Source organism: Microtus oregoni, unplaced genomic scaffold (genome assembly GCF_018167655.1).
Source record: "Microtus oregoni isolate MIOR12 unplaced genomic scaffold, Mior012 000004F_ref0000308, whole genome shotgun sequence".
Lineage (NCBI taxonomy): Eukaryota > Metazoa > Chordata > Mammalia > Rodentia > Cricetidae > Microtus > Microtus oregoni.
Window position 1 is genome coordinate 17,970,918 of NW_024543063.1, and position 144,179 is coordinate 18,115,096.

At 42.4% G+C, this 144,179-nt stretch overlaps 3 protein-coding genes across 7 annotated transcripts in view; 2 read left to right on the forward strand and 1 right to left on the reverse strand.

The window, feature by feature from the left end:
• Positions 1 to 5,969, forward strand: part of Sgpp2 (sphingosine-1-phosphate phosphatase 2) — a 114,149-nt gene extending 108,180 nt beyond the window's left edge. For both annotated transcript variants that reach the window (XM_041650496.1, XM_041650497.1), the window contains one exon: positions 2,546 to 5,969. In XM_041650496.1, coding sequence (XP_041506430.1) covers positions 2,546 to 3,097 — 552 coding nt within the window. In that variant the 3' untranslated portion in view covers positions 3,098 to 5,969. The remainder of the gene's footprint in view (positions 1 to 2,545) is intronic.
• A 4,137-nt stretch (positions 5,970 to 10,106) lies between these two features.
• On the reverse strand, positions 10,107 to 74,820 carry Farsb (phenylalanyl-tRNA synthetase subunit beta). 3 transcript variants are annotated; one of them, XM_041650801.1, is made up of 17 exons: positions 74,722 to 74,820; positions 67,666 to 67,721; positions 65,523 to 65,677; positions 63,744 to 63,813; positions 62,589 to 62,704; positions 58,749 to 58,899; positions 56,995 to 57,103; positions 54,944 to 55,014; positions 53,070 to 53,131; positions 52,343 to 52,394; positions 48,353 to 48,414; positions 47,920 to 48,127; positions 47,382 to 47,462; positions 43,740 to 43,832; positions 40,493 to 40,610; positions 28,343 to 28,495; positions 10,107 to 10,645 (listed from the first exon to the last, which is right to left on the reverse strand). In XM_041650801.1, the coding sequence occupies exons 1-17, from the start codon at positions 74,777 to 74,779 to the stop codon at positions 10,494 to 10,496; spliced, it is 1,767 nt and encodes a 588-aa protein (XP_041506735.1). In that variant the 5' UTR covers positions 74,780 to 74,820; the 3' UTR covers positions 10,107 to 10,493. The 3 variants fall into 3 exon arrangements, with proteins under 3 accessions (XP_041506735.1, XP_041506736.1, XP_041506737.1); XM_041650803.1 differs by lacking the exon at positions 10,107 to 10,645 and adding an exon at positions 16,727 to 16,867; XM_041650802.1 differs by lacking the exon at positions 43,740 to 43,832.
• A 13,251-nt stretch (positions 74,821 to 88,071) lies between these two features.
• Positions 88,072 to 122,461, forward strand: Mogat1 (monoacylglycerol O-acyltransferase 1). Of its 2 annotated transcripts, XM_041650891.1 has the most exons (7): positions 88,104 to 88,197; positions 107,142 to 107,146; positions 110,535 to 110,708; positions 111,605 to 111,809; positions 114,270 to 114,444; positions 116,145 to 116,344; positions 122,307 to 122,461. In XM_041650891.1, exons 1-7 carry the CDS (start codon positions 88,104 to 88,106, stop codon positions 122,459 to 122,461), a joined length of 1,008 nt encoding a protein of 335 aa, XP_041506825.1. The 2 variants fall into 2 exon arrangements, with proteins under 2 accessions (XP_041506824.1, XP_041506825.1); XM_041650890.1 differs by lacking the exon at positions 107,142 to 107,146 and having other exon boundaries at positions 88,072 to 88,197; positions 110,530 to 110,708.
• The last annotated feature ends 21,718 nt before the right edge of the window (positions 122,462 to 144,179 follow it).

The window sequence follows — 144,179 nt, forward strand, 5'->3', positions numbered from 1 at the left end:
TAAGCTAATCCTTCCCTCCTTCATTCTTCCTGAGACCTAGTTTCATGTAGTCTAAGCTGTCATTGGACTGATAATGACCTTGAACTTTTGGTCCTCCTGCCTTAAGTGCCCTGTTTTCTGGGATGACAGATATATGTCACTATGTCCTAGGGTGATTCTGTGCTGGTTCTGGGGCTTTCTGTGTGTTAGGCAAGCACTCTCCCAACTGGGCTGTCTCCACAGCACCCTCTGTGATGTGAACTTCACGAACAAGTTTACTGTCTTCATTTTCTTCAAATTCTTTGAGTAGAATCATAGGTTTATGTGTTCCCATCATGTAAGATGCCTTGTAGTTTAATTGTCTTCATGTCTGGAAACATTTTTGAATTTTTTTTGTTTAGGTTTGGTTTTTGTTGTTGATTTGGTTTTTTTGTTTTTGGACCAGTGCTAGGGCCAGCCTGAGCTACAGAATGAGAAGATCCTGTCTAAGGAAGGAAGGAAGGAGGGAAGGAGGGAAGGAAGGAGGGAAGAAGGGAAGGAGGGAAGGAGGGAAGGAAGGAGGGAAGGAAGGAAGGAGGAAAGGAAAGAAGGAAGGAAGGAAGGAAGGAAGGAAGGAGAAAAAAAATTAAGGGCGACACGACAGGGCTCCAAAACCACAGAGAAACCCTGTCTCGAAAAACCAAAAAAAAAAAAAAAAAGAAAACAAATAAAATTTGGGGGCTGAAGAGATGGCCCAGTGGCTAAGAGCACTGACTGCTCTTCTAGAGGACCTGGGTTTAATTCCTAGCACCCGGATGGTAGCTCAAACCTGTCTATAACTCCAGTTGAAGGGGATCTGACACCCTTACACAGACATACATACTATCAAAACACCAACACACATAAAATAAAAGTAAATCATAAAATAAAATTTAGCACATTTGCAGTTCTTCTACTTAGAACTTTTTAAAAAATAATTTTGTTATAAAAAAAATTTACAGCCCCCAGCTTGGAAATCTCACTAGTTATGTCTCAAGAGAGGAAGAAGACTTCATCTTCAGTCATGTTGGCTAAAATTATTTTTGCCTCAAATGCTGGGGATATAGACCAAAATAATTTAGTTTGGGCTGAAGATGAACACAATTAGTTTATAAAGACTATTCCAAGCAGATGCCAGAGACTTTGGTGACTGTCATTGCAAAAGAAAACACAAAGAAATAGGGTAAATTCTATTTCTGGGGTAGCCAGTATCCCAGATATGCTGGTCTGAGAAAGCTACTGCCTCCTGAGTTTCTAAGTGACTGACTGTGCTACTATCCAAGAGCTTCGAGAAGAATCCAAATACATAAGCTACCTTGGTCCAGCCTCGACTTTCTGGCCAGACATTTTTAATGAGCCCAGAGGAAAATACCAAATCACAGCAAAGACAACATAAGGAGAGTATATGAAGTACGGCTCTTTGGTTTCAGTTCAGGGAGGAGGGCAATCATTGCCACCTGTAGGACCTGAGAAATCCTTGGGACCCACATGGTAGAAGGGAAGAAGGACTCAGCTCCTTTTAACTTCCACAGGCCTGTTGTAGCATGCACACATGTGCACGTACACTTATAAAATAATGTAATAACTGATGCTTTATGAATTGTAGCACACATACATTTTTAGAATCACCATTTATAATTACAATCAGTATGGAATCGTTTCATTATCCCCAGATGGCCTTTTGACATCTTTTATGGTCACACAAGATAACCCAAGTCCCCAAGGCAATAGCTGACACTTCTCTGTCCCTGTGGTTTCGTCTTTTGGAAAACGTCATATAAATAGAACAATGTTGTGTGTGACCCTTGGAGCGTGGTGGCTTGCCCCATTCAGCAGCGTTTCCTGCAGACTTTACCCAGCTCTACCATGCACCAGCAATTCATTGCTTTTGGATCGCTGAAAAGTATTTTAAGACATAAATACACCCCAGGTTATTTACCCACTCTTCCAGTCAAGAATCTTTGGGGATTAATACAATCTCTATAAATGTCCACATACCAGCTGTTACAGAAACATAGGCTTCATTTCTCTCCTGTATGGATGATTCATCTATTTTATGAGTTAATGTTAGAGTATTTTAAATATTGGAAATATTTAATAGTATATATAACTGCCCAGTACTTATTGGGGCGTATATTTCTCCTGTGGTTTCTATTCTAGACAAGGATTTAAGGAGCTGAAGGGTCACCCAATTGGTAATGTTTAATATTCATTTTTTTAAATGCATTACTAGAGTTTAGCACCCTCATGCTATGCCACATCTGTGAGGACTAGGACAGTTCTTGTGACTGTAGGTACATATGACAGAGTAAGAGTAAATGACCACAAGACTATCACCACTGAGAAAAAAAAAATCAGTATTCTAAAATACAGAAACACTCCTGTAAGAAAACATGTACCATGTGTAACATGGTGACTGCATATTATCTTCTATTTTCACTTCAAATCCTTTGATTCACATTTTCTTTGAATAGCTGTGATAAAATAAAACAGTGCACAGATTGTCTCTCAAGTGTCAATCAACCCCCGTTCTTTTCTCTCCCGGCAGGACGTGCTGGGCGGCGTGCTGATCACTGCCTTCCTCATTGCCCTCACCTACCCGGCCTGGACCCTCATCGACTCCCTGGACTCAGCCAGCCCCCTCTTCCCTGTGTGTGTCATAGTTGTACCGTTCTTCTTATGCTACAACTACCCGGTGTCAGACTTCTACAGCCCAACCAGGGCGGACACGACCACCATCGTGGCTGCCGGGGCTGGAGTCACCCTGGGGTTCTGGATCAACCACTTCTTCCAGCTGGTGTCCCAGCCCAGCCCGCCCCTTCCTGTGATCCGGAACATCCCGCCCCTGACCACTGACATGCTGGTTTTAGGGCTGACGAAATTTACGGTGGGAATTGTGTTGATTGTCTTGGTGCGTCAGCTGGTACAGAACCTCTCCCTGCAAGTGCTGTTCTCGTGGTTCAAGGTGGTGACGAGGAACAAGGAGGCCAGGCGAAGACTGGAGATTGAGGTCCCTTACAAGTTCGTCACCTACACGTCGGTTGGCATCTGTGCCACGACTTTTGTGCCCATGTTGCACAGGTTTTTGGGATTGCTCTGAGCCCCAAACAGATGGGAACAAGTCCAGTAATGTGAGCTATGAGAAAGCCGTCAGTTGGGGCAACCTCCACCCCTCCTGTTTAAGGAAATCTTAAATCATATTTTTGCTTTGCTGATGTAACATGGATCCTACGGCCGGGGCACCAGCAGTGAGATTGGTCCATAAGGACTGTGCTTCGTTGACTCCAGCCTGAAACGACCCCTGAAGTCAGTCAGACCACCCATCCCCTTTCTGTTACATGGACTTAGGACTGCGTCTTGGGTGGACAGGATGGCGGCTTGAATTGCAATGGCTACAAGCCCTGCTGGGCTCTAGAGAGCCAACAGACTTGAGGTAATATGAAGGCAGGAACACTTCTCAGTCAGAGCCTTGCCTAATGCCTCATCTCGTTCCCCAAACTGGAATTAGGGCTGGGAGGAAGGGTGGCACCGTGGAAAACCACACCCCTTGGACAGAGTGACATCTTGTGCTGTGATTGGACTGGACTGTGCCTGAGTGGCTGGGGAGACCGTTCTGGACTAAAGCCTCCTGTGAGGGGCTCAGATGGCAGCAGAGTTAAGAGGCCGCCAGGAAGAACTTGCTTTCTCAACCAGCCTGTCTCCTCCAGGCACTGTCAGTGAAGCAAGAAGCTGATCTTCCTCGCACAGAGTTTGCAGCATCCCAGGTTTCAGTGTCTAGTCTAAGCCACACGTGACAGGCTGCTACCTCCTCGCAGGTGGAAACAAGGACACACCAAGACCCCTACTGTTTCTCGCTTGGTTTTCGGCATCTTCAGTTGTTTAAGCTTCCAGATGAACCGAGAATGCACTGAATCAGCACAGGAATGGATGAGCTTTGTCCTCTGGAAGCCTGACCAAGAGAAGCGAGGCAGTCCTGCCATTGCCTCATCCTCCTGATGTTACCTCATCATTACTTAGATACTTCTGTAGTTTTTTTTTTATTTTAATTGTTCATCTGTGAGGCAGAATCAGGGACCCCCTCTCAACCTTCCCATCTCTTATTTCTTGGCCATTCTGAGGGCCATTAATGCAAGAATAACGTTAGCCTATTTTGGGGAAATAAGCCAATTAACTATAACACCCATTAAACCTCGAGTGGTCCTCCTTAGATCTAGGATGGTTTAATTTATGATGATAACAGCAAAGAGCTCCTTCCCTGGACTCCTGTTCAGAAGAAAGATCAGCTATCAACCCATCCTGAAAAGTTGGTAGAAATGCATAGTTATGGGTCTTTTGTGGGATGGTATCACTGAAGCCAGAGTTCCATGATCCTGACACCTCATCACCAGCCATACATACTGGACAAAATTAATCCCTTTTAAAAAGTTACTGAGGCTCAGACTTCTGCATTCGGTGTGAAAACCGAGACCAACATTTTGTTAAACATGCCCCAGGGCCTATGTTGGAATGATGTTTTTGGTAGTCAACACCATGTTTTAATTTCTCAAGATTAATTTTTGGGCTGGGTGTGGTGGCACATGCCTTTAATTCCAGGACTCAGGAGGCAGAGGCAGGCAGATCTCTGAGCTTGAGGCCAGCCTGGTACACAGATCGAGTTCCAGGACAGCCCGGGCTATACAGTGAGACCCTGTCTTGAAAACACAAACACACAAACGAAAAGAATAATTCTTAACAAAATGCCCATTTTTAACTTAATTCTTCTCTCACTTACCATAGTTAAGATATGATATGAACAGGGATCAAAATGACGCATCCTTTGCCTGGTTTTGCTCTGACGGAATGTCAGCTCCATGGCTAGGGTGCTGTAACCCCTGGTATATGGGTCCTCGGCCTCTCCAGGGCACAGCTGTTGACAGGCACTTTCCTCCCCCTCCCCACCCCAACTACCAAACTAGAGCTTGTAATGCTGGCTAATATTTACACAGGACGATTTTAGTTAGTTTGTCTGGAGCCTGGAGACAAAGGGCTCAGCTTTCTCCACGTGCATCTTTGCAAAAGAAGGGCTGTGTCTATTGTCACAGCAGTGGGGGTGTGTTTGAGAAGTTTAGGTCCCAACAACAGGGACACTGACAACTGCAGGGATGCATTTAAGGTCGTGTTTACATAGTTTGGATGGAGGAGAAATATATTAGCCACGCAACATTAAACAGTGGCCTAAGAATTTGTCAGGACAGGTTTGATGTGCTTGCTAACTGCAAATGGAGGAAGAAATTAGTTATCAGAGTTGGCAAGTTTAGTTTCGGATCCCTACAGTATCGGTTTTAAAAGTTAGTGCTTGATCATGTTTTTTGCCTTTGTTGATCCCTCTCAATTCACGGCTCACAGAGCACCTCAACCTAGTAAATTCTGTGTCGCCTAGCAAAACACTTGGATTTCTCTTTGGGGAAAGAGTGCCCCCTGCTGGTTAAGATCCAGTCTTAGTCCAAAGGCTCCTTTGTCATGCTCACCAGAGTGTGTCCAGAATGTGTCTAGGCCAGGCCAACCTTGACGCCAAAGCTTTCAAAAATATTGGCCCCTCCATGAACTGGGAAGAATAACACACCCTTCCCCATCTTGCTTCTACTCCAGGCCAAGGCACCCGTCTAGAATCTGCTTTCTAAACAGCTGTGACTTCTGTGTCGCATTGCTCAGACATGTACCATAGTTGAATATGCTGGAAAAGAAGTAGGCAAGACCCTTCAACCAATACCCTTTGATGGAAGCCACCAGAACTACTCCATGCTGTGCTTGGCAATGGGATTTTTCTCGCCCAAAGACACAACTCATCTTCCCAGGGCACTCACAACATGTGGTATTTCAGACCATATGTTTCAGGTTTCTATTTTGGAACCCCTCAGCTGTCTCGATTATGCACTGTATGTAAATTTATTTTTAAAATAAATTCTTTGTTTGACTGTGATTGTTAAAATGCTTTAAAATCTAATGTTGTGTTTCTGTTGGCTTTTTTTCCCCTCTTTTTGAGACAATGCTTCATTCTATAACCCAGGCTAGTCTAGAGCTCAGGTTAGACCAGCTCCCAGCTGGTCTTTAACATAACACATGTCAATCCTCCTCCCTCAGTCTCCCAGATGCTGCAATTACAGTGTGATCCACTCTACCCAGGTAGCTTTTTCTTAATCTGGGTGTCTTCCTTGGGTTTGTTGGACCCAAAGTGAGGAAGAGTGGAGAAAATTAGTGACAAGCTGCAGAACTTTCAGCTGCCAGAATCCATCTCCGTGCAAACAGCAGGCAGCGTCACAATGGCTACAGATTTGTCTGGCAGGGAATAAGTGTATCACGGTGGTGTGCTTCTAACTCCTTGATAATGAGAGAATCCTTTTCCTGTGTGGAGACAGATGCCACTCACTGTATGAACTAGAGGGAACGGAAATGTCTTCACAGACGACTGCCCTAGTGGCTGAGCCACCTGACGCTTGCCCCTGTCAAATCTGCATCACTACCATGCTTTGTGTGTCTTTAAGCCCCTCAGGTTTCTCTTTAAAGCGCTAAACCAAGGTACAGTGAAGGGCACATGTGAGGATTCATTTGTGCTGTGATCAGGATATCCTTGTCGCTCATACGTGCTGGGAACCTAAGGGATCTAAAGTTCCAATCTGTGCTGTGGAGTTCCCCCAGGTCAGAGGAGACATGGGCTCAGAGAATTTGGAGTCAATCTGAAGTGTCAAAGTTGTGTGGAAAAGACCAGGTCATGGGGGTGGAGCAGGACAAGAAAAGGATTTATTTGGGTGTGCAGACCAGAGCAAGAGTGGGAAGGCTTTCTAGAGACTATTGCAGAAGACAGGCTTAAAGAGACCAGGCTGCCTTAGCAGTGGGGTGACAAGGTACAAGAAGATGCTGTGTCTAGGAACCAGAGGGATGGAGGCACGTCCCCCTGCTCTCACAGAGAAAACCCAGACCACGTCACTGTGAGAACCAAGTGATGGATGTGCTGATTTCACAGGCCCCTTCTATCATCCTCGGTGAGATAGTTCATCTGCTGCGGATACCTCCCCCTGCACCTCTGAACCACTTGTTCCCAGGTCCCCTCATGTGTTAAAAACAAAGCAGCTGTGTGCCCTGCGTGCATGCCACACCCCTTAGTCTTCTCCTTGGGTCCTCAAACTGTACGTTGTGTTGCTGTGATCTACCGGGAACCCCTCACTGTCCTCCCTCTCTCTGATATTTCTCTGTCCATTTCTCCAGCACAGGTTACACGGACCAAGCCAAGCACATTTCATTTCAGACAGTGTTCTGCTTAAGGCCATTTGTGTATGTTTTGCTTGTATGAGTGTGGATGCTGGCATGGACGTCTGACACACCTTCTGCTATTGCTTCCCGCTGTATGTTTGACAGTCTCCCACTGAACCCGAGGCTCATAATTTTGGCTGGCCAGCTGGCCAGCAAGTCCCTAGGATCTTCCTGTCCTCCCTATTGGGGTCATAGATCCATGGCAGGATGCCTGATTTATACATGGGTTCTGGGGGTTCAAATTTAGGTCCTTTAGCTTTCACAGCAACCACTAACCCAGTGAGCTGTCTGCCCAGCCCTGCACTTGGGCTGCCGAAGGCTTTGCTGTTTCAAAGTCACATGGCAAGTCTTCATTCCTCACGAACATAAGACTTTAATAAATTAGTTTGGACTTACTATCCATCTGTTGTTTTCTCAGAGTGGGGCACACCTGTAGCACAGACTCACACACTTATATGCATACTAAGAACGAGAGCTGAACGTGGGCCATGAATAGAATGTGAAATTCTTAAAAGCCATAGTCACATGAGACAAGGGGGCTAGATGAAGCCAAGAATTCCTCTTCCTTCTCCACGCCTGTCTATGTGGCATGCAAAAACAAACAAGAAAAGCCAACGGTGGCGCTAGGAGTTCCGGCTGTGCCGCTCAACACATCTGCCAACCTTGCTGCTTCTCTTCTCTGCTGTGACACCAGGGTCCCCTTGGTTGGAGCCAAGCCAGATTCTCCTCAGTGAAGGTATTCAGAGAAAGCCAACACTTCTAACAAGCCCAAATCGGTCCTCTCCTCATCGAGGGCGGGACAGGGTGGCAACCTGGTGCGGCTTTAACACCCGTACTCAAGGACTTCCTTCACAGGGTACCCAAGAAGCCATGAACCAAGACGAGAGGGGCCGCTAGGGCCTCTGATCTGCATCAGCGGTCACCTGGAAACCATATGGGTGGCTTCGAGGGGGAGCAAATTACGCAGAGCCCCCCAAACACACACCATCTTACCCATCTCAACTCGATGCTGATAAAAAGCGGTTGCAGGGTAAGATAAAGACATCCATTTACACCCTATACAAATCCTAGCTGTCTCCTAGCGACTGAAGCATCCAGAGTTCTCGTTGAGATTTCTGGTTAACCCCTCCCACTCCTGTCTGACTTCTACCTAAATAGGGCCACGCACAGTCTCTTCTATATGGCTTCTTTCTCTTAGCATGCTAGGGCTCATTTGTGCTATCAGGAGTTCATTCCTCTTAAATGCATGCCCTTCATAAAATGGGCTTTGTGGTCTGTGGCTACTATAAATAATACTGAATATCTGCATAAAACTGCTGTGTGACACATGAATGAGATAGCTAGATGGTGTTTCGGGTTTCAACTACTTTCCTGGCTGTATCATTTTACGTTCTCACCAGCCGCACCCAACAGTCCCACCTGTACCACAAACATTTGATCCATCATTTAAATATGAACCCTTGAATTTTTTTTTTAAAAAACATGTATTGGTGTTTTACCTACATTATGCCTGCATACCATGTGTCTGGTGCCCTTGGAGGCCAGAAGAGAGCATCACTGGAATTACAGATGGTTGTGAGCTATCATGTAGGCGATGAGAAATAAATTCAGGACTTGCAAGAGCAGCCAGGGCTCTTAAGACCTCTTCAGCTTCAACATTAGCCATTTTAATGAGTATGAACAGTATAAATGTGGTCTTTATTTGTATTCCAATGAGGACTAGTATAACCAGACTTTCTTCGGGCAGCTAGCTCACAAAAAAAGACACAGAGACTTACTATTAACTATGAAAGCTCAGCCTATAGCTTAGGCTTGTCTCTAACTAGCTCTTACAACGTAAATTAACCCATTTCTATCCATCTATGTGCTGACACGTGGCTTGTAGCTTTTACTTCTCCTCCTGCATGTCTTACCCCATCTGTGTCAGGCTGGTGACTCTGCCTTTCATCTTCTGGGGACCTATCTGTCCCCAGAAATCCCACCTTGCCTATTCCTGCCTAGCTGCCTAACCTCTTCCTACCTAGCTAATCACAGTGATACATTTTCACAGTGTAAAAAAATATTCCATAATATACTAATAACCTTATCTTACTAAGTTATTAGAAACTGCACACACATGTACACACATGAGCAGGCACGTGCGCCCCCCCACACACACACACTGTGCCAACTGGATTTTATTGTCAACTTGACATAGGCTTAGAGTCATCAGAGAGGAAGAGGCCTCAACTGAGAAAATGTCTCCCTAAGATCAGGCTGTAGGCAAGAATGTTGGGTATTTTCTTAGTTAGTGACTAATGTGGGACTGGTGGCTCTGGGTTCTGTAAGAAGGCAGGCTGAGAAAGCCACGTGGGGCAAGCAAGCAGCACATTCTCCCCTATGACCTCTACATCATCTCCTGCTCCAGGTTCCTGTCCTGTTTAAATTCTTACCCTGACTTCCTTCAATAATGAACTCTGGTATGGAAGTATAAACCAAATAAACTCCTTCCTCTCCAGGTTCCTTTTGGTCATGATGTTTCGACACAGTAACAATATCCCTAGCTAGGATAGGCACAGACTACATATACACTACAATCATATACACATATATTCACACTATAATCATTTACACATATATTCACACTACAATCATATACACATATATTCACACTACAATCATATACACATATATTCACACTACAATCATATACACATATATTCACACATAAGCGTTAAGTAAACTACACTACAATCATATACACATATATTCACACATAGGTATAAGTAAACTTTAAAAAAAGATGACTTGGAAGGCTGTCACTGTGTGACTAAAACTGATTCTTAAAGTACTTAAGATTTTCTTAAAGTACTGATTTTATTGACTTATACATGTCAAGAGTAGAAAAGGGTTAATCATGTACAATGAATGTTCTTATCAATCACTTGTTTCATTAATAAGGAAAACATGGAATCTGCTATACCGGAGTCATGAGTAACAGTGATACTCTGATGTCTAAGCAATAGCTCTGCTTCCAGAACTCACCAGTGCATACAGATCCACACTGGCTGTTCCACAAGCTGGCCTAATGCAGCTCCCCAAAGCCAGACAGCACACTTCACTTTATTAAACATTAAAGCACAAATGGATATTCCCCATAAGAGGGGCTGAAGGATACCACAGGAGGGAAAGGGACACTTAGAGAGAGAACGATACAGCCGAGACCAACGTCACAAAAAGGGCTCAATATTGATTTCTAGAGAGGAACAGGGCATGGTCAGCTCAAATTTGGTGATAACATCAGGATGAAGGACGCCTAGCTTCCCGATGCTTTGACCCCGGGCAAAGATTTCAGCACACCGCCCAGGGAAGAATGCAGAACCTGAAACAGAGAGGGAGAGGAAATCAATATTTCTTCTCGGGGATAAAAGTCAATAGCCATTTAACACTAAAAGCCTACGGGCCTCCTTTAAAAATAACCATTCTTCTTTAAGACACTGGCTATGCAGTGCATCCTCACACTTTCTAGTATTAAGAAGCACTTACGGTGTTACACCAAGAAACTCCTGCAAGAAAAACAATCAGGAACAAATATGAGAGCCCTAGGCTTCTGATTTGGGGGCTGAGCTGGGAGGAGACTGTAGGAGTGTCAGAGTCTTAGGGGAGCTAAGTCCCAAAAAGGACACAAAGAAGAACGGAAAACACTGAGCCTGCAAGGATGGAGCATGCTGGGAAGCAGGCTTTCCCACAGCAGTACTTGCTGGATAAGAAACCTACTGCAGCTCCATTCACTCCTTACCATGGCACACTTCAGCTTATCACACAGGAAACCCACAGAGAACCTGCACGTGTGGTTACAGGCCACGTTGCCAGAACGCCACCTGCGTCCCTGCCTGAAAAGAGCCCCCTAGCATATTGGGAGTAGTCTGTAAAGCCCCACCCCATGCCAGCCCCACCCCAGTCCTGGCTGATTCCTGTTTCACTTCAAGGCAGCCAGAGAGCTTTCTTCATCTGCTGCCAGAGCTCAGCTTCAGCTTCCCACCCAGTGACCATTCTTGAGGCTTAAACCAGCTGAAAAGGAACCACCCAGGCCCAAGGCCCACTCCTGAGCCACGGAAGGCTTATTGACATGCTGGACTCTGCTGGAGTTTAAAAACAATGTTGATTCATTTCTCTCAACACCCACTTGAAAAGGGATCAGGCCCAAGGCTCCTGAAGGATTCAAACAAAATGTTTACTGGTATGAACTATAAATACCCCGCAGAGCTGGGCCACAAGCCTGTAGCCTGCCACTCAGAGCAAGTGCATTATTTATGGGGGAGCACACTGCTGCGCCTCTGATAGCTCCAAGGTCAGCATAATTAAGAACAGAGTTGGATGGGCGGATAGGGACTCTGTTACTGTTGAGTTGATACCATAGAGACAGACTTACACAGACTGCCCAATCAGTGTGGAGATACTGGGTTCTATTCTCAGAAAGAAGAGGAAAACATTTCTGTCATTCTTAAGCCCAAGGCAACATGGCTGAGCAGTTCTTTCTTCACAGCTCCTCAGGCTCAGAGACTCCTTCACAATAGAAGCAAGCTGTCCATTTTAGTGCTGCAGTTGGCTCTGCACACGAGTCCACACCCAGGAAGGGGTGAGGAAGATAATGGCGTAAAACAACTGGGAAACCAAACTAGATAGATAACAGAGAGCCTGGCAGGGATAGTAATTATGGTTAAATCTGATAAAGATGACACACTTTCGTTCTGTCAAAATGAAAATATAACTTAAAAGACAATACTATCCATTACTAAAAGGTTTTTAGAAACAAGACTGACAACCACACCCTAACGACAGGAAAAATGAGGAGAGGGGAAAGAAGGGTTGCTGTCTTAAAAATGAGAGGTAAAGGACTTTTCAAATAACAAGTCAAGGACCTTGCGTGGAGTGCAATCAGCGGCCCCAGAGCTGGGGTGTGCCAGACCCCTCCCTCCCGCAGACAGGGGTGTGAGCGCACACATGTACTACCCAACAAGGATTCTGGCCTGTTTGGAAAGGCTTCCAGGAAATGAAATGCCCAAGACCTTCCTGACAGCCTTGCTGGACCAAAGATTCCCTTTTATCTATTTTCAATTCCAATTTGATTGGATTCATTTTTACTGAAGCATAAAACCAAACTATTTTAGAATCTAAGCCAGATGTGCTAGTTCTGACAATGTTGGCAAAATAAAGCCTAAGATAAGAAATCAGAACTTTTACCTCATATAACATTTTGATACAGCATTTTTTTAAAGTAAAATTCAGTTATATTCTTCCTCAGTTGCCAGGTTTACTTCGCCTATAAATTTGGACCAAACTTTGCTTTAGCTCCTTAATCAGCTAGGTGTACAGTAACAAAAATATTTATACCAGTAAATGTCATTTTCTCTTCCCAGAGGAAAAAAAAAAATTCAAAGCTATGTAACATGTTCCAAAGTAAGAGTACAAAAAGTGATGAAAATGTCAAAAGTTCAGACTTTCACATGGGCCCAAAGTCACAAGCACTGTTCAAAGGCTCCTGGCCACCAGGCTCATCACTCACGTGTAGCAAGGCCGGGTGGGATCCCTGCAGCAGTCAGCTCTGTTCTACCAAACTGCACACCTGGACTGGGGCAACTTTGTCTTGCAGTGCCATTTTTCATTCTCCCACTTCTAACAGGTTCTGGTGATGAGTCTCACATTTCCTGTTCAGTTAGACCAAGTTGAGATTCTGCTCTCCAAATACGCAAACTGAAAGGCATGCAAAAGGGCCTTCTGACATCAGGGGTAGGGAGAGCCTTAAGAAACAAACCCTCCACCTGACTGATGGTGCAGGTGAACTAGAAATGTTGGAGGGGGGTGGTGGTGGAGTAAAATGACAAAAACAGAAGCATTCTTAGTACTTTAAAAACTTAAACAGCAAACTGAACTCCAAGGGCAGAACTGTCTCATTAACAACACAGAGGGCACAGAGCCCACAGTAAGGGTTCAAGGCCTTCCAGATGTGAGGATGTTGCTATGGAAAAGACCATGGCTCTCATCTCAAAGGGAATATGAGATCGTTTATTCGGGAGCATTCTGAATGACTATGGCCTGGGAACACAGATTTTGGTTACCCCAAATTCCATGTTCTAACATAGAAGTAGTTTCATGGGTTTCTAGTTTTACAGAATAAAGACAGCCACAAATCAAGGCAGCGTAAAATGCATTGGTGGGTGCGCCAGAGAGGCATACACATCGAGATGGGAGAAGCTTTTCAATAGACCTAAAATATTATCTGATGGTATTCTTAGCTTTTGGACTGGTGGAAGCTGGTGTTCTGTTAACAGCCTCTAGGAGCTGTTAGTTCAGATACAGAGCTGAACAAGGAATGGCTGCTCCAGAAGGCTAAGGCTAGGCCAATATAAAGTAATTAATTAATTAGCCTCTGAACTTACAAAATCTCAATCTCTTCACACTACTGAAATTCCAATCGGTCCATAAGTCTCTGCAGACACACAAACTCCTTGAGAGAGTTTTTGTTCATGGCCAGACAGTTTCTTTTCAGGAATTGTTGCTCACACTGTCCACTGCTGGCACAGGAGGCGGTTCAGTTCAGCACCCAGGTGGACAGATGTGACCCAAAAGCTCCAGCTACAACTAATGCATCATAAAGTCTGTCTGAAAACACACGACATCACATCCAAAGGCCCCAGCAAAGGCTTTCAGAAAGTCAGACCTGGACTGTAGCCAAGGACGCCTTTATCAAATCAGTCAAAAACGTATTTCTGGAGACAAGGCAACATGCTGTGTCTGCAGAAAGTGCACTGCCCACTGCCTTGTGAAGGAGGCTCTGGAGTTCCTTCACTCTCTCCTACTGTGCGAGAGCATGGAAAAAAAGGTCCAGCACACCGGCTCCCACCCACATCTGCATGACTCCATGCAACGACAAACACGGCTTTGCATAAAGTCTGGCACAGATACCGGCTTCTAAGGTAGAACACAGTTTGGGAAAATGTTGCTCTCTCTTGTAACACACGTGGAAGGCCAGACAAAAGAAACACCAGTCAGGCACAAAGAAGAGCTTAATTTCCCAAACCTATTGGGGTGTGAATAAGCCCCTTAATTAAAGTCTTTGTGTCCTTGGGGTCATCCCTGGGCCCATAATCTAGCACAGCACCCCGTCTTTAGCGTGTTTTCTGGCTAACTGACCATCAAAGCATTTGGGAGTGCCTTCTCTTGCCCGTTGGCAAACACTTTCCACAGTTTCATTTCGCACCCATCTTTTCAGAGCTATATTATAGCCTAGAGTTGGCGGAGGCTTCCCATACACTCACTCGTTCCTTTAATTTCACGAAGCATCGGAAGTAGAAGCTTTAGGTGAAATGAGCGAAGGCTTCATCTGAGAGCACCAGTGTGTGAGTGTGTGTGTGTGTGTGTGTGTGTGTGTGTGTGTAAGAAAGCATGAGGCCTTTGTCTCACACTCCTGCCACTGCCTAGGACCGGGTCACTCCTTTACACTTTATTTCACATGCTCTGAAATATCAGCTGCTCGTTTAACTTTACTCTTCCCTTTTTTCATATTGCCAATACATATTTTGGGATTCAAACTCACAAGTGATTGTAATTAGGTACTTTATTATCCAACTGTAAAAAAAAAGAACATCAACAACAAAATTAGCAGGGGCAGAGAACGCTGGTAAAGTAGTGTGTTGTTGCTAGTAACAGAAACCATCATCATCAGCTTTCACCACACTATCCCCACACTCAAGGAGGAAATGGAAAGCGCGTACCTGTAGATACCAGTAAGTCATAAGTCTGTTCAAAATGACTGATTATGTAATATGGGTGCCTATCCAAACTCTCCACACTTCTCAAAGGATATATAAATAAACAAGTAATTTCTACTCAATTATACCCTGCATACATACACAATTTCATTCCTATGGGGCCATTGTTCTCAGGTTTTAGAATAAGCAGATTTTTGAGGACAGGACAGTAGAGGAAAGAAGTCCACCATCATAGGTAAGGCATTAACTTGTAAAAGAAAAGGCTTCAGGACCTTAAGGAGCCAAAGCATCACCACCAAGATATGAACACAAAAACACTTTTTTTTTTTTCTGATCTCAATGCACTCAGGAGAAAATTCCTCTGCAAAGACCATTTAATTTGTAAGGGGAGACTGAATAATTTCCGACTGGTAATATAAAACACCCATTTTCTCCCAGATGTATACAATTCTTCACCTTGCATTTGAAGTGAATAGTTGTGGTACCTAAAGTCTATAAAGAGAGGAGGCCTAATCCTTTGAATTTAATGGCCATCTTTCATCTGTTTCTGAAGATCAAAAGAAAGAAAAGCCCTTCCACAACTTTACAGTGCTAATCCCAACACACCTGCAGATACCATTAACTCTTACAGGGAGGCAGTGGACCAGAGAGAATTGGAACTTTCCAACTCATGGCTTGGGGAGGGTTCCAGGATCAAGACCTGGCACCATGTACTCTGCCACAAATGAGGACAGGGACCTGGGACCTTATTCTTACAGGAAACCAGCAAAATCCAAATGACCTCATCTTCTCTTAGAGATATGTCCTCAACAGAGAACCACCTTTTGTCAGGCACAGTGGTTCACACCTGTCTTCCCTCAGGAAACACAGGCTGCCAGGCTGAGACCAGTCTGGACTCCTCAGTGGACAATGTCAGAAGAATTTAGCCCCCTTTCATTCACTAAAATCATTTTACAAGGATATATTTCAAATTATAACACCAAATCCAGTCTTTGCTTCCATGGCTGTCACTTCCTAAGAGTTAATTTAATGAGCAGAGGGGAAAGGGAGCTGTATCCTCCTTTCTGCTCAGCTCCTCCCAACACTCCCTCCCCCCAGAGTGAGATGTCTCAGAGTGGGGATCTGGCCAAACCCTCTGCACACTATAAGTTACAGATGGGAAGAAGAGAAGCACTAGGAGATTAGAGCCTTGCCCAAGGCAAGCAATAATACAGGCTAGAGAGCAAGCCAGAGGTGAAGAGGCCATGCACATGTGGCTGCAGCAGGTTGCTTCTGAGCTTCTGGCCAAACTGCCCACCACCTCATGTTTGCAAACTTCCTCTGGTTTACAATAAATAAATACAGCTTAAAGACAGAACAGAGCAGACTGACAGTGTCACCTCTACCCTTAGTACATACCCAGGTATACTCTGTGATGCTATTAATACAACAGAACACTAGCAGCATTACAACCACAGAATACAACCCTTTTGGGGAAATAAAATTACATTAAAAAAAATACTTAAAGCCAGGTGGTGGTGGCGGTGCATGCCTTTAATCCCAGCACTTGGGAGGCAGAGGCAGGCAGATCTCTGTGAGTTCAAGGCCAGTTAGTTCCAGGACAGGCTCCAAAGCTACAGAGAAACCCTGTCTCAAAAAACCAAAAACAAAAACCATATTTAAATTTGTAAATGAGTGTTTTACCTCCTATGTAGGGACACCACGTTCGTGCCTCAGGTCAGAAGAGTTATGGAGGATTCTGAGCCGCCTTTGTGGATGCTGGGAAACGAACCCAGGTCCTCTAGAAGAGCAGCATGTGCCTTAACCGCCAAGCCAGCTGTCCTGCCCCAGAACTGCATTTTTAAAGAACCCACAAAACAAAGAATCTTTAATGAGATGCAGTCTAGATTCTTAAATCAAGGCTTAAACTATCTGAGCAGATGAGTAAGTACCCCAATTAACAGCAGGTAAAAGCTTGGGCAGATAAAAAGGAGCAGCTACACCAGAGCCCAAAGCAGAGGCTACTTCTGAACTCAATCACAGATCTGAGAACTGGACAAGGCCTTGCAGATGGCCCTGTCTGTCCTACAGCTCACATGAGAGAACAGAATCCTGCAGCAGGTGAACCTTAGATTCAAGACTGGAATCCAGGTGCCTAAATCCTGGTCAGAAGCCTTCTTACACAGGGCTGATTTTTTTCTGGCAGCAGACATAAAATCTCTAAGTTCACTCTAAGGAGTAATCTGCCCATCCCTGATATGCTCACTCGTTCCTGCATCTTCTTTTCCTAATAAAACTATGGTTTAAACAGGACACACACTTGTTCTCATTTTACAAAAAAGAAACTAATAAAATCCTCTGAATTCAACAGCAACCCTCATTATAGTCCCAGCTATAGAAAGACTAAGGCAGGAGGAGTGTGAGTTTAAGTCCATCCTGGGCTTCAACAGCAAAGACCTACCTAAAAGTAAATAAGTTAAAAGCGCCTGGACTGGAGAGATGGCTCAGAGGTTAAGGCTGCTCTTTCAGAGGTCCTGAGTTCAATTCCCAGCAACCACATGGTGGCTCGCAACCATCTGTAATGAGATCTGGTGCTGCCTTCTGGCATGTGGGCATATATGCAGGCAAAACACTGTATATATAATAAACAAATCTTTTAAAAAAAAGTGCCTAACTCCATGGTAAAAATGAAAATCCATGGCAACATCCAGTGTTGTTTTACTACGGCATAGCTGGGGGCCATGCATCCTAAGACTAACAGTGTATTATACTGTTTTCATTTTACACTTTTATTTATTTTGGAGAGTGTGTGTGTACATGTGTCACAATGCGAGTTAGAAAATAATTTACAGGAGAGGGTTCTCTCCTTCCACCAAGTGGTTCCTAAGGGTTGAACTCAGACTGTAGGCTTTACCCACTGGCCCAAGCAAAGTATTATCATCATTATAGTTAGTATCCATATCATACTGGAATCTACTTTTCCAATTTTATTTATAGTTACACATTTAAAGACATTTCGTCATGTTCCTTCCTTTATGTTTACATATCAGTTGGCCAAATAATTCTTTAAGTAGTCCATATTAAAGCTGTCTAGTTACTATTGTAAATGGGTTTCTAAAGATGTATCACTTAGTCCTCCTTCTTTAGTTTCCCAAAAATTGTAGTATACAAGAAAAATCAAAACAAAAATAAACCACTGCCCCCAAATTCACAGAAAAATATATATTTCTCATTTTTAAACAAAGCAGATCATGAATTAATACAATTTTAAAACTCAGAGTAAAAGTAAAAGTAGCTATAAAGGCTTCTAGAATATAGCTTATTAAATATAGCTTATAGAATATATATAAATTCTGAAAGTAGAAGTGGGAGGATCAGAAGTTTTAAGGCCAGCCTCAGCTACTAAGGAGTCTGAGGCCAGTCTGGGCTATACAAGATCCTGTCTCAGTGTCCTCCAAAACAGGTGAAAAGCGATCTTTAAAACTTTCCAGTTTCCTAAATAAACTCTACCAGATAAACTACTAGCTTGTAGTGAGATTACTAAAATAATTCCTTTGGGTTCACACTGAGTAAGGAGGAAGCAACACAGAGCAATGCTGCCAATAGTGGGATGACTTGGCTTTGCTGAGGGGACATGGCAGAACTCCTCAGAAGAGAAGGAAGGTGGTTCAAATGTCTTGCTCTCAACAAATCCCTTGGAAGAGGAATTGGTCTGTTGGCAAAGTGCTCTGAAAAGAGATGGTGGATGCTAACATTCACTCCAGCTCCCGTGTAAGCACTGGGGACCTGCACACGAGCTGCCACCTGGATGCACACTGCATTTGTGAAACAGAGGGCAGCGGCTCAGCATTTAGCCCTCCTTGGCTATAGCATAAACACTATTTCATAATCTCTCTGAATCTTATACGACTACATAGTACACGTGGGAAATCTGAAAGTCACAGATTAAATATATACTTTGAAAAATAAGGGCTCAGCTCAAATTTCACTTTAATTATGGATACATTTATTTTTAATGCTGGGAAAGGGACTTTAAGTGTTCTATGGATTTGGCTGATTAAAAGGATCATGATACCAACTCTGGTGTGTGTGTGTGTATTCGCATGTTTATGGAAATAATACTAATGAAAGAAGATGAATACCACAGGCCTTGAGGTCTCTGACAACCTGTGTAATGCTGGGGCTCTATGTCCTTTACCCTGGTGTGAGTCACGGCCTTCATTCTAATTCTTACCTACTCTCAGTATAATCCTGTTTCCTTCTGTACCTATCCAGTTTGAATGAAGGACCTCTGAAAGTTATTTTATCATTTAAATATACAAATTGAATGCAATCATAAGATACTGTTCTCTCAATCTCTTCATGAATTTCAAAAGGCATTTACAATAAGGTAAATGTGGGAAGTTAATTAGTAAAATTTAACAAAAACCATGGCAACAACTGCAAAACAGTAAGTACAAATAACCCATGAAGCTCTCTCTGAAAAAGATGGAGCCCAGTCTTCATTCCTGTGCTCAGAGTAAAGAGCGACTGTCTGGGAGACTGCAATGCCATACAAAGGGAACATGGGGATTCCTTTCTGATCGCTAATGGTGGGAAACTTCTCAACTAAGAAAGTCCGATTCCAGAAGGAAAGAAATGAATAAATGACTGTATCATGTTTAAAAACTTACATAAATGAGAAAATATGCTTCCTTTGTTCTTACAAGGAAGATTTGGGTCAAATGTCAGTGAGATGCCATCTCCCATCTGTGATACTGCAAACAGCAGAGAAAACAAATGGACCTTCAATTTAGTGTGAACAGGTCTCATTCACTGCACCTACAGTGTGATAATCAAAGGTCTAACAGGGGTATCCAGCCATACTTAGTGCAAATACCAACATACCCTTTGTTCCAGTAACTCCATACTTCTAGACAAAGCATCAGATAGCATGAGCACAAGGCTGCAGTGTAATACTGACTGGAAACAAGCCAATGTTCGCCAACCGAGAACGGGTCCAACTCTAGGTCCATGTAAAGGAGCAAGGAAAAAGGACCCCACAGGCTGCCTCCATGTAGGATGCTGGGACAAGAAGCCAGCGATGTAGCAGTGCACACAGCACTGCCACACAGTTGAGAAGGCAGAGGGTGTATAAACATACATGTGCACTTATGTCTAAAGGCAAACCACACAAGTATAAATGAAAATATGAAGGCTGAGGTCAGTGGAGCACACCTGTAATTCCAGCATCTGGGAGGTGAAGGTGATTCCATGGGTTCAAGGCCAGTTGTAGCTATATAGAAACACCTATCTCAAAAGAAATAACAAAAGCCTAGGAAAAAACAACAGCAACAACAAACACATCCTCAGAAGGCAGGAGAGGAACTGAGTCAAAGCGGAAATGAAAGCTGACTATCTACACGTACTGACTTAATTATACCCTAAGGATAAAAAGAAGTGACTAGTTTTTAAACGATTTTCAGCAGTCATATTGCTGTGGAACAATGGTCTTGAATTTTAAATAAACGCTGATTAGCCAGTGACCAGGCAGGAAGTAGAGGTGGGGTGACGAAAATTCTGGGAAGAGGAAAGAGTCAGTCTGCAGTTGTCATCCAGACGCAGAGGACACGAGATGTGACTGCCTTGCCGAGAAAGGTACCAAGTTATGTGGCTAACACAGACAAGACTAATGGGTTAATGTAAGATGTAAGAATTAATTAATAAGAAGCCTGAGCTACTAGGCCAACCAGTTTATGATTAATGTAGACCTTTTTGTGTTTATTTGGGACTAATGGCTGTGGGATCTGGTGGGACAGAAACATCAGTCAACAGTCAGACCGTTAGTAATACTGGAATTTTCCTTCTGAAACTATAATGGCATAGCCAGATGAGTATAAGCAAACTGATGAATATGTGTTAAGAACCCAGAGTTTTGGTGTAAACTAAGAGAACTGTAAAATCAAGTATATTATGTAAATATTCTCAAGTTCTGAATACGAACTGAAAGTATCCATGCTAGGGTGGGGATGTAGCTCAGGGGTAGAGTGATTGTCTAGCATGCAGGAAGCCCTAGGTTCAAGTACCAGAAGTAAAAGGCAAACATAAGTGTTCTATTTGAAAAACTTAAAACTAAACGAACAAGTGCTTTCTGCATCTGCATAATCTTTGTATACTAAAATGCCCCAGAAACAAAGCTGTACTCAGGAGCAGAGAGCAACCACAGCGTGCACATTGTGACCTGAATTTGATCTCTAATTAAAATGAGTCAAAAACCCTTGGACACATAGCTGACTCCAGTCTGAGAGGAAACCACTATGACAGGAGTTCTGGGAGCACCCTATCCTGTCCGTCACAAAACCCTGACCAAACATGACCATTCCCCCTCCATTTATAACTAGACTTCCCTTTGTTTCCCAGAACAATCTGGCCTTTACGTGAATCAAGGGAGACAGAAGCACCCATCTGGCTTGGGCAGACATGACTCAGGGTCTCAGATGAGGGAGAAATGACAAGATGGCACTCGGAGGGAGCAGAACCCTGCAAGGCAGCTAGTGTTGTGTGTGTAGTGCAAACCTACTTGGGAGAAGAAGGTGATGATGTCAAGTAAGGTTAGAATAAGAGGGCCAGGTTCCCTCAGGTCTCCTACTGTTTGGACACTTCAAAGCTAAGCTCAGCTTGACAAAAATTTGACTCTATGTTGAATCTCTCTCACTTGATTTTCACACAGCAATACTGACCTGGAACACAGCAAATATTTGCAGTAGCTATGTTACAGAATCCAGCAATATGCGATTATGACGGGAAAACTCTACCCAAATTGGTCCATGTCAAAGCCACACTGAACTGACTATGGTGGCAGAGGCCTGTGATCCCAGCTCTCAGGAGGCTGAGAAAAGGGTCACAAGCTCAAGGACTGTCTGGTCTACACAGCAAGGTTTTGTCTCAATCAAAACAAGACAAGAAATCAGACACACTGAGAGGTAGTATAAACATGGCTAAGGGCCACTGCCCTGTCCTGTGTGTGCTGCTTATGTTTCTTCCTGACACCATTTGTGTGTGGCTTAGGCTTTGAGACCTAAATAAAAAAAGTTCATATTTTATCACTTATTTTAAAAAGTTTTGAGGTTTTTTTGTCAAGTGTTAAAAACATAAAATTATAAATATCTATCAACTGGTTCAATTACTTTCTCACTTATATGGAGACATTAAAACTTTTATGAATTGCTAACTGGCATAAGTAATCTGATATACTATTATTTACATGAGTAAATAATATTTAGAAATTTCAAAAGAGGTCTGAGGACATAGCTCAGCTGGAAGAGGCATTGCCAAACGTGTAGAGACCTGGGTCCAGTCACAAGCACCCCATAAACTAGGTATGGTGACACACGCCTGGAGTCCTGGCACTCAGGAGGAGTTGGGCGGTGAGTAAAGGAGCTCATCACCAAGCCTGACGGCCCACGTTTCGTCCCCAGGCCCACACGGTGGGAAAGCACTGATTTCTACAAGCTGTCCTCTGACCTCCATGACAGACACTGGCATGTGTGCCCCAGACCTTCCAAAAATGTCAGTAAAGAAATATAGTTTAAGATCAACAGCCTACACAACAAATTCAAGGTCAACCTACGCTATGAGACCTGTGTCAAAAATCAAAACCAAGCAACATTAAACAGAACAAAAACAAAAGCCAAACTTTCTAGCAGATAGAAACCTAAAAGCAACTAATTTTAAAAATTTGCCTTCCAAATAACAAGTTTAACTTGGTGGTAGAATATCACCTCCCAGAGAAGAATAGAATTCACCAGAAAATGGACTAAACTTCATTTTAAATGAAACAAGCAAAACTCTGCAAGACAAATGTTGCATGGTTTATCATCCACAGAATCAGCTTTCAAAAAAGATAGGCTCAAAGTACTTTGTGTATTATTCATATATGAAAATGTTACAAGGATACAATTTTAAAAGTTTATATTTGTTTAGTCAGTGTTAACTCTTCATTAAACAAATAAAAGTAATTTTATAGAGTGCTTGCTTATCATGTAACAGACTCTAGATCTGATCTCAGTGATGCCACATACATAAAATTATTGTTTTATAGATTTTATATACACAGTTATACATATAGCACATAAGCAATACACAGTACATCTACAGTATTAAAATTTAATCAAAGATCAATTAAGAAAAAAATGTCTGGCTAGTAACTGGAGAGACTAGAAGATTTTTTGTTTGTTTGTTTTAATTTTTTGAGGCAGGGTTTTTTCTGTATAGCCCTGGCTGTCCTGGAACTCACTCTATAGACCAGGCTGGCCTCAAACTCACAGAGATACGCTTGTCTCTGCCTGCTGAATGCTGGGATTAAAGGTGTGCACCACCACTGTCCAGCCTAGAAGGTATTCTTGAAGCAGAGAACCATCGGCCATGAGGATGGGGAGTCAGTCCTGGGTAGACCTAGGCAGGACCACTTCTTCTCTCAAGCTGGGGTATGTTAATTCTCTTCTTTGTCTGGGGACAGTTAGGAAAATCCATCAGACCCATGGATGCACTCTCTCCCTTAGGAGAGCTGAGACCAGTTCTCTCTTCATTAAGTACAGCCACTGAACCCGCTTCCTCCTGAGAGTCTGGGCCTGCTGCAGGAAGGCTTTTAGCATCTCCAAGAAGAGCATTTCTGACAAAAACCTGAGAGGAACCTCTTTGTTAACGGAAGAGCTATATGCTATGGATCTCTGTGTCATACACAGGAGCTAGCCTAAGCAGAGGGTAAATAAACAGTTCTGAATTTTGAAAAAAAGAGACTGTCTAAAACAGATCTTTAGGAGAGATAGTAATAATGATAGCACAAAGATTGCCATACTGTGTTACAACTGTATCAGAACACTGAACTAAACCATTTAGTGTGGGATTTGTGATTATTACAATTTGCAGAACAAAAACACATAGAAAGAAAGTAAAGAAAGTGTCCCTGAGTGGGGAGACCTTTACCTTATGTATGGAAATGAGGCAGGAACAATGAACATTCATTCAATAGTAAGACAGGTAGGTGCTAGGGCTTCTGGGCAGCCGGGCAGCCCTGTCATCTGCTGTCCCCAGTCTTTCACCACTTCAAAGCAAAAGGGCAGTGCAGACAGCCTCAATCGGGTAAGGTCACAAGCTTACAAACTATTTACCAAAGCCCATGCCTTAGCAGAATAGTCTTTGCTGATGGTACTGCTCTTTAGAACCCCCATATTATACTCCAGGACTGAACACCTTTATTGCAACAAGCTGTTCGCAACAGATACTTCCCCCAATGAATTTCCAAGCTCATATTACACTAAGAGTGACAAGGGGAACAATTTCAGCCATATATTTTAGCATCTGAGATCTTTCATAGGTGTCCTAAAAGGTGAATGAGGTCACGACCCCAGGTCAAGCCAATGACCACTAGGTGTTACTGTAACAGAAGGCACCTAATAACCGGGGTGAGTACAGATGGTGCTGGGCTAAATGTGGGCATGACAAGGTCATTTTTCATTTCCTAAAATGAATTCTGAGCAGCACAAAAACTCAAGACTGTCAAAAACTAAAGCTCTGAAAACCTGTCTGTTCATCCAGAACCTTGTCTCAAGTTAAATTGAACTTTCTGCAGAATTGGGGGGGAAAAAAATCAAAACAGAACTAGGTAACAAACTAAGGAGGAAAAATCACATGCTCGAGTCAACAGGCCAGTCACAAAGCCTGTTCTACAAGAAATTATTTTTGCCACTGATTTGCCCAGCAACAACATTACTGTTCTAAACACAAAAATGTTGAGAATTTTCCTTGCCCAGATGCGGTTTTTTTTTTTTTAAAGGCTAAGTGCATCTTAACATACATAATTTAGTTTGCAACAAACCACAGAGACGAAGGGAAAGCTGAAAACACTAAAAACATGTATTTCCTATAATGGTCTGATCAAATGCCACTAAAACACTCTGCTGAACTTTTGAAACCCTTAAAATGCTCTGCAGTCTGCTAACAAGTTAAAGGTTCTCTTTTTTTCTTTTCACTCAACTTGACCCCATTCTATCATCAACTTGACAATCTACATCACTTTAGGTCTTAAATTGCAAAGGTGCTTAGAAAACGAGAAATATGTACGATTAGCAACCATGGTTTTTCCCTCTGGCTGCAGTCACGGCTTTTGAGTGCTGCTGTGGATGGCCAAGCTGCAGAGATCAGCACAGTTATGACCTAATGTCAGCAACCTTCCTCGGGATCGGTGTGCTACTCAGCCAGATGAACTTCCAGACTTCTTCTCTCACTATGGGCAGGGCCAAGCTTCTTAGAGGAAGATTAAGCTCCACTCTACTTAGCCTCCCAGAAAAGCTGAACAGAGGAAGCTTAGTTACAAACAGTAAGAGACAGAAAGAGATAAATCCCAACTGACATGACCAAGAAACTCTGCTAAACAGACCAAGCTAAATTATAACTGCAAAGCCACCAGGGAGCTTTAATTATTAAAAAGTAAACCATATGCTGGAGTAATAGAAACTCAATAATCAAAAATGGCATGAAACAGTCATTTTCATTCTGGCTGCACTGGTCCTCCTCTGAAGATCTTTCCCTAGCATACATTTTTATTCCTAACGTGTGTGTGTGTAGATGTGAAATAACAGAAAAGATAGAGCTAAAACACTCCAACAACTAAATCCCATGCCCCCCCCCCCCCCCGTCTGATTCAGGAGTCTGGAAAACAGTTTTTGTTCCTTAGTTGTGGTATGTGCATACATATCACAGGGAGAACAAATCCTGGCTTTCTGCGGACTTAGTTTGACCAGTCATTTATTCAGATCTTGATTTATCTGGCCATAAAAAAAAGGATAATTGTATTTATCATTAGATAATCAAAACAGATTAAGAAATTCCTATGAAAAACAAAGAACTGTTATTTATAATGACACTAAGTGTCCTTGGCTTGATGGCTCTTACAAAATGCATCCTAAGAAAAGAGCACCCAGGAACTAGGCACATGCCCCAGGGTCCAGGGAGCTGGATATGGCCACTGACAGTGACGGGAAACAAAGTAATCTCCCTACTCTTTGCAAGGAAAGCAGTTAAACATATTAGAAAATACTGATCCAGGCTACCCATGTGTAGAAATTCTATCAAAGCTTTTCAAAGTCATAAAAGTTTAAAACACTGGCATTTGAGAGCCAAATGTAGATTCGAAAAGAAAATTAAATCTGAGCCTTAAATGTTCATACAAAACAAACAAACAACAAAAACCAAAGTAAGTTAGGTGTGGTTGCTCCTGCCAATCATCTCTGCACTCAGAAGGCAAAGGAGAAAGAACTGAAAATGGAAGCAAGTTTAGGCTAGGCAGGCAGAGCCTGCATCAAAACGCCAAGGGCTGGGGGTGCAGCTCAGTGGCAGGGTTTGCTTACTACACTATCCCAGGTGCTGGCTGCAATGTCTAGCACCGAAAAGAAGAAAAAGAAAAAGTAACAGTTTACCTTAACCAAAAGGCACATAAAGATCCAAAAGTAATTAAGAAAGCTAAAATCTCTGGGTGGAGGTGGTGGCATACACCTTTAATCCCAACTCAACAGGAGGCAGAAGCAGTAAGTTCAAGCCAGACTGGGCTACATAGTGAGCTCGGAGTTACATGAGACTGTCACAAAAAAATGAAGGGGGGAGGTGCTATATCTATAGATGCATTTTGAAACTTAAAAACAATTCTGGGTCAAAATAGCAGATTATTTGCTATTAGAGAAGGTAGATGCTAAAGTTCTCTATTGCTTGAACTTTAGTACCCACAGAATTCAAATTGCGTAAGTTTGAAATTACAAAAATTTAATTTTTAAGATCAACACCTACTGGCTGTGTCTCAGTGGCTCAGGCTATGAAATCTCCAAACTCTGGAAGCCGTTGTTTTCCTGTTCAGGTGGACTCGCACCAGTCCTCCAAGCCACGACAGAACTCATCTCACTGCTCTTCCGTACCCTGCCATGCCGTCCCACCATTTACTCACCACTGCCCTCGGCCTCCTGCCAAGCTCACTGAAGTAAGGACCTATTTTCACTCACCTGCTTCAAAGGAAGCAGTAGCTTCAACGCTCTGCCTCTTGCCAGCATCCGGAGCTCCTTCCACAGCTGTAGTCACAAATGACACTCTCCTCCACACACCCTACAGTACTCACCTAGGCAGACCCTGGCTCCACCTATTCTTTCAAAGGCCCCATCACTTCCCACAAGCTCACTGATGTTTTAATCTTGGAGATTTCCAGAACGGTAAACTGCTGACTGAACATGTACAAGGAACCCTGGAAGCAACTGGTAGAGAGGCCTGGGTCTGACATGAGAAACAGGACCAAATCACACAACTCGCTTCCCTTTAATCCCTTCACTTGTAAAGCCTAGATGTTATACTGGATGGATGCTGAGACCCAGTCCTAGCTCTGGACTCTAATAACTCCATTATGTTATCATAACACATCTTCACTGGACCATCTCTGATGAGAAATGCATGAAAATGCCTAATTCCTTCTATTAAACATCTCAATTTATTTCAACAAATAACCCAACATAGCTATATATTTCAGAGATATTTTTGAAAAATGAAATGGTTCAAAATAAAAATAAGCCACAATAAAAAAAAAGCTGAGGATTAAGAAAAATAAATATAAGCAAAACCCCAAAAATACTTACTTACCAAATCTCACTATAAATAACTGCTAAATAACACTTTAAAAATGGAAGTTCTGGTGGAAATTTAGGATGTCAAAAGCAGACATAAAAAACAACATGGTAAAACAGCAGGAATGAGGGAGAAAATATTTTTGCTTCAATTGTTTCTAGTTCTCTTGTCAAAGAAAATAAACTTAGATTCAAGCTACAGGATAACAAAAAGATTCAGACTGCCTCAGACAAAGAAAAACCAGCATGTTAGGGGCACAAGTAGCATTTAGTTGGCCTGAACTAAAGCCAGAGACTGGTCTGGGCTTTTGGGCAGTGGATCCCACCAACACCTTGATTAATGAGTGAGTATTCATAATAGCTTTCTTTCCGCCTTGCCTCAAAGCTTCAGACATGCAGCTCTCAAGTACATCTGAACCTGCAGCCGGGGCTTCCCAGCTCACCAGAGCTGGCGGCACAATTGTGCTATGGGGTTACCACAGCTCAGCTATCATAGAAGCAAAGCTAAAACATCGTGAGGTGCTGGAGGAAGGGAAGGGTATTTTCTAGCACATGCTAACAATTAATTGGAATAAAGGTCTCTCCTCTTTAGTGCCCACGCTCTAAATCAAAAGCAAGGTGAAACAAACAAGACTTTATCAAAAACAGGATGTGGCCTTTCATCACGTTTCCCCAACTCTGGAATCTTACCTGCTGATGCTTTGATCATGTAGCCCCCCTTCTCACTGGGAGGCACATCGAGCAGCTGCATAATTCTGTCCAGCAGCCCGTGGATGATCTCAAACCCAGGGTTCTTGTTGTAATAAACAGCACAGAGATGCCTGTAGTTTTTTGCACCTACATCTAAAAGAGCAAAAAAGCATGATCATCAGGTCACAGTAACCATATTTAAGAAACTGGCTTATCCCAACCTAAGTTAGACAAAGCTAACAAAAAGAGATAATAGATTATTTGACGTGAAGAGAAACGTTCAGCCTCGGAAATTCATGGTCAGATCTAACTTTTCAGCCACCAAATTCTTAAAGGTGTTTACTTAGTGGGGGTGGGGAGTTACTAGCTCTCAGTGCTTGCCCCAGGTCCAAAGGCTTCACTACAGAACCCGCTTGGAAAACTTGCTGTAAACATTCTACCAGTTAGTGACTCATATTCTTTATTCATGATACCACCCAAATAATCATACTAATACCAAAAGGGCTCTCACAGAGACACTTTATTATTTCCAATGGAGAATCAGAGACATAGACAGGGATGAAGTAAGTACAGTCACTTCTCAGAGTACTTTGGCGGCTGTGAGAAAGCCTTCTGTGAAAGCTTATCTTAATGGACAAGAAACACACTAATAAGACAGACCAAAACCTGGGGACAATGTGCTGGAGACTGAACTGTTACACCCCTAGATCCTTTTTTTTTTTTTTTTAAAGTGGCCAATAAGTTAAAAAGGAAACCAAATTAAATTACACTGTTAAAAGAACACGCATATGTTGGAAAATTACGAAGCCAAGCAAGGCAATAGCTATCAGCAAAGTCAGAGTGAGGCTGTCCCAGTACAGGGTGGTCCTGGAACAGATGCACCACACCAAATGCTGAGAGGCCCAGCAGCTACCTTAGTTAGGCTGGAGTCACAGTACTGTTTTATAATCTTTTAAAAACTGTACACACACACACACACACACACACACACACACAAACCTTCACAATTAAAACATGGAATGAGAGGCTGGATAGAAAACTCAGTGGTTAAGAACACTTATGACTCTTACAGAGGGCTGAGGTTTGGTTCCTAGCACCCACATATCCATAACTTCAGTTCCTGAGAAGCCAACCCCCATCTTCTGAACTCCAAGGCATCAGGCATGCATGTGGTGCACAAACAAACACAAGTAAAACAGTCATACACATAAAATAAATCTTATTTTTAAATGGAAGAAGTAAAACAGAAGATATGAAGCTATAGCAATATGAATCAACACTGAAGACATTTTGCCAAGAGAAATAGGATAAAGAACTGTTCTCGCCATTTAACACTTCTCTGTGCATGCTACGCTGAAGGTGCTCTAGCCTTCCTTAGACAGTGGAGGTCAGTGCCACTGCAGGGCTCACACAAACTCAACATTTACTTTCTGAATACACAACTGAAGTCTGGAAAAAGAGGGAAGCACATGGAAGCAACCACCACACCAGGCCAGGAGCACAGAGTGGGCCATATTCAAAAGCAACATGAGAGACAGCTGAGGTGACGTGACTGTCATATTGCCACCCCTGTTATGAATCAACACTGAAGACATTATGCCAAGACAAACAGGCACAGCAAGACTAACCTACATGATCCCTAAATATGAGGTTCTCAAGGTTTTGGTTTTAGTGATACGTGAAAACAGGACTGTGTGTGCAAGGCAAGAACACTCCCAGGAGTTCACACTGAAACAGAGTGGGAGGGAGCCTTCCAGAGCTGGTCTCTTCCACCAACAACCGCAGCGCCGCTGTGCTGTACTTCAAAGCTCACTAAGAGGTAGCTTGGATCTGTGTTTTAAAACGACCACAATAACTTTTTTTTTTTATTTTTTTTTACTTTTCGAGACAGGGTTTCTCTGTAGCTTTGGAGCCTGTCCTTTGGAACTAGCTTGTATAGACCAGGCTGGCCTCAAATTCACAGAGATCCGCCTGCTTCTGCCTCCGAAGTGCTGGGATTAAAGGTGTGCGCCACCACTGCCAGAAGAGTCAAAGCTAAACAAATATAGCCATAATCAGAAACCTCCAAGAATTAGGGAAAAAAGACTCAAATGAAACAGATCTACAGGTTATATTTGAACGGGATATTTTTTTTCTACTTCTACTTCAAAATCTTTCCATGATTAATATACATTACCTTCTATAAAAATAAAACAAACTAAGAATCATGACCCAAGATGAACCCCAATGAACTGGATAATGAAGAAGTGTATAAACACTGGGAGATACTACCCATTGATGAAACCTCAGCAACTCTCAGTGGTCTTAACTAGTGGATCGCTCTCAGAGGCACTGTACTGAATGAAAGAAGTCAACCACAAAAGGCAACAGGATGCATGATCCTCCTGTGCCATTGTGGAAAAAGCATACTTTAAGCAACTGAGACTAGACAGTAGTTGTATGGAGTAAGATGTGGGGGAAATGTGACTAAAATGGAAAAAAAAAAACCGGGGGATTTTCAGGGTGATGCTGTTTGGGATTTCTTGGTGGTTATTTAAAAAGGACACAAAGAGGAAGATTTAAAGTCAACAACATCATTCAACTTTAAAACTGGCACATAACTTAGGTATATACCACGACCCCTACAGACCCCAGAGCCACACATCTCTGATACAAATTCTCAATGCATTTGGCTTCACTTTGCTTTTTAAATTAGGAGAAAAGAAGATAATACCTATCTTTAGAAATAACATGAAAACAACACGCTGCTTCCTCTTCACATGGACTGAGCAGAAGCTCTTCCACGGTTTTTCCATAGGTCAGAGCTACTAGCACAGCTGGCACAAACAGCCTTTTCTCTTCAGATAGCAGACACTCAGAGCACTAGTAATCTCCCAGGTACGGAGTGCCTATCAGCCAACCCTTGGTGCTACTATTTAGCTCAAGACACTGCACAGAGGATTACTACTGCTGTGGAACAGATGGGGAAGCCAAACCTCAAGACAATTAAGTAAAGTTGCCCGAAGTCAAGCTAACTAGCGAGAGCTAATCATTATCAATTCCACAGCTATGAAGTTACAGACCAGGACCTGCTCAGGACTAAAGCCCACACTCTCTCCACTGCCCTACAGTGTGCCATAAAGGATTCAGAAGGGAAAACTTTAAGAGTAAATGCATATGTGGCCACATACAGTTGCTTGAGTATGTATAGTCAAAGACGTGCATTCTTGAAACATTTTTGGTACAATGAACAGATGTTTTACTTCCCCAAAGTCTTTGTGATTCTTAAGAATTTCATTTAAGTCACTGAAATAAATTATTATTTTAAATCTGGAATTTGTGTCCATCAACAGTATGTAAATTTATGGAGATTATATTCTGAGTAAACTGACTAAACAGACACAGAGAAAGAACTGTTCTCACCTCACCATTTAACACTTCTCTGTGCATGCTACGCTGAAGGTGCTCTAGCCTTCCTTAGACAGTGGAGGTCAGTGCCACTGCAGGGCTCACACAAACTCAACATTTACTTTCTGAATACACAACTGAAGTCTGGAAAAAGAGGGAAGCACATGGAAGCAACCACCACACCAGGCCAGGAGCACAGAGTGGGCCATATTCAAAAGCAACATGAGAGACAGCTGAGGTGATGTGACTGTCATATTGCCACCCTCGTTGTTGTTTTCATCTTCAAGGACAAAGAACTCTGCTACCTAAACTCTTATCTAAACTCTATAATCGAAGGTGCGAGGATAAGGATCAATATTAAAGGCAGGCAGACAGGCAGGCATACGTGCCTAGTGACCCAGCAGCATATATAAACTAAACTAAGAGGCCTAATTCTGCTGCAGGAACGTGAACACACACACACATTCTCTGTCTCTCTCCTCCTGAAGGGAAAAAATTAAATGAAATAGAACTAAATTACCCTTTCATACTACTGACTTGCTTCTGGGTATTCCTGCCATGTGGTACCCATTTGTTGGTGTCACATGCTTCCACTTTAACACACAGGCACGTATTGAAACTACTTTGTAGTTCCACATTCACTGTGAGCGCAGGCCAACAGTAAGGCCACCATCCAGAGAGCTTACCAATGCAAATGAGAAGCCGCTTGATTTTGGGAACCTTTGCCTTAGACTACTTTTTCCTAATTTCCAAATTATTTAAAATGAGCCTTTCTAATAACAGTCAAATATCTAGACCAAAACCAGACTTTTTTAAAGGAAAATTCAGTGCTTGAGAGATTGTAGCAAAAAAAAAAAAATTATAATTAAAAAAAAAGAGCTGGGATGTGGCTCAGTTGATGGAGCACTGCACAAACAAGGCATGGTGGCACATGCATCAGAAGTTCAAAGTCATCCTTGGGTACACAATGAGTTTGAGGCTATCCTAAGCATCATGAGATCTTGTCTCCAAAGAGATAAAAATTCAAATTAAAGCTTATTTCATTTAAAAAAAGTTTGAGAATATTTCCAACATTTAAAAAAGGTTTCAGGATGTTTACAACACAGATGGAAAATAATAAACTAACTTCTAGGTTTAATTTTGCAATAAGCCTAAGAAAAGCCACTGACTTTTAGGACTATGTATTAACCTCATTATTAACTACCCTGCCACTGATTGTTTCTCACATCCCCCAAAGGTACCACCCCTTTACATTTGTCTCTTTATAATTTCTCAAGGCAGTCCATACCCTCCATTGCCATCATCGCCTACGGAAAAATGGCTAGGTATGCTAAAATTCCCATCTTCTTTCCTGCTACACAGAGAGACCATATTACATCACAGGAAGTTCAGACTGCATGCCACAAAATAAGAACTATTTAGACTTCATGCCAAAGCTAGGGTTTGTTGGAAATGCCACAGTTCTTTATAACTCAGTTAATAGACCTCTTGTGTCATGCCATCAAACAATCTGCTTTTTCAATGGGCCTGCCAAGTATGTCAGCCTAAATTATCCGTGTATTTCACAGACTTCAAAGTACTGCCTGCAGAGAACAGATCTAAACCACCCGAAGGAAGTGGCTAGATGTAGTTCTGTGAACTCAAAAGCTACAACAAATGATTTTTTTTTTTTAAAGAAAAAGAAAGGGGAATGGTAAATGATGACCCTAGTATGTGACTTACATATATTTTCCAGGCTTTGGCATAGGCTCCCGAGTAGTATATATCCTGTTTACACCAATGATTAGAGGTGACTTCTGGTAACGTATCATCCAGGGAAAGTCTTCCTTACTCTCATGTGCACCCAGAAGCCGAAGTAAAGGTGCTGTTAGAAAGACTGTGAATGGGGAGAGTAAAAAAGCTTCTAGAATATTCAAGGGCTGACACTGTGCTCGAGCTACAGATTAACAGTTAGCCAGCCTTGGAAAAGGAAGTAAATCACCTTCATTTCTAAGTCCAGCCTATCCATCGATGTTTTCAACATTGCTGCCCACAAAACCATAACTCATGCTGCAAATCTAGCACAACCGGGAGGTGGTGGTGCACGCCTTTAATCCCAGCACTTGGGAGGCAGAGGCAGGCGGATCTCTCTGAGTTCGAGACCAGCCTGGTCTACAAGAGCTAGTTCCAGGACAGGCTCCAAAAACCACAGAGAAACCCTGTCCCGAAAAACCAAAAAAAAAAAAAAAAAAAAAAACCAAAGAATTTTAGCACAATCTAAATGACCCACAAAAATACCAAGAAGACCACAAAAAAACAAAGCATCTTGAAAAACCCACAGCTAATATAGGGAAATAAAAACCCTGATATACTCCTGATAGGACTATAAACCAGTAAAGCAAAAATAAGTAAAACAAAGACATGGAAATGCAAGAGGGACTCGATGGGGAGATCTGCAGCAGTGAGACAGGGAAAAGCAGTAGTGATACGAAACGGCGCATTTATGAAATGGCGCAATGGCCTTTAATTGCACATGGGAGGCAAAGGCAGTCAGATTTGAGGTCAGTCTAGTCTACACAGCAAATTTCAACCTAGGCAGTGTACTTGTTTCAAGAGGAATAAAGAAGAAAGGAGGGAAAGAAAAGCAGGAAGAAAATGGCCTAGTGAAGTCCACATTATAGGTATAATAAATATACACAATATAGTAACATATGCAATGTATTGATATATGGTGGGTATGTTGGCTCACCACTATAATCCTACCACTCAGGGGGTGGAAGCAGGATGTGAGTTTGAAAACAGTCAAGGTCACATAGCAAGACCTGTCTCAAAACCAACCAAACCAAAACAAAAAGAAAACAAAAATATTTTAGAAAAGAATTTACTAAATTATCAACTATTTAAATGTGTATACCTAGGGATTGGCAAATTGTATTACTTCTTTTTTCCCCAAAGATTTATTTATTTATTGTGTTCTGTCTGCATGTTTGCCTGCGCATTATGTATACAGTGTTTGTCTGCATGTTTGCCTGCACATTATGTATACAGTGTCCCATCTGCATGTTTGCCTGCATATTATGTATACAGTGTTCCATCTGCATGTTTGCCTGCACAATGTGTATACAGTATTCTGTCTGCATGTTTGCCTGCACATTATGTATACAATGTTCTGTCTGCATGTTTGCCTGCCAGATCTCATTACAGATGGTTGTGAGCCACCATGTGGTTGCTGGGAACTGTACTCAGGACCTCTGGAAGACCAGCCAGTCTTCTTAACCTCTGAGCCATCTCTCCAGGCTGGCACATTATATTTCTAAAAACATGTATTTGTACAAGGGATGATACTCAATTGCAAGACATAATTTAGGAAGTCTCACAATCTATATATTCATCCTCACAGTCAGTACATTCTCTGCTTCCACATAGCAGAATATTATCTAACTATCAAAGACAAATTGATAGTATGCATTCAGATAAGCTAGCCCAAGTATAACCACATTTGTATAAACTATAAAGCATCGCCTATCTCTACAACTACACACAGAAGTGTAAATATGGCTGCAGGTGTGCATGGGGTCTGGCAGTGAATTCTAGCTGTGAAGCAAGAGAGAAGCGGAAGAATGTCTCTCCCATCTGTGTGTCCCCATCTGAAACCCCTGGCTGTCCTGGAACTTGCTCTGTAGACCAGGCTGGCCTCCAACTCACAGACATCCTCCTGCCCCTGCCTCCCACGTGTTGGGATTAAAGGTGTGCACCACCACTGCTTGGTGATATTTTTGTTTTTTAATTTAAAAAAATCTTAAATCAACACTAGATATAAATAAAAGCTTAAGAATATTATAAATGTATGTTCAACCAAAAAAAAAAAGCAACAACTTGCCTAAAATGCTTGTGTATTGTAACACCAAAGGTCACACTTTTAAAATGATGATGAAAAGCCAAGAAATAAATGTGAAAAGAAATCTCTAAAATTCTCAATGCATACAGAGAAAAAATTATATTCCTGAGGGTTGAACTTTATTTAGTTAACATAAACCTGGAATGGATTTTTATCTATTAAAAAAATACAGTACTGGATGCATGACAGGGTACATTATACTCACGTTAGCAGATCTTAACTATGTGGAACCAAGCACACTAAAATAACTTTCTATATTAAAAATGATTTATTTACACAGCTAAGATGCCATCACATATGAAAAAGATGCTACTTCAAAAATTGTTAACGTCAGTCTCCTTACACCCATATTTTTTGAATTATTAATTGGAAATTCTACATACCAAAAATATGAAATGGTGAAATTAAATTAATCCAGACTGATGACATAAGCACTCTTCAGAAAGCCACATACCACATGTGGATGCTGGATAATCTTCCATTACCTGAAGCTCCAGAATTTATGGACAACATCTCAGAAGATAGGTATTCACAAGCCAATAATAAAATGCTCTCATTGAGCCTTTACCAAACAAAAATTATAAAGACCTGACCCCTTATTTTACTCAGCTCTGTCTATCTTTTGTAGTGCTGGGGATTGAACCCAAGACCTTATGCATGCAGCCATATTTAATATTCTGTAATACAAGACAGATAAACACATCCGTGTGTGTGCACTTGAACACATAATAAATTGAGGAAACAAATCCACATACAGAGACCAAACAGTTAGGTTCTGTAGCAGACACGGTGCTCAAGGGATGATGAAGAAACAAGAACCTTGAAACAGATCTTACAATTAAAGGCTTAAAACCAAAATTCTTTATTTCCACATCCATTTTGGAAGTGTAAAGAAAAACAGACCATCCTCTCACTTAGAGAAGTGCCTGAGACAATGTCAAGAGTTGGGAACTATCTAACTGTAACCTGGAGGAGGGGATGGAGCTCAAAGCAGGACTGCTAAGTCGCTCTAGAGGAGGGAGGAAGGTCTGAGCGAGTCAAAGCTTAGACTGATCATGCTTCAAGAAGAAGGGAAGGTATCTGGAGGCCTGGATGAGGGTTCAAACCCTCTCCACTGAGCCCAGCAAATACTCAAGTCCAAACTTTCTTGAAATGCTGCTGCCGAAACTAACTATAGGGGACTGATTCTGAGAGATGGCCACAGACACATGCCATGCTGAACCTTGAATGAACAGGTCTGCTGGTCGGATCTTGCTGACAGAAATCATCGAGACCCTTTACAAAGCCAAGTTCATGTTCTTCAGTGCTTGTTCCTTTTTAGACTTAACCCTCTTTAAACCAGAGATCTGTTTTCTCTTGTCATTTCTGTGAGATTCTGGTAGCTTCCCTAAGCACTGAGGGAAGAACTGTGATTGCAGAATCCAATTGTGTTTAAGAAGCGGGAAGATTGGATTGTGCAAACAGCTAGCTTTTCCAGGCAGACAGTCCTTTGCTCATCCCTGCAGGTTTTCTGGCTTTTAAAAATATTTTGTTTACAATTTGGTTATTCCTGACATTGAAATGAATTAGCTATTAACATCTGAAACCAACCAGTAACTCACACAGCAGCTTTGCATGCTCCCTACTGCTACTCTCCCTGCTACAAAACTGAAACACTCACCCTAGAGCAGAGTCTGTGCTCAGTTTCTTGTTCCAAAAACACATGCCAATCTGCCCAACAAAAGGATAAATCAGCTTGGTCCCCTGAGTCATGACTAATTTTTAAAAGTGTTACAGCAACTTCGGATCTTGAGGCTCAACAAATGCAGTGGCTGGCTCGGCCTCAAACAAGCTGAGTGTGCCTGATTTACAGTGGAAGTCTTAATGCTTGAAAAGTGTGCCTGACTCGGTTTCAAAACTGGCAGCCTGACAGCCTCATTCATCATGACGGCTAGAGAGGACTCCACATTAGAGCAAATGTCCGACGAGGTCAAGTGGGAAAACGGGAGTTGTCTTTTGTCTGCTGTCCTAGGAACTTGGGTTTAATAGGAAAACATGGATATCCACACAAGATTTCACTTCCATTTTTATTTTCGGAAGCTATGTTCGCCAAGTAGACACTGATATGAGACTTAGGAAGCTAGGTTTTTCTCAACATTACAGAATGAATTAACAGCAGTTACAGCTCCATTCTCTACATTCCCAGAACATTTTGCACATTCCCTCCAAACTGAACTTGCCTAAGCTGGGTGGCCAGTGAGCTCCAGGGTCCTGCCAGTCTCTGCCTCCTTGCCCTGGTATTACAGGCATAAGTTGTCATGCTTGGTTTTTCACATGGGTTCTGAGGATCCAAACTCAGATCTCCATGCTTGCACGGCAAGCACTCTCTTATATTCTAAAATCGTTTCTACTTTTCTATCACTATGGTGAATGAGACAACCTGGCTCATGCTTGTCACACATCTTCACTCTTCTGAACCTTATAATTTGGGGATTGCTCACTAAGAAGAATTTGGGAAATTTCATTTTAATTAGAAAAATCCCTCAATCATTTAACTACTGGTGGTTTGAACTTTTTTATTCAAAAAGTTTCATTTAGGAACACAAGGCTAGCATCCAAGAGAGAGGACATCTTGTTTGCCACCAAAAAAATTGATAAATTACTCTAAAAACAGTATTTCAAAAACAGTGATTTATTTTTAAAAGTAGTCTTACATCAGTATAATTTGGGTTTCTCATAAAGGGGGAAAAAACACAAAAAAAGAAAATCCAATGACACAAAGTCCCTTGAGGGATGGAATAAAAATCAAACCCCATACACTGCTGGTCTCCTGGACTTTCACACACTATAGTGGAAATATAGGCACAACCCAGGCCAGCAGCACCTGGCCCTGAAACTAGCACTGTCCTAACAAGAACAGCAGCCACCACTTACCATTTGGCTGAAACTTTCCAAATGCAGTTTCACTGAAGCCTTACAACAGCTAATAAAGTAAATGCTGTCATTACCCCATTGTACAGATAAGAAAACAGCCAGAGAGTTCAAATAAACTACACCACAGAAAGCAAGACTAAAACCCACGCCTGTGGCAGCGGTCTGCAGAACCCAGATGCTGTAGCCCCTTCCCTGTAGGCCAGATGACTAGGAGGAAATCCACATGCACGTATTTAGACAACTGCATCAGAAAAGTTTCTGTTATGAAATAAGATCCAGGCCCACCTAAACAGAAAACATGCTTCACCTCAGTGAAAGGAAATGTTTCCAGGATCGCAGCGAACAATGTCCTTCCCTTTATTTTCCAAATGCTAGCGATCCAATAGAAAATATTAAGGAAAGAGTAAGTCAGAGCAAGGCAAAGGGTTGAGCTGCCCTGGACAGAAATGAACCATGAAGAAAACAGTAGGATGGTTTCAACTAAGACAGGCACAACAGAGGTCGGCTCCAGAGTTCTTCCTGATGAGAAAAAAGCATAATAGAATGCAAATGTCTGAGCTAAGGCAAATAATAAAACCCATCTCAGGCACACGCACCCAGGCCTGAAACACAACAATGCACTACTCCATGGCTACAGTCAAACTCTGCAGCAAGTGCGGGACCCATGTGCTCCTCACTCTCACCCTCCAGACTGTGAGCACACCCAGCCCTCAAGAACCATGAGGAAAGCATGTGGTTCCCTTAGTCCTATAGTTATCATTATGAGGACAGCAGAGAAGATCAAGGCAATACGAAGCTCAAAGAAAAAATGTCGAAGAAAACAGTCAAAATAAACAGATCAATGCAACCCTGCACTCTCAGTATCTACACGAGTGAAAAAACTGAGTGGAGCCTCAAAACTCTTTGCACTTAACACACACACAAAAAAAAGTTTCCTACTTTTTAGTATAGATTTGCCACTGCAAGAAAATTCTACAGACTAGAGCCTGGACTTAGAAACCACTCATAATCATACGGACTGATGTATGAAATCAAAAGGCAAGGAAGGCTACCAGCAAAGCAGTCACTTGAGGCACTGCTCACCCAGGGACCACAGCACTTACAAGTCTAGACAATCAATTGAACTTGGGTTTGCATTAGAAAGACAGACTTCCAGGAAAATCAGGCTTCTAAAACTCCTAAATTTATATTTATTAAATAACTATGCATTCTAAGTGTTGGACCAAAATACTTGCTATACTAAGTACTTTGAAACTGAGTATTTCAAAGAGAAAAACTATAAAAACACATTCACAATTACTGTTACAACAATAGTGCTGGGCCATCAAAGACCAACAACAATGCCATGCTATGCAAATCACAGAGTGAAGGAAAGAATGTTTCAGAGTATTCTGGTGACCTCCTCCCTCCACCTCTCTGGGGGTGCGGGTGGGGAGTGGTACTGAGGTGAGTTCAGGAACCTGTGCATACTGTATGCACAATCATGTCACAAACTCCACCAAACTACATTTCCTACTCTCTCTATGGTGCTTTTTAAGGTAAAGTTTCAATAGGGCTCCTCATAATTATTAAATTCCTTATGAAAATGTGCTTTCCATTCCAGGAAATGAGAGACATAGCCACAAAGCCTAGGCACTGCTGGGATTCAGATTCAAATAAGTCAACCATTAAAAGAAACTGATGAAACAATAGGAAGGGTGCCTGGGACACTTAAATGGGATATTTGATAAGAGCGTGACAATTTTTACTTAACAACAAATAATACAGCTGTGGTTCAATTAGTTTTAGAATTACCAACTCAAGGGTATGCTGATAAAATGATGTACTAACTCACTGGCACTAAAATATTAGGCGGGTGGTAGCAACATGGAAGAAAGAAACCTGGTTGCATGTAAGCATGCTGAGTTCTCCATAGAGCTGGAATTCACAATGAAAATGCTCAAGGACACAAAGCTGAGGAAGCTCACTCTTACCTTTGCTAGGATCTTTCACTACAATGTCAGAGATTTCAAACAGTTTGAGAGGAAGTGGCATCTTCCGGTTTGCTGCAATTGTCTTTAGAAGGCCAGGAAGAAGGGTAGTGCGTGCCACCTACAGGAAGAGATGGGAATTTGTACTGACTTGAGAAAAACCAACAAACCCATTGTTAGGAGACAAAGCAGGCCAACTCCCTGGCTTCACAGGACAACACTTTTGAACGGGGCAATGCCTTAAAGTAAAGGCCTGAGTCATTTTAAATTTTCAAATTCAATTCACTAAATAAAAGAACTTAAAATATTCTTCATTCCAAATTAGCAAAATAAACACCAATAAATCTGATTAAAATCAAAGTGGGAAGCAAACATAACACAATGATTATTCTTACCTAAAGCTTGGTTATTTCATTATAATTTTTGAAACTAAATTGGGCTTTCAAGGTTCTACATATGGAAATTTTTATATTCTGTCTCCTTCCACATAGTACTTGAAATAGGCCAGGCTAGACTCCCAAGTGCTCATACTCAGTCCATACTTGGTTCTTACATGACTTGAGCTAGCTGGCTCAATCATTCTAACTGAATATTCTACTTCGTAACTGACCTTTTCTTACTATCCTCAGCTTTCCTCTCTTTGCCACCCATTTATAGTAAATGTAAAATATGCAAATAAATGGAGTTTTCTGATCTTGACATGGTTGCAAGGCCTACAGTCCCAGTGCGGGGAGGCTAGATAGTGGGAATTTTGAGTTCAAGGCTAGCTTAGGCAACATGCTTTAAAGCCAGTGTGAGCTACACAGTCTCCAGCCTGCCAGAGTGGAGCATGCAGAATCACTGCGCTTGGGAAGCTCACCACCAGTCTGGGATATACAATAAATGCTAGACCAGGACCAAACAAAGAAGCAAAGTGGTTTCCTCATAGTTAGCTGTTAGAGCTGCTTTTTACCTCTTGGACTGGAGTTCCTGCCTTTCTACATCTTGCCAGCTCAAGTAGTAGCTACATTTAAAAATAACTTTTCTCTAACTAGATATGCTGGTGCATGTCTGTAATCTCAACATCTAGAGGTTGAGGCACGAGGATTAGGAAGTTTCAAGGTCATTTTCAATTCTGTAAAGGCTTGCACTACAGGAGTGACTTAGTGAGGGTTCCTATTGCTATGATACATACATGAACAAAAGCAACTTGGAGAAGAAAGGTTTTACTTCTTTTTACACTTCCAGTTAACAGCCCATTGCTGAGGGAAGTGAGGGCAAAAACTCAAGCAGGACAGGAACCTAGAGGTGGGAACTGAAGCAGACACCACAGAAGGGTGTTGCTTACTGGCTTGTTCTTCATGGTTTGCTCAACCTACCTTTTAAGAGCACCTAGAACCACCAGCACAGGGAAGAAACACCACAGTGAACTGGGCCTCCCCATCAACCATCAAAAGCATGACAGACTTTCCCACAGGCCAATCTGGTGGAGTATTTTCTCCATTGAAGATCCCTTTTTTTAAATGACCCTAAATTATGTCAAGTTGAAGTAAAACTAGCCAGCACAATGAGACTATGCAAAAACATATTTTTTTTTAAAGTTTGTCATCCTCCTTGGTAAATGGTAAATATCCCCACATATCAATATTTTGTTGTTGTTGTTAAAAGCCACAGCAACATAGAAATGTAAAACCTGAATCTGGTCAAACTTCTAGATCTAACTACTAATTTGTAAGAAATATAGGAGATCACCAGAATACATTCAGTAAAATCCTAAAAATGGAAATCCTACAGAACAAAGGAACCATATTTAACAAATAAAGTGAAAGAAAAGATGTGTGTAAAAGACTAAAAGATGTGAAGTAAATAATGAACTAATCAGTCAACTTTATTGTGGATAACCTCAATGAATTCCAAATAAAAAGAAAAACAACACATATAGCTAGGAAGACTTACAGTGATAGCCACTGGAAGGCTTACTTAATATTACTGCTAACCTGGGAACAAGTGAAGATACTCAGTAATCTTGTTTATAATAATTGCAATAAAAATTTACACATTTTACCTAAATATTTTTCTTCTCCTGCCTATTCTATAACATGCCCACTGTCAAGAAGAACCCAAAGTTAAAAAAGAACAGTCATGTACCCAAATTATAAGCCACTTTACGTTTAGCTTAATTTAACTGTAAGCAAGTACAAACTGTTCACTGCTTTAGTAATGGCAGAATGGCTAGGTAAAGCAGGGGTAAATGCAAAACCTGCCAAGTTTAAAGAATACTCTCTGTTATCTCCGACAAATTTATGCAGTATTTTGTTGTTGTTGTTTGGTTTTTCAAGACAGGGTTTCTCTGTGTAGTTTTGGAGCCTGTCCTAGAACTTACTCTGTGGACCAGACTTGTCTCGAACTCACAGAGACCTCCCGAGTGCCGGGATGAAAGGCGTGTAACACCACTGCACAGTGAAATGCTGACTCTTGAGTGTATGAGGCCACAGCCATTTATGGCAGCAGCTAAGGCATCTCTGATCTGCTTTCTCTCTGCTTATATAAAGCAGAGCAGACAGGACACAAACTTGGAAGAACGTAACAGTTATGGAAATATATTTTAAACAAGTCAACTTCTACCAAGCGCAAAGCTCGGGGTTCAATACTAACACATACACAGAAGAAGAGAGAGCAAGAGAGACAGAGGGATGGAGGATTGGGGTAGGGCCAACCAACTGCAAATTATCTAAGAAAGTTCACTACAATGTCCTAGGGACTCACCCAGAGGTAGAGTGGTGTGGGAGAATTGTCTGTATTCTGTCAATCATGTTTTAAATAAACGCTGATTGGCCAGATAAGAAGTATAGGTGGGAAAACCAAACAGGAAGTAGAAATGATATAATGAGAACAGGAGAATTCTGGGAAGGAGGAAGTTGATTTCTCCCACTCCTGCCCAGGCCACCGAAGCAGCAGGATATGATCTGCCCCACTGAAAAAAAGGTACTGAGCCACATGGCTAACACAGATCAGAAAAATGGGTTAATCAAGATGTGAGAGTTAGCCAGTGAGAGGCAACAGCTAATGGGCCAATCAGCTTATAATTTATGGAGACCTATGTGTGATTTTCTTTGGGGCTAAACAGTTGGGGGGTACTGAGCGGGACAAAAACCCCAACAACAAGCAGGCCTGGCCCTCGTGTTACGGAGAGTAAGTGAAGACTGCTTTTCTACATCGTTTACCACAAACCCGACTTTTACCCTAGTTCTCACCTACTTAAAATTCTTACCTGGAACTCAGCAGTTTTGGGATTACTAATGTGAACTGCCTTTGTCTCTGAGATATCCAAGCCAAGTTTATCAGCAATATCTTCTTGGGAGCACTTAGGAACATATAAAATAGATTAGTACAGGGCAAGGCCTAACTCAAAATTTAAAAGTATTTAAAGCTATCATTCAATTTACAGTGGTTTCTCAGCAATGTACATGCTCTATATTACTTAGTAAGCTAAGAATCTATTAAGTTTGCCAATTAGTAATTCATCACTTGTAATCCACCTGGTTTAGGCCCACAGAAGATGCAATTAACCACCAATATCTCTCTACGACGAGCTATAGCTACAACATGGAGTTGGCTAAGATTTCCAGTAGGGATGGGGGTTTAACCCAGGTCCTTTTTGTAGTAGGTCCCCATTTACCTTCCCAGTCTAATTTCCTGATTCCTATCAGTTTTCTGAACACTATACTTTTACCTGTCTTCACATAAAACACCGTCCCAAGGCCACATCAAAGCTCAAAGCTCTACTTAATTGACCTCTCTTGTACCTCTTACACAAAAATGTCTCTAGCAGGACCGTTACGAGTCCCTGCAGTGGTTTGAAAGAATGTGGCCCCCAAAGGGAGTGGTACTATTGGAGATGCGGCCTTGTTGAAAAAAGTATGTCACGGTGGGGGCAGGCTTTGAGGTGTCTTTTGTGCTGTAGGAAACTCTTCAGCCAGTAGCCTTTAAGTTACCAGCCCACTTGGGTGTGGCCTCTCAGACTATACATGTCTCTATAAAGCACACCCACCCTCTCTTCCAGCTGCTGGATTCGGTTGCTGTTTTCCCATTCGAGCAGAGGACTGTGATCTGTGAGTCTAGCCCTAAATAAATAACCCTTTATTGTACTCAATTCTGAGCTAGTGTGGGATTTCTTTTTAGTATCCATCTTCACTTTTGCTCAAGCTTTCCACAGTGTGACAGGCAGCCAACTATTCCTATTGCTTCTGAGACAAGATGCAGCGAGCACTCTCAGCGCTAGCATCGTGTCTGCCTGCAGGCTGCCATGCTCCCTGCCATGCAACTGTAAGCTGCCCCTTCAGTTAAATGTTTTCATTATAAGAGTTGCCATGGTCACAGTGTCTTTTCACAGCAATAGAAACCTAATAAGGCAGGCCCCTTCCTAGGCTTCCTCAGGGCTTTCTGCTTACCAGTGCAATCCCAGATAAGTCTGTATAATGGTTGGGGACAGACTGTGAACTGGGAGAGTTCACATGCCTGAACTCTGTTCACTGTTCTTTTTAAATGCCACCATTTAACTACCCCTGCATAAGATCCAGGTAGTTCCTAGGAACAAAGAAACCACGCAATTCCTAACCACTTGCAGAAACTAGAGCAGCAGGCACAAGTCAGACCAGAACTCACTATTAGATACAACAAATCTAGTAAAGATCAAGATTTAGAGATACTGTGTTTCCAAGGCCTGACAGGAAGTATTAGAAATAAAGTAATCAGGTGATAACAAGGCATCATAAAAAATAAACAATCATCCAGTTTTTAAAAAATAATTCAAAATGTAACACGAAAAATTGGTGCCACCAAGTTACTGGAGCTTTTTCCAAACTTTAGGGTAATATTGAACTATTCTAAAGGCATCTTCAAGTAGAGGGCCTTCAAAGCACTGAAGAGCTGTTGGTTGCCAGGCGCTGGACCAGGAGGCAGAGGCAGGCAGATCTCTGTGAGTTCGAGGTCAGCCTGGTCTTACAAAGTGAGTTCCAGGACAAGCTCTAAAGCTACATAAAGAAACCCTGTATCAAAAAACAAAAACAAAAACAAAAAAAGTAAAGGCTCAGCTTTTGAAGACTGATTGTCATCACTCTTGGGCAAACTAGATGTAACAATAGAGACCAGCTGTGGTAAGCTCTGTTTAGAAAATAGAGAACATTATAGACTTTTAAACTTAATTATTCATTTGTTCATATTTAGCATACAGGTGTTTTGTCCTGCATGCATGACTGTACACTATATGAGCACATGATGCCCACAGAAGCCAGAGAGGGCACTGGATGCCCTAGGACTAGAGTTACAGAGCCACCACCTGGGTGCTAGAGATTGAACCTGGGTCCCTTGGAAGAGTAGCCATTGCTCTAAACCTCCGAGCCACCTCTCCAGCCACTATAAAGACTTTTAGTATTAAACTTTATGTGAAATCTGTCCTCTCTAGATATCCAGCCCCTCCCTCCTTTCCTCCCAAAAAACGAACATAAACGGTGTAACTGGACAGCTGAGCAGATTGCTCAGTGTTACACTCTGGTGCTATAATTCAGTCACAATCTTTGGCTCAGAACAGCCTGGGCTGGAGTCTTGGGCTCGTACCTGTGGTTGCATGGGAGATGGAGGGCCTGGCAGAAAAGTCACTCTAACTGCTGCACTTCCTGGGAAGAACTGGTACCATATGCATACAGTTATCAGTGGTGAGCAAACCCTCCCTGCAGAGCAGCCCCTAGCAGAACGCAGCTTATGTGCTCCTACAAGATACATGAACTCGGTAACAAAATCAAAAAGCACTAATAGAAGGCAGTGAGAACTACAATCCAAAATTTTAACAGCAGGTAGTTTGGGGAAGAAAAACACAATCAGAAGTGGAGAGAGGAACTAGTGGTTACTTTGTATTTTATAAAGTTGAAATCCTTCAAAATGATAATGTATTGTTTCCTATGTCACTTAACTCTAAAAAACAAACACATTTCTCAAGAAATGCTAAGTTTTATAGTTCAACTTTTACAAAATGGTGACTGCTCACAAATGGAAATGAACGTCCACATACGAGACATGGCACTCTAAGCCTGGTGTACACGAGGTGAGACAGGGCCAAGCACTGGGCCCCCATGGCCCTGACTCTCATCAGATTCTGCTGTGTGCAGTGTGTACTGTGTATCAGCTACTCTTCTTTCCTGTTCAAGCTTCCTCACAGGTGCAGGGCCTGCTAACAACAAATGCTGCCTCAGAACAATCATCTAATACTCTAAAGATTTAGAACTTCAGGGCTGGGGTCAGAAAGCCAGGCAGCTGCTCCAGCCACCCACAGGTTGTTAAATCAAGCTCACTGGGACCCAAGCACTGTAGTCTGGGCAACGCAGACGTTCTCGGCCAGGGGAAACCATACAAACTGCAGGCGCGTTTATTTCTTTCAATGGTCAGCCTGAGGAGAGAGAGGCAGAGTTCCTTCTGATTCTGTAATAACATTCATTTCCTGATTTAGGCCTTTTATGTCAGCTTTTCAACTCAAAGCAAATGTTTGTGAACATGTTCAAAGACAAAGAACTAAGTCTAATGTGGAACAGTTCCCAAGCCCTTAACCAGGGCAGCATCTAGTGGGGACAGCCACAACCAAATTAAGACCAAATATTCTAACCTAACAAATCTTTTTGTGAAATTCATTGTGCACCTTCCACACTTACATCAAATGTCATAGGGCTTTTTCCCCCTAGGCCTTCATGGTCTTCTATGACTATTTAAAAAAAAAAAAAATACAAAAAAAAAAAAAAAAAAACAAAATCCCATCCACATTTTTCTTTACTAAAAATTGTACAATCTCAAGGAACAAAGTCTCTCTTCAATTCAGGGATCCCAAGGAAACATTCAGCTGGACAAAAGTGAGTTAAAAACATACCAGAGCAAAAGTAAGAGCTTCAGTGAAGCCAGCAGCAGCCATGTCCAGTCTGAGAAGCTCCGTGAGCTTGTTGAGAGGAAACTGAGGAAAAAGCAACACACCAAGACATCTCAGACCTGCTTTGTTTTCTTCAAGACTCATGCAGAACATACCGCTGAAAGGAACCAAACTCCTCCCCTCACCAGCAAACTGCTAATATCCCCACCACAGCTATCCAGCAGCCTCCCACCCCTCCTCTCCCACACAGCGTCTGCCTTCAGGCCCAAGCTGAGAAAAATGAATCTTCCAGTTAAAGAGATTCAACAAGAGTTCCACATTTGAAACCTGTCTTTCTTCAAAGAACAAGTCATCACAGGTTCTCAGCTCACTCTAATCATTTGGGCATCTGTTTTGTATCCTTCCCCATAGCAAATGCCTCTCATAGCAAAGCACATCCAAATGCTGCTTAATTCCCAGGTTCTGTTTGTCTCAAAACCTTCCTGGCATTCAATAGCCAGTCGCTAACAAGAGGAGTGTTTATTTAAGGGTGCAATCTTACCTGATTAGCTATGGTATACGTTTTCGGCAGAATCATCTGAATGTTGTTATATCCATAAGCAATAGCCGCGTCCTCCACAATATCACATGCATGGATAACGTCGGATCTGGTGGGAGGAATTTCAACCTCAATCTGATTACCATCGCCTATGACTTCTGACTTCAGACACATCCTGGTCAGGAGCTTGGCAAGGTTTGCAGGAGATTCCCTAAAAAAGAACGTACAAACCATAAGCTTCAGTGGAGTAGGTAAAACATGCTGACATTCTGTTTTGAGATAGTTCCTACCTGAAATAGTTAACTCCTCTCGCTGAGCTCTGTTACGTATCAAATATCTTAGCTTACTATCAAGCACTCTTTCAAGAAAAATCACTCACTGTGTACTTTATGCTTGAATTCTCTTCTCTCCCCCACAAATAAGTTTCAAAGCATACCTGATTCCAACTTTCTTGTTAATTAAATCGGCTCTCACCATCTCCTTTCTGTAAGCCAGCTCCTGAGAGAGAAAGTTTGAAAACTTCAATCATCCCTCATCAGAGGCAGTTTTCTAGTCTGTCTCATTCCACCCGCTGTTACAACTTCATTACCCAGCCAAGAGACTGTTCTTAGAGCCACACACTGAAATAAACCTGGGGGGATTTTTGTTGTTGTTGTTGTTTCGTTTTTTTGAGACAGGGTTTCTCTGTGTAACAGTCCTAGCTGCCGCCTGCCTCTGCCTCTGCCTCTGGGATTAAAGGCGTGCACCACACTGCACAGTCTAAACCTGAGGTTTATTTTATTTATTTATTTATTTATTTATTTTTGATTTTCGAGACAGGATTTCTCCGTAGCTTTTTGGTTCCTGTCCTGGAACTAGCTCTAGTAGACCAGGCTGGCCTCGAACTCAGAGATCCACTTGCCTCTGCCTCCCGAGTGCTGGGATTAAAGGCGTGCGCCACCACCACCCAGCCTAAACCTGAGGTTTTTAAACATTATTATAGACCCAATTTTTTATACCTGACTCATATATGAATATTCTATGTCCTAATTTTTTTTTTACTGCTTGAAAATAATATAAATCACAAACATTTTTCTTTTACAAGGTCATCCTCTCTCCTACAGTACAATGCTATCATACCACATCATTTCTAAAATGTTTACAAATGTTCGGTCTTATGAAAGCAAAAGTATATTACCAAAAGACAACAATCCAAATGTCACAAATACACCACTCACTGTACTAGTAAGACTTAGGGAGCACATTTCCTGGGTCAGCCAAATAGCTCTGTGGGTAAAGGAGCTTGCTGCCATGTCAGATGACCTGAGTTCAATCCCCAGGACTGACACGAGGAGAGAAATGTCTCCTGCAAGCTGTCCTGTGAGTTCTACTTGGGTGCTGTAGTTTGCACACCCTAAATAAACACTATTTATCTCTCTTCTTTCCATCTATCTATCTATCCATCTATCTATAGTATTTATCTATCATGTATCTATCTCCTGGAACTGAGGATCATGTGCTTGCTAGGCAATCACTCCAACACTAAGCTAAATTCCCAATCCCCATAATTAATATTTTTTAAAAAATAAATTTCTCTGTTGCCATTTCTCAAGTAGAAAACACTAAGATGTCCCTAGATCTGCCTATCAATCCACTCCAGGAGACAGTAAAAGTGGGTGAGAAAACTTCATAAACTGGCACTCCCTCTCCTTCAAATGGCAAACAGCCTTACTACCCTAAGTGAAAACACACACACATAAACCCGAGGCTCTCCAGCACCTTTGCACACAGTTTACGAACACTTATCCCAAGTTACTCTCGAAGTGCACAGCTAATGAGTGCACGCAGTAATGAAGAGACAGAGAAAGTCTGTCTCCAAAGCTCACAGTGTTAATCAGTGACCTCCAAAACCTACTCCTTTCTATGAAGCAGCAAGGCCAGTGAAAAACAACCAACCTTCCTGGTGTTTGAGGGACCCTGCATTTCATATACAGAAGGAGCACTCTCCCTCAGGGGCGGCCTGCTCAGCAGACACTCAGCGCTGCTCTAGGACAAGTTTAAGAAAAAACCTTCACAAATGCCCAGCACTCCTTTTCAGAAACCCATAATTTTAAATTGACCAAAGTGCTCTATAACACATAAACGTTTTCATGAGGCTTTCTACACAAGGAAAAAAATTAACCAAACTTTAAAGCATATTTCTCCTCGTCTTTACAAAAATATATACTGTTTTATTAAAACCTGAAAATCCCTCAAATTAAAAAAAAAAAAAAAGATAAAGAAACTTGGATGGCTCAGTGGTTGATGGTCGTCCACAGGACCGAAGTTCAATCCTCAGAATCCACATGACAGTTCACAACCAACTGTAACTCCAAGTCTTCTACAAGCACTGAATGCACATGGTACAGAGACACACATGCAGGCAGAACACCCATACACATAAAGTACTTAAGTTGTTGTTTTTTTCTTTTAAAGAACTTTCTTTAAATGGGACATTTGAAAGATCATTATGAAACTGTGCAACCTGTAACCTGAGGGAATTAAGCAGGATGATCAGGAGGGTGAGGCCAACATGATCTAATTTTTTTGGTCTCAGAAAAAGAAACAAACAAAAAAGCAACCACGAATTCTTCCTTTGTCCACATGAATGGCCTTGGAATGCAGCACCGGCGGCTTTCCCACCACATACATAGTACCAATTTCTCTGCCTCTCAAATCCCTGAGATCCAGCTACAGGACTGGATACCCTGCTGGGAAAGCACTCGTTTGCTCTCTTACAATGGGGAGCCCTGAAATGCCACCTTTAAAAAACCTAAGCTCTTTTCTGCCCTCATCTTAGCAGTGCTGCTATGGTTGCTGCTGCTCCCTGAGCTCCCCCTTGACATCCATGAAGCCATGATCCAGTGAAAGCCCGGCTTCCTTTTCTTTTTCCTTTCTTTCCTTTTCTTGTTTTGTTTGTTAATAAAAGTCAACCAACAATCACCACTAAAATGCAAATCAAGTTGAAGTATAGTTTAGTAGTATAGTCCTTGCCTCACATTTGTGGTACCCTGGGTTCCAAGCCCAGCATTATAAAAGGCCCAACACAAACTACAAAATCTCTAATCCAACAAAAACTGACACTGTAATTTCAGCTATCTAGTACATAACCACTTACTCTATGATAATCTAGAATAAAATAAGATGCTAAGGCAGCAAGATGGTTCAGTGGACAAAAGTTCTTGCTACACAGCCTGGCAAACCCCAGAGTCCACAAAAAGTGGATAGTGAGTGACTCCACGACATTGTCCTCTGGCCTCCACAGACATTGTGCAGATGCACACACACACACTCACACATACCAATAATACCAAACATTTTTAAAAGAATACCATACTAAACACTAATGATTTTAGGAAGGGTAACGTTTTCATCTTAGCAGATTTTATCATACTTTTAAAACTACTTTACTGGCTGGGAGGAAGTAGAGAAAGGTACTTCCCATCTCTTCAACAGGACCTAGGTTCTGTTTCCAGCACCCACATGGTAGCTCACAACCATCTGTACTCCAGTGCCAAAGATCATACACTATCCTGTGGTCTCCTTAAGCACAGGCCCATAACACTTATGGTACACAGACATACATACATACAGGCAAAACACTTGCATACATAAAACTTTTAAAATTTTAATGTTTTAAAAAAACAAATTTTATGTTCTGATTTACTTCATAAATGACAGAACAGTTTAAAAAAACAAAACTCAAAGGAACACAAGCTGATCAGAGAGTGGTCTCACCGAACCAGAATCACAACTAAATGACTGTGATAATGTTCCACTTCAAAATGACCACCTTACAGTGGGTGTGGGAGCATACTCCAATTCCTGGGGATCATGAATTCAAGAATAGCTTTAGCTACATAGTGAATTCCAGGCCAGCCTCAGCTACAAAGCAAAACCCTGTTTTAAAAGCAGGAAAGAAAAGAAAAGAACGAACTAGCTTCGCTGTTTTCTACCAAGACCCCCACGTGTAACAATAACTGTGCTTACTTCTAATGCAGTCTGAAGACATTCAGTTGCTACAATGACAGCCTTCAGTGATTACCAATTCCAAAGTGAACACACTAACTCAATATGCAGAACCAAGTAATCGTAAAAGGAGAGCAGAAATTGCCCAGCTAACTGCTATTAAGAGGGTAGATCACAGAATCACATTACTATGTAATGTGCTGTGATGACAGCCCCAGTCAGGCACCTACCCTTAAATCCTTGCCACACTTATAAACAGACAACAGTAAACAGTCCAGGCCTCATGATCTCCCTACAGAAAGGCAGCACACCACTCACCCTCACGGAGAACTGCAGTGTGTGAGTGGACAGACGGATTAAACAACACTGAGAAACAAGCAACAACCACTGCGGGTAATAGGGCCAGGACTACCATTACCATCATCTTTTAAGAACTTACTGGAAAGGTGTTTGATTTTCCATTAGGAGAAACTACTTCAGCTGCTTCAACTCTAAAAATAAAAAAAAAAAAAAAGTCAGAAATAAAATGCTTAAGAAAATAAATGAGCTACAAATTCTTCAAACGTATATGATCAATAACTCTGTTTTATAACTCCAGTTGCAAGACGTTCGATCGCTCACATCCCACCCTCGTTGACCAATCTTCCCACATACAGTATTATTCTCCACTCCAGGTCCCAAGTGTGTCAGGCATGCATCCTACATGGACTCTTTAACAAGGGAATCTGGAGTAAGTCGACACTACTCCATAGTAAGAACATGAGCTTTCTCACACTTCTGCAACTTTATTTAGCTGCTCCTCTATCTTTATATCCTCTGCCTACTGGTTGTTAAATACGACTTAAATTTCATTGCCTCCAAGAGGCCTTGCCAGATTGGCTTTATAAACACCAGAATGTTGGCAAAGGATTAACACTTTCCACTCTGCACACTGTTTAGAGTTATGTCTTCCCCAAGATGTGTTCTAGCTACAGGACCCACATCTGAATACGTGCACTGACAGACTTAGGTGTGCTCCCCGAAGCTTATATCCAAGCTAAACACGGAAGAGTATGAGTGCTTTGCCTGCACGTGTATACGTATACTACATTGTTACAAATAGTACAGGGAGGCCTTAGAGCCTTGCTTTCAGAGCACTGGTGAATGATGGTGCTGAGTCAACTTACGTAAACTGATTTTCACAGTATTCACTGAACATGGTGACAATAATGTCAAGCACGATTTTTGCCTGCAAAAGAAAAAATACACGTATTATGGTAATTTATCTTTTTTTTCCTTTTTTTTAAAGATTTATTTATTATGGTAATTTATAAGGATATATTCACCCAATTCAGATGTAATGACTATTTATTATAATTTAGTCTTCAAACACCTAAAAATGAACCTTTACATACACATTCTAAGAAAGGAAGTGGAATAAAAACTTAGGAGCAGGCTCGTTCTTATCTTCAGGTGTTCTCTATTTATGCAGCTCTGAGAGTTACAATCCATGACTGAGACAAATCGTTTAGTTCCCCCACCCCAACCCTGGATTATGAGGTTTCAAGAGAGACAAATGGCTAGTTACTGGAGTAAATGTTATCAATTTCTTAAGTCTCTGAAGCCAGACTGCTGGAATTCTGGCTCAACCACTTACTAACAATGTGACTTTAGATGATCTACTTTATTCTCTCTGTATCTCAATTCTCTCATTGATTAAATAGATAATAAAAATTCCTACCTTTGGTAACTATAAGAATGAACACACAAACACAAAGCACATAGAACATCCTTAATATATAGTAAGGGCCATATAAGTTCTTAGAATAAAACAAATCCTTACTGGGGGCTGGAAAGATGGCTCAGCACTTAGGAGCACTTGCTACTCTTACAGAGCACTCAAGCTCAGTTCCCAGCACCCATACGGCAACTCACAACTGTTTAAAGCAACTCTAGTTCCAGGGAATATGACAACATTTCTGGCCTCTGCAGCCACCAGGCACATTTGTGGTACGTGCATACGTGTGTGTATGCAGACAAAACACTCATACACATAAATAAAATAAATCTTTTTAAAAAGAAAAAAAAACCTGATTGGGACATATGTTTTACTCTTATATGTTTAGCTTGGATATAAGCTTCAGGGAATACCTCTAAGGTCTGTCAGTTCATGGATTTAAATGTTAAAAAATTTTAAATAGTAAAGTCTGTATCAGACTGATAATAATTCTAAAGGTAAATATCACAGATAACAGATACAAATCAAGTGCCTAAAACAGTCTCCAATGCTGCAGATGTAGGGGAGAGTCTTTTAAGATTCTGTTTCCACATGCCGACCCCCTATTGCTATAGGATCTCTCTTAATTGGCTTATCTGCATACTCTCAAGAAGTCATATGTCACATAACAAAGCTTTCCTAGCAGTCAAAGCCAACAATTGTAGTAATCAAAAGGGAGCAGACAATTTACATAGTCTAGACACCTTCAGGAATGTAAGCTATCAAGTACCTAAAGATAAAAGTTCTTTTTACCCAATTCTTCTGGTTGGTTGGTTTTTTGACACAGTGTCTCAAGTAGCCCAGGCTAGCTTTGAACTTAAGTAGTCAAAGAGGATCCTGAATCCCTGATCTTCCTGCCCCTCAACGGCTGAAATTCTGGGCACACCACTCTCCCATACCCAGCACAGCTAGTTCTTTTCTTTTGCTTTCTTTTTTTTGAAGAAAAACTTTCCAAGTACACAAAGGCACAGACTATTTAGTCACTAAAATTAAGCTGATGAAGTAATACAATTGCAGTCTCTACAGTCACATGTCTACCTTGCTAAGTCAGGAAGCATATACTTATTAAGTTCCTAACACTAGAAAGACATCTGGTACTCAATAAACATTTGTAAATTAATGAAAGTACCATAAACAAGCTGTACATTATCTACATCACTTTAATTTTCTAAGTTTTGATAATATGTTCCCACCTCTTTTAACATTATAAACTTTAAAATAAGTCTTGGCCCAAAAGTAAAATTATACCTGTCTAACAGTATAAAAGTTAAACATTTTATTTACCTTAGTGAAGTCAGTTCCTGTGCATTCAATAAATACATTCCTAGTATTCAGTGTTATTTTTGAATGGTTCCCTGTAAACAATAACAACAAAAATTTCAGACACTTGATATAATACAAATCTTGTTTTTTTTTTTTTTAAATCACATTTTAAACATAGAAAACAATCTAAATACCCTAGAAATAAGGGGATATACAACTTTTTCCCTTTGATTTTTGTAGAAAGGGTATCATTAGCCCAGGTTAATCTAGAATTCAGTATATAGCTCAGGCCACAGTGATCCTCCTGCCTCAACTTTCCAAGTAATGGGATTATAAATATGAAGCACTATGTGTGGTTATAGGCTATATAACATTTCCTTTATATAATTATTTATTTAGTGTGCACGCCATGGCACAGGTGTGAAGGTCGGAGGACAACTTGCAAGAGCAGTCCTCTTTATACAACACAGGTGGAGTCGAGTGCCTTTACCCTCCACTGAGCCATGCCACCAGACCTGGGCTATCAGACTTTTAAGCTCCTATTGCAAGCTGAAAAATACGGATAATCTTCACCATCTTATGAAAAAATTGCAAACAACCCAGCACTCAGGAAGGAAAAGGAGGTAGACTTCTGTGAGTTCAAGGTAAGTCTGGTTTAAACACTAGTTTCAAGATATCCAGGGCTACGTAGAAACCCTGTTTTAAAATGTAAAACAAACAACAACAAAAAGATAACTAAAGTTTTGAAAGATTAAACCACATGATGATGATGACAAACTGCAGCACGCTAAGGTCAAGAGTAGTTTGGATCTAGTCGACTTAGAGGCCCACACTCTTGACCATCAAAATTGCGGGCATCTGCAGCATCAGTATTTCCTTCTCATCCTGCGGCAGCTAAACCTCCTCTGGTCTCCCCAAAGAGACACATCTGCGGCTTAGGCATCATTAAATAAGTAAGCTCACTTAAACTGCTTCCTAAGCTTCCTTAAAAAAGGAATTAAGAGTCCATGTAAATAAGTTTTAGTATAAAACTACAAATTAGAGCTCGAGTTCAACAAAGACGTGCTGTTAAAGCCAAACATCTAAGTAAAAAACAAATGAAAATTCTCCTTTCTCTTTTTTTACCCAAAGGGCCAGCACGCTTGTGCTTGAGCCTGGCAGCCTAATTCAGTGGAAGGATACCCGAGTCCTGAAACCTGCCCTCTGACCTCCACACATGCTATGATATGCATGCTCCCACACAGGCCAAGAACATACGCTAGCCAGACACTAAGCATATCTAAAATATCATACAGCCTGAAAAATGTGACACAACCCATAGATTAGCATCAGAATATACTTACACATGCATAAATATTTTTACAGTTACAAATTAAATGTACACCCTGTATCATTCTAAATAATATATATTTTTACATAAAAATCAGCAATTAAACTAAAGGTTTTGAAAAAAATGTACAAAGAACTCTTAAAATAAAATCTATGGGGCTGGAGAGATAGATTAATGGCCTAGAGCACTTGTTGCTCTTACAAAGGATCTGGGTTCAGTTCCCAGCACTCACACAGTGATTCATAACCATCTGTAACTCCTTTTCTAGAGGATCTGACGCTCTCTTCTGGACTCCAAAGGTACCAGGCACACACGTGGTGCAGAGATATACATGCAGACAAAACATTCATACACATAATTTTTTTAATTTTTAATAAATGCTGCGGGAGGACCTTCCGCTCCTTCAGCCAATAGCTGCTGAAATACCAGCCCACTGGGGTGTGGTATATTTATCTTTAAAAAAGAGCGCCAAGCCTCGGCCGCTATCTTGGTTCCGGCTCCCGCTACAGCGACTAAGCTCCTTTCCTGACGGTTGGTGTTTTGTGAGTTTTATCCCCCCAAAATAAATACCCCTTTAAATCCTAACTGGTGTGGGATTGTTTCGCGCATTAAATAAAATCTACAAAAGACCTGAGATTCAGATCTACAGCTAATGACTGACAACTCAGTCAGACTATTGAGACTTCTACAAAAGCACTGATAAGAAACTGAAAAGATCCATGCTTTTCATGAAGTTACTCACCATTTATAATCGGAGGCATGGAGAGGACCACACCATTGCTGTCATAGATAACTGGATACAGGGGCTTATTTTCAATGATATGTAAATATTGCTTTAGGTGATTGTCAGTCTGAAAAGAATTAAGTCAAAATTATTTTTTTCTAGTTTAACCAGCAGACATTAATCTGATATTAAAAAAAAAAAAAAACAAGCCAGAAAAACACCAAAAATGTTCCAAATGACAGAAAGGTATAAACTCATAAACTTTACCACTATAAATGGACATCTTAATGTTTGCATAGTCTCTATTACCTGGGTGAGATGAGAAAGTGGTCCCTTTCCCAGAGTGAAAACAGATTTGCATAGGCACTGACAAGTCATCACAAACAAAATGCAGCCATCACAAAATTCAGAAAGCCACTGGTAAGTGAGGAGAAATTATACTATTTGTACTTGTTATTTTCAATGTTAAGTGACAGCTGAATCCATGACCACTGCTAAGGCTCTAAGATGCTAATAGGTAGCTAATTTACAATAGTGTTACTCACATACACAATAGCTAAATTTCTAACTATACATGCATGAGTGTTAATTCACGTGAAAATTAAAAAGAGTATAGTTTACTTGCTGGTTCTTAATCCTTTTAACACACTAATAACATCTCAGAGGTTTAAATAGTAACAAGAACCCAAACACAGTTGCTTATGCCTTTAGTCTCAGCATTCAGAAGGCAGAGGCAGGAGGATCCTATTGAGTTCAGGGACAGTCTAGTCTAATAGTGAGTTCCAGGCCAGTCAGGGCTACATATATAGATACTGTCTCAAATCAAACAAATCAACCAAAAAACCAAAAGCTAACAATAAACAAATTGCGATCCAGGCCATAGCTACTTAAACTGTGGGTCACAGCTTTATATGGGTCACATGACTGAATGTTGATGTTAATAAAAATCTGGTAACAACAAAAGGTTTTTGAAGGCACAACAACTAAACATCAATTCAAAATCCAGCAAGTGACGAATGTGATGTTTCTAGCAGTGCTTCCCATGGTGTCAAGCCTTCACTACAGTCTTGCTCCAGGACACTTAGAAAGCACTTTGCACAGCGCACGACACCACATTCACACCTCAGCCCAGATTCAACACTATTGCACGCCATGGCTATGAACTTCAGTGACTACACTACACAGAAGTTTTCTGGTCTTGTAGAAACACAATAGTTTAATTATGGAAAACAAAGACTTTCTGAACCTGCACGTTTCCTGCCTCAGCCTTCAAAATGCTGGGATTACACACATGTACCCCCCCCCGCCAGCTAATAGATTTAATATTTTCTTGTTATTCCTTAGGTCATATAAAATTATTTATCCTTAGATTATATTGTGTTAGAATAAATTTTGGCTTAGGAATAAAATAGGATTCCCAAACATTTCTAAAATGCTCTGAACAAATCTGTCATTCTGTGTTCTGTATTTACATGAAGCACTGACAATTATAAAATCAAAATATCAATCAACTCTGAAAAACACTAAGTTCCACATCCCACAGTATCAAATACTCATCCAGGATTTCAGTCTTTAAGATAAAGTAAACAAGCATTTCAAGCTCATTAATATGTAATTTACTCTTACCTTTAATAAATGTACAAATATACAATTCTGGAAGGAGTGAACCAACTTCCAGTAGGCGTCTGATCCTCTATCCAGCTATGGCTCATTCAAATACACACGCATGCAAGCACACACACACGCAAACAATAAAACAGAAGATTTGTTACCTTGTATATATTCATTAGTTCACAAGCTGTATGCTCCTTGGTCATATTCAGAGGCTTGAATTTGATATCTGAAGGACGTTTCGCAGTGAAAGTGAATGGGCCTGACAAAGTGTCCAAGTCATGAGTGCCAATAGCAACCAATGTTCTTTTTCTAAAAGTTAAAAGAGGAAAAGGCGGAGAAAAAGGGAAATGAGAGTGAGAAATCTCAATATTCTGAAAATAACAGACCATGTTTTAAATTCTTACTTTAAACACTTCCTTAAAAGAGCTCATGGCTGCTGCTATGTAACATTTTGATTGCAACATAACAAATTCTCATAATCATTAAAATAGCAAGAACAAAATGTCAGTTAAGCTTGATTACCTCAGCAGCAGAAACAAAGGCTTTCCTAAGTATTGTGTTCTTATGACTTCTTAAAATTACTTTAACATGGAGGTACACACATATTTAGAGTATTTACATATAATGACACATTTATAAATCAGATAAAATGGATAATATTAGATACACTTGGGGATGTAGCTTATTGGCAAAGCTCTTGCTTTACAAGCACAAAGCCCTGGGCAGAATCCCAGTACTGAATCAAAACAAACAAACAAACAAATAGTATAAGTGATAAAAAACTGGAATAACTGTGGCTGAACTGGGCAGAACTGCTAGCAAGCAGAAAGGATCTATTATTCAGGGAGTTATTAATAAACACAGGAATACCAGACAATGAAATACATGGGTCCGAGAGTTTAGATAAATGAAACCCTGCCAAATCCATAGATAAGAAAGTAGAAACCAATCAGGCCTTAAAAAAAGGGTGGGGAGGGGAGGAAGGGCAATGTTTGATCAATGAAAACCAGGAGAGGCAGAGGAGGGAGCAAAGAAAACAAAAGCTCCAGGAGACTACATGTGTGTTCTGTGAAAGATTAATAAGATGAATTAATAAGCTTCTACACTGACCAAAGTGGAGAAAAAGATAATGGGAATTAAGGAGGCAGCACTGCAACACACAGTACAGATATCAAAGGCTACGGGCACATTAGAAACAACTTTATGGAAATCTATGATAACCAAGATGTCAGCTTCCAAAACTCTCTGAAGACATTACTTAGGAGTTGCTGCCAGGAACTGCCTCTAAATGCCTGAGGATTAGAATGTGCATGTTCTCTTCTCCACAGCAGTTAAAGTTGACAATCTCCAGAAACAACAAGTAAGGCAGAGGCTGAAGTGGAATAAAATAAAGAAATGCCTTCTAATGTTGAAGAGATTTTCAGTCAAGCACGGGAGTTCACACTGCAATTCCAGTGCTCAGGAGGCTGCAGTACAAAGATCAAGACAGGTTCCAAGCCAGCCTGAGCTTCAACTCCACGAAAAGGAGGAAGGGAGGGAAGGAGGGCGGGAGGGAGGGAGGGAAGGAGGGAGGGAAAAAAATTTATAATAAAAAAATCCAAAATCTGCTGATCACTTCCTAGCTTTCACTGCTTGTCAAACTTTGCACCTTATTCTTTTAAAAACACATTCTACTTTGCTGCAGACAAGTCGTTCCTATTTTATTGCCCTTGCCCACTGTACTCTTACAATATACAATAAACTTCAAAGGTTTTATTCTTCAAAATAAATTTAGTTTATTTCTTATTATTTTGCTTAGTAGTGACATATATTAGCAAGCTAATACGTAGATTTTTAACATAAAAAGACGAAGAATGTTACTGAGAGTCCCAGGAACATGTTTCTACTATCTGAGCAAAGATGGTTTACAAAGAAGCAAACACATAAGCACTAGCTGCCAAGTCTGATTTGTAGTTTTAAGCGTTTTCCAACACTGAAGAAAATATCTAGAGTTCTTCTAGACTGTCGTTGACCTGTCCCACATACACACCACACATATACCCTGCAAGTCAGTACAGTTTGATGAGCTTCAAGAAATAAAAATTCACTTTTCTATTTTTTTACAGTTTTTTATTTTATTTAAGAATATGTAAGGTCACTGTCAGTATTATCTTTGGATCAATATAACTTCTTTCAAGATCAAAGCAAAATAGCTAAAGCTAGGGTTTCTCACCATTAATTTTCTCACACAATTTTCTTTTTTGTTTGTTTAGACAGGGTCTACCCACACAGTCCTGGCTTGGAACTAGCTGCCCTTGAGTACACAGCAAACTTCCTGCCCTACCTGGCAATGAAATTCATTATATTTCCTCCCCTTTTTTAGACAGGGTGTCACTATGTAGCTAGCCCAAAATTCAATCTTTAGACTGGACTGGCCTCTAACTCACAGAAATCTGACTGCCAAGGAAATCTGAAGTACTGAAATTACCTAAAGGAGTCCCATTCTTACCTTCCCTGACTCCTAGGGTTCAGGAATAAAAGGTCTGAAGACCACGGCACTACAGAGAACAACACAGGAAGTGATAATGCTGTAGAAGCTCAGCAAGGCTAAGGCCCTGGGTTTGGCACACAACACAGCCAAAAACATAAAAATAAAGCAAACTACAGTCACTTAAGTTCAGGTTGCTTTTACTTACTTAATTTTTTTCCAATGTTGTGATCTAGGCTAGGCCTACACTACATGTCAGATTTATGTCTACCCCTGCTTAAGTTTTATATGTCAAAATTTAATTATACTTATTCAAAAAGTGGTCCGATCAAAGAAACTTTTCCACTTCTAAATGCGAGACTACCCTTCAAATTTCCATGGTTTATGCTTGGTAATGTAATATATTAATAAGAATCTGAACAAGGTTGGGGCCATATAGCTCAATGGTAGAATATCTACATGCATGAGGACCTTAGTTTGGCTCCTAGCATGCATAAACAAGCAAACCATATTACAAACATAGTTTTTAAAATGGTTTGAACAGAAAGAAAATAAACAAGAAAACTTCTAGAAATAGAAATTCTCTACATACCACATATACACCACTCTTTTTTTTTTTTTTTTGGTTTTTCGAGACAGGGTTTCTCTGTGGTTTTGGAGCCTGTCCTGGAACTAGCTCTGTAGACCAGGCTGGTCTCGAACTCACAGAGATCCGCCTGCCTCTACCTCCCAAGTGCTGGGATTAAAGGTGTGCACCACCACCGCCCGGCCTTATACACCACTCTTAAGATTTTTTGTTTTTATTTATGTTTTATACGTATATCTGTACACACACGTACGTGCTGGTCGCAAGGAGCCCTGAGGCTGTCAGGTGACCTAGCACTGGAGTTACAGCACCAAGGCTGCAAGCTGCACCATGTGGGTGCTGGGAACCCAAAGCAAGGGCGGCAAGTACTCTTACCACCGCACCATCTCTCCAACCCACACATCAGTTTAAACAGTAACAAACATCTATCTGGTGCAGCAAGGTGAAATTCTCCCATGACCAGAGTTTAGAAATGTTTGGAAAAATACTCTGCAGAGGTAGTGTGGTGGTTTGAATGAGAATGGCCCCAATAGGCTCATAGATTTGAGTATTTGGTCCCTAGGTAGTGAAAGTATTTGGGAAAGATTAGGAGGTGTCGCTTTGCTGGAAGATGTGTATCTCTGGGGGTGAACTGAACTTTCAAAATCAAGCCACACTCCGTGTCTCTCTACCTGCTGCCTGCATATCAGGATGTAAAGCTCTCAACACTGTGCCTGCCACCATGACCCCGCCAGGACGACCACAGACTAACCCTCTAACTGTAAGCAAGCCCCCCAACTAAACACTTCCTTTCGTTATAAGTTGTCTTGGATATGGTGTCGCTTTCCAATGATAGAACAGTAACTAAGACAGGTAGGTACATGAGACAAGGAGATGGGAAAGGGAAGAGATGGAAAGGAAGCAGAAGAGGAAGACAAGGCGGAAAGAGAACGAAGCCCTACGAACCTGCAAATATTCTGGTGTAGTTTCTCTTGCAGTTCGATGAAGCTGTCATATCGCTCTTTAGTGAAGGTGATGTTCCGGAGAACCGCAGCTACAGCAAAGGGGCGCACTTTAGCTGTCTGGAAGTCAGAGCACCAGCAGAACAGGTTAGCATTAGGGCTTACCTTTGTCAAAACATTCGACAGAACAGTGGTTACACTCCTGACAGGGCCACAAATTGATTCAAACAGGTATATATTCATGTAGTCAATCAACAAGGAGTTAAGTGGTAAGCAGGACATACAGGAATTATACAAGCAGAATTTACATTTTATTCACGATTTCTGGATACTAAATTAAAGAAAAACTAATCTTTAAATAATTTGTTCATAGGCCTTACTTTTACCAAAAGAACCCCTCCACATTTATCTTTATAAATTTTATTAATGTATCATAATTTAAACAACTGTATCTCAAATATGTCTCATCTACTTAATTATTTTTTTTATAGCAGACACTGAACACAGGCATCTCTCAGACTAAGCTAGTGCTCTCCCACTGAGTTATACCCCAGCCCTCAAGCTTTGTTTTGTTTTGTTTTGGACTTTTTAAAACAGGATCTCTATCTCGTGTACCCCAGGTCAGCCTCAAACTCACCGCACGAATGATGCTGGCCTTGACCTCTTTCTGCCTCTTCCTCCATGTTCTGGAATTACAGGCTTACACCACCACACCTGATTCAAATGTGCTTTATAAAAACAATTTACTTTGTTTTCTTTCACTCCTTAGTACTAAACTGACAACCTTTTAAAACTGTTATTTTATATGTACAGGTGTTTGCCTACATATATGCCTGTGAATCACATGTATGCTTTGTGCCCACACAGGCCAGAGAGACCATTAGACTCCTTGAAAATGGTTTGAGTGCCATGTGGGTGCTGGGAACGGAACCCAGGTCCCGTGGAAGTAGCCAGGGCTTTGTCACTGCTGAGCTGTCTCTCTGGCCCCATAAACTGATAATGTTTAAGGGTAAGAAACTGAAAACACACCAATATTAACACATGACCACAGGAAATGACATTTGGCAGGAAGGTTGGCTTTGTTGCTTTTTCCTTTCTACCTTATTAATACATGCATAAAAGGGAGAATTAAGGGAAAAATAAGAACTTTTCTTATTACCTCTTCTGTGATAATCAATTTTTGGATTTCTCCCGTAGGCATTACTCGTTTATATACTGGAGCTTTTATCCTAAAATAATATTAAAACAAAGTTACTCAAAATAGCAACATTATTTGATAATTACATCTTATGCGTATAAAGTATTTATATATAAGTATGTATATGTATATATATATATATATATAAATCAATAAAATTAGAGAAAATGGGTTAAATTACAGTAAGCAGCATTGTTTGGATATTAAAGATAAGAAAAAAAAAAACCTACAAACTTCCTAGCATTTACAGCTGTCCTAAACTGCAGAGAATACCCTATGGTAATGAGTCTCTCACTGGAGTTCCAACAGAGACCACAAATCCATTAGCTGAGCAAAAACTATTCAAGACCCTGGACCAGACAGTGTTTATGTTTCATTGGTACCACAAGATTCTAAGTTCTAAGAATAAATAAAGTCTATTGAAATTGAGATTAGGAGGCCCTGGTTCTCTCCGCAGTTACGGAGTCCGAGAAGGCAGTGTGAAAGCAAGGTAACTGCTGCGGGCTGAAGGCTTTTCTGGCAGACTGACACCACCCAAAGCCAGGTACTGCTGTCAGCCAGAATTTCCACAGTCCACTGAGGAGTTTGCTGAAGCTCAAACCCTGGCTCAATGGATCCTGGAGGCTGAGCCTGCATTCTAGCAAGCTCTCTTGTGATGTAGATACTACTGGCCTGTGGGCCATAGTTGTAATTACAAAGGCTGAAATCACATCCTAACTTTGTCTAGACATAAAAATTCACAATGTTTATTGAAAATACAGATCCTAGGTAGGAATGGCTGTACCTACGTATAATCCCAGCACCTGGAAGGCAGAGTCAGGAGGACTACCATGGATCCAAGGCCAGCCTGGTGTGCATACTAAGTTCCAAGCCAGCCAGGGATATATAAAAAGGCTGCCTTTTTTAACACACACATAAACACCTATATCCATAAATTTAAAAAAATAAAAAATAAAAGATCCTGACCCATGGTCCTAAAATCCAATCATTTAAATTGTCAAGAATGAAAGCAACTGAACAAACCCCCAAATTCAAAACACTTAACCAAATAACCAAACATCATTTCAAATATCTACATTCACTCAAAGATTTCATAATTTCAGAACACCCAGCAACCAAGGGTTCATTCTCTTTTGCAATTGAACAGATGATGTGTAAGTAAATAAAAACAAAAATTATTAATTCTGATAGCTCTAGTTTCATCTTCTTCACCTTACATATTTATCACCTTCTACAGTCTACTGCATGCTGAATTTTAAGGGCCTTAAAAAACCTTCATTACACATCAGGAGATGAAAACTAGAGACGCCACAATTAACATCCATGTCCAAGACCGTATACACGCCATAAGATACTCAAAACTTCCACAAAGGCCTCTGCCCCAGGCTCCTTATGATTATCAAGGTAAAGGCAAACAAAGTCCACTTGTCACCCCTACTTTTCCCTCATGCTTTAACAAATCTAAGAACTATCCATCACACTGGGATTACTGAGGGAAACCACAGAACCTTGCTGAAGGACTTTCCTGGCAACCCTAAGATCATGTATTCCCAGCTTTAAACTCTGTTTCCCAATTTTGAAGTGGCTACAGTCCACATGACTCTTATCTTCCAATCACCATTTATGTTGACCGAAAGCTGTGTATCCATATGAGGCTTTTCCTAGAAATTTAAGCCTGATTGCTGATAACAACAGGAAGAAAAGAGGAGAGTCGGCTTAGCTATGTGCACAGTTCCTTACCTTTCTTTGAAGACTTGAAGTCCCCGAGCCAATCCCTCCAGACATAGGAGATCATATCTGTTGGCAGGGACGTCAACCTTGTAAAGCACAACATCTGAGGCTCCCCGTGCCTTTTGGTTGCCTTGTTCCTTACTTATAATTTGCTTCTCAGAAGTCTAAAACAAACCAAAGAAGTTTCATAAACTACAAAATATATCTTTTCTGCAACAATAACAGGAAAATGCTACACATGTCATAATCACAGCAGACAGAAAAAATACTGTTTTTTACCCCTGGACAGAATACATCTAAAGCAACATCAGCAAACAGGAGACTACCAGCCAAATCATGCACCCCACCTGTTTTGGCAAATAATGCTTCACTGGAACACAGATAAACAAAATTACATATATTATTATCTACTATCATACACTGAGACAACTTAGTTATGGCAGAGACAATATAGCCTCCAAAACCATGGTCAGCATCTCTGCCACTTCACACAAAAAGTTTTGTCATCCAAAGGAAACGGACATCATCATGGACACAAAGGAGATACAGATGAGTCACGACGTGAAAGAAACAGCACTCCGACAACCACCCTGGCAAGCAGCCCCACGGGCACGCAGCCTGGAAGGAACCTGAGGACCAGTGATAGCACAAAGGCCTCGAACACCCAGAGCTGTGCTGAAAATGAGAGGAAAAACGGAAGCGACGGGAAGGCAGAGAGATAGCAAACGGAAGGAGCCAAGGAGTCCACCACAGCAGAGAACGACAGATTTTTTTAAAATAATAATCACAGCAAAAAAAAGTTCAATTTCACTCCTGTTTGGTTTTGTTGTTGGTGTTGTTGTTTTCTTTTTTGAGACAGGATTTCTTTTTTCTGTGTGTGTGTGTGTGTGTGTGTGTGTGTGTGTGTGTGTGTGTTTCAAGACAGTTTTTCTGTAACTTTAGAGCATGTCCTGGAACGGCCTCAAACTCAGATTTCCTCCTGCCTCTGCCTCCCGAGTGCTGGGATTAAAGGTGTGCACCACCACCACCCAGTTTCCACTCCTATTTTTTATATTACATACATATTATAATTTATTTATCTTTATTCTATGTGCATTGGTGTGAAAGTGTCAGATTCCCTGGAACTGGAGTTACAGACAGTTGTTAGCTGACATGTGGTTGCCGGGAATTGAACTAGGGTCCTCCGGAAGAGCAGCCAGTGCTCTTAACCACTGGGCTGTATCTCTAGTCCAAGACAGGGTTTGTTTAACAGTCCTAGCTATCTTGGAACTAGCTAGGTAGACCAAGCTGGCCTCGAACTCACAGAGATCCTCCTGCCTCTGCCTCCCGAGTGCTGGGATTAAAGGCATGTGCCGCCACCACCCAGCAGATTAATGTTTTTTAATGAAGAAAGCTAAGACACCCTGCTGGTGGCACACAGCAGAAGAGCTTTAAGTAAAGAAGTGGAAATAACATGGTAACCAGAGAATAAAAAGTAGCTCTAATACTTGCAAGGGCATTAATGTCATTTTCAAACTCGGTTCATGAAGCCCTATATAAAAGCTAAACTTGGAGTACTACCTGACAGAAATCAAAGAGCCAAAAATATATTTCAGAACCAGAAGGCATGTATGATCATATAAAGGAAATCATCTGTTTCTCAAAAATAAGGCCTGGCATGACAAACTGTGAGCTCAAAAAGGCAAGTAACCCTCCCAAAAACAGAGTACAAAAATCCCCAAATTGCCAGAGTCTAACTATAAGTTAATAACACAGCAAACTCTGGGGGGGGGGAGAAAGAGAAGTGGGGGGGGGCTTTACAAACCAACTGGTTATCCAATATCAAATGGTTATCCCTGAAAGTATATATACATACAAGCAACACTATACAGAGTGAGGTTATATTTATGTATTTGGAAATAAGTGTGTATACATATGTATGTAACAACAATTAAAGAGAAAAGAAGCCATGTGTTTGAAAAAGAAGGGTGGATATATAGAAGGGGTTAGAAGGAGGAAAGGGAAGGGGAAATGATATAATTATACTATAATCTCAAAAATGAAAATTATTTTAATTAAAACTTTTTTAAGGGATAAAATTTGCAATACAAATTCAACAAGCACAAAAAAAAAAAAAAAAGAAAAAAGAACAAGTCTGAAGTTTGATACGTACAATTTCATCAAGTTCCAAACCAAATTCAAAACACAACTCGTCAAATTCTTCATCAGCTAGGAGGGAAAAAAAAAAAAGAATGTTAATTTTAATGTGTTCAGCACAAATGAAAATTACATATGAACTGATGAACTTCACCTGTTGCTTAATTTCCTAACCCTAAACATTCTATCAGGTATCAGATATCACCTGGTGATTTTTGGTTTTGGCTTTTTGGTTTTTTGAGGGGTTTTCTGTGTATCCTTGGATGGCCGTGAACTCACTCTGTACACCAGGCTGGCCTCCAACTCACAGAGATCCACCTATCTCTGCCTCCTGAGTGCTGGGATTAAAGGTGTGTGCCACCACTGCACAGCTTGCCAGTTGTTTTTTTTTTTTTAAGGCTAACAAACATGCCTGAAATACAGCAGGTATATACACTGACAAAGTTTTCTTACATGCTTTGCTTTGTCACCTAATATAGCATCTCCAGGGTTTTCACATTATCGAACACTAAACACAAACCATCAAAGCCATCAACATGCTAGTGAAAAGCTAGCAGGTGTCTTAAATTCCACGGTAAAGAGTGGGACTTAGAGCTGGGCGGTGGTAGCACATGCCTTTAAACTCAGCAGGGAGGCAGAGGCAGGCGGAGCTCTGTGAGTTCAAGGCCAGCCTGGTCTACAAGAGGTAATTCCAGGACAGGCTCCAAAGCTACAGAGAAACCCTGTCTCAAAAATCAAAAGAGTGGGACTTTGTATGTCAGAGCCCACTCTCTAGCATCAAAACAAAAAAAGATCTGCCTGATGCAAACACCAAACAAAACAATTAAAGGGCTGATTACTCTAGACTAGTGATATATAATAACTAGAGCACCTGGTTCCCAGTGCTGTTCAGACTCAGGATGAAAAAGAATCATTAAGTAGAGATCAAATGAGAAAGAGGCTCAAAAATCAAAGGACCAGATATACAAAGGGATGTCACTAATCTTGTACCTTAGGCAGCCTGGTATTTGTCTAACCAAATATCAAAACACCAACCAAGGTTTTCACTTCTATCTCATTCATTCTGAGGGCTCAGCACCGCATGTAAACTTCACAACACCCTCCTCATCCGTAAAACAACCTTTTGCCGCCATTTTTTTTTCATGGAACCTTAAAAAGATGTAAACAGCCCTGCACCTTGACACAGGAAGTCTGCAATATCTAGTACTTCTCTGCCCATTTCACTCTGCTGTGTTACTAATACAGCATTCTCAAGTCTGCAATAACTAGTACTTCTCTGCCCATTTCACTCTGCTGTGTTACTAATACAGCATTCTCAAGTCTGCAATAACTAGTACTTCTCTGCCCATTTCACTCTGCTGTGTTACTAATAAAGCATTCTCAAGGCCTTCATTTATCAAACCTTGAACAAGCACCACAATTACCACTATATTCTAGTGAAGAACTAGATATCCTAGGTTTCCTGATTCAGGACGAGGAGTTGGCCTCAGTGGCAGAATGCATGCTTAGTATGTCACAGGCTGTAGGTTCTATTCCCAACATCAAAATCAAACAACAAAGACTTGTCTAATCTAGATAGATATCAAACTTGAATTCAATTTAGCAAATATTTACTTCTATTATGTGCCAAGCAACGGTGCTTGATGCCAGGGCTACAAAGACAAATAAATTACAATTCCTGCCCGAACTACTTCCTTCTCCGGCAAAGTAATCACAAGTGCAAATAAATATAAATAAATGTGCCCAGTACAAGGCAGGGCAGCACAGAGCTCCTCTTAGGGTCACTTAAAGCTACATAAAGGACGCCTTCATTAGTCAAAGATTGGAGGGAGTAAATAAAGTGCTTGGCAAAGCTGGGAACTCCTAAGCAGTTTGATATGGATAAAGAATAAAGTCTGTGTTAGGAGAAATAGGATACAAGAACTAGAAAAAGGGAAGCTCATGCCATGCCAAGGGACTTGCCCTCTGTCCTACCTGCAGGCAATGGGAGTTACACTCTGGAGCTTTGCAGCTACACAAAACAAGATTAGATTGTCTTTTGCTTTTTGCTCTTTTCCTTTTTCATCCTCCGCTCTCAATCTTTATTCTGTTGTTTTAGTATTTGTCTCAAACAAGGCCTCATAGGTAGACCAGGCCAGCCTGAAACTTAGACATAGCAGGGCTGCCCTTTAGCTCTAGATCCTCCTGCCTCAAACTCCCATGTGTTTCTATCACAGTCACAAGGCACCAAGCTTAGTTCCCTACATCTGCACTTTTAAGACTGGTGGCAGCATCGAGGTGACTGAGGGAGCCTCCTACAAGTGAAACACAGGTGTTAACTTATGCCAACAGCATATGGGGAAGGAGGAACATGAGAAATGTTAGACGCAGAATACGTGAGGCTCCATGGCTGCCTAATCACAGGACCAGCGAGTGAGGGAGCATGACTAGGATGGCTCCCAGCTCTCTGGCTTGGGTGAAAAGGGTGATGCCACCACTGACTTGTGCAAGAACCTTGCCTCTGTGTGAACTTACACATGGTGCAGTCATGCGAGTGAGCTAGGAAACAGATGCTTGGGCTCAGCCAATCCTTGAGCTGACTCTAGTTCTAGATGACAGCTTGCTTGTAACCTAACAAGAGCCCTAGAGCCAGGGCCACACAGTTAACCCCTCTGATTCCTGTCGCTCAGATATTAGCAACAAAGGCATGTTGTTTTCTACTCTAAGAAATGGGATAATTTGTTATATAGCCTCTGTTAACAGGAGAGGTAGCATAACCAAAACGGTGGAAACGGCTTGGGAGTCAAACAGCAGGCTCTGAGGACTACTACATGAGAAAACCCAAGGGCCTCTGAAACACTATTAGCTGAAGCCTCATGGTCTTGAGTCAGGCTGCAGGGGAAGCAGGAGGAAAGTGACGTAGTGCTGCAGGAGGGGCAGGGCACCCTGGTTACATAAGGGAGGAACGTGACCTGCACCATTCCTGCAGGTACAGGGACTGAAGAAAACGCACTCACCTGGTGTAACTAAGACTCAGAGCAGTTCTCAGAGAGCAGCTTGTCTGTTGACTAGTCTGATATTTCCCACTTATGTACGAAGAGATTAGCATAGGAAGAGCTATTCAAGAAAAAAGAGCCAGGATGTTGATGGGTAAAAAGTTTGGCCTTCCAAATGTAAAGCAATGCTAAACTCAAGTTCTGGGCAGAGACCAAACAAATCCTAGGCTTAAGACAGAATCAAAGGTCTGACTGAAACCTTCAGGCAGATCAAAGGCACAATTCAATCAAACAAAAGGTGTAGTAAAGAAATTAAGGGTGTGCCTCACAAACTCAATTAATAAAACAATAAAGCTTAAGTAAGAGCAATGTATAAAAAAGCCCAAAGTACTGAAACAGCTAATTTCAGAGGTTTTTGGAGTCTGTGGTTTTGAACTAATGAAAAAGAATCCAGCAAAAATTCACCAAAGACCCAGAAAGTTTTTAGAAAAAACACTTAGGCAGACATAGCCAGCTTGAACTGAAAGGGGCAGAAACAAGACAAAAGGAAATCTTTGAGGCCCTAAAATTCTATTAACAGGAAGTAGACTGAGAAAACTAATCAGCTGTGAAGCACATGCTTTCTGGGGATCACTGAGGGTAGAACCAGAGCCTAGAGGGCAAGGCACAGAGCCATGGAGAATTATCCCAGGCCTGGGACCTAATCAAGACCATCCAGCATCTGCCCTTCCATTTCAGAACTGCCATGGACCAGCGGCCCCCTTGTGAGTTCCACTTCTTCCCTTTAGTATTTGCCCTAGGTCCGTCCCTCTGTGTGTCTTAGATGAGAGACACATACCCCAGTGCTTGAGCTTCTCAGGTCACTAGTTAACTCCTCACAAGATGCTAAACACACAGAGCTACAGCCCCAGACCCTCGCCCACCCCAGACCCAGATTCAGATGGAGTGACTGTGGACTTGAGCTGCTGCTGTAAGGCCACACTTCTGGGTCAAGTGAATTTTACATGTGGATGAACATGAATCATTTGGTGGTTGAGAGAGGGACTATGATACCAATATTACCTAACTGCTAATCTAGGCCCCTTTTATACAGGTCAGGATTGGTCCGTGTGACCAAAAAATATAAAAAAGGATGGACCAGAACTTCTGAGCAATTATCAATCACTGAGGATACTACTTGAGCTCTCCCATTCACCTGATCTCACCCAGAGTTCTCCTTCTGGGACAAACTGGCAAAAGGCAAGGTAGAAGGAACCGAAGCCTCTGGCCAAACGCCAGCAGATTAACAAGGCCTGCTTATAAACGCAGGGGTGGGAGAGATGGCTCAGCTGTTGAAAGCACACACTGGTCTTGCAGAGGACCCAGATTCAATTTCCAGAACTCGTGTAGTAGCGTACAACCAACTGTAAGTCAAGTTCCAGGGGACCTACTGCCTTCTTCTTGCATCGACAGGCACCAAGTGTGATGCACAGCAAAACACTTGCACAAATAAAGTAAAATGTTTAAGTCTAAGCAATAATAATAATTTTAAAAATAATTTAGCTGGGTGGTGGTGGCACATGCCTTTAATCCCAACACTCAGGAGGCAGAGACAGGAGGATCTCTGAGAGTTAGAGGGCCAGGCTGGTCTGCAGAGGGAGTTACAGGACAGCCAGGTCTACACAGACAAATCCTGTCTCGACAAGTCCCCCACCTCCCCCAAAAAGAAAGAAAACAAGCAACAACTTAGAAGCAGTTTCTACAGCCCCAATGAGCTCTTAAACTGACTACAGATCTGCAACCTGGAGTAAATTCGGACCAGCACCATCAAACCTTGATTCCTGACTTTCAGAAAGTAAATAACAATTATTGTTACAATATGCAAAACTTTTGTCAGCTAAACAGCAATTAAATAAATTGTATGGATCTACAAAAATATGAAATCCTAATATGCCCAATCCCTTGAAACTCTACATTCTTTTAATTTAGACAAACGAAAGAACCAAAAATAAAATCATGAGCAATTTCCTCCAGAAAACGGTAACCCTGAAACACTATCTGCCTGCATGGCACACAGATGGCCCCAGAAGTACTTAACCATACTAAACTAGAACAGGGCCCAAACTGAAGAGCAATGAAAGAAACCAGTTCACAAGAAAATGAGTAGCAAAGAAAACTGAAGAGAAAGGCAGTCAAAAGGGAGACTAAGAAGACAGAGCTGCTCCCAGGAAGGCAGAGAAAACAAATTCCCTAACAAAAATAAGAGAGAAATGTGCTCCCTACCAAGACATGGAAGGTGATGGCGGCAACTGGAAAGAGCAACGGAATTCAGATGGACAGAAGGCCTGGGAGGGTCTAAATAAGAAAGTGGAATGTAAGAGCACATTGTCGGAAAACAAGAAAAATGAGAAAGAGACGGGAGGGATTAGCACTTCATTTGGAAACTAGATGCTTGGTGAACAGGCTTTTCCAACTTCAACCGCCATTCAAATGACACTTGAAAGGTTTAAAAATCTCCAACACAATAAAGAGTATTACTAACTCATCTGCTGTAATCTCAACATCAATATTAAGGGTAATGAATTTCAAAAGATCCTACAGTTAACGATCTGTGTGGAAAATCAAGGTTATTTGATCACTCACCATTTGAAAGTGGGAGAAAAGGAGACAGAATTTATTAAAATATTAGCTGATAATAGCAAACAGGTTATAAAGGCCTTTATCTTTTAAAATTCAGATAATTTCTTACTTTTGAAGAGCAAAGGCCCTGGTTGGGAACTGATTATAAACATGTTAAGTTTGCCACCCACCACCCCGTGCAGTTCAGATACAGAAACACTACAGAGAACACGGTGGAGGGCAGGTAAGGAACAGAAATAAGCATAGTATATGTTGGAGGCACTAAGAAATTAGGGCCATATTCCAAAGGTAAAGCTATTTCCTCTATTTCTAAGGACTTGGGACAGTTCCTGCTCACGATAACAATTGTATCCCTTGGGAAACTGAGTCAGGAGGATGGCCACAAGTTTACGGCCAGCATGTACTACAGAATAAGTTCTGTCTCACAAGAACAACAACAAAAATCTACAAACAACTAAACATAAATTAACAGGAAATGGGTTATATCTATGAGTACATCCTCAGAAAAAAAGTTTAAAATGTTTCTTTGCAATGTCAGTACTATGTTCTTATGAACACCTGTACCTCTTACTAAATATATCTGATACCCCAGAAAAGGGCTCCCCTAAATCATGTTATGACCTTTATATAAGTTGATAATTACAGGGTGGTGCAGATATCATTTCAACTACTACATCTGTGCAGAAAGTGATAATTTGCTTAATATTTACCTCCCTTTCCTCGTAACCGTTTAGTTTGTAGAACTGAGGAAGTAATTAAGTGTATCGTGAATACTAAGTCCATAGAAGAGACTCTTTTGTTCGGTTCTCAAATTAATGTCACCTATCAAATGCTGCTCCCGCACACCACCTGGCTTCCTTTCCTAGAAAACACTCAGCATTTTAATAAATCGTCTTCTTATCGTACTGGTTGGTTACTGTCTCACCGAAATGAGATCTTCCGTGTCATGTAGACAGTTCCACTCTCTCACAGTGCCTGACACGCAACCGGAACCCAGTCAACACTAAGTAAAGCGAATGCCGGGCTTGGTGGCCAACGCTTGCTATCCCAGCACTCAACAGGCTGAAGACGGCGGGTTCGAAGGCAGCCTGGGCTGCACAGCGAACCCACATCGTTCTCAAGCGTCTCCCTTTCGCTGTCAATCTGGTTCCCCAGAGCTGCCCGCACTGGTGATGCAGCCCAGGGCATCCTTCCTGGTCTGTGTCCCGACACCAAAGTCGGCGCTAAGCAGGCAGAAGGAGCTGTCACTGAATGAATGACACGGAGGTCCCGACCCCGGCGGATGATGCAACGGCAGCCGCATCAGAGCTGGTACTGAGAAGCGACCTCAGCCCAGCCCGACTTCAGCGCACCCCTGCAGACTCCCGCCGCGCAAGGCCAAACCCCCCGTGGTGGCACGAACGCCGCAAGCACGCCCTTCTGCCGGGCGAGGCAGGCTGCCCCAGGCACCGAGCCCAGGCCACGGGGCGGGCACTCACTGTAGGTCCGGCCCAAAGCTTGGAAGAGCAGGTCTCGCTTCACGCTGACAGTCGGCATGGCGAATCGCGGACACTGCGCCTGCGCCACATGCGGGGCCTCTGCGGCGGTAGCGCGAAGGACCCGCCGCTCCTTCTGAGCTGTCTCACGTTATGCCTGTTTAAATCCAACAATTTGAACTCCCGTTTTTCAACCGAGCACAAGGAAAATGCCACTCTCTGGATCATTTAATATAAACATATTGATATGCTAACTGAAAGATTGGAAAATAGATATAATTGGGTAAAATTCTCTCTATTATGACAGGCAACAATACGGTCAGTCCCCACAGGCCCGGATGCTCTCAAAATCCTAAGGAAGTTGCCAACTGGGTGGGCGGGGCGCTGGAGGGGCGGGTATGGAGGTGGGAAGGGCTTTCAGGTACAGAGTACCGCGCTGAGGTGTTGAGGAAAGCGGGTTGAGCTGGTGCAAGGCTGTCTGGAAGAAAGAAAGTGCAAATACTAAAGGCAAAGTCTGTTAACGGGCCAGTTTTTTACTTCTTTAACCTTGAAACTCCGCAGATTTTATACCCTAGTTTTGTTTGAACACAACAGAAACCGTATAGGTAGACGGTGTTGGAGACCTCAGAACTGTCAAGTATCTATCAAATGCCGTACTCAGCCTAATGCCGGCATGAGCAGATTTCATCCTTAGAGCAAGCCTGAGAGAGAGCAGGTCAGAGAGTGGTCCACAGAGATGTCAGAATTTACCTAATCCCTGGAGCCTGTAAATGATACTTTGTGTGGTATCAGCCTCTGTGTGGAGTAAGTTACGGGTTTTGAGATGACGCTTGGCCAGGGTTGTTAAGATGGGTCCTAAACGCAAATAGTGTAGCCTTGTTGTAGGTGTAAGGTCACAAAAAAAAAATAATAATAATAATAATAAAAAAAAATCCACCTTTGACGTTGCTTTTGGGTTTTCATTTTGAGAGAGAGTCTCAACTCCGTAGCTCAAGCCAACCTGGAACTCATCCTGTACCCCTGGCTAGCCTGAAATTTTCAGAGATTCTCCAGCTGCTTTGAGCCTGTCTTGAGACAGCTGTCTTGAGTCACCTCGCCAGGCTCAAGTTTCTGTTTGAAATCAAAAGTTTGTGGTACTTTGTCTCAGCAACCATGAAAAAACAAATAGACGCCAAAGCAAAGTACTAATAATACCCCTCCCCCTTTAAGAAATGAACAGGCACGGACTCCGGGACCCACCCAACCTGTAAGGCAGAGCAGAAGCAGCGGTTCTTCAAGGAAACTCTGCCTTGAAACTTTCCACCGTGCAGCAAAGGCCTGTGCTGTCTGTCACTTGAGGAGGCAGAAGCAGGGTCAGATCGAGGCCATCTTGGCAGTTAATCAGAGTTTTTCTGTCCTGATTTCCACTTACAGCGAGGCCATAGGTAGCTTTCTGACCCCAAATTACTGCATGTTAATGTGCCCTTTGGGTCGCACACTGCAGGATTTTCCATGGCCAGAACCTCAGTTTTCTTATCTATAAAACAGAGGTGACTATCCATACCTTTGAAAATTAACGTGAGGGTTTGAAATGATTCTCTTAATGAACTAGGATCTTATGTCACTGATCCTGGCAATAGGGCAGGCATCACCATTCTTGTCTTTCTACATCAGTCGCCTGCTCTTGAATGCCCGTGACACATTGCTTCCACCTGTCATCTCTCCCCAGGAATATGTCATGCTTCTTTCTCATTACATATGATCTCTGTGTGCCTTCTTGGTCGCTAAAACAGCTGGGAGAGGACTGGAGAGGAGTAAAGAGAAGTAGGATGTGAATGCTCATCACAAATAATAGCCCTGATAGAAAAGATAATTGGGAAAAACTGAAGTAGAGCATCACAAAATGCAAATAGATGTCGAAGTTTGGGGGCAACCTGAAAGCTGGATTGGGGTTAGAGTATCAGGCAGTGAATGCACTAACCTAAAGATGTATTTTCAGGCATATGTAAGTGGGGGGACTATAAGATAAAATAAAAGACCACAGCAACAAATGCAAACCAGTTCGTTCTGAGTGTGATGGAAGAAGGGAGGCCGGGGAAAGTGAGCATTAGTTTTCTCACAGAGAAACAGAGTGAGCAGATAGGCAGACAGGTAGCAAAGTAGTGGCCCACACAAATCAGGAGGCTGAGAAGTTCTACAATCTGGTGTCCGCAACCTGCACACCCAGAGAAATGAGTAACCTGGCTTGAAGATTTGAAAGCGAAGGACCTCTCTGAGGGTCTGAGGTCCTCATCTGAGCACCTGAGTCCCAGGAACACAGAGGGCAGCAAAAGATCAATGTCTTAGATCAGTCTCAAAGACAGTGATTTCCCATTCCCTCGACCTTATGCTCTACGGAAGCCCTTGACGAGCTGGATGGTACCCACTCACATTAGACAGAGAATCTGCCTAACTTAGTTCACCAGCTCTAATGCTTATCTCTAAGAAGCACACAACTAAGTATTTGACCACTCATCTATGGATTTTTTAACTTGGCCATGTGACCATATAGTTTACCCTTGGGAAGCAGGGATGGCTCAACCGTTAAAGGATAGGCTCACAACCAAAATTAACAATCATGGTTCATTAGAGGTTTAAAAACGCTGCTTTGTTTTACCTGATACATTATCATAGGTATATTTTAAGAAATTATAGATGGATATTGGAAACAAAGATTGTAAGTAATGCTATTTGGAAGTCAAAGAGGAATAATTCTTGATATTTTACTTTTAAGGTTTGTTTCCCTAGAGAGTTATTTATAAAGTTTCAATCAATTGAAATTAATTTTTCTATTGATTCTGGATTTTAGGTTGTATTTCTGAAAGTCTTCCACTACACAATTTTTTTAGATCACATTTTCCTCTTTGAGTACATCAGTAGAATTCTTTTCCATTGAAATCTCAGATCTTTTTGAAATTTGTTTTGGTTTTTAGAGTTAATGAACAAGCCAGTTTTATTTTCTTTTCAAACAGAAATGCCAATACCACTTATTAAAAAGCTTCTATTCCCTCTCCAGTTTGTAATATTGTATATTAAATTTCCACATATATTTGGATCTCCTGCCAAACTGTCTGTTTCAATGCCAGTACCAAGCTATTTTAATGATTATGGTGTCATTTTTCAAATCCCTCCTGGAAACCAATTCCGAAGGCCAAAGAACCACATTGTCATTTAGTTACACCAATGACCCTACTTCTCTAGTTACTCTTCACATTGCTGTGACCAAAAATACCCAACAGAAATAATTCAAGGGAGGAAAATTTAGTTTTGGCATGCTTTCAGAGAGTTCAGTCCGTCACAGTGGGAAAGGCATGGAGAGGGGGTTCAGTTCACATCATGGAGGCCCAGGAAGCAGGGAGGGAAATGTGGGTGCTCTCTTAGCTTCCTCCCTTCCGTCTTCCACTCCAGCCAGGTCTCTAGCCCATAGAATGGTGCCACCCACATGCAAAACAGATCTCTCCCTCTCTGGAATGTGCCTTCACAAGCATGGCCAGAGGTGTGACTCTCCATCTCCTAGGTGTTCCAGTCAATCCGGCATGCATAATAACTTCCATAAGCATGCTTCTGGTTCATCATGAAATTTCCATCTTGGAATTATTCTAAAAAAAACTATTATCATGTCTTTGTAATATAGAAAAAACTGAAACAGCTGAAACATCTCCCAACATGGCTTGATTAAAGTATTTCAGTATGACATGATATGAAGACATTAAAAAAAATGTAGAAGGCCAGGGATTCAGCTCAGTGGTAGAGTGTTTGCCCGGCATGTGTCACACCCTTGGTTTGATGCCCAATGCCCCAAAATAAAATATAAGTAAAAATAATGTTGACTGTTGTGAGGGCCAGTGTTAACTTAGCAGACTCTAGCATCACCTGGGAGCTGGTCCCCAGAGAACGCCTGTGAGGTTGTTGGTTATGATGCAGAAAGACCCATCTTAACTGTGGATGGGACTATTTCCTGGGCAGGGTATCCTGGATTATATAAAGTGGAGAAAACAGGGTGAGCACTGCATTCATCCCTTTGTAGCTCATTTTTAAAAATATTTATTTATTATGTATACAGTGTCTGCATGTAGGCCTGCACACCAGAAGAGGACACCAGATCTCATGATAGATGGTTATGAGCCACCCTGTGGTTGTTGGGGATTGAACTCGGGACCTCAGAAAGAGCAGTCAATGCTTTTAACCTCTGAGCCATCTCTCCAGCCACCCCTCTAGTTGTTGATTAGGGATTCCATGTGACTAGCTGCTTCAAGCTCTTGCTACTTTGACTTCCTTTCTTGGATGGATCTTGAACAGTGAACTAAAATAAACACTTTTCCCTTGAGTCGCTCTATCAGAATATTTTATCACAGCAACAGGGAAAAAAACTAAGATAACTGTCTGCTGTCACACACACACACACACACACACACACACATACACACACACACACACACACACACTGTATCTATATAGTACTGTGGGTTTATTTTTAGAGAAAGGGTCACTCTATGTAGCCCTGGCTGTCCTGAAACCTGATATGATAAACCACATGACCTGGAATTCATAAATATTCATCTGCCTCTGACTTCCAAATGCTAGGATCAAAGGCAAGTGCCAACACATCCTGATGTATGCTGTGACATTTTTAACATGAAAAAATTCTTCAACAAATAGTAAAAAAAGTTATTAAATACTATACTTAAATGATTAATTTTGTCTAAATGTATGAATGTGTAAATGTGAGTGAAATGGATCAGTGCGTGATGTGCACCTGTTATTAATAGCTGTCTGTAGGAGGTGTAATTATTTTCTTCATTATATATTTTATAGTTTACAGAGCCATAATTAATAGTTACTGCTTTTATTTTGAGTAAAAGTGTCGATATGAAACACAACACAATCATGCTCAGTTCTTTCCCATGCCTGATCACTGGTAGACGTCTCTCTCATTGCCACACAGGGCCAGGGACTGATTGTTTTTGCCTCTCCAAGCTATAGTATGCACAGAGAACATGGCTGAGAGGACTGTGTAACTCTCACACAGTGCTTGTGGCTCAGGAAGTAATTGGGAAAGTGATATTGTCAGGTATGAAATTCTGTCTGCATGAGACTGAGAACATAGTACCTTTGAAATTAGAGCAGGAGGACACTAACATGACACAGATATCGTCTATGTTTTCATGTGTATGTTGTCATTGCCAGCCTTCATTTCTGCTGATGATAGTCAGAAGAAAGTATGTAGAAACAATTTCAAAGCCGCAAAGGGCTATTTGAATCTCAGACACTTACTCTGACGCTAACAGTCCAAGGGACTGTTATAAACTCTCTAAAGTTAAGTCAGCGGAACTGGATGTATGTCTTCCAGGAGTGGGGTGGTGCATGCAGATATACAATTTACTGTGGTTGTCTAGTCTGTACTATTGTGTGTCTTTACTTACTTGTAATCAAAATCTCACATCCTTTTTCTGTTTTCTATGGATGCAACTGGTGGTAGAGCACCTACCTTCCCAGCAAGCATGAGGCCCATTCCGTTCTGAATATAAAAACCACCTATGCGCATTCCCTGAACTCCAGCTACTCACGCAGGAAGCTACAAGAAGACTGTGATTTCAGTGTCAGCCTAGGCACCACAATGACGCCCTGACCCTAGAGTAAACCCCAAACTAGTTCGCACTGGGAGAAAATGGCTGACAAGACAAATGACAAATGAATAGAGCCTCTTTAAAGGGCTGAAATCCCTGGTTGTTTTTTAAGATACTTGTATCCCTTTATGCTTCCTGAAACCTGTGCTTTCCACAAGATGTTCAGAGGGATAAGGGTTCCAGCTTTGCAAGCTGGAAAGTTACAGTCTAGAGTCAAGAAATAAATAGATTCAGGCCCGGCGGTGGTGGCGCACGCCTTTAATCCCAGCACTCGGGAGGCAGAGGCAGGCGGATCTCTGTGAGTTCGAGACCAGCCTGGTCTACAAGAGCTAGTTCCAAGACAGGCTCCAAAACCACAGAGAAACCCTGTCTCGAAAAACCAAAAAAAAAAAGAAAGAAAGAAAGAAATAGATTCAATTCCCAGCAACCACATGGTGGCTCACAACCATCTGTAATGAGGTCTGGTGCCCTCTTCTAGCCTGCAGACATAGACACAGACAGAATAAATAAATAAATATTAAAAAAAAAGAAATAAATAGATGACCTATAATATGGGGGTCAAAAACCATATTAAAAAGTTGAAGAGCAGGAGCAATGGCTCAAAGGATAAAAAGGCTTGCTGCCCTTTCAGAGGACACAAGTTTGGTTCCCAGCACTGTTGGGCTGCTCGCAACCAACTGTAAAGTTCCAGGGACTATGGCAGGGTCTTCTTGCAGAGGTTTGCACAACACACATAAACATATAAATACAAATAAATCTTCCTTTAAAAGTTGGTGCTTTATTGTGAGAGAAATGGAAGAAATTCTGGGATTTTTATAAGTGACAAGACTAAAATTTGGTATTTTGAAAAACTCACAGTGGTCTTGGTTTTAGTTTCTCATCATTCTAGCAAAGTCCTTGTGGTGTTTAAATGGGAATGGCTCCCATAGGCTCATGTTTGGCCTGTTTGGTGGAACTGTTTGGGAAGGGTTAGAAGCTATGGACTTGCTTCAGGAGGTGTGTTACCGGAGTGGGCTTTGAGGTTTCAAACGCCAAGGCCAATTCCTGTTTTCTCTCTGCCTGATGTTTGTGTTTCAAGGTGTAACTCTCAGCTACTGCCCCTGCCCTCCTGCTGCCATGCTTCCTGGTGTGATGGTCGTGGACTCACCCTCTGAAACTGTGAGCTCCAAATAACTCTTGTATAATTTACCTTGGTCATGGTATCTCTTCACAAAAACAGAATAGTAATTAAGATGGTTGCTGATGTGGGTTTACATCAGCTCACAACTCCAGAGCATCAAGCTCAAGATCCTGCAGCCTCATTTGTTTTCTGGTGAAGGTGGTGACTCATGGGAAAGATTGTAGAGTCTACATTGAGGTGGTAGTTTATATCTTGATTCGGGACAGTGAGAGAATAGACAGGGAGCTACTGTTTAAATTTTGAAACGTCACCCAAAGGCTCACATTTTGAACAGTGGATCCCTAGCTTATGGCACTAGTTTGAAAGCTGTGGAGCCTTCCTGAGATGGAATCTGGCTGGTGTGAAACAGGTCCCTGGAAAAGGACTTTTGAAGGTATACACTCCCAGTTAGACCCTGTGTTTTCTACTTTCTATTTTGGGGCCAGTGAGCGGTCATCCACACAAGCTCTGGCTGCAATGTCTTCCCAGCCATGATTGACAGACACCTCTTAACTGGTACCAAAATTAACCTTCCCTTACTTAAGTTGTTTATGTTAAGGATTTTGTCACCATATCTACAAAATCAACAAATACAAAAGATCTTACAATCCTCCTGGAGTTTATGCCACAATACTCTGAGACCTACCAGACCTGACTTCTTTAGGGTCAAAGCACTTCCCCTAAGTATCCCCTCCCCTCACCGGGAGCCAATCCTTTAACATGGACCTCTGGGGACATTCATCCAAACCATAGTGAGAATACTATGGAAAATAAATCAGGGAATAGTTGAGAGAGAAAATTTCATAGTGAGGAGACCAGTTAGGAGGTTGCAGTAATATAAGGGAGACATGGTAGTGACCAAGACAGTGGGAAAATATGTGTAGAAGGAACAACCATGTGATATGATGATGATTGATGATGGAGGGGTATCAGAGAAGGTGACATGTTGTATACAAGAAAGCACAAACAACCAAAAAAGACACACACTTGAGTTCAAGCCCCACCTTCTGGATTGGACTGTCTCAGATGGTTCTGGCTGCCATGACATTTATTTGTCACAGCTCTGGAGGCTGGAAAACTCAAGACCAAGGTGCCATTGTTGGGTTCTGATAAGCCCGTGGGTGTATTGCATACAGCTGACTTGTGGATGAGGGTTCACAGCAGGTAGGAGAAATGAGCCTCTTTCTTTGGGACAATACCCCATTCATAATCACTCTTGCCCTAATTGCTAATCAGTAAGACTGCTCAACAGGGAAAGGCACCTGCCACCAACCCTGACAACCCCTAGTATTCAGTTCCCAGAAACCACATAGTGGAAGAAAAGAACCATTTCTTTCAAGTTGCTCTTTGACCTCCAAACACAAGCAATGCCATGTGTGTACACATACACGGAAAAAAAGTGTAATAGCAGTTAAAAAGACCTAATCACCTCCCAGTTACCTTCACCTCTTTTCTTTTTCTTTTCTTTCTTGTGCAAAAGGTTTATTGGGAAAGGGAGAGAGTGGAAGATTGAAAGGCCCTGTCGGAGTGGAGACTTGAGAGAGGCAGGAAAACAAGAGGAAGAAGAGGCAAGAGAGGAAAGAAGAGACAAAGAGGAGTGAGAGGCAAAAGAGATGAGAGACGAGGAAGGTAAAGAGACAAAGAGCTACCTGCACTTCTTAAAGGCAATCAACTTAGTGAGCAGGATTTCTGGGTGAATTCTGAGGGAGAGGCAAATATTCAGACCATGAAGCAAACTGTCTCAGAATCTGCAGCTAAATGATGGTGGCTGCTATGTCCCAGGGCTGGTCAGTTACTGGCTGCCCATTTCAGGAACATGTCCGTACACAGTTTCATCTTGCTTCCCCAGACTCTCCTTGCCCCTGACTTGATTAAGTTGATGGTGCTCCAAATTCACAGATTTAGTGCGCGTGACTGTAATGACCATAATAATTTCTAGGAGTAATAGCTTATAGTGACAACATATACATATACATATATATTAATATATTATATTATATAGTGTCATATATAATTTAAAAGAGCAACCAGGAATGAGGCATGGTGGTGCATGCCTTTAATCCCAGCAATCAGGAGGCAGAGGCAGGAGGATCTCTGCGGGTTTGAGGGCATCCTGGTCTACATAAGTTCCAGGACAGCCAAAGCTACATAGAGAGATTTTGTCTCAAAAAAGAAAGCATCCGGAGAAGCACGAGTGTTGAAAAGTGTCCATCATTTATTATGTATTAGCACCACACTCGGGGGCAGAGACAACTGAGGCTAGATTTCTGGGGCTTCCAGAGGAGCAGTGAGAAGCAGCACTGGCACTGTGTACACCTGAGTCCTCGTGTGTGGACAGAAAGACATATTGCTGCACAGTGATGACATCACAGCCTACGTTTGCTAGGCAGCCCTCCTGTATGCCACCCCATGGCCATCCCCAAGCCCCATCACCCTGACAAAATAGATAGCTAGTGAATCCGAAAAGAAGAAAACCAGGCAAGGCAAATTCCTTGAGCTTTTCCCAAAAGAGTCTTGAAAATAGTTTCCTGAAAGACATTCCATTGACACTGCCACAGTGAAGATGTCTCATTTGACTGTAAGCCAAATGGTCTTTCTCAGTGGATCACAGTAAGCACAGCAGGTGGTGTGTAGAAGGACGTAAACAAGAAACAAAATTATTTATGAGCAATTAATTTTTACGAAATCAAAACTGTGAGTTTTGTCCTATGTTCTCCCTTTTAGGAAATCTCCACCTAGAAAGAACTTTGCATTAAAGCTTTAATTATTTTAGTTACTTACTTTATTTTTTATGTGTATGAGTGGTATGTACCACATATATGCTGGTGCCCATTAGGTCCACCATGTGTGTGCTGGGCACTGTACCCAGGTACTCTGAAGAGCAGCGAGTACTCTTAACCATTGAGCTATCGCTCTAGCTTTTTTGTTTTTTTTTTGTTATTATTGTCTATAATATGTTGTATATGTATGTGTGATGTCACATATGTGTTGGTGACCAGAGAGAGCAGAAGTGGGTATTGTATTCCTGGAGCTGGAGTTTAAGGTAATTGTGAGCTGCCTGAGATGGATACTTGGGACCAAACACCACTCCTCTGAAAGAATATAAAGTGCTCTTAACCACTGAGCTATCTTTCCAACCCCATTAATTCATTCTTTAAAAAATATGTGCTTGTCTCTGTATGTTGATCTTGGTGGCAGGAGAGGACACACTTCTACCTACAGTTCAACAATGTGTTCCTTGTTCTACAATGTTCTCTTCCTTCTTGTGTTTGAGAAAAGCTTTACTATGGTAGCTACTTGCCTGGGTGCTAGAAAAACAAAGTTATTTCTCAAAAGTAGAAACATAATTCTGTTCTTTCCTATCCTAACCTATCCTGTGTGGAAATTTGCTTGGCTTTTAGACTCCATTTTTTCATTAACAAAAGAAATAATATCTACCCTGAAATGTCCCTATAGGGTTGATGTCAGACACGCAGCCTAAAATCTGCAGCATCATACGTAGAGGGGTTCGCACTCAACAGTGTTCGTGTGTTGGGTTTGGAAGTGTAGTCCCCTCTTTGAACTACATTTCTCCAAATATTGAGGCACCCACAAAATAAGATCAACACCCAAGAAAGGAAGAAGGAAGCACTGGTTCTTTCTGGCCTCAGAAGAGCTGAAACTGTCGGTCTTTATTTTATGTATGTTTCATTTTAGTAAAAAGTCTCCCAAAGAAGGAGGGAGATGTGGATTTGGTGGGAGTCTGTGTCTCCGCTGAGCTCTGCCCGGCCTCTTTGCTCCACTTTGTGTTATAAGCGGGAAGGTTTCAAGTGTTAAAAAAAAAAAAATTCTGTAGGGGAAAAAGGTCTTGCGCCATACTGCTTTTCCTCATCAGTTCTAACCCTTAAGGACAGGGATTGCTTGAAGGGCTATAAAGAGATCTAGGTTTACCAATTACCAGTAAGTAACTGGCTGTTTGGGGCAAATGATTCCATTTCTATGCTCTCAGCTCCCTCTCCTGTGATATGTGTAGCTTCGAAGGATAATGTCAAAGGTTCTTGTTGAAGTATAATATCAAAGGTTGATTTTTTGTTTGTTTGTTTTTTGTTTAGTTTGTTTTGGTTTTCTTGAGACCGGATCTCATAAAGTCTGGCTTCAAAGTTACAACGTAGCCAAAGCATGACCTTGAACTCCTGATCTTCCTTCCTTGCAAGTGCTGGCATTATAGGAATGTACCACCATGCATACCTGCCTTTTAGCTTTAATTCTAGAGTTCCAGGAAACTTAAAAGCAACAATCGTTTGAGGAGCTAAAACTTTCTCCTCATTTCACCCCAGTAACCAAGTTTGTCTGGTGCCCACACAGCACATGCACAGGGGGACACACACTGAAGGCCCGAAGACTGAGTAAATAATTTAATTGTTGATTAAATGAAGATGGGGCTGGATGTGGCAGTACGCACCTTTAGCCCCAGCACTTAGGAGGTAGAGGCAGGTGGATTTCTGTGAGTTCAAAGTCAGTCTTGTCTACCTACTGAGTTCCAGACCTGCCAAGGCTATATAGTGAGACCCTGTCTCAAAACACCAAAACAACAACGTGATGCTAGGTTGATCAACTGATTGGCCCTCTTGGCTCCGGGGATGGCTCCAGTGGACCGTGATGATATGTGGCTGAGCTGGAGAGTTTAAAAATAGCTTCTGCTCTACCAGAGGAGTTGGGTCCGATTTCCGGTACCCATATGACAGTTCACAGCTGACTGGCTGTAACTCCAATTCCAGGAGATCCAATGCCCTCTTCTGTCTTCTGTGGGCATCAGGTGTACATGTGACAGACAGACAGACATGCAGGCAGAACACCCATATACATAAAATCAAAATGTAAAAAAATCCATTCACACATATAAAATAAAAATAAGTCTTTAAAAGATATGACAGTTCTTACTGATTTCAGTATTGCATGCCAGTAGCCTCAGCACTAGGGAGGCAGAGCATGTGGGTCAGGAGTTCAAGTCCATCAATACATGGAGTACTTGAGCTACATGAATCCCTGTCTCAAGCCGGTCTTCCACACCCAACAAAGATCTGATAGCTCTTTGCCAGCTGATTTTTGTGGGATAATGGTGAACGCATCACCAATAGCATTCTAGCTGATTTCGACCAGGAGTTTCAGGTGTTCAGCCTCATTGATCATTTGTATCTTTCAGCCATATTTCAGTCCATCTCTGTTCTGCTTAACTTCCAGTTTGGGGCAAACCATGGTCCACAGCACTTAACTTACAATAACTTTCTCTGTGTGTGTGCTTAGGTTGTTTTAGTTTTTGAGACAACGTCTGGTGTAGCCCAGGCTGACCTGTACTATGAGCCCTGATTTCCTTAGTTGCAAAGTGGAATGAATACTTTGAAATGTTGCTATAGAGCCCAGCAAGAGATCTTCACAGTGTATGACTTAGTATACAATCACAGTGTCTCCACCTAGCATCAAAGACGGCTCAGAAGGAAATCTACTAGAGAAGAAAGTAACTCTTCAACAAGGAAAACAGAACCAAAACAAGCAAAAAAGCAGTTTTGCCAACAAAAAGTCATAAATGTCTCCCCTCCCCTTTACTTAGGAAGACCTTTGCACACACATTTCCCTTCAGATCCTCCGTTAGATTATATGTTTAAAACTCGGGTCAAGGGCTGGAGAGATAGCTCAACTGTTAAAATGCTTGCAAGTGTGAGGATCTAAGTTTGGTGCCCAGAATCAAGTAAAAAAAAAAAAAATCAGGCTGGAGAGGTGATAATGGAGGATTCCTGGGAGTTGATGGATAGCCAGAATAACCTAACTGGGTGAACCCTACGTCCCAGTGACTCTATCTCAAAAACCAAAGTGGAAGGGTAAGATAGTATTCTTGAGAAACATATCTGAGGTTGACCTCTGGACACCAGACACATTCGGAACACTAGGCAGGTAATGGCTGAGGACTGACAGACAAGTCAAGTTCCTTCAGATTCTAGAGCGTCCAGTCTTGTGCCCCTAATAGAGTCTTGAAATAATATACTACTCATTTGTGTGGTTATTTTCCTTAGATTTGTCCTTTCCCCAAGAGTCATTTTCTCTGAGAACAAGACAATGGTGATTTGGTGGGCTTTCAATAAACATGGATTGAATGAACGAAAAGAAATTACCCAGGACTTGTGTAAGAATTTTAGGATACAAAAGAAAACACACACACACACACACACACACACACACACACACACACACACACACCGTGGGGGTAGTGTGGGGTTGCCTCTCTAACTAACCAAACCATTCCCCAGTTATTGGATTCCAAGGAAGGGGTGGGTTAAGGGCAAGGTGGTCGATCGGATGAACAAAGGGTCAAACCCGGGTGGAGACCCAGGTCTTAGCGAGTGGGTAGGAGGCAGGTTGACCTCTCCACGGGTCCCCAGGGTCCTGTGTCGCACCACACGCGAGGAACGGAGGAATCCAGGAACCTCAGCACCCTGCCTCAGCCCCGCCCCAGGGGAAGTTTTGTCCCCGCCCGCTGGACCCGCCTCCCGGTCGGTCCGGTACTAGTACCACAGACCTTGTGGAAGGTGAGATCCTCAGGTGACACCATGAAGATCGAGTTCGTACCACTGAACACCCCACTGGCGCGGCGCTTGCAGACGGTTGCCGTGCTTCAGTGGGTCATATCCTTCATCTTGTTAGGTAAGAACTCCGGCTGAACCACACTCACCTACCGTTCTCACCCTACTGGTTCTCCGGTCAGCCAAACCAGAGGGCTTTCCCCCTACCATGCTTTGGATTCTCTCTCACTTGTGACAAGTAGCTTTGCCAACTTTATTGCCCTTCTGCTATTTTCTTTTTCTTTCCTTCCTTCCTTCCTTTCATTCTTTCTTCTTTCATTTTTGGTTTTTCGAGACGAGATTTCTCTGTGTAGCCCTGGCTGTCCTAGAACTCTCTGTAGACCAGACTGGCCTCAAACTCAGAAGTACTCTGCCTGCCTCGGCCTCCCAAGTACTAGGATTAAAGGCGTGCACCACTACGCCTGACTTTTGCTATTTTATTTCTAAAGTGAGGTGTGTCTTACCTACAACGGAAGGCACAGATTTATACAGCTGCATAAATTTGGATAACTATACCCTCCCAAATGTAGTCATGAACCATCTAGAAAATGGGTGCTAGAGAAAGCTGCAGTTTAGCTCTGCAGGAGCTGATGATTTGTTTCTGGATCCCTTGACTTATAAATGGGTAATGCCTCTAGGTGTTTAAAACCTGAAGCCTTTGTCGCCTCAATCTTAGGACAAAGAGTTACGTGCTTAGTGTTAAGTTTTCTGATTGCTCCTGGGTGCAGAATCATGCTTTTCTGCCTAGACCCAACAAGTACATGGTTGGGTTGGGTTTGTGAGCCTTCTTTTTGGAAATAATCCACTCAGGTGCATTCCAGAGTATTCTCAGGCTAAGGCGGGACAGGAACCAGATCTCTGTGGAGAGCTCTTGGAAGAAGCCTGTCCTTTGTGGGTCATGCTCTTGGAAGAAAAGAGAAAAAGGGGAATAACTAAGATCTTCTGTGGCTAAACTTCCCTAAAAGCAGAAACTGTCCATATGGGCCAAGACAATGAACTGCACGCTGGTTGGGCTAAGGAATAATGACAACATTCAGCACATTACAGCTTTGCATGTTGGAAGCAGTTTCATTCACTCCATGCATGCACTCACAGATCTCCACCGTGACTACATATGAGGACCGCTCAAAGGATCTTCAACACTGGGATGCCCAGGCTCCAGCCCTAGTATTTCTAGCTCATTTGTCTTGGAATGCAGCCTTCACTGAGACTTATAAAAACAAAAGCAGGAGCAAAACTCTTCAAGTGCACAGCAAGGGCTAATGAATAGACAATTCAAGGCATTAACTAGCTCCTTAGGTCCTCACAGCCCAAACCCTGGAGGCTTGGCTAGCAGCACTGCATTCTGTTCTGCTCTGGACACTGTAGGGACAGTGTATCCAGCATCCAGTACTGCCACTGAGCCCCCAAGCCCCTTCCACTATTAGCCACGCCATCCTCACAGTTACAGTGAGGCCAGGACTCCGTGCTGTCTGTATAGAAGAGGAAACTGAGGCAAAATAAATTACTCCAGGTCAGGCAGCTAGTGAGGGGAAAAAGCTGAATGCCAGCAAGATTGTTCTGCCTAAAGTCCCTGGTCCAGCCACTGGATGCCCACTCTGATGGTCTCGCTTTCTAGCCCATCCATCACACAGCAAAGCTCAGAGAGCCCACTGTCCTTTTTCTCCATGGCAGTTGTCACTGATGGCATCTATAAATGTCTGCTGCTGGTTGGGAGAGGTCTATGTGGCCACGCTAGTGTGCAGGCTCAGAGAAGGAGCACCCAGCAGCTGCCCGACCAGGGCTGGATACCCAAGAGGACTTGTCGCGGGATTGTTTCCACCCGTCACCCTCCACATGTCTCATGCCATCTCCTTAGCAATCCAGTAAGGGTAGGGTGGGATTGTCCCCTTTCCTCATGTTTCACCAGGGAAACTATTGCACAAGGTCATGTGGCTCAGTTGTTGGCGGGAGGGCACCTAAACGACCTGCAGGTAGATTGCAGTTTTTGGTTGCAGAGGGCAGAGAGAAAGAAGTGGAGTCTCACAAATCGACTACCTTGGTGTCTTTCTTTTTATTTGCCTGGTTTTGCTTCTCTTCTTCTTCTTCTTCTTCTTCTTCTTCTTCTTCTTCTTCTTCTTCTTCTTCCTCCTCCTCCTCCTCCTCCTCCTCCTCCTCCTCCTCCTCTTCCTCTTCCTCTTCTTCTTCATCTGTGTAGGGGGGTGCAGGCCCAAACATGCCACAGCATGAGGTGGAGGACAAAAGACAGTTATTACCTTTCCATTGCCTTAGTGAGAGGTCTCTTTGCTGCTGGCCTGAGAACTTGGAGAAAGTCTCTTGTTTCTGCCTCCCGTCTTGCTGTGGAGGACAAGGATGAGAGATGATTGCGATGCTGCTACATCTGGGGATCTAAACTCAGAGTGGTTACCTACCCAGTCATCCCGTCAGACCTAAATTTTCAGTCTTTCGTAGGTTGTACCTGAATGAAATGGACGCTGTAAAGGAACTCGAGTAGCTGCTCAGTGGGTAAAAAGGGAAAAGAACATTCCAAACTGCCATGGATTTCCAGCTTTCTCAGTAAAGTAGAGGTGGATTGGGGAGGAGGGGGTCGCAGTGGGGGGTAGATTTCCAGGGTTTTAAAGGAACAGATAGGTATCTGTTCCCTTAAAAGAGGGGAACCTGTGAGCTGGGGTGGAGGGCTTTGAAGTGTATTACAGGTACTTGTGAGTAGGGATTGAAGGAGCCTAGAAGCTAGCATAGACCATTTTATGCTCAAAGGTACCAAAAGCATATGTTAATGGAAGACAGAAGTCCAGTTTGCCAGAGACAAGAAGGAAAAACCCCTTTGAGCAGGTAGGGACTATTTTCTCAAGCTCCCGAGGGAACGCTGGCTTTTGTCTAAATGCCAAATTTCGGGAAAAGGGATTTCTTGGGACCAGACAACCCAGCCTTTTGTATCCTTTCCTATGATTACTTCCTGTTGACGACACTAGGGCATTGTTGGGGAACCCCCAGAACACTGGCAAAGGCTGGGAAGAGCAGGTTGTTGTACTCACTGTGTCAGCTCGGCAGGACCATCTGTGACTAGAAAAGTGCAGGCCGAATGGAACAGTCTGTGGCTCAGGATGGCAAGGAGTCCTGGGGATGGTAGGAGTCTTGGGGAAATTCTGTCAGCAGCATCTGGCTAACCAACCATCAGGTAATTTTGCTAATTTTTTCCTGAAAGAACCTAAAGAGGCAGGAAGTAATCATTATTACAAGGAGTATGGAAATCAGTGGACCAAAGAGATTCAAGAGCCAGGGGCCCAAGGGAGATCGCAAAGGAGTTGGCATCTTCAATTCTTTCTTCTACCCAGCCAGACAGGTTTATATAGTAGCAGCATTCTTCTTTGAGAAAGAGCCAAGAGACAATGCCTTTCTTTCAGTGTTAGTAAGTCAAGAGCCCTTCGATTTTCTAGGACCCCTGAGGCCGGAGAAGTGAGCTGGTTTTGAAGTAATCACATAGTCAGTGTTGATTCCTGGAAGGTATGTGCTAGCTGGGTGGATATCTGTTGAGATGGGTTCAGATTGTGACCCAAGGCACCTGCAGCTGAGGCTCCCAAACTAATTCTGATTGCAACGTGGGAGCAGGGGAGGAAGGAGAGCTATGGCCTGTCAATCCTATGTGAAACTTGAAAGAAAGTATAGAATTTTCCTTCTCTGTATAGGGTGAGTTGAGGAATAACAGAATGGAGAAGCAGGAACCATGAGTGAATTCATCTTTACCTTGGTAGAGCTTGAATTGACACCAAAAGAGAGCTCCTTACGGGGCTAATACAGTTCCCGAAATTGATGTATTAGTACATCCTGATGAAGCAGGACAGAGAACAATTACTAAAGAGACGGTCACCTGGTGTCTCCAAAGAGTAAAGAGGCATTGGAGGTGATAAGGGGGAAGGAAATGGTTTCGGGGTTACAGAACATAGAGTTTAGGATTACATGGGTAAGGGACTATTGTAAGGGAGAACAAAGGAAACATGAAGGTATTGTTAGGAATACTTCCTAACATGAGCTCCTTGCCGATGCAAAAATCCCAATCGAGCCAAATCAAAACAAGCCGAATTAAGAAATATCCAGGTTTAATTGGAGATCTGCACTCTTGGGTGGCCCCAAGGGGGAACCGGGACGCCGCAAAAAAAGCAACCCCTGGGAGGAAGAAAGGAAGACCATGTGCTCCTCTTTTGGGAGATCACTTAAATACCCTGGGGAGTGGTCCTGACCCCATCCCCAGGGAGGGGTCAGAACCTGGCCTGCTGGGATTTGGAGTCCAGACCAGGCCTTGGGGCTGGAATAGATGCGAGGGGCTGAGGCTTATGCTCCCAACTTGACACTTACTGCCATGGATGAGGAGGAGACTCAGGGATTCATTTAGAACAGTCTTCCAAAAGGCTGGGTTAAGGGAGGTCTTAGCTGAGCGTGGTGGCACAGGCCTTTAATCCCAGCACTCAGAAGCCAGAGGTAGTCAAATCTCTTTTGAGTTGAAAGTCTGAGGCCAGCCTGGTCTACAAAGCGAGTTCCTGGACAGCCAGGGCTGTTAAACAGAGAAACCCTGTACAAAAAAAATGTAAATATATATGTATATATACACATACACACACATATGTTGAATTAATTCGGGTTGAGAAATACCAGGCTAGCTACAAGATAGATGAATTCTATTTTTCTTTATTATAAGGGGCATACTCATGAACAGGAACAAGAAGTCCAAGCTCAGCTATGTAGTGCAGGAACCACAGAGAGAGAGTGAACCCTGAGCCACCCGACATCCCCCACTCCCCTACTCAAAGGTCACACCCTAACTTGGTCCCACCTCTTAAAGTTCATTGGCTGACAGAGATTCCCCACCACCTCCCCCTTTTGTCTAAATAAGAGAGTTTTAATCCCAATACAAAACTATATACAATAGGAACAGATATCAAGTGTAAAATTACAACCAGCATAAATAATATTAAGCAAGGAACATGTGTTAAATGTTTAATAAACATTTTATTTTAAAGCGTCTAACCCTAGGATCAGAAACGGCTGGCTAAATTGTAAGAAGGTAACTAAGACTATTTAATCTTTAACCTTATTGAAGTCCTGAGAAGGGAGAAAATATTACTTGAGTAGGCAGGAAGTATAATCAAGCAGCTTTCAAAGCAAGCAGTATATGACAGAGACAACCATTTTAGAGACAGGAAAAATTTTACTACCATTTTACCCTGTCTTGGCAAGGTTTTGTAGTCATGTGTGTGTGTGTCCTCTTTATTTTGTCTGGACACCGTGTACTTTGTTAGTGGTAGAGGCATGGGCAGTTTCTTGTCCAAAAGCCAATTGTGCCAAGAAGAGAACAAACTTTAAGTGGAATGTCTTTGGTGCTTAACATTTTTTGGGGGGTGTAGGGGAAGCCCCAGCCAAACACCTTGCTTGTAGGGCGGGGTCCCCTGAGGATATTTTTTACTAATAAATATTGCTGGTGTGCTCCCCCCCTTCCCTTCTGTTTTCCTGTTCTCCACAGGAACTTCGATTCTGTAAGTCTTTTCATAATTAAAGCTGAATATTTTATTATAATTTCTGTCTGCCGTTCATTTATGCCGCTACAGGGGGGAATCGATTGGTGTTGTCAGGACCAATCGTGTATTAGATCAACAGAACCCTAAGTTATTTAAATGTCATGCTTTACAGATCTTTGAAGTAGTTGAACATTACCTATGTAAGCAGAATACAATCTCTATGTATCTAAAGAACCTAATTAATCTGACTATATGTATAACAAATAAGAATAAATATTGACCTATAATACTTAATACCTGTATAACTTAAAGACTAAGATTTTATATTAGAATATTAAATAATCTATAAACAACCATATAGTAAATGAGGAAAATGTAATCAATGTATACATATCTTGATCAGAGGTAGCTATATAATGCTGATTTTGTAAGTAACAAAACAGTCTCACACCAGTTCAGAATTATGAATAATAAAAGGGTTATGGATTTAAGGAAAAAACTTACAGATCACTGTCCTAGACAACAGTCCTCTGCGTGAACAGAAACAGAATCCAGCAGCCAGAAGCCAGAGCTGAAAGCAAGAAAGCAGGCACACAGTTACTGCTGTTTTTATAAGAGAACACGCCCAAGTGGGCTGGTATCTTAAAGGCTATTGGCTGAAGGAGCAGAATGTGCTCTCCACAGTACCTCCCCCTTTTGTTCAAATAAGAGAGTTCCAAAGCCAATACAAAACTATATACACAGGAACAGATACCAATATAATTAGAATTACAACCAGCATAAACAATATTAAGCAAGGAACATATGCTAAATGTTTTAATAAACATTCTATCCTAAGGTGTCTAAGTCTTTGATAGGAAATAGCTTGGCTAGATTGTAAGAGTACAGTAACTACGACTATCTAATCTTCAACCCCATCAAAGGCCTGAGACGGGAGATAATATTATTTGAGCAGGCAAGAAGTACAATCAAGTAGCTTCCAAAGCAAGCAATATATGACGAAGACAATTAGCTACCTGAGCAATCATCCAAAGTCTCATTTTGCACTGTTGAAGCAACCAACTTTGGCTAAGGCCTAATGTAACTGACAGACCATTTTCAGAGGCAGGAAAAAATTTTCAAAATTGTCTTACCCTGTCTTGGCAAGATTTGACAGTCCTGCTTATCCATTTCCAGATATCATGTAACTTGTCAGTGGTTGAGGCATTGTCAGTTTCTTGCCCAAAAGCCAGTCTTGCCAAGAAGAAAACAAGCTCCAAGTGGAGTGTCTTCAGTGCTCAACATTCTCTTGGGAATAGATTGGTGCTGCCAGAAGCAATCGTGTCTCACTTCAACAGAGCCCTAAGTTATTTAAATGCCATGTTCCCCAAATCCTTGAAAATTACCTATCTAGACAGAATATAATCTCTATGTATCTAAAGAACCTAATTGATCTGATTATACATACAACAAATATAAACAACTTTGACCTATAATAATTAATACCTGTATAACTTAAAGACTAAAACTTCATGTCAGAATATTAAATAATCTGTAAACAAATGTGCAACAAATGAGGACAATAACCTCAAAATGTCAATAATGTATAAGTATCTTTATCAGAGGTAAGAGTAATATATAATTCAATATGAAAATATATCCTAAGAGTTGTATCAACATACAAAATGTCCTAAACTGAGGTAGAAACATGCATATATACAATCTGACAAAATAACTTTGCATAGGTGTACAAATAATGTAAACAAAAGTAAAAATATAATTTGAACTTGTATCAATATACAAAAACTATACCAATGTAAATTATCCATAAACAATAGCTCACAATTATTTACTTTATTACCCACTATTACTATCCCTTCCCTTTTTTTGAGCAAACATAATTTTCACCCCAACCCTTTATCTAGTATAAGTACTAATCAACAACCCCTAAACAGTGTTCCCAACCCTATGAACTACCCTTTTGGGGATTGGGGCCATCGTCTTCTAGAATTTCTTCCCGCTGTCATGGGGGTGATGTTCTCTTAATGGGATCCTGCAAAAGTAAAGTGATGGTTAAGTTTCAAAACTACTATCTAGTATAGGTGCAAACAATTTTCGCGCAGTCGATAGGGTTTTTTTTTTTTATTTTTGTTGTTTGTTTGTTTTAAGTTCTTAAATGGAGTTCTGGCCAGAATGTCATGAGAAGGCACACCATTTTAGCAGCTGGTACCCCCAAAAAGCGGTCTTATAGTAGTGCTGTCAGCATCCTGATGTCATCTAAACTAGGTGGAGTTGTTGCTGTGGGGGCCCATCTTCTTCCTAGAAACTTCAAAGATTATTGCAAGAAAAGGATCTGTAGGAAAATCTATTGTTCATTGTGGAAAACTTAAACGTCATTCATATAAATATACATTCAGTGAAGAATACGATATAGACAAAATAGACATGGGGAAAGTCAAATTTTTCCTACAATCTTCCTTCTGTCCCATACCAGATGGCTTCTGATATGAGACAGAAACTGAATGTTTCTTTCAACAACAAGCTTAGATTTAGAGAAGTACAGAGCCATTATCCAACTCCAAAACCAGCTGAATATATTAATATATATGATGTGGGTGTGTGTGCATGTGTGTGTGTGTGTGTGTGTATTGTGTGTGTGTGTGTGTGTGTATAAATGTAAGCGTAAACAGTACCTGGATTCGTAAACCATATTCTGTTTTCTAGATGTTCCATAGTGGATAGTTATTTTTCCTTCTGTCAGCATTCATACATCCAGGGTCTCTTGAATTTGTAATGATGAGTATTTTCCTGCAAAATAAGAGCAGAACCCTGCCTTAACCCTTATGAGCTTTGCTCACCACCTGTATTATTGTCACTATTGTGGATGAGCTGTCATTTCTCTTTTTGAAGAGGTTTCTCCTTTTCAAACCAAATCTTTATTAATTTTGATAGTATCTATAATTTTTCTTCTCCTGTGAAAACAAAAGCAAAACCCCGCCCCAATGTAGTACATCTCCTGGTTTCCAGTGTGAGGTCAACACATCCTTGAAATATACTGGTTGATTCAATTCAGAAGTTTTTTCCATTATCCAATGCTTCTCCGCTGCTGCTGTTCCTTTCTCATTAGCATTAAGAAAATTCAAGGTTAATAAAGCATTATGCAATCTATTTCTGGGGGTATTTTCAATCCCTTTCTGTTTGTTCAGCAAATCCTTTATAGTATGATTTGACCTTTCTATAACTGTAGGATTATTTGGTATACCTGTAATGTGCTTTATATTATAATAAGCAAAAAATGTTTCATTTTCTTAGATATACATGCTGGACCATTGTCTGTCTTTATTTGTGCAGGTATACCCATGATGGCCATAACTTCTAATACATTTGTGATTACTGAATTTTCTGAGCTCAAGGCAGTCGCCCATTGAAAACTTGAATATGTGTCTATGGTGTGCTGTACATATTTTAATTTACCAAATTCTGTAAAGTGGAACATATCCATCTGCCAGATTTTATTCCTTTGAGTACCCTTAGGGTTACTCCCTGCAGGCAATGGTGTTTGCTTATAGAAAGAACAAGTAGGATACCTCTTTATAATCTCCTTAGCTTGTTGCCATGTAATAGAAAACTCTTTCTTAAACCTTTGCTATTGACACAATTTTTAAATGAAATTCAGAGGCCTGAAATACACTTCCAATCAATTATTGATCAATTTCTGCATTACCTTGTGCTAGAGAACCTGGCAGACCTGCATGGGTTCAGATGTGTGTTATGTATATGGAACAAAGCCTATTCCCTATTATATCTTGCACCTGGATGAATAATGAAGTAAATTCTGTATCATCTGGTATAAATTTAGCAGTTTCAATATGCAAAATAAATCTTTCTGCATATTGTGAATCAAATAACTATATTGAGAGGTTCTTTAAAATCCCTTAGTACCATAAGAATAGCACATACTTCTGTCTTCTGGACAAAATTATAAGGACTTTGTTCTACTTAACTCAATTCTTCTAATTTGTAAGCTGTCTTTCCTGATTTATTTGCATCAGTATAAAATGTACAGGCTCCAATTATTGGTGCATCACATACAATTTGGGAAAGAATCCAAGGAATTCTCTTTATAAGGTTAAGTCTATTGTTTTGGGATAATTGCTATTAATTTCTCTCAAAAAATTAGCACAAGCGCTTTGCCAAAGTTCACTGTCTTCTCATAACTTTTTTATTTCTTCAGCAGTAAAAGACACTATAATCTCTGCTGAGTCTATACCTGCTAATTGACGAAGTCTCAATTTACCTTTTATAATTAATTCAGAGACTATTTCTACATAAATATTTAATTTTTTACTTGGTTTATGTAGTATAAAGATTTATTCTAAGATAATATCATCCCTCTGCATTAAAATTTCTGTAAGAGAAATTCTGGAAGGCAATATGACTAGAACACAATTAAGATTTGGATTCACCTATCCACATGTGCCTCCTGTAATTTCTCCTCAACAATCATCAATTCTTTTTCTGCTTCAGCTGTTAATTTTCTGGGACTATTCAAGTCTTTACCACCATCTAAGGTTTTGTTTAAATGAATTATTAGATCATGTGCTATCCCAACAGCCAATCTTAGACTGGAAATATCTTCTAATAATCTTTGAAAATCATTAAGAGTTCGCAACCAAACTCTCCTGTTTTGTGCCTTTTGTGTTCTAATTTTCTGTAAACCTATTCTGTAACGTAGGTAATTAACAGAACCTCCTCTTTGAATCTTTTCAGGAGCAATTTGTAATCCCCATTTGCTTCTTCAAACATCCTTTCTAAAATATCTGTATTTGAATCAGATAACAAAATGTCATTCATGTAATGCTAGATTATAGAGTTAGGAAATTGCTTAAGTATTATTTCCAATGGCTGGCTGGCAAAGTATTGGCACAGGGTAGGGCTATTGGGCATTCCCTGTGGGAGGATGGTCCATTGATATCTTCTAGTAGGCTGAGAATTATTATAAGTAGGCACTGTGAAGGCAAACTTTTCTCTATCCTTTTCTTATAATGGTATAGTGAAGAAACAATCCTTTAATTCAATGAGAGGCCATCCCTATGATAACAGAGAAAGCAGAGGAATTCCAGATTGTAGAGGGCCCATAGGTTGAATAACCTTGTTGATAACCCTTAGATCTGTCACCATTCTCCATTTTCCAAATTTCTTTTTAACAACAAATACAGGAAAATTCCAAGGGCTGGTAGATTCTTCTGTATGTTTAGTATCTAGTTGCTCTTGTACCAATTTTTCTAAGGCCTGCAACTTTTCCTCAGCTAGAGGACACTGCTTAACCCATATTGGTTTCTTGGTTAACTATTTTAAATGTAGTGCTGTTTGGTACCTCGGAAGGTTTATCAATTGCTTTGTGTTCTTGTAGAGCCTACAGGGCTGGTGTCCATCATCTATAATATCTTCTAATATTTTCCTCAGAAACATAAGTGTTTGGGGCTGCAGGAATATTAATCTGGGTATTCCTTTGCTGCAATATGTCACAACCCCACAAATTCACTGCAATATTGGCTAGATATGGCCTTAGTCTTCCTATTTGCCCTTCTAGCCCTATGCATTCAACCCATCTCATGCTTTGTTTTACCCAAGATAGGGTTTCAGTCAATTTGGTTGCCAAGATTCTGGAGTAATGATACTTACATCCACACCCATGTCTAGTAAGTCTTCAATAAAAATGACATTTATATACACTCTTAGCTTTGGTCTTTAATCATTTATAGAAGCCTACCAGAATATGTTTCCTCTTTCCTACTGGAGTTTTTGACTCATCCTCCACATTTAACTCACCATTGGAAATTGCTTCTCCTATCCAAGCTTCAGTACCATAGTCAAGTGTCTCGACATTCATCGTATGCAAGACCCATTCATCCATGGGTGCTGATCTGATCTTTAAAGGCCCAAGGATCCTTTTGCACTCTATGCTGGCATTCTCATAAGCCAAAGATTCAATTATTATATGCCTAGCTTCTTGGTCAATTACCCCTATTTATACAGCCCTAGTCAGTCTTTGCAAAAAGTCACTAAAAGTTTCTTTTTGACCCTGTTTAACCCTAAGAGTCAACTCTTCTTTCTGGTTCCTGAATTCTGTCCCAAGCCTTTAAAGCTGCTGTGCTACATAGGAACAGGGTGTTGTCATCATAAAGAGCTTTATTCTGAAGATCAGAGAAAAATCCTTCACCTAGAATTTGATCTAGGGAAATCTCAAGTCCTTTTGCTTTTTCTTATTGCTCTAAAATTCTTGCCTCCTCTTTAAAAAAAATCTTCAAAGCAATTGCAGTCCACTTTCTAGGTAGGACTGATGAGATTAACTGAGCCTAATCTTGAGGCATGGCTTGGCTACTGAATGCCCATGTTCTGACCATTTCCCTAACAAAGGACGAATGTAGTCCATAAGCTACAATTGCTTGATTAATTTCCTTCAGATCAGTCATACTCATGGGCTCCCATATGTATTCTTTGACAATCTTAGGGTACTTGGGGCCAGATACCTTTTCTGATGTTATTACTGGAAAGGCAGGCAGAACTCTGGAAAAGCTATCTCAGAGATTTTTATGTAACAATGAGATTAAATTTTGCCTTTTTACCTTTTGTTCCTGGTCATCAAATTTGATAATTTTCTCATTCTTTTCACATCTGTTTACTACTGCCTTTTGTAATGTCTGAATCTCCTGTCCAGTGTTCTGCTCTAATGCCCTCATTGAGGATTCCAAGGTATGAAGTCTGTCCAGTAATGATAATGTCTCATCTTTGGACATAATTTTTATAGCATGCATATTACCTTCCTGGAGAGACATTCTATCAGTCAATCTGTCATACCCCTTTGACAAAGTCCAGTTAATACATTCAACAGTGCAAATTCTCTCAAATAATGTTTCAGCACCCACTGTCATTGATTGGGTTTTATGTGCCAAATTGGCTGTTTCCTTCTCCTAAGTGCTGAGTCTCCCTTTAAATAAATTACTATCAGTCTACACCATTTCCAAAAGTACCTCAGTTGACTGGGTTTTGTTAGTTAAATTGTTGGTATCTTTCTTCAGATTCCTGACCTCTTTTTGAGAAGCTTGGTACCAGTCTGTACCATTTCTAAAAGTATCTCAGTTGACTGAGTTTGATTAGTTAAAGTGGTCGTATCCTTCTATACATTTCCAAACTCTTTTTTGAGAACCGTCATTTCAGTCTGTAAAGACTGTACCATTTCTAAAAATGCCTCATTCTTAGCCCTATTGTCAAACCATATTTTTAAGAAAAAAAACTGAGGACAAGACTAATCCCCAGAATCAAAAATAGTGATGTAGAAGGGACATCATATAAGTCTTGTAAAACCTTGAACATGGTGTAAGTAAAGATGCTATTGAAACCTTGGTCAGTTAGGTTGTCTAACATATTGCCCTTTTAAGTTAGCAATTTATGATATTAAATCTTATCTGGGGTTTAATTAGCAGGATAGGTGCAATAACCATTACCTGCCAATAGGTGTCATGGGACACCTACAAAAACAAACCCAATGGGGCTTAGCAGTGCAGTTGAATTCACAGGGCTGGTCTGAAATCTAATTTCAGAGTGAAATGCCAAAAGATAAATCACAGACTGTGTGTTCTGGGGAAGTCTCTAGAGCAGTGGAATAGGCAAAGGCAAACAAATGATTATAAAGCTGTGGAACAGCTGACTAAAGCCAGGGAAGCTTGCTTCTCACCCGAATGTCTGCAGTGCACCCTGGTAGGAGGCAAACAGTAGGATGCGTGTTTTTTTGAAGCCAATCCAAGGCATGTAAAGAGAAAATATAAAGAACCGCGGCTGATCCATAGCAAGAAAAGCCGCTGCACGAGAAATCTATATGAGCTGCTGGCTCCATGCACAAGCAACAGCTGGCTGAAGGAAGGCTCCAATCAAGCTGGGCACACTCTGAGCCAGCGGCATGTAGCAGAGCCAAGGGGTTCTAAAACCAAATATTCGGGTGCCAGATTATGACGTCACAAAACAATCCCACACCAATTTGTAATTATAAATAATAAAAGGGTTATTTATTTAAGGGGAAAACTTACAGATCACTGTCCTAGACAACAGTCCTCTGTGTGAACAGGAACAGAGTCTAGCAGCTGGAAGCAGGAGCCAGAAGCAAGAGAGCGGGCACATGGTTACCGCTGCTTTTATAGTATAAGAGACCACACCCAAGTGGGCTGGGTATCTTAAAGGCTATTGGCTGAAGGAACAGAATGTATCTCCACAGCATAATGCAATATAATAATATATCTAAAACATTGTATCCGTATACAAAATGTCTTAAACAGAGGTAGAAACATTCATGTATACAATCTGACAAAATAACTTTGCATAGGTGTACAAATATTGTAAACGGAAATAACAAATATATTTTGAACTTCTATCAATATACAAAAACTATACCAATGTAAATTTTCCATAAATAATAGCTCACATGTGTTCACTCTATTCCCCACTATTATTATTAGTGTGAATAATTTCACACTAAATTAGCTATCATCCCATTCTACTCAGGGCTGCCACTGGGAGATGCTATACACCCAAATGCACCACATGGAGCCTAGCAGCGGCCAGCCACAAAAAACCCAAACCCCACGATTTGGCGCAAACTGCTCAATTATCTTGGCCAACTACAAGATAGATCAATTATATGTTTCTTTATTATAAGGGAGAACTCACAAAACAGGAACAAGAAAGTCCAAGTTCAGCTATGTAGCATGGGAATCAAAGAGAGAGAACAAACCCTGAGTCACCCAGCATTCTATCCCCTGGACACTCAAAGGTCAGGCCTTAACTTGGTCACACCTCTTAAAGTTCATTGGCTGACAAAGATTCCCTATCAGATATGGATATAGATTTAGAGGGGGGTCTCTTGCAGCCTGGACTGTGAGATGATTGCAGATTGTTAAATGGCCTCTACCTTATTATCTAGAAGGGTGGCAGGTACTCCCATGAGCAATCTCAGAATCATCATTTCCCTTCTGCATTACTAGCTAGCCCCTGCCACACAGATGTTAATCTTCCCCAAAGGGTGGTGACAGTGGCCATACCTGGTGTGGCCTCAGGGAAGTGTTGGATTTGTTCAGACTGTATGTTCCACCCTGCTTCAGAGTAGCAGCTTACAACTCTAATATGGGCACCTGCCCCAGGAGGGACCATCAGTCCAGGTGGGGATTGTTTGATCTTGGAGAAGACAAGGTATTTGGGGTTGTCAAGAGTGAAGCTGGGATGTTCCTTTCCATAGTGGTGAAAACAGGATGCTTTGGGATCAAAGTTATAGCAACCTCTGAATGGCAGCCAAAGGCTGCACAGAAGGTAGAAGCGAGAGGTTTATTATTTGGAGAGGCATATATCTGGAACGTCTAGACTTGGAGGTCCTGCTGTCATCAGGACAGGGCAGAGGGAAGAACAGAAAGTTGTAGGTGTCTTTAGGTCAGAGTTTCAAGTGAGTCGAGGCAGGAATGGAGAGGGCAGAAGCCTTGGGAAGGAGGGTGTCAGAGTGAAGTGGAGGACAGGAACCAAATGAGATATTGGGGTTTTCTAGGGGGATGATGTGAAGAAGCTTAGAAGGGGCAGAGTGGAGAGACTCTTGTGTGACAGCAGATCCTTGAGCCTGTGGGGTGAGAGGACAGAGAGAGGGTTGCAAAAGAGAGCTTAGAAGCCTCCTGGGCCAGTAGGGGATGGTTGCTAGTGCCTATAGGCAAAGCTGCCATCCCTTAACTGTTGTATCTAACTGTGCAGAAAGGTAGGCAACGGGGCAAAGGTGAGTCCTCTCATTTGTCCCAAACCCTTAGCGCCACTCCCCATTTCTCAGTCGTGTATATAGAATAAAGGGTTGGCCAAGGTCAAGGAGACCCAGGGCAGGGGCCTGTAGGAGTACATCCTGGAGGTGAGAAAAAGTAGGTGTGATGGGCTTAGTAGGGTCTAGAGGCTCATTAGGGGGCCTTGTCCTTCATAGAGGGACAATAAAGAAGAGCAAAGGAATCTGAGCTTTAAGGTATCCCTCCAGTCCAAGGAAGGAGAGAATGTCTTCCATGGTGGATGGAGATGAGAGGGTCTGCCTGTGCTATCTGTGACTGAGACTGAGTTCACGTCTTTTAGGGAATAGCAGAAAGCCTAGGTACTTGACCTGAGAGACAGAAAAAAAGATGAGTTTTAGAAGGGGAGACTTCCTATCCTTTTTTTTCTGATAAAGTTCAGAAGCTGGGCAAAATGCTGTGACAGCAAGGATAATGAACTGCAGAGCAGAGGTCACCTACATAGTGGGTTACAGAGCAGAGGTCATCTATATAGCGGGTTACAGCACAGAGGTCATCTACATAGCGGGTTACAGAGCAGAGGTCATCTACATAGCGGATTACAGCACAGAGGTCATCTACATAGTGGGTTACAGAGCAGAGGTCATCTACATAGCGGATTACAGCACAGAGGTCATCTACATAGTGGGTTACAGAGCAGAGGTCATCTATATAGCGGGTTACAGCACAGAGGTCATCTACATAGTGGGTTACAGAGCAGAGGTCGCCTACATAGTGGGTTACAGAGCAGAGGTCGCCTACATAGTGGGTTACAGAGCAGAGGTCGCCTACATAGTGAGTTACAGAGCAGAGGTCATCTACATAGTGGATTACAGAGCAGAGGTCACCTACATAGTGGATTACAGAGCAGAGGTCACCTACATAGTGGATTACAGAGCAGAGGTCACCTACATAGTGGATTACAGAGCAGAGGTCACCTACATAGTGGGTTACAGAGCAGAGGTCGTCTACATAGTGGATTACAGAGCAGAGGTCATCTACATAGTGGATTACAGAGCAGAGGTCATCTACATGGCGGGTTACAGAGTAGAGGTCATCTACATGGTGGGTTACAGAGCAGAGGTCGCCTACATAGCGGATTACAGCACAGAGGTCATCTACATAGTGGGTTACAGAGCAGAGGTCGCCTACATAGTGGGTTACAGAGCAGAGGTCACCTACATAGTGGGTTACAGAGCAGAGGTCATCTACATAGCGCGTTACAGAGCAGAGGTCATCTACATAGCGGATTACAGCACAGAGGTCATCTACATAGTGGATTACAGAGCAGAGGTTGCCTACATAGTGGATTACAGAGCAGAGGTCGCCTACATAGTGGGTTACAGGTCTAGGGAGAGGTGGTTTGTGGCCAGAGTCTGGCTCAGAACCACAGGGTTTTATATAATTTCAGGCCTGGAACTGGATTTTGTATAATTTTAAAAGGGGGATCTCATGTGGCAAAGCTGGCCTTGAACTCCTGACCCTCACTTTTGGCATCTTTTGCTGGGATCATAGGTGTATGCTACCATGATCAGGTAGAACCAGTTTTATGGGGGAAATAAATAAATTTAAATTTGAATGAGAAAGGAAAGGACATATATAAAAATATTTAGTTATTTCTTAATATTGATCATTAATGCAAATAAGTCATTTTGTCTGTTTTCATGTTGTGAGTTTTGTGTGGAAATTTACAAAGTGTGACCATTCTTCTGCAGAGTTTAGCTTGTTTTTTTTTTAAGGGCTGGGAATGTAGATCAGTGGTAGAGTGCTTGTTTAGAATGAGACCCTGACCCAGCAACAAAGACACACACACAAAACAACAACCAAGAGTTTCTTTTATAATGAAAAAAAACCAATTCTAATTTGAGAAAAGTAGAAAAATGTGTAAATTTTCTTACAGTGAGGGATGTAGCTCAGTGGTGAAGTTCCTGCCCAGCATGCACAAGGCCCTAGGTCTTCAAATCTTTAGAAAAGAGTATCATCACTACAATTTTAGCCTATTTTTTTTCTTCTTGGTTGTTATAAAACTATAACTATTTGGTTGAACCAAATGACATGGTATTTTTAGATATCCCAAACAACCAGTGGTAGCCAACTGATAACTAGTAACCATTGTCTGTTATAAGCCTTATGCTATAACTCTTTCCTCACTCTTGCTCCTGTGGGGCACCACTCGCCTTGTCCCTATGAGGAACTCCAGCTAACTCATTGCTCCACCAAGTTGGACTTTAGTGGAATCTTTTTTTCCTTTGGTCTGTGCTGGTGCCCTACCCTAGGTGAATAGACATTTGTGTGCCATCTCTTCAGGAAAAGTTACAGAACATCTTAATTGCTTTTGTTTCCCTGAGCACTGCTGAGGGTGAACTGGGTGCGTCTCTGTTCTGCCCTAATCTTGTTTGTCTTTGAAATATAGGTGCCTCTGGGTCAGAAATCACTCTTTGGGTGCTCTGGCTAAAACTGGATGCCCATCTTCATTGCTCAATCCCACACATTCTTAGCACTATGACCAATGATAATTGCCAAGGCAATAACATGAAGGAACCACAAAAGGAGCAAAAAAGAGGAGCTGTGTGAGTTCTGCCAATACTATGGCAGCATCATTTTGCAAAGAAACAATGCTTTATTGCATGGCTGACCATCAAGGAAGTCACTCATATCTGCTTGTCTGATCAGCGGTTACTGGGGTAATTTATAAGAAAGGAGAGAGTGAAGTGGCTTAGTGTTTTGGGGGCTGGAAAGATGTACATGTTACCCTCCTGAAAGAGTGGATGTTGGGTGTGTGATGTTACTGAAGCTACAGTATTTAAGTCTGGGGATAGCTGGGTATGTAGCCAACTCACAGTCCTAATTCTCCTGTGTGCTCTAACTATTCATCCTTTACTCTCTCCTGACTCTGAAAGCCTCAGCCTTCTTATCATGTCATCATTTTGCCTTTTCCAAAATGTCACCTAACTGGAGTCAGAGTGTACATCTTTTCCCTAGTAGCTTATTTACACAGTGATATGTATTTAAGACTCTCAAGTGCCTTTGTGGCTGGGTAATTCATTTCTTTTTAGAGGTAAAAGCTTTTCATTGTGTAGATAGAGTATGGCTTGTTTGTTCATTCATCTATAAAAACATTGTGGTGGTTTAAAAGAAAATGGCCTCCATATGGAGTGGCACTATCAGGTGGTAAGGCTTTGTTGGAGTAGATATGGTCTTGTTAGAGGAAGTGTGCCATTGTGGAGGTGGACTTTGAGGTCTTCTATGCTCAAGCTTCCCCAAGTGACAGAGCTCACTTCCTGTTGCCTGCAGATCAAGATGCAGGACTCTCAAGTCCTTCTCCAGCACCAAGTCTGCATGTACATTGCCTTGTCCCACCATGATAATAATAGACTAAACTGCTGTGGAATTTTTCTTTAACTATATAAAGATGAGTTACATTTGTTTATGCTGTTGAATATTACTTTAACCATGTAAAGGTATGTTGCTTTTGTTTATGCTGCATTTGTTTAATTATGTAAAGATGTGCTGCTGTTTCACCTTTCCTGTCTAAGGCAACTGTCTGGTCTAATTAAAAAGTTGAACAACCAATAGCTAGGCAGTAGAGGGATAGGTGGGATTGCAGGCAGAGAGACTAAGTAGGAGGACAGAAGAGAGGAGGAAAAAGAAAAGAAAAAAGAGAGAACAAGGGAAAAAGAGAGGGAGATGCTCAGGGCCTGTCAGCCAGGAAGTTGACAGGCAGACAGACATGAAATAAGACATACAGATTAAAAGAAAAGTGAAAATCTCTGAGGCAAAACATAGATGAAGAGAAACAAGTCTAGTTAAGCTATAATAGCTAATGGGACAAACATAAGATAAGGCTGAGCTTTTGTAATTAATAAGAAGTCTCTGTGTCATGATTTGGGAGCTGATTGTCGACCCGAAGAAAGCCTGCACTATGCTAAATCTCTGAAACTTTAAGCCAGACCCAATTAAATATTTTCTATTATAAGAGTTGCCATGGTCATGGTGTCTTTTCACAGCAATAGAAACTCTAAGACAAACACATTGTCTTTTTCAAAGTTTAACAATTATGAATAACATTTCTATGAATATCAATATGTAAGCTTTCATTGACTATAAAGTCTTTAGTCCTCAACTCCTGTGTGTAAATATCAAGAAGTATTGTTACTAGACAACATGGTAAAAGTATGTTTATTTGTGTGTGTTGTGTGTGTGTTTTCATGTGTGTGGAGTTCAGAGATAGACACTGCCTGCCTTCCTATGATGCTATTTTATTTGGCAGGGAACAAGGTTTCTTGCAGGGCCTGTAACTCACTGATTCAGCTAGTCTGGCTGACCAGCAAAACCCAGTGGTCTTTCCTGTCCTGGCCACACTTCACCATTGCTGTTTTAAAAGCCACTGGAAAGCAACCAATTAACTTAGAAACACCATGATATTTCATCTCTAAATACTGACATGTGGTTCCTGAAAACAAAGGGTTTTCTATGTAATCAAAATCCTATTATTGAAATAAAATCCTATGAAGGTGTAAGTCACAAAACAATCCCACATCAGTTTGGAATTATGATTAATAAAGGGGTTATTTATTTAAAGGGAAAAGCTTACAGATTACCATCCTAGATAACAGCCCTCTGCACTAAGAGGAAAGGTGTCTAGTAGCCAGAAGTGGAGCCGGAAGCGGAGCTGGAAGCAAGGGGGTGAGAGCAGGGCTACTGCTGCTTTTTAAAGCTAAATAGACCATGCCCAAGTGGGCTGGTATCTTAAAGGCTATTTGTAGAAGGAGCCAAAGGAGCTCCCACAGCAATCCTAGCCAGACATACCATAATTTCAGGATGCTAAGCCAGGAGGATCACAAGTGACTATCAGCAAAGTCTACAGATTGAGTGCAAAGCCAATATATATTCTTACATAAGAATAAATAGACCTTACTCTTATGTGAGGTACCTGTGTGCATGCAGGCACATGCACACATGTAAAGCACACACACATCCTATTTTCATACCCAAGAATTTTATCAGTGATACATGACCTTATTTAACCTACAGCTTGCATCTAAATTCCCCTAATTATCTTCAACTTTTCCTTTAGAGTCAGATCAGAAGCTAATGTATTTCATTTGGTTTAAAACCTCTTGCAAAGCTATATTCTTAAAAACTTTAAAAAGAAAACCTTAAATGTGTATGTGTGTTTTGCTTACATAAATATCTGTGTACTCCATGTATATCTGCGAATCTGTTGCTTATGTTCTCCAGGAATGAGAGATGGTCATTAGTGACCATGCAGGTGCTGGGAATCAAGCTCTGGTCCCTGGAAGAGCAGCTAGTGCTCTGAATCACGCCGAAGGTATCATATTACTTAACTGGTTGACTGATCAGCCACAGAAAGTGATGAAGTGGTGAGATGTGCTACATCATTGATCAGCCGCAGAAACTCAGATGAAAGCAAAGTCTAAAGACTCCATACGTTGTGATATTCCTTTTATAGGATACCGAGAGTAGGTAAATCCAGAGAAGCAGAATGTAGACTGTGTTTTTATATAGTTTTTACTTCCTCTGGTTTTAAGTATCTAGTATCCGCCAAGGTATGAAAATATTAAATAGGAAATTCTAAAAAAATTAAAGGAAATAAATTGATTATTAATTGTTGAATAATATTTAATATTTTGGTATGTTGCTTTAATGGTTCTGTTTTATTGCTACTGATCTCTGCTAGTCTACTATTATGTCTGATTTATTAGTTGAATTTTTAGCGCAGATATGTATATGTTGTTAAAAGCATAATATTCTTGGCCAGCACTGCCAATAGCTTCCAGACAACCACTGGGAGTATCCCTATACATTGGGTCATAGAGAAGATGGAGCTGTGGTATCTCAGGATTAGATTCGGTGGCCCTCACCAAGATACCTTGATATATCATTGATACAGGGCTCTTTTTAACAATGTTGAAAAGGAGGAGACAGGAGTTTGGGGTCAGGAGAGCTCCCTAGATAAATACTCTCACTGTGTAAGAGAGGGCTGAAGCATCACTCCCTAAAGTGACCTGTAGTAGTGAGCACTCATCATCTGCTAGGCTTTAAGCTTCTAGTCTGCCCTCTTCTCTCTTATCATTCATTTCAAAACAGGGGTTCACTATGTGGTCTAGGCTGGCCTAGAATTCAGTCTTCTTGCCTCATTCTCCCAGGTATGCAACACCACAGCCGGATTAGAAGTGTGTCCATATATAATATATGAGTCAAACATTTAGAACTGTATTCTTTGGGCCAAGTGTGGTGGGGCACACCTTTTAATCCTAACACTTGGGGGGCAAAGCCAGGCAGAGCTCTGTAAGTTTGAGGCCAGTGTTGTGTACATAGTAAGTTCCATACCAACCAGAGATACACAGCAAGACCCTGTCTCAAAAAACAAAAGTATACCTTAAACATAATTGATTATTGTAAAGTTATCTTTTTTCTCGCCAATATTCAAGTCAAGTTTTCTCCATCCCCTCACCCCTGTATATTTAAGCAATATTGTTAAATACATAAAAGATTGGAATGACTCATAAGCATAGCAAGAATTCGTAGACACTATAAACTGAAGTGCCCCCTTTGTGCTTGTGATAGTTTGAATGAGAATGGCCCCCATAGGTTCATTTGTTTAAATACTTGGTCTTTACTGGAACTGTTTGGGAAGGACTAGGAGGTGTGGCCTTGTTGGAGGAGGTGTGTCCCAGTGTACCCTCTCTGCCTCCTGCTTGCAGATGGGAGCTCTCCGCTGTTCCTGTCTCCATGTCCTTGCTCCCCAACCATGACCTCAATAAGATGCAAATGAAATACTGTCTTTTATAAGTTGATTTGGTTATGATGTTTTGGCACGGCAATAGAAAAGTAGCTAATACAATACCATTTTTGTTTCTGACAACAGAGTTCTTGAAAATGGAAGCTCTGTGGCCAACACATGTCCGCTTCATGGGTACATGAACTATGATGTACAGTCGAAGTAGGACAGTAAGGTTTCCTACAGTAGCCAGTCTGCTACTTTCCATGACCAATGGTTGTGAATTACAGGAGAAATGACTGGTGGACGATCCCACCTGGCCTGTCCCTCTCTTACAGTTCAGGTGTGCACTGGGATCTTTGTGATGCTGATCGTATACAACTACTGGTACATCTACATCCCATATCTCATCTGGCTCTACTTTGACTGGCAAACTCCAGAGCAAGGAGGCAGGAGATCTAACTGGGTCAAAAGCTGGACTGTGTGGAGGCATTTTAAGGACTATTTTCCACTTCATGTGAGTAGAACTATCTTCTAAAGTATTCTTTTGAGTTGGGGGGACAGTGGAAGTGTGATTTCATCTTGTGTGTCTCTTCCTTCAGTCCATTTGGGGCTCTTATAATGAACACCAGATCCTCAGATCCATATAAAAATTTTATTTCTCTGGGGCTGGAGAGATGGCTCAGATGTTAAGAGCACTGATTGCTCTTCCAGAGGTCCTGAGTTCAATTCCCAGCAACCACATGGTGGCTCACAACCATCTATAATGAGATCTGGTGCCCTCTTCTGGCATACAAACATACATTGCAGGAATGTTGTATACATAATAAATAAATAAATCTTTTAAAAAAATTTATTTCTCCTAGTTCTGAAGTCTGGCATGGGTGGGGTCCAATATTAAGTTTCCAAGATTCAGTCATTATCATCTTGCCCCATGATCTCATGGCAGATAGAGAAGGCAGAGTAAGAGGGGAACCAACTTGTCCTTTTAAGAAGAATCCATCCACACTGGCAGTAAGAATGCTAGTCTCTCTACTCTCTGTGCTCTCGTGAGCTAGCCCCCTCTCAGGAGACCTTGCGTTCCTATACTGTTGCACTGGAGATCAAATTATCCTTGTTTTGTGGGTGATTGACAGACAGATGCGAATCATTCCAGAGAAAGTGTGCATTTTGGTCCAATTTAATAAATGAGACTTACGTCAAGTTGACAAAGATTGGGGTGGGGGAGGGGGATGTGTATGGGATCTGGGCTTAGTGAATGGTTTGAAATTGTCCGAATATCTCTAACACAAGGCAATAAGATGAACTGTGATGGTCAGCTCCCGCTGAATAGGAACAGAGGGGAAACTCTTCCACTTCTCACTAACGGGGTCGTTTCATTTCCTTATCTCAATGTGAATGTGCTATATGTAGCTCATCAAAACCCAGGATTTGAATCCACGACAAAATTATATATTTGGGTTTCACCCTCATGGAATATTCGCAATTGGAGCCTTTGGAAATTTTTGCCTAAATTACTCCGACTTCAAGAAGCAGTTTCCCGATTTTACACCTTATCTCCATTCACTTTTATGCGTGTTCAAGTTCCCAATCTGCCGAGAATATCTGATGAGCATGGGTAAGCCGCTCCTCAGCTTCAGTGACACCCTCCTGATCTTACAAACCTACGCTCTGTGGATTTTCCTAACACCCAATCCTTCCATCTGCTCTTCTGTCCAACCCAGATATTTAGCTTCGTGATAGCAGCATAGACATTGTCAATAAATACTAATTAAGTGGGAGGATATAGTGGTAAATGCATTTGGTATACTCAAATGTGGAAAACAGTCATGGGTCAAATAAAGGATAAATTATACTTTGGAGAGTCACTCTGCGCACTTTTATTATTATAATATATATTAGAACTGGAAAATGTCCTCCTTTGTGCATCACCATGTGCATCACCATGACATAAACTACTCAGTGTGCTGGCTTTGTCATCCTAGGTTGTGTGCCCCTCCTGGGGCTGTGGGTGTGGTCAGCGGTACAGTGTTAGGGCTGTGGGTATGGTCAGCGGTACAGTTTTAGGGCTGTGGGTGTTATCTAGCATGAACAAGGACTGGTTGTACCCCCAGATCTGTAAAGAAAGAAAGAATGGGGAGAGAAGGGGAGGGAAAAGGAGGAGAAGAGAACAGGATGAAAGGGAGAAATAAAAGTCACCTGTCAACAGCCTGGTCTACAGAGTGGTTCCAGGACAGCCAGGGCTACACAGACAAACCCTGTCTCAAACAAACAAACAAACAAACAGAACCCACTGCTACTCTGCTAGGTTTGATTTGTACTGGTTGTGGTTTGCTCTTTTTTTTTTTTTTTTTGAGACAGACCCTCTCACTCTATTACCCAGGCTGGCCTTCTGGCCCTGAATTCTGGACAGTACCACTTTTACGTCTCAAATTCTGAGACTGTAGGTGTGTGCCGCTGCACCTGTGAGTCAATGGAATACTCTTTGATCACAATTCTGAGAAGAGAATCAGTATGAAATGCTGCGGAGATGCTATATAAACATATAAAGTGACCTCAGCTTGTGTCGGTAGCCTTCATTTCAACTCAAGAGACTCTATTTGCTTTTCTAACTCAATTGGCTTTTTGACAGTGTGCTTTAGTGACTTACAGAATGTTTTACACTAGTCAAAATTGTGGAGGGTGGTTGGTTGTAATTACCTTTGCAACTCCTGAATATAAAAAAAAATGAGCAGCCTTTTTGGAAAAATTATATCTTCAATATCAATTAGTGATAGAGTTAGGGAAAGAGTTTCTATGGCCGTCCAGATTGTCATGGCTTCCTTTACTGTCACTTCTGTCATTATTTATCTGTTCGGAAATCACCACAATACAGAGCACTAGGATCCTTGCTGGTTTTGCAAGAACTGTGACAGTTTGTGGCCTCAGAAGTAGAAGAGCTAGTTCCAGGACAGGCTCCAAAGCTATAGAGAAACTGTCTGAAAAAAAAAAAAAAAAAAAAAGTAGAACTCAGTGCAATGAGTGCTGCAAGGCCCATTAGAGGGCGCCCTACCCCTTAAACTACAGCGTGATCTACCATATGACCACTAGAGGGCGCATTAACACCCCAAACTACCAAAGAAAATTCCTGTGTGGTTGACATTGGGTTAGAGTTTTATAAAAGGAACAAAATTAAAGATAAAATTTAAATTTCCAAAAAAGTCACAGAAATTTATTTAATTTTTTTTTTTACTGATTCAAAGTATAATTACCAGTAAATTTGTGCAGTTGAAAACAGGTACGGCAGAGACAGCCAGGCATTCTCCGCTCCGTGACCACGTCAGACACAGTTTCAGAGTTATTCTTAATACAGTGACCACTGTAGTGATATTTTGTTTGTGTTTTAACAAATAAAGCTTGCCTGAAGATCAGAGTGCAGAGTTAAGCCACAAAAGGCCAGGAAGTGGTGGCACACACCTTTAAACTCAAGACTCAGGGGACAGACAGATCTCTGTTAGCTCAAGGCCACCCTCGGCTACACAAAATTGATCCAGTCTAAAACAAAAACAGAGCTCACACAAAGGTGATCCCAACACTTAGGATCCCATGCCTTTGACCTCAGCAGTAGGGTGGAGAGAGGAGAGTGATGGCTGGGCGGAGAGAAGAATAGAAGGCGGGAGGAGAGCTCAGTGCAGTCTGAGGAGACAGTCTGGGGATGCAGTCTGAGGACAGGATCGCCCCTTTGGTCTGAGCACTGGTAGAGGTCAGAACTCCAGTGGCTGGCTGCTCTGCTTCTCTGATCCTTCAGTGTTCACCGAGTTTTTATTATTAAGACCAATTAGAATTCATTCATGCTACAGATCGCAGCCATTCCTGTTGTATAACAAGTGTTTATACTGACATTAAATCTGCGTTCTGTGTGCCATCATTGGCATATTTATTCACTGGATCTTTTGAGACTGGATCTCATTCAGAGCCTTATAGTTCTCTAATAGCAGGGAATCAGAATAAAGCATCACTATTGCAGTAGAATATTATTTTTAAAAAAATAATCCTTCAGAAGGGTTGGCTAGTCATGGTTTCTCTTTGCTTCACTAAGGGTTGGTTCCCGTTTCTAAGAAGAGCATATCCCACGTGGTGAGTAAAGATGGAGGTGGGAACATTTCCATCATTGTCCTTGGGGGCGCGAAGGAATCGCTGGATGCCCACCCAGGAAATTATACCCTATGTATGCACGATCGTAAAGGATTTGTTAAGCTTGCCTTGATCCATGGGTAAGTGGCTTTTTTTTCAGTTTTGTTGGAGATAGGGTCTTATTATGTAGCTTAGGCTGGCCTGGAACTCACCATGTAGCCCAGGCTGGTGTGGTGACCCTACTATTAAGCCTGCCAAGTCCTGGGATTACAGGTGTGAGCCACCCTGCCTGGCCTAGCTAAATGGCTATTTTGTTTAGGGTAAGTCTGTTTTCAAAGGATAAGCCATTAAATGAGCACAAAGAATGATAACTTTTCTAATCCTAAAAGAACATTCTCCAAGTCAATGTTCCAATGAAGACAGGTGTAGGGGGGACGGGGCCTTCAGAATGGAGGATGAGCTTTCTAACAAAGTAGCTGGAATGGCCTAGCATTTGGTAATTAAAAAACCAAAACAAAACAGTAGGCACGAAATCTTACATACTCAGTGTAAATTTGTAACAAGATGAACAGAAGCCAATGGAAAGAATGGCTTCCCCCAAGCTTGACTTCCTACAGAATTCTGGCCATGACTAGCTTGCTGAAGCCCTTCCTAAGGATTTCAAGTACAGCTTGAAGTGTTTTGAAGTTCATGCAGCTTCAGCATTTCAAACGTGGCTACAGCATGGGAAGCACGGGATGCTGTAGTAGTTACTTTCCCCATTGCTGAAAAATGCCCCACTAAAGCAGTTTGGGGCTGGAGAGATGCCTCAGCAGTTAAGAGCAGGAGCACTGGCTGTTCTTTCAGAGGACCTGGGTTCAATTCCCTGCACCCACATGGCAGCTCATGCCTGTCTGTATCTCCACTTCCATGGCTCCTGACACCATTATACAGACATGTATGCAGGCAACATACCAATGAACATAAAATAAAATAAAATAAATTTAGAGCAATTTGAGAAAGGAAGGGCTTACTCAGGCTCCCAGTCTCAGAGGATGCAGTCCGTCTTTGTGGGAAAGGCATTTGGGGAGCAGAAGGCCACCGCTCCTGTTGCACCCACAGTCTATAGACAGAGCAATGAACCGTGGGACTCAGCTCGCGTTCTCTTCCCTCCCTCTTTAATCCACCCAGGACCCTGGCCCATGGGATGTTACCTTTGAGGGGTTCATATTCACCTCTTCATTTAAAACCTCTCCAGAGCTGTTAATCCCAGAACTCCAGAGGCAGAGGTAGGCAGGTCTCTGTGAGTTCGAGGCCAACCTGGTCTACAGAGAGAGTTCCAGGACAGGCTCCAAAGCTACACAGAGAAACCTTATCTCAAAAAAAAAATGAACAAACAAATAAATATAAATAAAATAAAACAAAGCCTCTCCCGAAGCACTTTCACAGACCCCCAGAGGCATGTCTCCTAGGGGGTTCCAAATCCAGTCAAACTGATTGACAATGAAGAGTCACTAACACTGGCATCTTTAGAATTGGGAGGTTTTCTTGAAAAGTCTGGATGAAAATAAATTATTTAAATTCACAACCTTGAGGCTGGAGAGATTTAATGAACGAATCAACGATTGGACGGTACAATTCTGAAGGCTGGAGTTTTGACCCCAGCCCCCCATATAGCAAGCCAGGCATCCTGCCAAACACACTTGGCCCCAGATCTGAGGGAGGGGCATTTTCTTTCAACCTCTAAGCATGCACACGGGTGTGTGTCTGCAGTCACAGCTGTGCACACACTGACATACATGAGCAAACCAACATTTTCCTCTGTTCCTAAAACCTGTGTCCTTCCTTTCTGTCCCGCCAGTGCCAGCTTGGTCCCAGTGTTTTCTTTTGGTGAAAATGAACTTTTTAAACAAATTAACAACCCCGAAGGCTCATGGCTTAGATTTGCACAAGAGACACTGAAGAAATCAACCGGGTTTACCTTGCCACTGTGTTATGCCAGGGGAATATTCCAGTACAACTTTGGCCTAGTGCCCTATCGGAAACCGATCTATACTGTTGGTATGTACAATAAATAAACAAAATGGTCTTACCTCATATAGTGTTTGCTGTTGCTGTCTAGGTGATGATAATTCCAAGGAAGCTGCCTTGGGTTTGGACTTGCTAACGTCTTAGACCTTTCCATCTCTACTTTTCACTTTAATACCGTTCTTCATGTTGTGACCCCCCAACCACAGGATTATTTCGGTTGCTACTTCATAACTGTAATTTTGCTACTATTGTGAATCATAAAGCAAATATCTGTGTTGTCAGATGGTCATAGGTGACCCCTGTGAAAGGGTTGTTCGACCCCCAAAGGGGTCATGACCATGGGTTAAGAAGCTCTCTTAGACCCCAACTGAACTTTAACCGTGGTGTGCACATCTAAGAAGCTTCCTCTGCTTGACATTTGTGTGGGAGTTGGTTACCTTGTATAACTCCACTGCTGAGCTAGAGTCCAAGTTTAGACATGAAGTTTCTAGTGCTCCTTAGTGCACCTGTTTCTCTGTACCTGCCTATAGCACAGGGGTGACTGATAGACAAGCCACCTCAGAGGCTCAAAGCCACACACACGCCAGCGCTCCCCTCTCCCGGGAAGATGCGATAGCTCTGCTCTCTGAGGCAGACGCATGAAGCTCAGACCCAGGATGGACGTAGGCTAGAATCTTTCCCGGTAAGACAGATGCTACACAGATTATTAGAGATGGGTTGATCGGGATATGAGAATTAGCCTGTAAGGGCTAGAGTTAATGGGCCAAGCAGTGTTTAAAAGAATACAGTGTCCGTGTAATTATTTTGGGGCATAAGCTAGCAGGCGGCCGGGGTGCTGGGGACGCAGCCCCGCTGCTCAAATTACTACAAAATGGCGTCAGGTTTTCACTAGAGCACGCTTTGTGTCACTAATTATGTTTATAGATGTTCTGGTAGCGAATGTTTTTATTTATAAAAGGTGAGTGTTTGAAGGACTAGAGACGGGGAGCAGAAATGAAAAAGGAAAGGGTCAGAGCTCAGCCTGGCGATGTACGTGTAGTGTCACCTACTGGGATACTGAGGCAGGAGAGAAACAGGGTCAGGGCCAGCCTGAGCAACACTCAAAGCAGTCTCAAAAATTAAACAAGTCTATAAGTGCCAGGAGTAAAATACTTTCCTTCTGAGGCTTGGAAGAGGCGGGGAGGATGAAAATGAGGAGGTGCTGAATCATGATGAATTTAACCATAGTTTTGCACTTTATATGAAATGGAAATAACACTTCTACCACAAGAGCCAATAACTAAAATATGGCTCTCTTTTTTTAGATTAGTTTCACTAGAAGACCATTTTCCCATTCCTTCTTCTCCTCTTCCCCCTCCTCCCCTTTCTTTCTCATAACAGAGTCTCATGTAGCCCAGGCTAGCCTGAAACTCACTATATAGCCACGTCGTCTTACACTTCTAATCCTCCTGCCGCCACAGGAATCCCTTTTGCTAGGAGTACACACATGACATTTTCTGCTGTCAGTTTATATGAGCTTTGCAATTCAAATGCAGTCACGTGACGCTATTTTTAGCTGCTATATTTAACTCAGATGGGCTGCAGCAGCCTGTTGGTTACTCCAGGGAACACTGAGATAAATTGCAGCGTATGACTGTACTTCCATGACCAACTGGCTCATTTCTTTGGTATCATATCGGCTAATCATTTTTGTTCCGTAATGTTATGCTGTTGATTTGAGGGTGAGATATAATGGAAATTACAAGTTATGATCTGGGGGATAAGTTTAATTAGAGGTAGTGCATATGCCCACATGCAATTGTAGATATTGAAAAAGGGGCATGCGACTGTTGGTTGCAGTTACTGTCTCCTTGCAATAACTTGTTTTAAGTAGCGTGGCTTTGGTATGTGATGCAGTTAAATTGTTCCTTTCCTGACAAAGTCAGAGGAAAATGGAGCTGCAGAATGTGAGCTGCCTGTCAAGATGTTCTCATTCCTGCTCTATACTGCACTTCTTTTGGGGACTCAGAATAAGGGGACATTCCGTTGGCTCATTCCATACCTACTCTGAATGGTTCTGAGTCCACGGCATCTCCAGAAGCCTGTTATTTTTTTTGAAACCTTTAAATGAAGATAATAATAAGAATATTTCATAAAGGTCCAGCTATCACAATCTTAGGACCACAGAGGGGGAGTCAAAGTGGGAACCAGACCAAACATAGGCCTGTAGTCCCAATCCATAGGTAGCTGTGGCAGAAAGATCAGAAGTTCAAAGCCGACCTAGGCTGCAGAGTGAGTTCAAAGGCAGCCTGGGCATAAGCCACATGGTTAGATTCTGTATAGTTTAGTGGTAAAGGACCTGTCTAGCATGTGAAAGATAGAGTCAGTTCGCAGTACCACAGGACAGATAAGAAAGAGAGAGGGAAGGAAGAAGAAAGAAATGAGGAAGGGAGGGAGAGGAAGGCAGATGGACAGGACAGAGTCTTCCTAACCAGCTTGCTGAGAGTTTCAAATGCATTGAGCTTTCCCTGAGCAGGAATTCCTGCCAATATGTTAACCAGCATCAAAAGTGTGAGCAAGTAGACAAATGGTTCATTAAAAAAAAATCTCAATTTCTGGAAGAATAGAGAGGAGGAGACATCCAGAGATACACAGCTGTCATGAGTTGGGAAAGCAAATGCAAACAGGGCTCATGAAGCCATTGGCAGAGTTTGACTGTGGATTATGTGTAAAATGTCGCATGACGGTATATCTCGGGGGTGTGATGTGTAGGCTATTGTTCTCGTTCTTAGAAAACAAAATAGTCAGGGATGATTCGTACGGCTGAGTTAGTACCATCATCCCCTACTCTCAGAGGCTGTTAGAGATTAAAAGCAGGCTGGCACTGTGGTACATGTCTATAGTCCTGGCATTTGGGTGGCAGAGGCAGGGAGACTGTTTCAAGTTTAAGGCTAGCCAGAGCTACATATAAAACCCTGCCTCAGAACCAAATAAACAAACAAACAAAAGCCCTAATAAGAGACTGGGTAGGTAACTTGGTTGGTGGAATGCTTGTTTAGGAAGCTCCAAGCTTAGATTTGATAGCCAACATAAAACAGGTAGGGTGGTGAACACCCGTAAATCCAGCACTTGGGAGTTTGAAGCAAGACGATCCAAGTTCATGGCCATTCTCTGCTCCATAATGAGTTCAAAGCCAACTGAGCTAAATGAGACCTTGTCTCAAAAAGCATCGACAAGATAATAATCCCTGCGTATTTTGATGCACATATGTGTGCTTATGCATGCAAAGCAACCCAGCAATGGTTGGATGTAGCTGACAGCAAGTGTTTGTGGTATCCTTGAGTTTTTTAGATAAAAAAGATAAGGAAGCAGGTTTTAATTTAATAAAACTAGATTCCAAGCCATTATATACTGGTGGGAGAAGCCCAGACTAAGAAACTTCTGAAATTGAAGGAAAGGAGGGGAATGCAGTTTTGTTTTGTTGTTTGTTTTTTAAAGATTTATTTATTTATTATGTATATAGTGTTCTGCCTGCATGTACACCTGCAGGCCAGAGAGGGCACCAGATGTCACTAGAGATAGTTGTGAGCCACCATGTGGTTGCTGGGAATTGAACTCAGGACCTCTGGAAGAGCAGCCAGTGCTCTTAACCGCTGAGCCATCTCTCCCACCCCCGCAGATGGTTTTATTTCTAAAACAGGAGACATTAAAAGAGAGAATGAGGTCCTGAGGATGAATGCAGAGGAGGTAAGACTCCCCCTCTGAGGTGTTAGGGTTTCCAGCAGGGCCCATGCTTTCACTGGCATGAGTCAGATTATCAGGGAAAAGTGTTCAGACCTTCTAGGTATGACAGAGCCCCATGAAGGATGAAGAATCACAGAAGTTACCCTGGGACACATTTATATGCTGGGTTTACCAAAGACAGCAGCTAGGGGAAAGTAGCTCAAATGTACACAGAGATTAAAGACGGGAAAGAGCTCTTGTCACAGGGTCTGAAGGGGATTCTCCTGATTAACTTTCTTCCTGGTCTTAGGAGGGCATCATTTACACGGGAACTATTAGTTCCTTCTCTCAGGAAGAAAGGGGAAGCCTATAGTGCCCTTCTCACATCGCAGAAGTACCCTCCACATCCTGCACCTTCACTCCGACGTCTCAGACTCACTGAGCTGCTCTCACTAGAGACAAGAGCTATTTCTATGAAACTACAATTTGCAGGTCAATCTGGGTATGGATTTTTTAGTACACCCCACCCGCAGAGTTCGGAACTGCGAGGAAGCTATGAGAACCTACAGTTTTATTCTCCCATCCCACGCCAAGAAAAATTTCGGCCAGACAGAAAGCTAAGACCAATCCAGGCTACTCCAAGGCTGCTCTGGAACCCCTGATCCTCCTGCCTCTGCCACCGGAGTGCTGGAGCTAAGGCATGCGCCAGCTGGCCTGGTTTATTTTCTCCGGGTCTCTCTGCTGTGTGTGTCAAGGGACTGATGTCCACCGTGCAGAAATTTGACTTCCAAATGATCAAAGAAAACCGTCCATGAGTGTTCGGAGGCCGCATCTGGAGACTCAGCAATTCCGGGTGTGAGTGTGTCGCTCCTCCTTCGGTGTCCCTCATCGCCCATATTCATGCTCTTTACCGCTTGCTGCCTGGTCTATTCCTTCACGTTTGCTCAGTTTTTTTCTTAAATAACCGCTGTCTGTTACTGGCACGAGTTCACCCTGTCTGTAGCTTGGAGAAAGACAAAGAGGGCTCCTCCGAATTGTCCTCCCTTACAGCCACATACACAGGCCTCATGCAGTTTGCAACGAGAATTGAAGTTGACCGCCTGGCCTTAGAGCAGTAGCAGCATCTGGCCAGCAGATGGCGCAGTGTATACGGGCGCCAAAGACTTGTCTTTCCGAACTCTATAATTCTGAGGTTCCTTATTATATAAACATCTTTTAAAATATGTACAGAATGCCGGGCAGTGGTGGTGCACGCCTTTAATTCCAGCACTAGGGAAACAGAGGCAGGGGGATCCCTGTGAGTTCGAGATCACAAGGTCAGCCTGATCTACAAGAGAGTTAGTTCCAGGATAGGCACCAAAGCTACAGAGAAACCCTGTCTCAAAAAAAACCAATCCTCCCTCCCCCGAAAAAAAAGTACAGAAACCGCCAGATTTATCTACATCTAGTCTGCATTTTTGTAATTATACATGTGATGTAAATGTTTTTTTCTTTGTGGAACACTCATATGACCCAGATTAGATGAACCTTTATCTATCTCTGTCTCCTTCCCCAGAGGGAAATGTCGATCTTCGCAGATTTTTTCCTGTGCACTTAAAATGCTGATGCACCTGGAAATATAATTTTTTTCATAGACAGGCTCACACTTTATTTTGCAACTTTTCTTTGACGTTTTAGATATTGTGCGTCCCACATTACTTGTTATTTAGAAGAGATAGCGCCTAGGATTCCAGCGAATAATGTAGCTCAGTTTATGCAACTGTTTTCCTATTGAGCTGCGCTTGCTTTCGGTTTTGTGATTCTATGACTTTCGCACAGATGCTTCGCTGTAAAGATATGTGACACTTTCGATTGTTTTGAAAGATTTAAAAAAAAAAAAGAGTCCGAAATAGTGGGATGCCGCGCGACGGGAGCCTTTCAGCCAGTCATAATAAAACACTGTGGTCTGATTGTCAGCTGTGCCCAGGGGAGAATGAGGGTGACGTAGCACACGGCCACGCCCACTCTGCTCTCAGCTGCTGCCCGCACAGCAGCCGCGCGTTGGACTCAGAGGGCAAACCACCAGGAGGAGAGTGACAGCCCAGCATCTGCTGAGAAGGGAAACTCTTTATTTGCTGGCGAGTGGGATGGTGTGACTGAGGCAGGCAGCCAGTGAGCTGCGGAGAGGACTGGAGCCAGGGGACTGGAGGGGTGGGGATTGGCAGCCCAGGCCTCGGACGCCCACTGGAGACGCCAGCTGTGGCTGAGAAATGGTTGTTTCTCCAGGGTGATTGCGTGCTCTGTTTTTCAGTTGGCCGCCCTATCCCTGTCCGGAGGACTCCGCACCCGACCCAAGAACAGATTGACCAGCTGCATCAGACCTATATGGAGGAGCTAAAGAAACTATTTGATGAGCACAAAGGGAAATACGGTATTCCAGAACACAAAACTCTGGTTTTTAAGTGACTCTCCCCCTTCAAGGCACAAAGGAAGAAGACAAGAGAACAGTGTCGAGAAAATAAATATATTAATTAAGTTCACTGTGGGTTTTTTTTTGGGAGGGGGTTGGTTTTTTCTTTTCTATAGAATCAGATTGCAACTGAAAGGTACTAGTCATGGAGCCAGCTGCTGTTATTTTATACTGCTAAATAAAAATCCAGTAGATGGAGGGCTGGGGTTGCAGCCCACTGCTAGGATGTTCCCCAAGCATGGGCAAGGCCCCAGGTTTGCTCCTTAACACTGGAAAACAAAAATACATTGCAGATGATTATAGGATAACGTCGAAGATGTCTAAGACTTGAGAACCTTCCGAATTTAGGGAGACTGGATTGTTCTTCAGGTTCCTAAAAGGTTTAGAGTTACTCACGTGCTCGGAGCAAAAACAAAACACCAACTTGAGAGAGCCTCCAGACCTGAGCACCACTGTGGCCTGGGGTGGGGTCTTCGCCGAGCGTGGCGGCTGACATTCACCCCAGATGAACATTCAGAGACTGTGTAACTTGCCATAGAGAAAGCTGAAGAGACAGGGTTCCCCCTGAACACATTTGTTACTGAGCAATGCCAGCTTTAATACTAGATGATGAACATCCTTTACGTCACATCAGTGCTTTTTGGTCTGGGTGGGTATGTTTGGTTTTTGGGTTTTGATCAGGGCAGAATTAAGCCATTTCTGAAGCAGGACGTGTCTGACACTTGGAATCGCGTATGGGTGAGAGCCTGTGTCACTTCTCCTTCTGTATCTGCAGTGGAAAAGCGTTTGTTTGGAAGATGGCTTCCTCCCTGCTCCAGAACACATCGGAGGGGTTGCTGGACGTGGGCGACACAATGGAAGTGCTTGTCATCTTCTTCCCCAGGTGGCCTTTTCACTTGGGACAAGCTCTGAAAGAAGGCGCCCTCTCTTCTCAGTGCTGTCCAGTTCTGTCAACCGGAGCTGCATCTTCTCTGTTTGCTGAGATGTCCCTGGTGCCTGGCACAGCGAGGGGCACTCAGAGGGCGCAAAATAAGCACTTGCCCAGTGGGCATAGAAAATAACTTTGCTGTTATGTGAAGACTTGTCTGAAGCTATTCCTTAGTAATGAAGCCTGTTGTAAGACAAGACCCACACGAGATAGGAAAATTTCCTGTTATCTAACTGGCCCGCATCAATAATCAACTACGCATCATCCTACGCATCATCCTACGCACGTCAGGTTTCTGCTGTTTAGTCACACGGTTTTAGGTAAGGAGAACGGCACCAGAAACAACGCCTGCCCTGCTGCTGCATGTTTGCTTCTTTGGCTCCTGCACCGTAGCTACTTGTAAGCCCATCCGATAACAGTTCAGTCCTATATGCCTAGTTTTCAGCCGCCAAGTTCTGCTTTTTATCCCTACAAAGCAATGGAGAGGGTTTTTGGGGTTTTTTTTTTTTACCTTCTAATAAGAATTCTAGGCTTATTAAATATTACCTTGTGGGCATTTAGGGTGGGGTTGGAACTTCTAGCATCCTGTAGAAAGACAAGTGGGCTATGGGCATCTTACAAGAGAAGACTTTATGATTAATTCACTAGAAAAGGGCATATTTGAGCTCCTGGAAAACCCACTGAAGTTTAACAAAACTTGACAAGAAGGAAACAGGACTGAACTTAGCGTGGTGGCATTGTTAGGAAAGAAGATGCCCCCATTCAGAGGTCCCAAGTCTGTGGCAGGAAGCTGGGAGCAGCTCAGTGGCTGACAGGCTTCGACAGAGATGCCTCTCCATCAGTCCCCACCACATCCTGCATCTTCACTCTGAAATCTCTCACTGAGATGTTCTTATTCTGGGCATAATCTGGGTATAGATTTGGAGCCCAAGAACTTGAGCCCTCAGCACCCAGAATACACAGAAAAAGCCAGGCGCGGTGGTGTGTGCTTGGAATCCCAGCCCTGAGGACACCAGAAGTGGATACCTGAAGCTGCCAGACAACCAAGTGAGAGATCTCACCTCAGAAAACATGGCAGACAGCACCCATGGAAGGAGGGACAGCGGAGATTGTCCTCTGACCTCCATGCACATACTACACACATGCACACGTATCCCCATGCATGCATCTGTTCAACCATGCACACTGCACACACACAAATCATGCCACACAACAGCAAGAGTAGGAAAGTATTTCACACAGGAGAACATGCTCCTCCCCAGTCGTTCTGCATGGACAATCTGAAAATCCACCGCCCCAAAGCTTTGAAATCTATTGTTTTGCCAAAGCAGAGCCTTTAAGTTATTACAGACCCAGGATCATGATTTCTTGATCTTTAATACCACGTTTAGTGGGGAGGCCAGGCTGGTCACCCATCGTCAGCTGGATTACCCAATAGGCACTGAAGCCCAAGCTTGGCAAAGCAGAGTTTGCAAACTGAAGGAAGCACTCCTTTGTGCGTTCAGACAAATGTTGATCTAAAAATGTAGTTATCAATGACCTGAAACTTGGCATGTGAAAATGTCATCTTCAGTATATATGGAAGAGGGTAGGCTTGCATCCCAACTTCTTAGGGTCTCCTGAAGATTTACTCAAGCCCTTCAGGTACGTAGAGCATAGCTGTAAATCCCACATGGTCCTACAGATGGCAACTGGAGGTTTCCGTGAAGAATTGGCCATCATGCAATAGTACATGTGGTGCTCACCAGTGTGGTTTCGCAAGGGTCTCTCCTGTTGAAAAGGTTCCACCTACTGGACATCCACATCTCAAGCTTAAGCAGCAAAGCAAAACCAACGAAACAATAAAAAGGACCCCAGGGCACTATGACAGACAATGACCTCGGGGAAATGTGTACCAGTATTGTTTGGTTTCTTTCCCCAAGGGGTTCCCTGAGTGCAGAGAGCATCTTGAGTCCTTCGTTTCCTTTGTCTTACAGCTAGAAGTCTGTGGAATGGTCACTAGTCAGCTACTGTTACTGTTTCCCCGGAGGGCATGTCTGAAGGCCAGACAACCTTGCTTCTTACAAAGGGGAACCGCTGTGAGGGGTTCAGGGTGTTTGGGTGCAAACGGTCTAAAGCTGCTTTGAAAACACAGTGTGTTTACATCAGGGGCATTGGAGTGACCTTGTCATAGGCACTGGCTTCAAAGTGAAATCATCACTTTTCAGTAGAAGGTTCGTTTCTGTGGAGACGGAATCTGGTCGCTACGCATGCACACGCACTTCTGCAGCCTTACCTCTCACCGCTGCAGGCTGCAGAAGCCGGCATGGATGTGGGAACACTGTAACACGGATGGATGTGGGAACAGTGTAACACACGCTCACTCAGCGTTCTTTACCGTGGTAAGAGAGAGCTGGTCTGGGCGCGACGGCAGATGCTTCCAGAAGTCAGGAGCCTGATGCAGAAGAATCACTGAGTTCCATGCCAGCCTGGACTACATAGTGGATTTGAGCCAGTCTGGGCTACTCTGAGTAAGATGAGCAAAGGAGAGCTGGAGAGATGATGGCTCAGTGGTCAAGAGCACTGGCTGCTTTCCCAGAGGACCTGAGTTCAATTCCCAGCACTCACAGGGAGGCTCACAACCATCGGTAACTCCATTTCCAGGGGATCTGACACCCTCTCTAGGCACCAGGTACACACATGTGTGTTGCACAGACACACACTTAGGCAAAAACCCAGATATAATAATAATAATAATAACAATAATAATAATAATAAGCCATCAGATGAGAAAGGAGGGTGGGAGAGGGACAGAGAGGGAGGAGGGGAGAGAGATGGACTGATCTGAGTGTTGCTGAGATGGGATTGGTTGGTTAGTTGCTTGTAGGTTGAGTTTCTCTGTGTCCCAGCAGTCGCTCCTAAATAATCACACAGAGACTTATTACTAATTACAAGTGCTTGACCAATCTCTTAGCTGGCTCTTACAACTTAAATTAACCCGTTTCTATTAATCTATGCATTGGCCCTAGGCTTGTTTACCTCATCTGTGAACTTCCCATGATACTTCTTCGATGTCTGGTTTACGTCTCCTCAGACTCTACCCTTCTTCTTCCCCGCATTCTCCCTGCCTGAAAATCCCGCCTAGCTATTGGGCAATCAGCTTTTTATTAATAATGAGAACAGCACATTTTCACAGTGTACACCAGGATTATTGCACAGCAGTTGTGCAGGTGTTTGTACCCCAGCAACCAAAAGTGGCTAGCTCTTATATTTGTGTCAAAAGGTAGGGCACAAAGCCGGGAGCAGCGGCTCATTCCTGTAACCCCAGTACAAGACGATTGCTGTGACATCATTTATTGCTTGTTAAAATCCCTTGTTAGGAAGGATGAACTTTTATATTTCCTACATTTCATGTGCTTCTGGGTACATGTAAGAATCTCTCTGATGGTAAGAATTTAACTGAAGTTTAACAAAGTTTTAATCAAAGTTTAATAAATGTGTGTTTATGCCCAAGGGATAAGTGTGTTTGTGCCAGTTTTTAGGTTAGTTTAATAATTGTTTTAAAGGCATGCTTTTATTTTAAATTATGTGTATATCCCCCTGCCACTGTGTTTGTGTGTATGTGTGTGTATGTGTCCGTGAGTGCAAGCCAGGTCGGACTCCCTGAAGCTAAAGTTACAAGCGGTTGAGAGCCACCTACCTAACTCAGGTCCACCTGAAGAGCACTGAGACTCTTAAAGAATGAGCTATCCAGGGAACGTTTCAGAAGAGCAGGAAGAGCTTACAAGTCAACGGATCAGGGAGTTTCCTGTGAGACTGTGTCTCCTAGGAATATCTGACCAAGCCTCCCAAACATGAGCTGAATAAGGACAACATTAGACATGCCAAAGTGAGCAGGAAGACTAGAAGGCTTCACCCCTACATAAAACGATGGGTAACCAAGGAATGCTAAGAGTTGGAGAAATAGTCTTCCCCAGGGAAGAACACACCAACCAGGCCAGCTTGGTCTACAAAGCGAGTTCCAGAACAGCCAGGGCTGTTACACAGAGAAACCGTGTCTCGAAAAACAAACCAACAAACAAACAAACAAAAAAAGCCAAACACATTATTTGCAAAAGAATAATACTAATAAATAAATATAATAATTTAAAAACATTTGTTTGTTTGTTTGTTTATTGGGGGCAGAGCAAGATGGGAGGAAGGGCCATGCACCTGGAATGGGTATGGAGGCCATGGCACACGTGGGTAGGGGACCGAGAACAATGTGCAAGAGTCCATCAGGAAGCACCTTTGCCCACTGAGCCATTTGTTTGGCCCCTCCACAGGGTGTGGGTGACACCATCCCATGAGCTGGAGTCCTGGATTAAGTTAAAAAAAAAAAAAAAGAGAAAAGAGCTGGCTTGGAACGCACCATCCTCCAGCCTCTACCTCCCGAGTGCTGGGATTACAGGTGTGTGCCTGGCTGAAATCCGCTTTCTCATGTTTTACACATGTGTGTGATTGCATGATGCTTGTCCTGTGCCTGGCTATTGCTGTCATGTTTCTGAACCCCTCCTACCCTAGGAACCCCGTGGATGTGGCAGCCACCCTCTCAGCTCTGGGAATAGCACCTGTCATCCACTTGAGTAACAAAATGTTTTGTGCACCACCAAAAATGGACAGGGTGAGAATAATTTTCATAGGTGGACCAATTTGTTGATAAAGCTAAACGTGTAGAAAGAAAACACTTGTTTGATTAAAAGTCATGATTTTCCTGTAGCCAATATTGCACGATTAGTTACACAAAGGTTCATATTTTAAAATTCACTTTACTTCCCCCATGTACATGTGTACCTCCAATTACCTTTTGGCACCCCCTTTCCACAATCTCTCCAGTTTTTCATAAGGAATTCTCCTGTTCCCTATGCCCTTCCTTGCTTTCCAGGGACAGCCTCAAAAGCTCTCTGTGGTAGGAAGGCTCATCATTCAGTCTGACCTGGCATTGACATAGTTCTGCGACACCAAACTAAGGGAATGCTATATGTTTTCAAAGTTGGTTTGATGCTGTGAACAGGGCCATTGAATTTGTCATTTCAAATTGCTCTAAGTTTTAAATAACACAAAGTCCACACATATAGAACTCTTAGTGATATGACAGTTTCTGAAGGATTTGCATAGAGGTTTTTACACTAAATGTATATCTAGAAGACCTGGAAAGATGGCTCAGCAGGTACAATACTGTTCTTACAGAAGACTACAGTTCCCAGCATCCACGTTGGGTGGCTCACAACTCTCTATTATTGCGGCTCCAGGGAACCCAATGTCCTCTTCTGGCTTCTGTGCACAAACCTACACTTAGACACACATGCACAAATAATTAAAAACAAAACAAATCTTAAAAGTACATACATATTTATAATTCTATATACAAGGGTTAATGCTTTACATATTTATATAGTATGCATGCTATTATGCAGTTATATATTTATATATTATATATACTGTGATGATATATAATACTAAAAAAGGTGAAGGTAAGTATGGGTATGTATTTTTATATCTGTATATATACAACAATTACTACTATTATTGAAATAACACCAAAAAAATCTGGGAATAAAAGTAAATGTGCCTCAGTCAGGGCTCACTGCGATTCTTGGTTTGTTTTCCTTCTTTTCCTTTTCTCAGGCAGAGTTTCCCTTTGTCGTGGAACTCATCCTAGGTAGCCCAGGCTGGCCTCAGATGCACAGAAATGCTCCTTCCTCAGGGTCTCCAAGCTGGGCTGCTGGATATGAGCTACCATGATGAGCTGGATCTGACTAAATCTAGTTGGATCTAGCTGACTCTAACCACACTTTTCAGCACGGTCTTCAAAAGTTAGGCATATTTGAGGCTCTGGGTTTAATTTCCAAGTATGACCAATAATAATGATAAAAAGTTAAATTTCAAAGGAGAAAAAAATTAAAGAAGGGGGAGGGAGAAAGAGACGGGAGGGTGGAAAGGAGGGGGAAAGAGAGGTAAGTGGTTGATTGCTAGTTTAGGCCGGAATAAACAGTCTGGATATTTTCCCTCAGGACACATCTGTGTCTGGACAGCGCTCATTCAGAGGAGACCACGGGTGACCTTACAAACCAGGCAGGACTTTAAGGAAAGGTGAACACCCACCCTGTGTCTCCTACCTTCTCGTGTTACTCACTTCTGCTCTTTTCACACTGCTGTCCGCTCTGTCTGTCCATAGTCTAGAATAAAGAGAAAGGAAAGGAAGGGGACTGGGGAAAGAGGGTAGACGAATCGCAAACGACCTTTGCTGTCGGGGGTTTGCAGTCAAGGACAATGAAGGTGAGGATGAGGAAAAGGACCGCTAAGGAGAAGCGGAAAGTACCTGGGCTTTATGCATTTCACATCGACTGTTACACATTTAACATTAAAGAGTCTAGCACATTCTTTCTACAGTGTCCTGGTCTTCAAAGGCCTTCCTCTCAGACACACATGATAGGAACATACTTGGTGCTGCCTGTGTGAAATGGTATTTTACTTTTTAATTGATTTCCCTTTTGAAGTTTAATTTTTTACCAACCAGCAACTGGTCTAACTCAAGGCTCACACTGCAAAAAGGAGCCCACCCCTTGACACTAACTGGATGGCTGGAACCAGAGACTAGACAGCCCAGAGACCCAAGATTGAACCAAACACAACTGGCATAAACAAACAAACAAACAATTTCTAAAAAGTCAATGAAATGGTTCCTAATGATATTCTGATATACTCATAGATCAGTACCTATCCCAATTGTCATCAGAGCGGTGTCTTCCAACAGCTGATGGGAGCAGATGCAGAGACCCATGGCCAAACAACGGGCAGAGTCAGAAAAGCCCCTCAGAAGAGGGGGGAAGATTGTAGGAGCCATAGGGGGTCAAGGATCCCATGAGAAACTGCTCACTGAATCAAGTAAGCAAGACTTCTAGGGGCTCACAGAGACTGAAGCAGTAATCACGGAGCCTGCATGGGTCTGAGCTAGGTCCTCTGCAGATACCTTATGGTTGTGCAGCTTGGTGTTCTCGCGGGACTTCTCTAACAGTGGGAGCTGGGGTGTCTCTGATGCTCTTTCCTCCTACTGGGTTGCCTAGTCCAGCCTTGATCTGAGGGTTTCTGAGTAGTCTTATTGTAACTTTTTTTTTTCAAAATATGGTTTCTCTGTAGCTTTGGAACCTGTCTTGGAACTAGCTCTTTTAGACCAGGCTAGCCTCAAACACACAGAGATTCGCCTGCCTCTGCCTCCTGAGTACTAGGATTAAAGGCATGCGCCGCCACCACCCAGCTTTATTGTAACTTTTAATGCCTTGTTTGGTTGATATCCCTGGGAGGCCTGCTTCTTACTCTTTTTTTTTTCCTGAGGGGAGGTGGAGCAGGAGTGGATCTGGCGGAGAGGGAAGCTGAAGGGGGCTGGGAGGAGTGGAGGGAGGGGAAGCTGTGGTCAGGATATGGCACATGGGAGAAGAATAAAAATTTGAATTAATTTTTTTAGCATCATTATTGGTCATGTTTGAGCATTGAACCCAGAACCCCATAAATACTAGACAGTCAGTCACCCTACCCCTGAAGTGTAAGTTACCCAGATGTCTCTTCAGAAATTGTTCTGCAGTGAAGGAAGGCGTAACCTTCTGCAGACCCCTTCCCAGCTGTCTCCAGAAACGGTTCCTGCGTTAGAACCGGAAACTCTCTTAGTCTACAAGGCCACTATTGCAAAGGGTCTTTGCTACTCAGCTGATGACTCATTCTGCATTGCATTGCCATAATGAAACACTTGAAAGCAATGGGAAACTCTTAAAGACCCTCTTCTCCAATACTGGGACAAACTGACCAATGACATCAGGACACCAAACCGTCAAATGCAAACAGAAAGGAAAAGCTGGCCGGATATACACAAGCAATGTGACTGCTTCTGCTCCAGTCCAAGAGGGTGGCTGGGTTTAAACTGAAAGCACCAGGCTTACCAGAGCAAGGTGTTCCAGTGGCCTTCTGTGGCCCGAGAAAGAGCATCATAAGCAGCAGCTGACGCTGGGCTTTCAGACATCTCTGAAGTCACCACCACATTCTCCTCCTTACCTGTCCTCAGTGAAGGGCAATGTTGCTTGCTATACCTTGAGAGATTTAGAGGCTGCCTCTAGAACAGTATTGTGTGTGTGTGTGTGTGTGTGTGTGTGTGTGTGTGTGTGCATGGTTTTTCAAGACAGGATTTCCCTATGTAACAGCCATGGTTGTCCTGGAACTCACTTCGTAGACCAGGCTGGCCTCGAACTCTCAGACCTCTGCCTGACTCTGCCTCCCAAGTGCTGGGAGTAAGGACATGCACCGCCATGCCTGCTGGAACCATATTTCAAAGGAGAAATTTCTCCTGCATCTACAACTATTTTTGCTTTTGTGACATCCACAAGAGAGAGGTGACTTTGACTTCTATCTGAAGCATATATTAATTATATTTTCTGCTGACTCCAAGTGCTCCCTGGGATATTCCTCTGCCAGGATTATTTAGCAGGAACCAGCTGAAAAATTACTTTCAGCTTTGTTTGCAATGGGAACTTCTGGCAGCTCCAGGGCTTTCGGAGATAGATGCCCTTTGATGGCTGAGGCTGTGGTGTGAGCGGGGAAAGCCTGGGGTGGCGTGATGAAGATGCCTACTGCAGACCACTGTGCTCCAACCCCTACTCCGTGAAAAGAACTGAAGTGAGCTGCCTTCTGTGGCTCCTGCATAGATCTCAGGTGTCGGGTGAGCGGGACAACGTTCGTTACTCTTCTCAGTGCCTGACGCAAGCAACTTAAACAAGGGAGGGCTCCGGTTGGCTCACAGTTCGAGAGGGCCCTTGTCTTAGTCGGTGTTCTATTGCTGTGAAGAAATACCAAGACCATGGATGGCAACTCTTATCAAAGAAAGCATTTAATTGGGCTTGCTTAGAGGGTCAGAGGCTTAGCCCATTATCATCCTGGTGGGAAGCATGACATGGTACTAGAAAAAAAGCTGGGTCCTACATCCAGATCTGCAGGCAGCAGGAAGAGAAACCACTGGGCCTGGATTGGGCTTTTTGAACCTCAAAGCCCACCTCCAGTGACACACTTCCTCTGACAAGGCCACACCTCCTAATCCTTTCAAATAGTGAAACATATATTTAAATCCTTAAACATTTAAATATATGAACCTATGGGGGCCATTATTATTCAAACCACCACAATCCATAAGGTGGGAGAGTTCCTGAAGAGTTCATGGAAGCAAAGCACAGGGTTGGGATGCTCAAACCATGAAGGATCATGAAAGGAGTTGTCAGGAACCAGGCTTGGCTATAGACAGTAAAGGTAATCATCCCGCCCAGCAAGGTTCCCTCCTGGACCCCACCCCCAGCAGTGCAACCAGCTGGGACCAAGTGTTTAAGCTTGTGAGCCTATGGGGGATCAGCAAAAGACTCCGGCTCCAAAAGTAATGTCAAGACTGATAAGGAGGTCCATCCGCATTGACCTCTGGCCTCCAGATACACACAAGCATCAGTTTAACCACACAAATTAAAACCGATTAATGTACGTGTGTAGAGACGAAGGTAGTAGGGGAGAGAAATGAAGGAGAGCAAAGTATAATACACATTATGAAAATGACACTATGATGCTGCGCAGTGGTGGCGCACACCTTTAATCCCAGCACTCAGGAGGCAGAGGCAGGCCAATCTCAGGGAGTTCGAGGTCAGCCTCGTTTACAGAGCAAGTCCCAGGACAGACTACAAAACTACAGAGAAACCCTGTCTTGAAAAACCAAAAACCAAAACAAACAAGAAAGAAAGAAAGAAAAAAGAAAACAATACTACAAAATCCTTTACTTTATATCCTGACCTATAATTCTTAACTTTAAAAATTGAAAAAAAAATATTACATAGAGAAAAAAAGAGACGAACTGAAAATTATTGGCTCTGAAGGGGAGAATTAGTGGTGAGCTAGAAGACAGATGCTGTTTGTGGAAGCCTTACTATTTAACCTATTAATCTGTGCCATGACAGTATGAAAGTCTTACTGGTTTTGACTATTAAGTACTTTCATATTTTAAATAATAAAAATATTACTATTTCACATCCCAGAGATTATCTGTAGCAAGGAGTTGGCATGCAAAAAGTATTCATCTGTTTATGTGCATGTGTTTATGTGTCTGTGTGTGAGTGTGTGTATGAGAGAGTGTATGTGTGTGTGTGCAAGAGACAGAGGAAGAAAAAGAGAGAGAACACTTCCCAGGAGGTGTGCTCTGACACACAGATGCGCAATTAACTTTGACCCCTCATTTCTGAGGGTTGCCAAAAGGTGACAGATGCTGTGGGAGAACTCCACCTGGGTCTCCTTCCTCGTCTAGCTCCGTGGAACCAATACGACTCCTTTTCTTTTCTTTTCTTTTCTTTTTTTCTTTTGCCAGCAGATGAAAAGGCACCAAGAACACGCTAAAGAAATGATTCAGCGCTCAAGCCTTTCCTGATCCTCCAGAGGACCAGAGTTATATTTTCAGCACCTCAGTCAGTGGCTGACAATTGCCTCTAACTCCAGCTCCAGAGAGTAGATCTTCTGGCCTCTGGAGGTACCTGCATATATGCCCACACAGATGCGTACATGTAAAATTTATATATGTATGTATGTATCTTTAAAAAACACCAAGAAGCCAGGCTTTTGAATTTACAGTGTTTTTGTGAATTGTTTTTCTTGGTCCCCACAGGAGCATTCTAAAGTTACTGTTACTCTCTCATTCTTACATGGAAAGTAAGCCTTAGGTGACGAAGGGTCCTGATCCACACATCTGTTAGGTGATAGAGGCAGATTTGGAAGAAGAATCAGGGAGAAGAATCAGGTTCTCACGCCGCACTTCTCTCTGAGTCGGGCTGACAATAGCGGAATTTCATTGCCTAGAGATGCTAGCGGGAGGAGGAAGTGAGTGAGGCCATGTGAGGTAGGATGCTCTGACCAGCGCAGAGCCAAGAGCTAAAGGATAGCTTAGCCAATCTCTTTTGCCGTGGTCTCAAAGATGTGACAAGACCGGAGAATCCAGAGGGAAGACAGTGGTCACATTGTCCTGCCGTCTGAGGCTGAATGTGCTTCCTCTCCACTGGTTTCTTTAGCCTCCTGATCTCCACTGTGTGTCATTGTGCTGGGCCTCTGTGCCAGCTGCTCCTGCTAGGGAAAGTGGAGAGGAAGGGTTGGCCCTGAGCAGGCTGAGGAGCTTGCAAGCCTGTGTGGGATTTCGACTTGAATTTTTGTTTGGTTTTTGTCTTCGTTGTGAATTTCCAGGCAGTTTGTTTGAGACTCAGTTCTAGGGCTACTGACCCAGGACATTTTATCCAGTGCTCTGTGAACTCTGAGGGGGGCACTGTGGGGACCAGAGGCGTCTGGGGGACCAGTCAGCTGCCTCAGAGTTCTCTAAACAGATAAGAAAGACGAGGCCTTTGAAATTTAGTATTAATGGGCAACTTAATAGGACCTGGGCTAGCCTGGGAGGGGATCCTCTGGGCATGCCCATGGTGGGTTATTTTGATGGCATTCGGATGGGAAAACCCATCTTAATTATGGATTTGGCTACTCTCCGGGAAGTGCGTCCTAGACTGTATAAATGGTCACAGAGAACTCGGCAGTTTGTGTTCATGTTTCCGAGCATGGGCAATGTGAGCAGCTGCTCCAAGCTCCTGCTGCCTCAGCTCCCCGCCGTGAATAATGATCAACTTGCAATAAACTCTCTCCCTTAAGTTACTTTTGTTAGGATGTTTTATCTCAGTAGCTGTAGTTGAGCCTCCTGACCTAGAGTCTGGCAGAGGAGTCCTGATGTGGGACCCCAGCCCAGAGATGTATTTGTCTCTCCAAGCTAGAGTTTCCTTATCAACAACACAAGCATTATCCAAGTAATTTTTCTCTATAGAAATGGGAGCTGTGGTTGCGAATATTCATATCAAGGGTGAATTCCAATTTGCCCTGAGCTACTGTTAGTCCCCCCACAGTTCTCTGTGCAGCCCATCTCTCACCCTGCCTGCTAATAGCTAACTGTGGGAATTGTGATAAAAAGCTTTCAGCTTTCCCAGTCTCACAGAATTGTGGGGCTTAAAAAAGTGTGTGTTTTGTTGAGTGTGGTGTTGTGTGCCTGTGATCCCAGCGTTCAAGAAGCTAAAGCAAGATCGCTCCTGAGTTCAGTTCAGGACCAACTGGTGCTACCAAGTGATTTCCAAGGCAGCCAGAGCAATGTGGTGAGACTCTATCTCAAGAAAAGACATAAATAAGCATCTTGCAGCTGCTATTTTTAAGTGAATCTTAATTTTGTCTTCTTTAGAAGTATCTATTTTCTGAAAAGCATTAGGCCTCACTAAAACAAATGACTTTACCAGTTCAATAGACCCTTACATGGCTCCAGCTGCCGACGCAAAGCCAGGAGGCTAAAGGAGGCAGGCGAGAGGAAATGAGTCTTCAATAAGTGCTTTGACCTTATCCTAAGTGTAGACAGATCCACGGCCAAGTCAGGCACTTTTGTAGATACTTGCTCATTGTTGGCAGTAAAGCTCCTCAATCCTCTCCGCCAATTAAACAACAAAAAATGTCCTGTCGTCAAACAAACACTGATTGGGGCTTTTAAGGGAAATTGCTGATTTCCCTGGTAGTTTATATGATTTTTGTTGCCAAAAGACTTGAATAGTTTTCATTAATTCCTGACTTTGTTTTTCCTTGTGAAGTCAGAATGTATTTTCCTATAGCCTTTCTTTCAAGCAGATGTGACCCAGCTCCTCCATTATTGATGGTGGAGGGCCCAGTCCGTTGTGGGTGCTACCACCCTGGCCTGGTGCTTGGGGTCCTCTAAGAAGGCAGGCCAAAGAAGCCATGAGGAGCAAGTCAGTAAGCAACACGCCTCCACAACCTCTGCATCACTCTTGCCTCCAGAGTTCCTACCCTGACTTCCTTCCATGAACAATGATTTGGGTGCATGAACCAGATAAACCCCTTTCTTCCCCAAAGTGCTTTGTGTAAGTGAGGGTGTAGGGAACCCACTGAACTAGACCACTCCGTGGGTAGAAAGGTTTGTTGGGGATCAGACTGCTGAGGCTGTCTTTTGTCGGGCAGAGGGAAGCAAAAGCAAAGGGATTTTCAGTATCAGCAGGCTGTTCCCGGTCACCAGGAAGCAGATGCTTTTTGTCAGGTCATCTTTGAGGATGGATTAAGACAGGTTCTGGTAAACAAAACCCACGTCGTGAGATCTGCTTTCCTGGTGAATAGAAACCTGCCTTATATTCCAGACGAATGCTGAATTTATGGTTCTGCTTACGCCAACAGCAATCCTTCTGTTTACCTGGTCGGAGTCCTCTGCTCAGGACACTGTCACCAGCACTGGCATTTTGGGGGTCTGTTTTGAATCTAATACTTTGGTCACGGTGTTTCATCACAGCAATAATAACCCCAAAGACACAGGACCATGATGATTGAACTTCTTAACTTCATAAAGTCCGTTTTCAAATTAAGGCAGTTTTCACAGATACCTGGGTTAAGGCAACACATGTTTTGGCAGAGCAGAAGGAACAGTTGTACAGGAAATTTGGTCCTGCACTGGGGAGACAATGGTTGCCAAACTTCTGTTTCTCAAGCTAAGTACTCATCCCAATATCCTGGACATTCAGTTAAAATAAAGTTAAAATCTAACTGGTCTGGAGTTGGGGGAATAGCAAGAAACTAGTCCTGAGCTGCCCAAGACTGAAACCAGGAGCCACCGGTGACTATTTAAATTTAAAATTAGGAGCTGGAGAGATGGTTTTGCCGTTAAGACAGTCACTGTTTTTCCGGAGGACCCGGGTTCAATTCCCAGCACCCACATGGCAGCTCACAACTGTCTATAACTCCAGTTCCAGGGGATCTGGTATTCCTACATGGATATAACATGCAGGCAAAACTCCGATTCTGATGTGGGAGTGTCATATATCAATCTGTTGATTTCATTGGTTAAGCAATAAAGAAACTGCTTGGCCCTCATAGGTTAAAACATAGGTTGGTGGAGTAAACAGAACAGAAGGCTGGGAGAAAGAAGCTGAGTCAGGGAGCTGCCATGATTCTCCCACTACAGGCAGATACAGGTTAAGATCATTCCTGGTAAGCCAGCTCTTGGGCTACATAGATTATTAGAAATGGGCTAGTCCAGGTGCGAGAGTTAGCCGAGAAAAGGCTAGATATAATGGGCCAAGTGGTGTTTAAAAGAATACAGTTTCCATGTAATTATTTTGGGGCATAAGCTAAGCTAGCCATGTGGGCAGCCGGGTGCCAGGGACGCAGCCCCGCCGCTCCTATTTCAACACGATTCACATAAAATAAAATCAATATAAGTTAAGCAGATTAAACTGTTTGTTGCACTGGCCATATTTCGAGTCTGTTGTGGGCGCCGTGACTAGTAGGCACCATTTTGCATGAAGATGTAGACCATTTCTAGGATCCCAGAAATTTTTGTTGCATGGTGCGTTCTAGACCATGGTTTTCATAAGGGACCTTCAGGGCAGGGGCCTCAGCGTTGCCTGGAAGCTTGTCCTACAGCGTATCTTCAGGCCCTCCCAGACCGGCAGAGTCAGAAGCTTTAGAGCTAGTGATATGTGATAACAAGTCCTCCAAGTGACTTGAAGGCATGTTTGGGAACTGTTTTCTTTTAGTAGCCGCCCCCCTTCTCACACATCTCTTTTGATGGTCGTATTATAAATGTAATTTACCTGACCATGATTTCAAAGCTGCCAGTTAGTGCAATCACTAAGATATTCATTCCTAAAGGATCATTGCCCACGTTTAATATCAGCTGAGAACAGTTAGGGAGATGATTGATCCCCCCACTTCTCCAGCATCTCCTCTCCCAAAAGTGCTAGAGAAAAGATCCTGCACACAGATAGTATATTTGGGGCTGAGATCTCAGCAAATAAGATTGTGCATTTTGGAGAAAAAAAAATAGGAAGAGGAAGTTAGAACAAGAAGGAAGCTTGGAGAATGGGTTTCAGCGCTGCCCAGCTGAAAACGGGAAGGGCCGAGGTCCTCCACGGGAGTTAGCATCCTCACACTTGTGGGGTTTGTTTATGCCCCTAAAACCCCTGAATGAGCCTCAGCTTGCATCTTGCAGAGACAGAGTCATCAGTGGCGGTGGCGAGCAACTTAGCCTGGGTCTCAGGGTCCTGGAGCAACGGGAAATCTGAAGATGAGGCGAAGCATGAAAGCTGGCCAACGCTCTCCCTGAACAGGGGCTTCTTGTCACCTTCTGGTGCGGAGGACTGAAGCAGGGAGAAGCGAACGAAGGCATTTACATGTGTATAACCGGGATGATCATAGCGGAGGAACTAAATCAGCGTAGAAAGACAAATATCGCGTGGTTTCTTTCATTTGCAGGTCCTCGACTTCATAAGCACATAAAGTCATATACATGCCAATGACATGGACCTGGAAATGAAGCTGTCTGGAGAGAAAAAGGAACGGACGGGAGGGAGAGGGGCCGGAGGGGTGGGGTAGTGGGGAAGTGGAGGATATGTTCAACGTGCTTTATATAATTGAGTGAAAATGGCCTTATGTAAGCCTGCGTAATAAAAAGTATAAAGTAAAATTTAAGAAGAAAACATCTTCTTTTCTGTTGCTGTAATTAGTCAAGAATAGCTTAGTCTGGAAGACAGGTATTTGCAGCCTCTAACAATGCCAGGCATTCAGCAGGCCCTGGAGTGATGGATGTAATTACCCCTTTCCACTTTCTCCCTCGTCTTCATGCTGAGTCTAACATTAAGGGATTAAAGCTCATTGTATGCGTGCACCTAATGCAGCCACAAGGCAGTACCACAAGGAGTTCCCTGCGAGCCTCTAGGTGGAGGAGACAGAAATCCAGTGTGATTCTGAGGTGCAGCCCTGAGGCCTCCGTGAGCAGCCACAGCACCCTGCCATCCTGCTGGGGAATCCTGCAGAGCCCCGTGAAACCCACTACCTCAGTCCTTCCCAGTTCACAATGTGGGATCTGAGCCCAAAGCATCTTTAGTCCAGGCTTCCTGTACAACACACACAGAGAAAAGCTGAGCCGATGGTGGAGATTCTCGAAACATGGAATTAGTCGAGACCTTTGCCGTGTAGATAATGAAAGCAGAGGCAGACAGCGTTGTTCTCCCAGCTTTTGGCCAAAGTGGCCGTTTCCTTGTCTCCTCTTTCCCCCAAGACTTCCCTTTCTTCTTGCTCTTCTATGTAAAGCGGAGCATGGAAATGCATGGATCTGGGAGCCTGGCTAGCCTGTGCTACGTTTCTGATGCTTGTTTCCCAAGTGTAGGACCATAAAGCTGAAGCTCTCTGTCTCTCTGGCTTTGTCTGCAGCCCTGGGTGATCAGTCTCAAGTCTGGAGACCACAAGAGAAAGGGATTTGGCCTCTAGTTCCCCCCCTCTTTCTTTCTTTCTTTCTTTCTTTTTTTTTTTTTTTTGGTTTTTCAAGACAGGGTTTCTCTGTAGCTTTGGAGCCTGTCCTGGAACTCGCTCTGTAGACCAGGCTGACATCAAACTCATGGAGATCCTCCTCCCTCTGCCTCCTGAGAGCTGGGATTAAAGGTGTGCGCCAACACTGCCCTGCTGAGTTTCTAACCACACGCTGAGGCTTGATCAGGCTAAACAAGTCTGGATGCCTCTACTTTCTTTTTCTACTCCCTCCCCCAATTTCCTTGCTCTTTTCTCTATTCCCCCCTGCAATCTGATTGCTCTTTCAGTTTTCTGCCCCACTGGCCTCTTCTCTGGGCCACCTTTCATGTCTGCCTTTATGTGGTTTGTGAACCAGCAGTCGCTGGTCCCTGGTCAGAAAAGATGGAAAACAGAGCAAGTCACCCATCATCCTGTATGGTTAACTTTCCATGTGCACGTGGAGGTCAGAGGTCAGAGGTCAACCTCAGATGTCATCCCTCACTTTTACCTGGAAATCACCAATTCAGTGAGGCTGGCTGCCAGGGCACAGCAGGGATCGCCTATCTGTCTCCCAGTGCTGAGATAACGGGAACAGCCACCATGCTTGGCCTTTTACGTGGGTTCTGGGCATGCACTCTGGTGTTTGCGCTTGCTAGGCGAGACCTTTAACAACTATGCTATCTCTCTAGCATGGTTAACTTTTATGCTGATTATGTATCGACTACAGAGAAACATTTGGATCTAATAGTCAACTATTGCAGGCATACATGCTTGAGGAGGCTGGGGGTCAGGTCAGCAGGCAGAAGTCCTGAAGAACAAACAGACGACCTCTATCCACACTGCCCATGGATACATTTGAAATGGTGCAAGGATTGAAAATGGAAATGCTCTCACCTTAATGCTAAGTTTTGGTATGGAACCCAGGGCTTTGTACATGGTAGGTAAGCGCTCTACCAAGTGACCTTCATCCCCCAGCCTTAGATTATAGGCATGGGCTCGACATTTAGATTCTTACTTGTATATGTATATTCCCCTATCTATTTTTAAGTGTTTCTCAGTCTTCTCAGCTTTGGAGGCCCCAGGACCCCTCTACCCACACTACAGACATGCAGGAATGCGCATGGTGATGCACACAGCTCGGTTCCCCTCCCCACACCCCCTTGTCACAACCTCCCCTTAGTCAAAACTTAACAAAGAACAGTGATGAAAACCAAGCCAGCTTCACAAAACACTGCATTGTTTGGAGAAAGCAGGAAAAAATAGTCCATTTGTCCCCTGTAGTCTGATGTGGATCTCTGTGTGCTGCTCTTTCAATACACTCCATGTATTAAAATTCCTTATCTCTAAAAATCAAAATATAAAGTCTATGGCAAAGGTCTATGGCTGCTGTCTGTCAAATAAAACTTCAAGTTTTAACCTGATCAGTAGGAACAGCCAACGAAACGTTAGGGAACTTATGGCGATCTCTTTGTGGGATGCCTATTACTGATTTGAAAGAATATCCTGATACGTCATTTGAGCCAAGAAGATCTGATCTCAAGGTCATGATTAAATAATGATAGGAAAATAATCTGTCTGGTGGAGCATGAACCTTGCTCCAGGAAATCATTTGTCTTGAGAGATGAAGTGTGTACACAGAATGTCTGCATACGTGGTCACGTGTGTCCTTAGTGTGAAATCACCCCTGGTTGAGAGCCACTGTGTTATGCCTTTAGCCAAATCTACTTTTTTTTTTCTCTCTCTCTTTTTTAACTCTGAGAAAATTTTATTTGCCTTTTGAATAAAATGTATTTGCCAGGAAGGGCGATCCTAGCATACTTCTGGGACCAGAAGTATGGCCTTCTCTTTGCTGACTCTGTGTTTGGCTCCCATGCAGCCTGTCCTGTGCTTCTTGACCGTGATTCTGGCGTAACCAGAACTACACAGACACTCAGGCCATACTCCTTATTCTCCGGTCATATTTGCTGCCCAGGTCCGTGTGTTCTTGGACCCCCAACTCCAAAGTTGCTGGTATCTGAGGAGTTACTTTTCCATAACGCGTATTTCCGCACATTCAGGTGTCTCCCCGGGATTTCTTTTGCGTTGGCTCCATGAACTGAGCAGTGATCTCCTGACAATGTATTTAGCTTTGGAATACACAGATTTCTGGCCTGTGAGCTGCTTCAATACCTTGGCTGCCAGGGTCAGTCTGTCTTGACTCTCCCCCATACACACAGAGTGGTCGAGGCAGAGTTAGTGTTGGGAATAGGTAAAAACGTGCCGTGTTTGAATACTGACATTTTGACCTCAGACACCATTTTACCTTAGGGTGAAACAAAGCGCAGGTTCCCAAGCCCTAGGGGAGCTGGGAACTTTCCAATAGCTGGCCCACCTCCTCCCTAAAGCACAGAAATAGTCATTATGCATCTTTAATTCCCTAGAAAGTTTATTATTGTCCCTAACAACAGAAAGAAGAAACAAATCTGATTGGTTGGACTGAAAAACTTGCACTGAATGTCCATTGATAATGACGGATCACTTAAAGAAAGCCCCTTATCTTTGAATTCTGATTGGTTTAAAAAAAATTGTAACAGTAGCTTGGCACACAGATGCTTGTGATTTTTTTGTGCTTTGTGTTTAAGTACTTGCTTCAACTGGCATTTGGGGTCATAGTTCAACTCCTGAGTCTGCTCTGTAGTCCTGATGGCTCAGTCCCCATCAATTCCTTTTTTTTTTTTTTATTTTTTTATGTCGAGAGAAGGTAGCATATGCCTTTAATACCAGCATTCAGGAGGCAGAGGCAGGAGGATCTCAAGGCCAGCCTGGTCTACAAAGTGAGTTCCAGTACAGCCAGGGCTGTTACACAGATAAACCTTGTCTCGAAAAACAAAAAACAAAAGCAAAACAAAGAATTATTTTTTATGCACACAGTGTTCTGTCTGCATGTACGCCTGCTGGCCAGAAGAGGGCACCAGATCTCTTTATGGATGGTAGTGAGCCACCATATGGTTGCTGGGAATTGAACTCAGGACCTCTGGAAGAGTAGTCACTGCTCTTTAACCACTGACCCATCTCTCCAGTGCCCCCTGTATTAAATCTTGCTTTGCTATATTAAATCTTTCTTTGTGGTAACCTCTTGTGTCTGCTTGAGTTGATTCAAAGCCTTAGACCACAACATTTATGAATGTGAAGTTCGCGGATAGTGGTTCTCCTTTCTGCCTTGATTCTGTACCTTTGATAGAGAATAGGAAGAGAATAAGTTTGCTTTTGTTTAAAAACAAAAGTGAACAGTTAGCTACCCAGATGAATGCTTTTACAGTGGAAAATAGGGCACTACCCAGATGAGAAATCTTTCAGTAGGAAACAAGAAGCTATCCAGATGAACAATCTTAGGGTAGGTAACAGGAAGCTACCGAGATGAACAATCTTTCACTAGGAAGCAAGAAGTTACCCAGAGAATGCTCTTACAGTAGGAAACAGGAAGCTATGCATATGAACAATCTTACAGTAGGGAACCAGAAGCTACCCAAATGAACAATCTCTTAGGGTAGGAAACAAGAAGCTACCCAGAGAATGCTCTTACAGTAGGAAACAAGAAGCTATGCATATGAACAATCTTACGGTAGGGAACCGGAAGCTACCCAGATGAATGCTTGTTGCTTTTTATCTAAGTTTATCCATTACCATTAAATACTCAGAAGTCCGATGTTGGGGTAAAAATTTGATAAATCATAGAAATAGCAGAGGAACAACTAGCTGATCCTCTCTCCACACTTCCCAGATCTGTCTATATTTCTGGCTTCTCCATGGCTAATTCCAGTTACCTAGCCACTGACTCTGCCACCCCCACCCCATTCAAAGTTAACTTTATTAACACAGCCTTGAAGTATCACAGAGCGATCAAATATCCTGCAACAAGTGCTTCTACATAAAGAAATGGAAAGTGATTAAGGCTGGCTGTTCTGGGATGTAGAAGGAGCTGCGGGCTACGTTCCTGCTGCCCGGCTCCCAGCCACCAGCTAGCTTTACCCAAAATAACAACACATAAATTGTATTCTTATAAACACTGCTTGGCCCATTTCTATTAATGTGTGTAGCACCACGAAGTGCGCTTACCAGGAAGATTCTAGCCTACGTCCATCCTGGGTCTGAGCTTCATCGCGTCTGCCCTGGAGAGGAGAGGCATGGCAGCTGCCTCACTTCCTCTTCCTCCCAGCATTCTGTTCTGTTTACTCCACCCACCTATGTTCTAACCTATCAGGCCAAGCAGTTTCTTTATTAACCAATGACCTTCCTCCATCACTGGGACTTTACTCCTGTGTGACTGTTGGAGCCCTAAGTCACAGTCCCTCACATTCAAGTTTCTAATAAATATCTGACATATTTTGCAAAGAGAAAAGCAGGTAAAGAGTCTGGTGTAG

Excerpts from the sequence above, each read along its gene's own strand:
- Farsb (XM_041650801.1), bottom strand. The coding sequence starts at position 74,779 with ATGCCGACTGTCAGCGTGAAGCGAGACCTGCTCTTCCAAGCTTTGGGC. Across the intron at positions 48,415-52,342 it reads GAAAATCAAACACCTTTCCA|GAGCTGGCTTACAGAAAGGA; the intron begins GTAAGTTCTTAA and ends TTTCTCTCTCAG. Across the intron at positions 40,611-43,739 it reads CCAAAACTGCTGAGTTCCAG|GTGGCACGCACTACCCTTCT; the intron begins GTAAGAATTTTA and ends CTCTTCCTGTAG.
- Mogat1 (XM_041650890.1), top strand. The coding sequence starts at position 88,104 with ATGAAGATCGAGTTCGTACCACTGAACACCCCACTGGCGCGGCGCTTG. Across the intron at positions 110,709-111,604 it reads AGGACTATTTTCCACTTCAT|CTCATCAAAACCCAGGATTT; the intron begins GTGAGTAGAACT and ends TGCTATATGTAG. Across the intron at positions 114,445-116,144 it reads AAGCTTGCCTTGATCCATGG|TGCCAGCTTGGTCCCAGTGT; the intron begins GTAAGTGGCTTT and ends CTGTCCCGCCAG.